General features: G+C 39.1%; 7 protein-coding genes and 1 pseudogene across 7 annotated transcripts; 5 read left to right on the forward strand and 3 right to left on the reverse strand.

Annotated features, from left to right (window-relative positions):
- Window positions 1–375: 375 nt before the first annotated feature.
- serpinf1 (serpin peptidase inhibitor, clade F (alpha-2 antiplasmin, pigment epithelium derived factor), member 1) lies at window positions 376–18,150 on the reverse strand. Its single transcript, XM_051876618.1, has 8 exons — window positions 18,047–18,150; window positions 16,921–16,984; window positions 16,653–16,842; window positions 16,387–16,542; window positions 11,986–12,189; window positions 10,165–10,304; window positions 1,389–1,599; window positions 376–1,269 (listed from the first exon to the last, which is right to left on the reverse strand). Exons 2-8 carry the CDS (start codon window positions 16,981–16,983, stop codon window positions 1,004–1,006), a joined length of 1,230 nt encoding a protein of 409 aa, XP_051732578.1. The 5' UTR covers window position 16,984; window positions 18,047–18,150; the 3' UTR covers window positions 376–1,003.
- A 575-nt stretch (window positions 18,151–18,725) lies between these two features.
- On the reverse strand, window positions 18,726–25,798 carry serpinf2a (serpin peptidase inhibitor, clade F (alpha-2 antiplasmin, pigment epithelium derived factor), member 2a). Its single transcript, XM_051876613.1, has 8 exons — window positions 25,641–25,798; window positions 24,558–24,629; window positions 24,218–24,410; window positions 23,970–24,113; window positions 23,619–23,807; window positions 20,020–20,162; window positions 19,698–19,902; window positions 18,726–19,505 (listed from the first exon to the last, which is right to left on the reverse strand). Exons 2-8 carry the CDS (start codon window positions 24,612–24,614, stop codon window positions 19,060–19,062), a joined length of 1,377 nt encoding a protein of 458 aa, XP_051732573.1. The 5' UTR covers window positions 24,615–24,629; window positions 25,641–25,798; the 3' UTR covers window positions 18,726–19,059.
- Window positions 25,799–30,384: 4,586 nt separating this feature from the next.
- Window positions 30,385–43,317, forward strand: slc13a5a (solute carrier family 13 member 5a). Its single transcript, XM_051876607.1, has 12 exons — window positions 30,385–30,668; window positions 32,997–33,125; window positions 34,189–34,325; window positions 34,403–34,590; window positions 35,164–35,347; window positions 35,459–35,581; window positions 35,685–35,897; window positions 38,402–38,508; window positions 38,932–39,041; window positions 39,821–39,982; window positions 42,315–42,452; window positions 42,690–43,317. Exons 1-12 carry the CDS (start codon window positions 30,558–30,560, stop codon window positions 42,813–42,815), a joined length of 1,728 nt encoding a protein of 575 aa, XP_051732567.1. The 5' UTR covers window positions 30,385–30,557; the 3' UTR covers window positions 42,816–43,317.
- A 1,108-nt stretch (window positions 43,318–44,425) lies between these two features.
- On the forward strand, window positions 44,426–46,450 carry med31 (mediator complex subunit 31). The gene is made up of 4 exons (XM_051876627.1): window positions 44,426–44,756; window positions 45,010–45,084; window positions 45,336–45,432; window positions 45,887–46,450. The coding sequence occupies exons 1-4, from the start codon at window positions 44,735–44,737 to the stop codon at window positions 46,101–46,103; spliced, it is 411 nt and encodes a 136-aa protein (XP_051732587.1). The 5' UTR covers window positions 44,426–44,734; the 3' UTR covers window positions 46,104–46,450.
- A 3,881-nt stretch (window positions 46,451–50,331) lies between these two features.
- On the forward strand, window positions 50,332–80,968 carry slc47a2.2 (solute carrier family 47 member 2, tandem duplicate 2). Its single transcript, XM_051876629.1, has 18 exons — window positions 50,332–52,003; window positions 56,280–56,381; window positions 56,467–56,535; window positions 56,611–56,759; window positions 56,986–57,028; window positions 63,418–63,462; window positions 63,644–63,741; window positions 63,844–63,941; window positions 64,202–64,315; window positions 64,440–64,507; window positions 72,442–72,550; window positions 72,789–72,864; window positions 73,371–73,440; window positions 73,561–73,693; window positions 73,963–74,057; window positions 74,707–74,785; window positions 74,888–77,043; window positions 80,035–80,968. Exons 1-17 carry the CDS (start codon window positions 51,782–51,784, stop codon window positions 75,109–75,111), a joined length of 1,794 nt encoding a protein of 597 aa, XP_051732589.1. The 5' UTR covers window positions 50,332–51,781; the 3' UTR covers window positions 75,112–77,043; window positions 80,035–80,968.
- Window positions 80,969–81,762: 794 nt separating this feature from the next.
- Window positions 81,763–88,333, forward strand: LOC127503152 (multidrug and toxin extrusion protein 1). Its single transcript, XM_051876606.1, has 17 exons — window positions 81,763–82,271; window positions 82,747–82,848; window positions 82,931–82,999; window positions 83,075–83,223; window positions 83,426–83,468; window positions 83,578–83,622; window positions 83,713–83,810; window positions 83,956–84,053; window positions 84,638–84,751; window positions 84,839–84,906; window positions 85,408–85,516; window positions 85,676–85,751; window positions 86,014–86,083; window positions 86,563–86,695; window positions 87,513–87,607; window positions 87,686–87,764; window positions 87,863–88,333. The coding sequence occupies exons 1-17, from the start codon at window positions 82,089–82,091 to the stop codon at window positions 88,096–88,098; spliced, it is 1,767 nt and encodes a 588-aa protein (XP_051732566.1). The 5' UTR covers window positions 81,763–82,088; the 3' UTR covers window positions 88,099–88,333.
- Window positions 88,334–90,656: 2,323 nt separating this feature from the next.
- On the forward strand, window positions 90,657–95,303 carry LOC127504348 (multidrug and toxin extrusion protein 1-like; annotated as a pseudogene).
- A 10,275-nt stretch (window positions 95,304–105,578) lies between these two features.
- On the reverse strand, window positions 105,579–121,887 carry slc47a1 (solute carrier family 47 member 1). The gene is made up of 17 exons (XM_051876603.1): window positions 121,490–121,887; window positions 120,006–120,107; window positions 119,385–119,453; window positions 117,901–118,049; window positions 116,031–116,073; window positions 115,689–115,733; window positions 115,492–115,589; window positions 115,253–115,350; window positions 109,662–109,775; window positions 109,262–109,329; window positions 108,896–109,004; window positions 108,404–108,479; window positions 108,115–108,184; window positions 107,728–107,860; window positions 106,464–106,558; window positions 106,208–106,381; window positions 105,579–106,105 (listed from the first exon to the last, which is right to left on the reverse strand). The coding sequence occupies exons 1-17, from the start codon at window positions 121,658–121,660 to the stop codon at window positions 105,794–105,796; spliced, it is 1,926 nt and encodes a 641-aa protein (XP_051732563.1). The 5' UTR covers window positions 121,661–121,887; the 3' UTR covers window positions 105,579–105,793.
- Window positions 121,888–138,847: the final 16,960 nt, after the last annotated feature.

Consider the following 138,847-nt stretch of genomic DNA (forward strand, 5'->3'; position numbering starts at 1 on the left):
TGCAATTCAGTAAGTTCCTCTTCCAGTCTTTCCAATTCCAATTACAGTACAACATCTTTTGGGTGTGAAGAACATAGATTATCTGTAATAAAGGCTGTCATGCCAGCAGTGGCCACATTGAAAATATGGGGAGTCAACTGCTACACTAAAGTTTATTGGCCTTGCCCACAGTGGTTTGAATGCTCACACAAACTCAAAAAAGCTGAACTTAGAGCATGACTATAAATAAACCTTCAAACCAAACAGGTACAAAGAGTTTGCATTTTTTCCTCATAAATGTCTTTAATAATCTGTGAAATCTTAGTTAAATCTACCTATCTACACATTTCAGTTGTTTAAGCATTTGAATAAACAAAATTCAAGGGACAAGAAGACTTTCTTTTTTTTTTTTTTTTTTTACTTTTTTATTTTAGCCGACATAATATACACATTGAGAACAATCTTGCTGGTAGTAAATGTACATATGGGAACATTGCTGAGAGACTGCTAATTAAAGTCATAAGGCAAATGTATCAAACACTCAAATAAAAAGTTATTTAAAAAAAAAAGATGATTGCTATTACAACATGCTTTTGAGATGCATACTCAATTTCATAATTAATATAGCAGCTGTTAATCCCCGAGGAATTTTTTTGCAAACGTGAAAAGTTAGTCAGATTTATGAGCGTCAAGTTGTTATGCATCAAAGCTAATTTAGATTGCATGGCTAAGATCCAGAACATCTGAGTCGATCCATAAAATATCCTTAATGAAAAGCACAAGCAGACTTTATTATCATAAGTATAGCTTGACTGTGAATGTGTACACATACTAATATTCAAGTTTATATTGCATAAGCATGCTGAAAATGTCAATGGGCTCTGATGGTTTTGCTCTAAATAGCATTGTAAATGAAGATATGTAAAATATTTATTTTTCATTAGTAGACTTGGGCTTAAAATGAGCTCATATAAAGTCACTGGTCTCTCATTTGTTTGTATTTGTGAATGTATGTGCGTCTGTCTCATACCCTTTTCAGGTCACTTGGGTTCAGCACTTTTCCAATGAAGAGAAGTGCCCCTGATGGCTCATCCCTGACTAGAAAGAGGAAAGGCCGGTCCACGCGGTATGTAAGAGCCAGCGATTGGCCTTTGGCAGTGGGGGTGGTGCTTGCATACTCTGCACCCTCTGGAGCCGTCTCCATGACAACCTTATGATGGACGCCATTTAACTTGACAGGCTGACTGGTGATTTTGACAAGGTCCGTCTCTGCCAACCATTCAGACAGACCTGAAAAAGCAAAATTATTAGTAACTATTTGCAGTAACAATTTTCTAAAAAAACAAAACAAAAAAAAAACTATAAACTGATTAGCTAGCAAAAACTGTGGAATGGTGGTTTTGTCTCACCCAGGTCAGAGAGGGAAGGCAGCAGGTCTGTCTTGTAGCTGAGGTTGATAACAGGAAGTGTAAGCAGCACCTGCACTGCATGGAGGGTATTGGAGAGGTCCTGGACAAATTCAGCTGTAAGTGCTTCCTCTATTAGAGTCAGATTCTGAGTCACCTCATCGGGCAAGAAGAAATACATGCTCACTCCGTCCTCCATAGGAACCTGGGCTATCTGTATGAGATAGACAGAGATTATGAGTAAATACCAAATTTAAGAAAAAAAAAAAATTATAGATCCTGCATACTACTTAAACGTGCATCATTACTTGTTTATATAAATTGACCTTCCTTAGGCTTACAAAATATGCAAAATTATCAGTAAATTTAAAAACAACTTATTAAGAGTATTTACTGCTGTTTATAATGACAAAGGCCACACCTCCAATTACACAACCAATATAGAATTCAAAATGAGAAAAATTGACTGTACATTTCTTTCTTTGGTAACCAAAAATGTTGAAATGATGCTGCCTCCACACCACTGGGTTTCAGTATAATTCTATGATGATTTATTTTTTATTTTTTTATTTTTTTTTATAAAGATGCTGGGGCCACGCAGTCCTTATTGGAAGGACTTCTGGCTTTGGCATTTCAATTCACAAGCTTGGAATTAGATTCGATATCTCAACTAATGCTGTATAATATACATGGGAATCAGTTGGTACTACGTTAATATTGAAGGTTAAAATGAACTGATTTGTATACAAACTTAAATTACACTTAAGGAAATTTTATAATAATAAAGTTATAATAGGCCTACTAACTTTAAAATTATTTCTACTTCAGATCGTTTTTTGAAATATAAACATTTAAATGGTGGCTGTCAACTTGATGGATTTATTCAAACATGCATTATTTAGGCCATTAAAGTACATTAAAATTATAATTAATATGTAGCCTAATATGGCGCATATATTTAACTAAATGCTCCTCTCTAGAGTTAATTTTTCTAGCTGACTAACAAGTTTATGGTCACTGAATATGTTTGTTCTGAGGTAAATGTGGCGTTACGTTTGTTTGTTTACAAGCTTTTTTATTAACGTCTTTCTGCAGTTGAAACACTGATTGAGCAATTACAGGAGACATGATATGGATTTCGGCGAGTTGTACTGTATCTTTTAACAAACCTTTAGATGTTCATTCATGTTTATTTTGCGCTGTAACTGGTATTAAAGCGGAAGAGAGGATCAGTTCACGTGTGCTTCAGGCTGCCACTTCTCTTGAACTGAGGTACTACAGTGATCTGTCACGCCACATTAATGAGCGCCAAATCCATATCCTCATGCTTTTTTAAGTTGGTATATACGAAAATTCTTGAACTTTCCTAGTGGGTATACGGCATATAACTGCATATCACGTAGACTACACCACTGGGGGGGTCCCCCTCTGAAATTGTGGGGGCCACACGCGTGCTTTGCATGGTCGGTAAACACGCTGCTGGGAGTTTGTGCAGTGCTTCCTGTCCCTGGTGTCACTTTTATACTTGGCAATGATTTAGCAGGGGTAAATGTGTGGGAAATGTCAGATGGTGGGGTTCCACCTATAGTAGTTCCTGTTATGATGAAAATGGATATCTTATTCCCTGCATGTGCAATAACTCGAGCAAAGGCCAAGAAAATGATATCAGATGAAAAGGAAAGTATTCTTAGTGATACTTTTATGTCTTCTGTAAATTCCTCTCACCCAGAATCTAGTATCTAAACTAGTATCAGAATCTAGTGTGCACAAGTATTGTAGATGAGATCTCTGTGCCCGTTTTACAGTCTGTTGATGACAAAAATGTAGACAAGTCTGATTTCATGCCTTAAAGTCCATTTTACTGTGATGACCATGTTAACGCTTGTTCTTTATCTCCACTTTATAGTGTAACTCAAGATGAACAGCAGTCGGATTGCACCCTCCAAGATTTGTTTTCTTTGGTAGGTAAAGGAAGAGGTGACAAGGACTCGTTTCCTCTTTACTTTCTCAAGCCTTGTTTATACCTTCACCTGGCTCCACACCACGATCCTCCACTGACTGCGTTTGCACCTCCCTAAATGGAAGAGGCCTTTCTACTTGACGTGTTTGCCGTTGTACTATTCTTTGAAATGACAGGGGATGCCTAGGGGTAATTGTCCACTTAAACTATCAGGAAGCAGCAGGGAGAAGTAGTAAGGTACACACGTTATGATGTTTGTTTTTAATACACTTCACCAAACCCACCCTACAAAAGAACCAAAGAATCATGTAAAACCGATGCACAGTTTGTCAGCAAATTCGACCTTCGGAAATGACAGAATTTTGAGAAAATTCTGTTGGCCTAGAATCAAGCGAGATGTGATTAACTATATACGGTCCTGTCATGCATTTCAAATGACTGGGAAGCCACATGTTCTATCAGACCCTGAAGTCACTTTTGAAGTCTTATTGTGTTGAACTTGACTGTGAAGAGAGACATCCTTGGATGTTGTTAGCTATCTGTGAAGTCATAGGTTTCAGTCCTAATGAATTAGTGTTTGGACACACCGTCAGGGGCTATATTGCTGTCTTGGCAGATGAATGGAAGACCTCTGACCCTCCAGAGAATGTTTTAGACTACGTAAGTAGTTTTTGACTCTACGAAGCCTGAGCTTTTACCCAAAGAAAATCAGGCAAGTCTCAGTAGAAGATGCAGAGATTGGCTGACCGCAAGGTCAAGTCCAGAGAATTTCAAGTAGGTGATCAAGCCGCAGGCTTTATTATCTGTTTTGACTAGTCCTTTCCAGGTTAGGTTTACTGGACCTTATACGATTGCAAAATGTTTTCCCAATAACAACCATTTATTAAAATAAACTACAGGTTTGTCATATTCATTTTTTAAAACCTTATATGACTCCTGTGTTTTCTCTGTCTGTTGATATCGTGTCAACTACTGCGACTGTTGGTCAGAGCGCTTCAGAATAATCTGTAGAGATGGTGGACAATTTGGAAATAGAAACAACTGACTTTCTCTAGAGCGCAAATACAAAAACACAAAAACGCACTGGAGCGTTTGCCAGATCTGTTTAGCCAATATGATATTATTACAGTATCAACTAAGAGTGGTCTTGCTTTCATTTGAGAATTCCTGGAAAACTGCCTTGACACCAAGTGGAAAACCATTATTCATCATTCTTCATGAGTCAGCAATAAATGATCTACTTACCTTTAGCCTACTAATAATGCTGCTGATAAAAGGATCCGACATTAGCATAAATCGCTGTTCATCCTGTAGTTTTGAGATAGTAAATATGCCCAATATCTAATACATGAGTTCACACTTACAAATAATCAGTAAAAGAATGCGTATTTGGCATGCTGTCCAAGGAGAGGTCTTTGAGCTTGGTATTTGACCCAAACCCATAATACTCCCCAAAAAGATGCAAAACCAATGTGGGACAGCATCCAGGAATGTACTGACAACCCCCCAAAATTTGCAGAGTGCAGGGCTGATGGTGTGCCGTTCATGGGGAGGGGTTGGTCGCTTGACCAGGAGGGCTCTCACATCTTTGGACGAACGAAAATCACTGCTGCGGTAGTGGAGAAAAGGTTAGATGGATAAACTGAGCTCCTGCGGGAGCAAAGAAGACATACTGCTCTGGCAGTAGATAAAATTTTGCCAGAGAACTGAGCTCCTGTGGGAGCGGGGAGAATAACACTGAGGTGGCTGTGAGAAAAAGGTTATGCAGAGAAACTGAGATCCTGCAGGAACAGAGGGGACATCACTGCTGCAGCAGTGGAAAAAATAGCCAGAGAAACTGAGCTCCTGCGGGAGCAGAGGGGACATCACTGCTGCGGCAGCGGAGGAAATTAGCCAGAGAAACTGAGCTCCTGAGGGAGTGGGAGCTAACACTGCTGCAGCTGTGGAGAAAAGTTAGACAGACAAAAGGAGCTCCTGTGGGAGCACAGGAAACATCACTGCTGTGGCAGTGAAAGAAATAGCCAGAGAAGCTGAGCTCCTGCAGAAGTAGAGGGAACATCACTGCTGCGGCAGTGGAGAAAATTAGCCAGAGAAACTGAGCTCCTGTGGAAGATAACACTGCTGTGGCTGTGGAGAAAAGGTTAAACAGACAAAAGGAGCTCCTGCGGGAGCAGAGAGAACATCACTGCTGCGGCAGTGGAGAAAATAGCCAAAGAAGCTGAGCTTCTGCGGGAGCAGAGGGAATATCACTGCTGCGGCTGTGGAGAAAAAGTTAGACAGGCAAAAGGAGCTCTTGTTGGAGCAGAGAAAACATCACTGCTGCGGCAGTGGAGAAAATAGCCAGAGAAGCTGAGCTCCTGTGGGAGCATGGAGAAAGCACTGCTGGGGCAGTGGAGAAACAGAGCCAAAGAAACTGAGCTCCCATTAGATAGACAAATGGAAGAAACACGGTTTAATGTACAGATAAAGTGTAACAGAAAGATACATTTATTTGAATGCTTTAGTGAGAGAACGACTGCGTGTGTAAATTTGTCCTATCAGTCTGTGTGGCGTTTCTACCAATGGTGAAGCTGAGGGTTTAAATTACTTCAAAACAGAAATACATATATGCTATATCTTTCAGTTCTGAGCAATTTGTTGATAAATCGCAGGAAAGCGATGACGATAAGTTCTACGCTCCTTAATGATTCTGAGTGCAACTGTGAGTTAGTTCATTTTAGAATGGCAAATCACTTTTACATCATGGTTTAGCGACTGAAAGCGATGCTAAATTCAAACAGGGACAGAAAACGAGAAGGATTTGAGCTGTGCTCTTATGGGTTTGAGCTGACGGGGGTGGAGAGCGATCTACGGTGTGGCTTGCTGAGGACCTGCTTGAGGAAGGCCCATTACTAGCAGGAAGAGGGCAGCAATGCCCGAGACGCAAGCTTGGTGCTCTTATAGTCCATTTTTCCATGAGCAGGAATGATTAAGTGGGCTGGAATGGAGAAAGAAACGGAGGAGGATCGCGGATATTTCGCCTCGGCGTGCGGGGGCCCGTTTCTTTGGGCTGACACTTGCGAGATAACGTTGAGGGATCGGATGCGGTGTTAGGTGGAGGAGAATCACTCCTTAGGCCAGAGGATTGGGGCAAAGATTCCTCGAGGACAAAAGATTCTTCTTCAGCTTGATTTCTGACATGTTGGGAACGAAGGATGGGGTCAAATGCAGAAAAAACTGTTGAGGAACATTGGTGAGTCAGCTACATACACTATATTGCCAAAAGTATTGGGACACCCCTCCAAATCATTGAATTCAGGTGTTCCAATCACTTCCATGGCCACAGGTGTATAAAATCAAGCACCTAGGCATCTCAGGAGCTCAGTGAATTCAAGTATGGTACCGTGATAGGTTGCCACCTGTGCAATAAGTCCATTCGTGAAATTTCCTCATTACTAAATATTCCACGGTCAACTGTTAGTGGTATCATAACAAAGTGGAAGCAATTGGGAACAACAGAAACTCAGCCACGAAGTGGTAGGCCACGTAAAATCACAGAGCGGGGTCAGTTTGGAAAATTTCATGCTCCCAACTTTGTGGGAACAGTTTGGAGATGGCCTCTTCCTGTTCCAGCATGACTGCGTACCATTGCACAAAGCAAGGTCCATAAAGACACGGATGAGCGAGTCTGGTGTGGAGGAACTTGACTGGCCTGCACAGAGTCCTGACATCAACCCGACAGAACACCTTTGGGATGAATTAGAGCGGAGACTGTGAGACAGGCCTTCTCGCCAAAATCACTGCCTGACCTCACAAATACGCTTCTAGAAGAATGGTCAAAAATTCCCATAAACACACTCCTAAACCTTGTGGAAAGCCTTCCCAGAAGAGTTGAAGCTGTTATACCTGCAAAGGGTGGGCCAACTCCATATCAAACCCTATGGATTAAGAATGGGATGTCATTAAAGTTCATGTGCACGTAAAGGCAGGCGTCCCAAAACTTTTGGCAATATAGTGTATTTATAGGCTTCCCCTATGCTGATTGGGTAGATCATTTGAATGTTGCTCCTCCCGAACTTTGTTAATAAAACATAATTTCTGCTGGAAATGCAGCTGCTCGCGTACTTCAGTATTATAAATAAGGTGAATACATTTAATTTGCATATTAAATGATAGTTCACATTGCATGATCAACTCGTTAGCTAACACAAGACTCATCTAAACTCAATTAAGCGGCGTCTTTTCTTCACCACAAAATCTGCTAACGTGCTGTTGCTATTGATAATATTTACTAACATTGCAATCTGAATTTGCTATACATGCTGCTGCTGTAAGAATTGCTGTAAGCTCAGTTGAAATATGGAAATACAAAAGCGAATGCCTATTTCACTTTACAATTGAAGAGTTCATTTGCAAAAAAAATGATAAACATCACGTGTGAAATGAACTGACTGCTGTGCATTATTTTCCACATATAGCACGTTCTGAACCCTAAATATATTTGTCAAAAAAGCCGGTATTGTCCAGTCAAGGCATCGTGAGTTCACACTTTACAGCAGAAACTGACAAGCACCCTTGTTGTTTGTGTACACAACCCGATAAGTCCGTTTTAGCAAATCAGCGTGCAGTATTCAGGTCAGGTGACAAGGCTGCTAGTCACTTCGAAAAGATGTGCTAGCTGAGGGGAGTTTCATCAAAGCTGATTAAAAGTGATCGAGGATTTATAATTTCGACTCCTGCAACTTGTACACCATACACGTCTTACATGCTGAAACCTGGTTTGTCCTTTTGCATTTGTGTGTGCCTGCGTGCATGTGTGTGCCCATCTGTTAGTGTGTGAGTGTGCGTGTGTTTGAGTGGTTTTGTTTAACTCTGAAACATGAAATGTGGAGTTATCTGCTTTTGCCAAAAAACGTCTGTTGGAGTTATCTGCTTTTGCCAAAAAACACAGGACTTTTAACATATAAAAAAACATACTTTCAATTAACTTTAATTTTGTAAGTTACCTGTATTTTTTAGTTATTACTTAATCAAAACAACCCAACTGCAGTTTGATTGATATTACTTGGAATGCACAATAAAAACGGAGTTATTTGTTTTTGCAAATTAACTCTTCAATTTAACATGCCAAGCTATGCTTTGTCACTGTACCCTCATGGCAGCTACATTGTCTAGCCAAGTGTGTAGCCAAGTAAGTATCCGAATTCGTGCTCTGCATTTCACCCATCCAAGTGCACACACACAGCAGTATTAAACACGCACACCGTAAACACACACCCGGAGCAGTGCGCAGACATTTTTGCTGCGGCAACTGGGAAGCATTTGGGGATTAGGTGCCTTGCTCAAGGGCACCTCAGTTTTGGGTAATGAGAGTGGAAGAGAGCGCTGTTCATTCACTCCCCCCACTTACATTTCCTGCCAGTACTGAGACTCGAACCCGTGACCTTTGACAAGTCTTACTTTCTAACCATTAGGCCACAACTGCTTGCTGCTGCTCCTGCTGCATAAACAAAATATTGCATATTCGTTAGCTGCTACTATGCTTTGTAATTCACTCTAAGCATTAAAACAGGACTGTTAACATGACATATGATTTTAAACCTCGTGTATGGTTACTTCACAAGGAACTATTAAGGTAGACCACGCAATATACACAGTGATATAGCATAAGAAATACCGTTCACTTATCTTAGATGATGAATTTCAGAGGATTTCAGAAAGATCGCTGCAACTGCTACAGAAAATGCTGACCAGTGAAGGTTGAGCAGCAAGCCCATTGGCTACTGATACAGCAGGAACCAATCAGCTGTGCCCTATAAAGAATGATGTGATTGCAAGCAGATTGAGTTAAGGACCTATAAGCCTGCGCCATCTAGAGTTTCATGACAGAACTTTGTATCATAAAAGTAACTATGACTTGTGCTCTGTATTCCAAGTCTTCTGAAGCCATACAATAGCTTATTGTGAAGGACAGACCAAATTTTAACTAATCCACCAAAAACATTGCCTTCAACCCTAGTAGTACAATCATTTTCACATTTCCACATGTTCAAATGTGGCATGTTTACAACACAATTGTGTATTACAAACAATTCATAATGTTACAAAAGATTTCTATTTTAAATAAACTTCTCTATTCATCCAAGAAAATGTATCAAGTTTTCACAAAAATATTAAGCAGCAAAAAGTTTTCAACATTGGTAATAATAAAATCCATTATTAATAATAGAGCACCAATAATAATTGATAATGCTAGATTTCTGAAAGATTATGTCATACTGAATACTGGATCAATGGCTGCTGAAAACTCAGCTTTGCCATAACAAGAATGATCACATTTTAAAATACATTAAAATTGAAAACAGCTATTTTAAATTGTAATAATATTTCACAATATTACTGTTTTTACTGTCATTTTGATCAAATAACTGCAGCCTTGCAAAGCATAAGAGCATAAATTCTTTAATATAATAATAGTGTTAAGGGTAATCTGTATTTGTTTCTGTTTTGAATTAGTTTGACGTGTTTCAGTTCAGTTTCCTGTGTTTCAGTTTGTTTCTATGGTTTTCCATTGATTGATTAAGTTAAACACCTGTGGCTTGTTTCATTGTTTGGTTAGTTTGCTTTATTTAAGCCCTGTGTTTTGTTCATTGTCTGTTCTTGTCGGATATTGTTAGTTGTTCTCTTCATGTTTTTCTAGTCCAAAGTTTTCTGAGTATTTCATTATTTTTAGTTTGTGTTTAATAAAATAACTGCTGTGCTTGGATTCTGCCCTTTTTTCATCACTGCTGCAATCACTGCTGACATATAGTACATGCATAATACAACAGGTACTGGTACCGTGCAGCCAAGGTCAGGGTCAATACCCATCTTCACAGGGTAATTCTCCTGCTCCATCATGGGAATGAGAGTTGGCGCTTCTCCATCTCTCTGGAAGTCCTCCATCTTATTAGCTTTGCTGAACCTAGTTATCCATTTACCTGCAAAAAGAGTCAATACAAAACACTCATATCACTGCTGGGGGTTCTCCAAAACAGTTTGTCAAGATTATATTTCAATAACAATTTAAATGTCACAGCAATGTCACAAAAGTCACAATAAAACAATGACTTGCAATAAAAAAGTGTATTTTTCTCTAGTTCACGTTGGCCAAAATTGTTGGCACCCAATTATTGCAACCTCCTTTTGCCAAGATAACAGCTCTGAGTCTTCACCTATAATGCCTGATGAGTTTGGAGAACACCTGACAAGAGATCAGAGACCATTCCTTCATACAGAATCTCTACAGATCCTTCAGATTCCCAGCTCCATGTTGGTGCTTCTTCTCTTCTCTTCTCTTCTCTTCTCTTCTCTTCTCTTTACCCATTTTCTTTAGGGTTCAGGTCAGGGGACTGGGACGGCCATGGCAGAAGCTTCATTTTATGCTCAGTGACACATTTTTGTGCTGGTTTTGATGTTTATTTTGGATCATTGTCCTGATGGACGATCCAACCATGGCCCATTATTGGATTTCTAACAGAAGCGGTCAGGTTTTGATTTTTTATCTGTTGGTATTTGATAGAATCCATGATACCATGTATCTGGACAAGATGTCCAGGACCTCCAGCAGGAAAATAGGCCCACAACATTAAAGATCCAGCAGTATATATAACCGTGGGCGTGGGGTACTTTTTATCCATGTGTGCACCAAACCCATCTGGTGAGTTTGCTGCCAGACCCTGCCGGTCCCTTTTGAAGTTCCAGTTGTGTCTGACAACTGAATATGCTGGAGATTGTGTTTGGATGAGAGCAGAGGATTTTTCTTGAAACCCTCCTGAACAACTTGTGGGGATGTAGGTGCTGTTTGATAATTTTTTAGGCTTTCTGAGACTCAAGACTCAACTAATCTCTGCAATTCTCCAGCTGTGATCTTTGGAGAGTCTTTGGCCACTCAAACTCTCGTCCTCTTTCAGGCAGATTTGTAACATCTTTAGTTGATTGGAACTTCTTAATTATTGCCCTGATAGTGGAAATGGGGATTTTCAATGCTTTAGCTATTTTCTTACAGCCACTTTATATTTTGTGAAGCTCAACAATCTTTGGCTGCACATCAGAAGTATATTCTTTGGTTTTACTCATTGTGATGAATGATTAAGGGAATTTGGTCTTTGTGTTTCCTCATGTTTATACTCCTGTGGAACAGAAAGTCATGGCTGTACAATTTCATGTTCATGATCACCCTGGTGTGCTAAATTTTTTTAAATATGAATGGGAATGTACTTCAGAGATATTTTACTCATAAAAAAGGGGTGCCAATAATTCTAGGGGTGCCAATAATTGTGGCCAACATGTGTTGGAGAAAAACATTTATTTCATAATGTGAGTTTCCCCCCACTTTCAATTGTTTTACTTCAATGAAAGGTTAGAATTTTGTGAATTTTTTGAATGAAAGATCAACAGGATAAATAATGCAGATTTATTTTCACAGCTGCCTCTGCTCATATTTACTAAGGGTGCCAATATTAGCGGAGGGCACTGTATTGCACAATTTCATGCTCACATTAATTTTGTTATGAGCAGTCCATCTCCTCCCCCTTATATTGTCTCTGCTAAAGTACATCTTCTATAAGACATAAAAAAAAAAAAAAAAAAAAACAAGAAAAAGAATCAGAGTCTATTTACCCTTGAAAAAGGCTGCTCCCACAGGCAGCACAGCTGTGTTACGAGAAAGAGGGGAAGGAACAACTTGTTCCACTTTTCCACCAGTCTGCTGTTTAAACCAATCATTAACAGTCTTGAGGTCCCGTGCTCCACCCGCAAGAGTTTGAGGCCGGACTCCATATTGCTTCTCTACACTGTTGAGGTATTCCAGCCTAAGGCGTAGTTCTGAAACACACAGGGATAAATGAAAATACGTACAGCTCTTCTCTCTCTCTCTCTTGTATGACAGCACTTTAGGGGTACGTAAAAGAAAAAGAAAAAATTAAGATTACAAGAGTAAAGTCGTAATTTTTTGAGAACAGAGTCAAAATTATGAGAAAAAGTCCCTAATAAATAAATAAATACTTTATTCTCATATTGCTACAACTTTGTTCTTATAATTTTGACTGCACACATGTCAAAGACACTTGGGAGATAATGCCTGATCAGAAAAGTACAGGCCACAAGAATCATATATTTGGGCCATAGAAATGGCATCTTTTCCACTAATTCATTGACAAATTTGCTTAAAGGAATGAACATGCATTTCCCCAGTACATTTTGTGTATTATTACTATGTGTATATTGTTCTTTTGTACATTGTATAGTGTTATGCATGTCTGATAACAGAACTGTTAGATAATGTAGCCATCTAGGTGATGTTTCATATCGAATTACTCCTTGTTTAATGACTCACACTTTGGTGGACATCACCGTCTCATAGAATGCAATGTATGTTTGTTACATTTATCAGAGTATAAATGGACACAAACTGCATAGCTTACTCCCCTCATGCAAATGAGGTCACTTTCAAACAAAGAAACTCTCCCGCCAGAGAATTGCACCTTTCTCATTGGTCAAGCCAAACCTCAAAGGTGTGACTTCTGTAGAGGTTAAAAGCCCCCACACAAATCGCACTCCATCTCTTCTGGTTCTTCTTTGTTCTTGCTGACTCTGCCGCTTGCTGTTCACGTGAGACCTCGGCCACCTGGGCTGGCGCAGCCATGCGGGCAGGCCTCATTCACTTCAAGCTATGCGCAACTTCCTCGACCACAACAGGGTCAAATTAACAGCGCAAGTTTGTCGTCATTTTCTTCATTCAACGCAGAAGATATTGATTACAACTTCACCACCATCTGACCAAACCATCAAGAATTTCTCCTCATCCTCAGCCTGCAGATCCGGACACTCCTCAACAGCTAAGGCAATTTGCAAGTATTGTACATTTGAACACTAAACGGAGATTTAGTATTAAGTTTGAACGCCTTTGTTAACAAAGGTGCTTTAGAGTGAGAAACTTTCAGCTCATTAAATGACTCTTTTCATAGCTCCATTCCCCTGTTATTATACGGTCCAAATTCATTTCCACTCTCTCATTTCCTATGTATGTGTCACGATCACTGTCTGTTCCTGTCAGTTCCTGGACTCCACTTCCCATAATCCTCCCTTCCAATCACATGCACCAATCACCAATTGCCACACACACCTGCAGATCATTACCTGGACTATTTAAGACACACACACACACACCCTTTGCGAAGTCTTGATTTGCCCCGGTGATCAACTCTGAGCGTTTTCTTGTGGACTGTTTACCCTGTTACCGTTGGATTGTTTATTCGTTGTGATTCTCTGCTGCCTGCCCTGAACCTTGCCTGTGTACTGGACTGTGATTGTTTGCTGCCTGCCCTGATCTCCGCCTGTGACCCGATACAGTTTGTCTGCTGCCTGCCTCGACCATTGCCTGTCCCTGTTTGTGTCTCTGCCTTTGCCCTGTCTACTCTGTAAGTACTTTTAATAAACAAGCTGCAAATGGATCCTCACGCATTCGACCCATCATTACAGAAGACTTCGCCAACACAAGATCCAGCAGCTACCGTGAGTGTTCCTGTCTCAGCTAACATGAGTCCATCCGTCCAGTTAATGTGTCTCCGTCAAGGAGACAGAACGATAGAGGACTATGTCAAGGACTTTATTGAACTGGCACACTTAACCACCTTTGACACTGTATGCCTCATGATATTCTTTCGCGGGGGACTGTCTGATCCGCTCCGTTCCATCATGCCATTGCATGACCCTGATGGGACGCTAGAACAATATATAGATCTGGCATTACAGAGGAGTGGCTCTAGCTTTACCGTGGGTGTCGCGGAGGAACGCGACACCTCGTCCCCTCATGTAATGGCTGCCTCTACAGAGAGCATTCACAAAATGGCGGCCACAACATCATCACATCATGTCTCCGCTGATCTCCCAGAGCCAAGTCAAATCTCAGTTGACTGTCTAGAATCACGTCACGTCTCTGGATCTGTCCGGAGGCGGAGAGGGTTGCGTTCCAGTGTGGCTGATCCACCGCTGACTTCAGCACGAGCGGCTGGCATTCCTAAACCTCCGCCGGCCGCTTCGTACACAAGCCCGCCGGCCGCCTCGCACTCAAGCTCGCCGGTTGCTACGCACTCAAGCTCGCCGGTTGCTACGCACTCAAGCTCGCCGGTTGCAACGCACTCAAGCTCGCCGGTTGCAACGCACTCAAGCTCGCCGGTTGCAACGCACTCAAGCTCGCCGGTTGCAACGCACTCAAGCTCGCCGGTTGCAACGCACTCAAGCTCGCCGGTTGCAACGCACTCAAGCTCGCCGGTTGCAACGCACTCAAGCTCGCCGGTTGCAACGCACTCAAGCTCGCCGGTTGCAACGCACTCAAGCTCGCCGGTTGCAACGCACTCAAGCTCGCCGGTTGCAACGCACTCAAGCTCGCCGGTTGCAACGCACTCAAGCTCGCCGGTTGCAACGCACTCAAGCTCGCCGGTTGCAACGCACTCAAGCTCGCCGGTTGCAACGCACTCAAGCTCGCCGGTTGCAACGCACTCAAGCTCGCCGGTTGCAACGCACTCAAGCTCGCCGGTTGCAACGCACTCAAGCTCGCCGGTTGCAACGCACTCAAGCTCGCCGGTTGCAACGCACTCAAGCTCGCCGGTTGCAACGCACTCAAACTCTCTGGATGCTATGGACAAGATGGCCGCCTAAGCCACCTGACCCGCCGTGGCTGCCCGTGGCACCTGACCCGCCGTGGCTGCCCGTGGCACCTGACCCGCCGTGGCTGCCCGTGGCACCTGACCCGCCGTGGCTGCCCGTGGCACCTGACCCGCCGTGGCTGCCCGTGGCACCTGACCCGCCGTGGCTGCCCGAGTTCCTGGACCTGCATTGGAGACCCCGTTCCCGTCTGCCAACAGGTCTCCAATGTACCCACCCCCCCTCCCTATCTGTGCCATTTACGCCGCGAGGACGCGCCTTCCGGAAGGGGGGCGTTATGTCACGATCACTGTCTGTTCCTGTCAGTTCCTGGACTCCACTTCCCATAATCCTCCCTTCCAATCACATGCACCAATCACCAATTGCCACACACACCTGCAGATCATTACCTGGACTATTTAAGACACACACACACACACACACCCTTTGCGAAGTCTTGATTTGCCCCGGTGATCAACTCTGAGCGTTTTCTTGTGGACTGTTTACCCTGTTACCGTTGGATTGTTTATTCGTTGTGATTCTCTGCTGCCTGCCCTGAACCTTGCCTGTGTACTGGACTGTGATTGTTTGCTGCCTGCCCTGATCTCCGCCTGTGACCCGATACAGTTTGTCTGCTGCCTGCCTCGACCATTGCCTGTCCCTGTTTGTGTCTCTGCCTTTGCCCTGTCTACTCTGTAAGTACTTTTAATAAACAAGCTGCAAATGGATCCTCACGCATTCGACCCATCATTACAGTATGCTTGAATTGTATGTTTGTGTGTGTTTAGTCTAGCTATGTGTTCGTGATTTAGTTAAATAAAACTTGTGTGCACATTCTTGCCAGTTGATTCTGATCTGCTTATAAAATCAATGTCTCTGATATTGATTACGATCACAGCTACCTAAGAAAGCAATATTTTTCTGTGGCCAGGGAAAATACCCTTTTTGAAGAGTTGATAGATGATCAATTGATTGTAATATTAATTCAGCTACATCAAGTTAATTCGATTAACTGATTTAAATATTTATAATTAATATAACGAGTTATAATTAATTATTCATATTTCTCTTTTGAGCTAATTCACTACATTAACTATTCTTAACATATTATACATATTAATTAAACATTAATTAAACATAACTTCAGTCTCACAATGCTACGACTTAATTTTCAAAATATTATGACTTTAATCTTGTATCACTAAGATTTTATTCTCATATTGCTTTATTCTTGTAATTTTACTTTTGCTCTCAAAATATGACTTTATTTCCGTAATCATAGATTTTTTTTTTTTTTTTTTTTTTATGGCCCTAAAATGCTGTCATACTCTTGAACACATGCACAAATACACCCATTTAAAAATGTAAAACACCCACTTCTAGCCAAAAGGATCCGTTCTGCTGACTTGAAGCCCTTGGCAGATGCCCTGAGTGAGGAAAGAAGGTCTCTCAGGGTATCATGGAGCTGACTGTCTTGCAGGGTGTGATAGCGTAGGGCTCTGTAAATCTGTTTCTCTGCCTGTTCAGATGCCCCTATGACAGAAAACACCAAATTTAAGATTGCTGATCTCAAGCCTTAAAAATTTAGTGATTGGCCCTGCAGTAAGTAAAGCATGGCCTGCCAAAGTGGAGCAGAGCCTCACCCATTGAAAGCTGCGTGAATGCTGCTGAGATACTCATGGGGGACAGGAAGACGCTGGCCTTGGGGTCACGTGCTGCCAGTTGACGGAACAGGTTGTAGCCAAAATCAGAGGTTGCAGCAGCCAGCTTGGTGCGTGGCGTGGTAAAAAGTTCAACCACCTCTTCCTCACCTTCAGGATCCACTGCATCTGTCTGTAGCAGGAGTGGAAAGTTACAGACAGAGGAATGACAAAAGAAGAGAAAGTATCTGAGGACTTATGAAGTACTTACCAACTGAGCATGCGAGAGGGAGAGAAGACTCCATAAACCAAACAACTGGACTACCTTCCTCATCCTGATAAATACAAAGATAGAAACTCTGAATCAGTGATGGTGACTCCCTGTTTTGTGACAGATGAAAAACCTACAGATATTTTTGGTAATGCTAATACAAGAACACAAGAAAAAGAAATAGTGTTGCTTATAATCTGAAAAAAAAAATAAATAAATAACATTGACCCATGACACCAAACTCTTAATAATTTTTTTTTTTTTCACACTTATGTCGATATACATTAATAAAACTGGGATTACATAAACTGATTTGTGTTATAAACATAATGATAGAATAATAATAAATAATAATAAATAATAAAATTGTTTGGTCTAAATTTGTTTTGTTTTTTTAAATATATATCTCCAAACATTTGCAATTAAAAACAGAAAATATAAGTTAACACCCCAGCCTAACACTTATGCAGCCTTTTAACTTCTGGCACATGTTCAAGAATTGTTCTTGCAGTTTCCAACAAGGCCTAAAACTTTCCCATGTTCCTTCAGCACATCTGGTTGCCATTAAACTTTTTTGCTGAAAAAAAGTTAAAAAAAAAAAAAAAAAAAAACTCCCAACACTAATATTTTCACATTCATCTAAATGGCTCCCTCTGCATCTGCCACGCAGTTAAAGAGCTGAGCGTTACTCCACTGGAAAAGTCTGAGCAATACACACCTACAATCTGAAAAAGACACATTTGTGAAACGTTGCATGCAGTACAAAGTAAATAAATAAACAAATAAACAAACATAATCATTAGTCGGAAAAAAAAAATCCTTTAGGAAGAAAAATATGGAAATTATAGGCTATAGCAGTCTTTTTACACTCGTCGAATTCCTCGTTCTTAACCCAAAAGCAACCGAGATATGTTGTATATTTACTTGTACAATTAACAAACTTGTTGAATTAACAAACAACCAGAGCAGTCTTATTAAAGAAGTGAAGTGAAGAATCCTGCCGCTACAAAAAAAAAAAAAAAAAAAAAAAAAAAAGGATAAAAAGAATACATTTTACAATTTGTATGAAAATGTATAACACGTAGGGCCTATGTTTATTTTTAAAAGGTTTTTAAAAGGATCTGACCTGTTTACTACACTGTCGTCTCGTGCAGATTCTCAGCTCACAGCTGTCTTCGCCAACTGTGCTCGAGCAGATGCATCAGCAGTGTTTTAGTGAAGAATCCCGCCCTTTGCTGACGCTAGAAGGTGGTTACTTCTGAGGAGATAGTGGTGAGGATTGACTCGAATCCTTTCCGTTCACCAAAAGATTTGTTCGGATTCGTACTGATCGTTGACAACTTAAAATTAGGTATCAGTGCATGGACGTAAACAAGAACGATGTATACCGATTTCCGAACGAAACTTTTGCGGATAAGTTATTGCTTGAGTTTGTAACATCAGGTCATAATACGGAAGCATTTTTACTTTAGCATTAGAAAAAAACTCTTTGAATAGTAAACGTTTTCGTTTTCTATTCGACCAAATAAATAAGTTCAAGAACATATAGTTTAATTTTAGAATACAAAAAATGCCTCAAATTATTTTGGCTTTATCTGCACATGTTTAATAATAATAATAAACACTATTGAGTTATATCAGGTTTGAATGGTCAGGTGGTGCATTTATTACACAGTTCCCTGGAATAATTCTGATTGGTAAATTATGCCACACTAAATTGTGGCTTTCAGTCTTAAATATATTTCTAAATTAATGGTCGTTCGCCATATAAAATACGAATATAAAATAATTTCAACTCAAATGAATTTTTCATGTCTATATATTTTTTTTATTTGGCAGGCAGCCATGCAATACCTGAGAAAATGTAGTCAATTGATCATTATTGCAAAATGAACCCATGTTGGGCTCCTGATCACCCTGTCTGAGGTTATTTTGCACTAGTGACTGACTGACTATACATTATCCCTTACATAAACCTTAGTCAGGGTAGATGCCATTGAATAGCCACATTTTTCATTCATGTAAAACTCAATATGGCATCTATCAATCATAGGGCAGGCCATGAACAGCAACACCCAGCATTTCACATTACAGTGGGCAAAATATGTACTGTAATATGGACAGATCCATCCTCTCCTTTTAGTTCCCGTCCTCCATCTCCTGATGTCCGAGGAACTTCTGAGGAACTGTGTCCTTCCACATATTTAACATGTAACTTAGCATATTTTCCCTATGTGGGCTATCATTTAGTGTCCCATCGCTCAGGGGCACTTTGCTTTGCTTAACGCTGCTTTCAGTTTCAGTTTTTGGATCATCGCTTTGTTCTGTTGTCGCTCCAGGGTTAGGATTGGTAACAATACCCAGGAAGAGAGGTGTGTAAGAGGCATCATCCACCAGTGCGAAGATGAACGGCATGTTGACTGCAAAAGTAGGAACAGTGCGTACTAGAGTGACAGTAGTCGCTGCTGAAGCTTCAGCCCCCTCCTCGCTCAGCTCCATGCTTGAGGCATGTTGAACACCTGAAACCACTAATGCACCTGGTGCGATTCTGGATAAATCAGGCCCAGTAAACAGCAAACCCACACCTAAATGAAAGAGATGAGTATGGGTGACAGTTCTGTTTTACTGAATTATTAACTCTCACTTCACAACAACATTGATCGACTTCATGTAGACCAAAGTACATTGCCTTATAAGGGCAGATTTTACCACATGATGGAATTCACAGCCAAACGTCAATCAAGAACAATCTTTTTTTTTTTTTTTTTTTATCTTACCCATGCTTGTGAGTGCTTGTCGCAGATCCTGCTTGTACTCAAGTTTGAATTTGGGTAATTTCACATGCATGGACATCTCACTTTGAAACTGTTTATACAGGTCTGATATGTTGAGCTTGGCAGCCGCATTTGACAGATTTCCATGCACTGGCATTGGCATTACCACCAGAAGACTCATATTTCCTTGAAAAGGAAACCTTGCAACCTAAAGGCAGTATGAATATCAAATCAAATCAAAATTCTCTGTCTACAGGTTTTTGGCTAAATGCAAAACAAAATAATGATTCATTCCAATTACATAAACAAAATTACAAAACATTACCTGTGTGCCGTCTTTTCTGTCTACAAACATGCTGAGTGGATATTTGGATGCTATCATCATATCCACTTTTACAGAGGTTTTTTTGTCAATGTAAAAGATATCCTTTACAGTGAACTTGGAATCGAAGCGAGATTGCCACTCTCCTAAAAGAAAGGATATGTTTATTTGTTTATTTTGAACATGAAGCTGAATTCCTCATACATTCCCACTTCTTTTCAATTTATGGGGACAATGAATAAGTATCTTAAAATAAAAGGAAAAATATTTAAAAAATCTAAATTAAACATCTGTCAAGTTGTTTCATATGGCCTTTAAAAACTTTTAAAAAGTAAAAATTGAATGGCTGTAAAATGTCATGTGGTGTAACCATCAAGGCAAAAAGTAATAACGTGTTTGGAGATGTTCCTGAGATGGGAACAATACTCTGTGTCATTGTGTTGATGTTATGGGAATGACTTTAGCGTGAGCCTGTGTCTGAAGCATGTGTGAAATCACTCCAATCCTATTGGCCGATGGAGGTCAGGTGACGAAGCATAGTGCAAGACCATAAAAGCACACCTTCGGTTACAGAATCCCCAGATTCTAATTGTCTGAATAAGCCATCCAGGCATACTTGAAAAATGGCAACATGATGCAGCTTCTCCTTCACATCTCAGGGAATCGGGTGACATATGTAACCCTGAGACATTCCCTTTCGAGGGAACTTTGATGCTGCATCATTATGTTGACAATTTGGGAACATTAATACCAACAGCAGCATACTAAGAGGATGCCTGCACCGCAGGTAGTAAAAAGTATACAAAAGCACAAAACTGTAGTTACAGGAAGATTCGATTCAAGATCCTGGGGTCGCATTCACATCCACACTATAAAACCTGAGGAATATGTGCGGAGAGGACCAGCTTGCCACAGCACAAACATCTTACAAAGGCTACCTCTTGCCAACACCTTTGAGGCAGCCACACAAGTAGAATGGGCTCTGACTCCTAGAGGCAAAGCACTACCACGCACACCTCATAGGCGAGAGAAACTGCATCTGAAACCCAATGTGAAATAGACTGTTTGGTAGTGGCGGAACCTAGGTTGCACTCCTTAAAGCAGACAAAGAGTTTTATGCCACTGGCCTGAATGGTAGGCATAAATAATAAGGGCATGGCCTGGACATAATCTATTCAACTTCTCCTGTTCCAAAAAGTCAAACGGTGGAGGGGAGCAGGCTTGAAGACCAACAGGATGAAATAGAGATGAAAGCACTGTATGTAGTCCAGCCTAGGGTGCAGTATCACCTTGACCAGCCCAGGGGCAAAATCAAGACAGGAGGAAGCAACTGACAGGGCCTGCAGAGCCACCTTAAGAGTCAGAAGCTTCTCTGAGGCTGATTTCAAAGGTTCAAAGGGAGCATCCAACAACCCTTCCAAAACAATAAATAGATCCCATGTCTCCCATCTCTCACCACACAGGAAGCTGGACGCTAGGACATGCTTCCCCACAGAAGTCTAATCAATGTTAATGTGGTAAGTCAAAATAACGCCACACACACCTTCAGGGTAGCAGGGGTCAGTCCTGCTGAGAGACACTCTTGAAGAAACTCCAGGACTGAACCAACTGGGAAGTCAACTGGGTTAAGATGATGCTGTTCACACCATGATGAAAAGAGATGCCTAAAGTCTCCTGGTAGAGGGATCCCTAATGTTAAGAATGGTATCAACAACTTCAGGCAAGAGACCAGAATCTATGAGCTGGTACCCCTCAAGGGCCAGACTCACAGCTTCCAAATCTCAGGCCGGGGGTGAAAGATTGTCCTGGTACCTGGTACAGAAGATCCCTCCTGGTCAGAATCTCCCAAGGAGAGTCTTCCAGGAGGGTCACTAAATTCACAAACCATAATCAGGCCGGCCAATACAGAGCTACTAGTACAAGGTGTACCCCGCCCTGATGGAACCTTGTCAGAACTCTCAGGAGCAGAGCGATCCCGGGCCTCAGCCCCTGCCTTGACAGGATGTCTGCTCCCATGTTTAAATGCCCTGAAATATAGACTACCCCAAGTGAGAGCAGTCTGTTCTTGGTCCAGAGCAGGAACTGCTGCGCCAATCTGAACAGGGGCCAACAGGACCAACACATGGTTGTCCATCAGATATGGGAGAAAGTATTTCCATTGCTAGAATTACAGCCCTCATCTTCCAGGCAATTAAATGCCATATGATTTGATGGCCCTCCCAGAGACCCTAAGCTGGACACCCATTCAAGAACACAATGCAGCCTTGCGAAAGAGATGTCTGTCATTATAAACCTACGACGGAAACACTCCCCAAATGTGGGACCCTAGGCAATGCTGGGGTTTTCCACAGAAAAAGGTACTAAGCATCTGCGCGTAACCCTTATGGCTTGCAGAGGGTCACAAGTGTGAAACCCCTGCTCTTGAGCCACCCTTGGGAAGAAAGTCAAATGGGAGCTGAGCTAAAACTCCCCATATTGCACGTATGTACACAGCGGGAAATGTCATTCATAGATCGCTCTTGAACTGTTTGCTTGGCACAGACATTGTGAGCATCATCACAGAATATAGCAAAGGAATGACGGCACACTTCTTACATTTATTTTTTATTTTATTTTATTAATAGGTCTCCATTTAGATCAGAAGAATTCGCAGAGCAATCTTCCAGATCCAAAATGAGACAAAGAGATGGGAGAAAGAGCAAGAGAAAGGGGATATGTTCAACATTTGATATGTTATCTATATTCTATTGTGAATAAAATATAAGTTTATGAGATTTGTAAATTATTGCATTCCTTTTTTATTCACAATTTGTACAGTGTCCCAACTTTTTTGGAATCGGGTTTGTAGATAAACAACAGAGTTGTTCAGCTGTAAAAAGTGGGGGCAGAGCATCACACACTTTCTATAATTTAGACCTGACATTTTACAGACTAAGTCCTGGTCTAAAGATTTTCCCCACACACAGTACAATTTTTCTTTGTTTTCACACAGACACACACTCAACAAACATGCAGCTTCTGAAGACAAAGAAGCTGGGGATTCTGTGACGTTGGTTCCCCCTTATGATCTTGATGACACGCTATGATTTGTCACCAGACCTCCGCTGGCCAATAAGATTGGAGTGATTTCACACTTGCTTCAGACACCAGCTCACACTGAAGGCATTCCCATGCCGTCAATGCAATGATACAATGTCAAAGTTCCCTTGAAAGGGAACATATTTTCCTTACACATACACATTTAATAATCATTTTCAAAAATATTTTGAAAAGTTTTATTTTTCAAAGTATTTTTTTATTATTTTTTTTTATTATTTACAAATATAATGATTCTTTTAAAGAGGCATTTTCTTCATTATGATATCAGGACAGTTGTATCACCCTGATATTTTACATTCCCTAAAAAATAATTAGAATTTTAATTCTGAAATTAAAAATATGCTTATCATAGAAAATGTGTATTCAGGTCACTGTATTTATTTTTAATGTATTTCTAAAAATAATAAAAAATGAATAAACCTGGACAATAATGAGCATTATGTTATTGACCTTTCTGTTATACATATATTATCTAAGTTATGACAGCTTAAATGCAGACCAACCTTTAAAATGAATGGCGTTAATCAACATTAGAGCAATATTAGGCGGAAGACTGGACATAAAGTTGGTTATGTGACCTTTGGTGGCTTCCTCCACCCAACGATTGACTTCTTCAATGGAGGTCAGCTGTGCAGGTTCGGATTTGTACAGGTTCAAAGCTCTGTCCACAAAGTCCTGGTTCACCCTAAAACCTTCTCAAAGACAAAAGCAACTACAAAATCTACAAAAAGCACAAGTAACCTCAACAATATTACATAAGTCAGCAAATGGTTTGTTCTGAACCTCAAGCTCAAAATAATCTTCCAGTAATATCAGGTTTAGCCTGATCAAACCAAATGCCATCAGATTTTCACCTGGTATGAGGTAGAGACGAGATGCCATCTTGACAGCCTTGGCAGTTAGTTGTTCTTGGAGACAGCTTAAGGTTTCATGAAAATTTGGCAGCTCTTTAGCCTGAAGGATTTCCAACAACTTCTCTTCAGTCTTGTTCCTTGCACCTAATGATTTAAAATGAATATATACACACACATAAAAACAACATAACATGTATAAGCACCCTTTGCATGGTTTGCAATGATTTCTTGTGTTTGTATATGCTCACCTAAAGCAAGCTCAGCAAGTGCAAGAGAAACACTCAGAGGTGATATGATTATATTCGGTTGCTCAGACCCAGGCTGTAGTTTTTCTAAAAGTGCCAATCCTAGTTTAGCCACTGCACCTCCAACTGCTCGCTGAGCCTCCAGGCTTAAGACATCATTGCAATTCCCTTTGCCAACATCTGTTTCATTGGAAGCCTGGATTGAAGAGAGGGCCAGAAATTAGTGTAAAAATTACTATGTGCTTTTTAAAAAATTAACTACAATAGCATTTTTTTTTTTTAAACAAACAATGTGGATGAGCAAGATTTGGTGAAACATTTTATATCTCAGAGAGTTTCTTACCATCAGTCCAAACCTAAAGAAACAGAGAAATAATAGCACTAAAAGACAGTGCTTCATGTTCTTACTTTTGGCCTGGAAGACACAAAACAAAGACACAAAAATTGTACAATATGTTATTAGAAAATCACTGTATGTGATTTCAGCTATACGCAAAGTATCCAGGGACAGCCAAATGTGTACAAAGGTGAAGATCTCACCCCTACAATGTAATGTAACATTAAACTTTTGCAAAAATGATGTAAAAGACTTTAAAAAGCTTTAAAGAACTAAATGACAACTGTATACAATGACAGTTTATTGTGATGTAACAACATTATGCATTGTGCATATCTTTAGTAATTTCTTGTATATTTACAGATTAATTGTTATTTAGGTTTTCGGCATGCACTGTGACATTAATAAATGTGGATGCAAATTATATTGCTCCTTGTTACCATTGTTGAATTTGTATGCCAAATGTTAGTGCTTTTTTGACAACCCATTAAAAGTTTCTCAGAGACAAAAACACACATAGCACATCACAAGAGTAAATAGAAAAATGCCCAAACCAGCAGTGATTTAACAGAAAATTACTTATTAAGTTACTTATGGAAATCCTGCTATTTTCTGTAGTGTACTAAATGTTCTTGTGTACTGTTTAATAATATAATATTTTATAACATAAAATAATGCTATAGAAGCTTAATAGATCATATTTTCAGCTTGCTTGCAAAATTCAGGACTAAAGTGTCAATGTTTGTTTAATTCAACGGCAGTTGTCTTAGACTAGACTGTATATCTTTATAAAATAAAAAGATTTTCAAAAATATTTGCTTGTCAACACATAAAAAACATACTATTGCACATGTGCTACAACGTTTTGTTGATACTTTTATGGAAATTATGATTTTAAAATCAAGTGATTTGGGATAATTTAGCAAAATTTGCTATGCAAAAACAGATTTCCACATTTCCCATAGCTGTTGACTGTCCCAGCCTAGACATTTTTTTACCATGCATGCCTGCGTTTCCGATGATTTATGAATAAGCCACAGATTACTATGCAAAATTTAGGCAATTGACAACTTATTAAAAAAAACTTACCAAAATGTTGACAGGAAAGTGGTGATAAATACAGGGAGAGTGAATGATGTAGATCCAGAACAGATGACTGGAGTAGAATGCTCTCAGACACTGTGCTGCTGGTTAATGTTTCATCATCCACTGACTTCTGTCACCATTTAGTTTTAAATGTAAATATTAATATACGTGATCCTGGGTCAAGGAGCCCACCAATTCACCACCAAAATAGAGATTATACAGTTTATGATAGAAATCCAAAACTGTAATAACACATGTAAAAATAAAGTACAAACAATAATTCAGTTGTTTGTTTAATGAGGTTGTGTCCAAGGACATAAACAATATTAAAATTAATCCTATTTTCAAATTATATGAAAAAAAAAATAATAATAATTAACAAACAAAAGGTATTGCACTAAATTACTTATTCATACCCTGACCATGAACAATGAACAAACAAAAATTATTTAACTATCAAATTTATATAAATAGATTATCTCTAGCTAAATTTGATAGTCTTTTGATATGTATCTAATACTTAGATTAGATATGTATCTTATACTTTGAAGAGACAAACTATTTATTGCAAAGTTTCTAGGATGTTATTAATTCCTGTTATCACAATTGTACTACTAGAATTTGTAATGTTTGCAAGTAGTTTCAAAAGCCTCAAATAGACATTATTTGTCCAGTGTACCCTGTACTTTTCCAGCTGTCCACCTACACAAAACCTTGAATTCTTACTCCCGCCCCGTTAGACTCAATGCCCACCATACTAATCTAGAACAAGGCCTCAACCTGCAAAAAGTCATTAATGGTTATTAAATTATTATTATTATTATTAACTTTTGGTAGTTATATCAATGATGACAATAAGATCTTGAAATTATCACAAATATATTACTGTACTATTTTAAATATTGTACAAAATAAATAAGAGAATCTTTTTATTGATGCTTAAATGAACAATATTCATTAACAGGCCACTTTTAGAACCCATCATACAACAGTAGTGTAACTAATGTCCATTAGCACTAATGCCCAATAGCTGTGTGATTTTAGCTAGATGCTTTAGAATAGTAAAATGTGGTCAGTGAAAATGTTATGCACTATGTAAGAGTCTAGAGGGCGCCAAAGCTAAACAAATAGATATTTGAAGTCGGTGGGAACCCGTGCCTTTACTCTAGATTAGAGTCACACACACACACACACACACACACACACACACACACACACAAATTGGTGTAGAAACAATTTTCACTCCGAAATTGTTGTTGTTGTTTTTATGTTGTTGTTTTTGTTTCAAATAATCAGCAAGCAACACGTTAAATTGTTCAATTTATTTCTTGTAAAACTTACTCCAATAATCTTTGTTTAATTTACAACTGTCTCATAATTGCTCTAGTCAAAGCGCTCAAACCATTGATATAGTAATACACGGCCATGGAAAACCACGAAAAATCATTGAAATAAATAAAATAAAACCTTTGAAAAATTATGTTTTTGAGTCTTCAAGGGAACACTCCATCTGATAATTTTACAAACATAATTGGAATGTTACTTTTGGTTGTTCTCTGCACATTCTCAAACTAGTAACAAATTAAAAAACATTAGGCAAATATCCAACTAAATGTTTCAGGTAAAAATGTTCCATGAATGATGTAAGGACTTTTTGAGAACATAAAGACCAGATAACTGTGAACAAATATTTTATTTATGTTACTGTAAGAAAGTTTTTTTCATAACTTTTAGAGAACCTTCGAGCTAGGGAATTGAGAGATTGAAGGTTTTAAAGGATTTACAGCAGGCCCGGTTCTATGATTCATAGGTTTTCAAGTAAATATTAAAAAAGCAATTTTTGCAAATTCAGAATGATTCAATAAAATGTGTTTAAATGATTTTTTTTTTTTTTAATACTTTCTCTAATGTGTCTTGAGCAAGAAAAATAAACTAGGATTTTTTATTGCACCAAAAGTAATTTGAAAGGCAACATTAAATAAATGTACAACTGAAGTCAAAAGTTTATTCATGCAGAATCTGCAAAATGTTAATAATTAAAAAAAATAAAAATAAAAAAAATAGGGATTATTTTGTCTTTATTCAGTACTTCTATTTTAAAATAAGCCATTTCACATTACAGATGTTTAAATAGACCACAAGACAAAATAATAACTGAAATTACACAAATAATAGTAACTGATTTTACATTCAAAAGTTTACATATAATTCTTAATAGCTACTGTGTGTTGTTACCTGGATGATAAAAAGCTGCAAACATTCACTGACGTTCAAGGCAAAACTACATTAAAAGCCAGGGGTTGTAAAATTTGGATGATTGGTGGAAATTGTTCCAATTTTGTTTAAATATCTTATTTTTTAGTATTGCCCTTCAGAAGCTACATAAGTTATCTAAAGAATGTGCAGGACCTGGAGGATTTTTCTGAAGAACAGTGGGCAGATTAACTGTCATTTGTGTAAAATCAACTATATATTTTGTCTTGTGGACCATATGTAAACATGTGTTGTGTGAAACATGTTATTCAGGGAAGTACTAAATAGAAATCAAAATGTAATTTCAATTATTCCTCTTATTATGATTATTATTATTAAGAATTATTAACATTTTGCAGATTATGCAGGCTGTATGTAAACTTATGATCTCAATAATACAGGCTACTTGGAAAACATTTTAAAACATAAAACATTTTACTAAGCATAACTGAGCAAAGCTGAGCAAAAAGATTACATATTTCACTAGAAAAAAAAAAGTTTTTTAATTTTTTTTTTTTAAAAAACATGTTTTGAATGTTTAGAGAAATAACGTCATAACTTAATGGGAACGTTAGCAAAACATTCTTAAATGTTTTTGTTAGCTGAACTTCAAATTCCAGTTTTAGCTCCAATTCTACATTATGAATTCATTCATTTGAATCCAATTAGAATTGAATAGGAGTATTATTCTAGTTATATACCAGATGAACAATTTTGACAAGAAGAATGACCAAAAAATCCCAAAAGAGACTTGGATTTGGTTTAGTGTTCCCTTGACATTATGCTGTACTTTGTATTGTCTTTGTTTTGTCTTTTAAATATTTCACAATTCCATGCTGTAAATCTATAAAACATGAAGATGTCCTTGTATGCATTTGTGACTATCGGGGATTAAATCAAACCTGTCCAAAGTCGAGTTTGATCCACCACTTTAACTTTCTTTTATTACACAATTTGGCTGTATAATAAATAAACGATTCCTTTATGACTGTTCTGATCAGTCTTGTCATTAATGTTTTACTTTATGTTATTGTTTTTAGAGCCTAGCAGCAGCAAAAAGCTCACCTGAAATACAAAACCTGGCTTCATCAGGATTTCCCACAACTCACTGATTTAAGGAAACCTCATTCTCTCTCTCTCTCTCTCTCTCTCTCTCTCTCTCTCTCTCACACACACAGAGAACTATTATCAGTCTCTCAGCAGGTCTGTGAGTCTGACTCCCTGCTGGTTCTGTGTAGAGTTTCAGCTGTGTATACCCTCTGTTTATCTCTCTGTCATTTAACTCTACTCAGACAAGAACACATCTTTGTCTTCTCCTTGCTCTCCCCCATCCAATCTCACCTTCCTAGTTCATTTAGGCTGCAGTCCCTTGCTTTCAAAGACCTTTATAAGAACTATCAATCATGAATTTCGGGATTTGTGAACAGTAAAGGAGATGTCAAAGATAGAAGAAGCTCTTAAACACTGTGCTTTTGTGAGCAGATATTAGAACCAGGGGTCCGTGAGGGTACTACCGGGATCTGTTGAGAAGACAGAAAATAGCTATATTTTATTGACATTTCTGTTAATGTTAATTAAAGTTATTATAACCAAGAAAACTTCAACCCTCAGTGCAACTTTAGGCCTGTACAGTAAATCGGCAACATGAATCCGGTCTATATCGAATTCTGTCGGGGTCAGTGCTTGCTTGCCATAAGTAAATCTAAACAAAATAATTACATTTGAGCATACGTGTCAACAACGTTTCAAACATTTCATTAACCACAGAAGTTCGCCCGCGAATAGAAGTCGAGCCTGAGGAGGTAACCAACATTAGGCTACTCGAACGCTTCGTTGCTGGACAAAAGATAAGAAGCTACTGCCATAATTTATTACACGCATTTACATAGACTACTGCAAGTATTATTATTATTATTATTATTATTATTTATTATTATTTTTTTTTTATTATTATTATTTTTTTTAATTTGGCTTAAAATGTAGATATTTTACACAAAATGTATAGGCTACTACTGACAGAAATGCGCGTGAATAGAAGTCTAGCCTGAGGAAGTAACCTAGCAACATTGGACCACTCGAACGCTTTTCGTTGCTGGACAAAAGATAAGCCACTGCCATCACTAACTTTACACGCATTTGCATAGGCCACTGCCAATAATTGAAAAAAAGTTTTTTTTTTTTTTTTTTTTTATGTATTTTTTACAAAGGCACCGACAAAAATTCTCTAAAACGTTGACCATCATTAAAGTTGTTGAATAAATTATAGCCTATTACTTTTTTAATGTATAATTAAGGTGATTATCCAAGAAATCGTTTGTCAGTGGTCTATTATTAATAAACTAGACCTACACATGTGATTGACTGAAAATACACTCGAGTGACAAGTAAGGTATGCTGACGAAGCTTTGGTGATGAAATTCATAGGTTAATATTTAAGAATTGAGAACGGCAAGGTATAAACCTCGCACTCGATTAATTATGCGCTCCAGTTTGTGCGGCGCTGTGTGTGTGTCTGTGTGTGTGTGTGATAGAGAGAGAGAGAGAGAGAGAGAGAGAGAGAGAGAGAGAGAGAGAGAGAGGGCTCATGCACTGTCCACAGATCAGTTCACAGAAGTTTGCGCAGTTTCCCTCCGTTCGGATTTTTCTGTGTAAAGTTATCCTAAGCCGATGATGATGGCTTCACGTATACTGAACTTTATATGGAGGGTGAAAAATAGACTGATTCTCTTTTGCACCCCGTTCCTTCTCCTTCCTTTGCCACTTGTCATTGGAACAAAGGTGAGTCTAATTTTATGATGCATGTAAAATAATGCAATAATGTGCTTAACTGAAAAGCTGAAGATCCACAATACTTTTACGAGTGCTGTGTCGTTCCCACTGGTCAGTGAGTGATTTGACAGTCAAGTGTGTCTAAAACATGTCAAAGAGAGTCGAGAAAGACTCAGAGTTGGACTTTTTACACATCTTTCAATGTTCTTTCAGCCGGATTTCTCTGTGCCTTGGAGAGTAAGGGTACGAGACCATGCGTGACACTGGGGGCGACACATTCCTTCACCACAAACACACAATGCCCTATTTTTGTCTTAACCCTTTGCTGACAAAATGTTTTTGTTTGTCTTTTTCGTGCTACCAATTATAAGACAGTCTAAAATCTTATAGAAACAAAATGATAGAACAAGCTGATTTAGTTAGCCTACTTCGTAAACATTATTTATTTATTTATTTATTACAAAATCACTTTAAAACAACAACAACAAATATGTGGCTGGATAAGTTCTCATTCGCAGGGGCAGCATGCAGGTGCAGGTCATAAAAAGTTGACAGCCTATGTTTCATAATTTTATAATGTGTAATATATTAATATCTTTATGGCATTATTTTGACACATATCTGATCTTTATCAGACCTTTTTAATGTGTTGTGATTTATTGTGTTTCTGAGTGACTGAGTAATGAAAGGAACTTTGCACCTCAGGTCCTTCTTAAATCAAAGCATATAAGCTAGCATCTAAGTATGCCTAGAAATGCATAAAACAATGCCAACAGTTACACTTTACAATTTTGTGTTACTAAGATGAAAAGTTTAACAGTGTTTGGATAAACTCCTTATTCCAGAATTTTTTTTTTTTTTTCTTTTTTTTTTCATACTAAGGACCCCAAATGTAATGATCTTATTGCATGGGACCACCTTCAAATATGAATATACACAGCTAGATAGTGGCCAAAAGTGTTGTCAAACCAATAGGAAAAATTACATCTTCACTCTTTATTCAAATAATATTACAAAGTTGTTAAAGATTTTGTATGCTTATTGTGCAGTTGCGCTTGGACTCCATTTTTTTATGTGATAACGCAACGTAACATACCAAATTGTGCCGACATAGAAATGTGTGTGCATAGAACAAAAAATTACTTTAGCTGTAGTTTGCCTTTTTTTATTGCTAAATAATTTTGTCAGATAAATACCGTAACCAAGTTTAGTATTGTGTTCTTCACTTATGTTTAAAATATTTGAAAAATAATATAAAATATTTCCCTCATATTTTGTTGGTTTAATCAAACTCGTGGGTCATTAAACAAATATCCCCTCCAGACATTACACTGTAAAAAATATTCCGTAGTTTTTACAAAATAATTTTGGCAGCTGTGGTTGTAAAAACTGTAAACACATTTACAGAACAAACTGTCAATTTTACAGTATAAAACTGTAATTTACAAACAAGAAAATTTGAATGTAAGCAAGTAAATTCAACAATGCACACTACTACTAAAATCTGTTTTGTACCTTTAACATATACTGACAACCACCATAATAATGCAGGTGGTAAAAGAGAAAGCCACATGAAGAATCAGAGTTCAGCACAAAAAACTTTTCCACGAGCTGAAGTATATACTAATGTAAAGAGGGTGCAAAGAGTCATTCACGCAAACGCAAAACACCATCATGGTAACCCACAACATTTACATAATGCAATAAACATTAATTAAACAACAGAAGATGTGATATAAAACCCTAATGTACATAACTGATAACAAAAACTATTAAGAAACATGATTTTTTAAACAAAATACTTTTAAATGTGGAGTGTCACACAGGGAATTGTGGGAATATCAGTTTACAGTTTTTGACTGTAAATTATACATTGATTTGTTCTTTTTTACTTCTAAAAATTTTAAAATTTACAGCATTTTACTGTGAAAATTACATAAAATGTCTGGTAAGAGCTTTTACAGTTTTTCCCTGTATATAGTACTGGAACTTACTGTTAACCTATTTACAATTTTTTTCCGTAGCGTTTTTACAATATTTTACTGTTAAAATCACATTCATTTTTTACAGTGTACTTTTGGCCACTACTGTATGTTCACCAAGGCTGCATTTATTTTATCTAAAACTGTAATATTGCAAAATATTATGACAATTTAAAATAACTGTTTTCTATTTCAGTATTTTAAAATGTTATTTATTCCTGTGATGGCAAAGCTGAATTTTTAGCAGCCATTACTCTTCAGTGTTATTTAAATAAAACTTAATGACTACAAACTTTTGATTTATAAATTATTTATATATTCATATTCTTCGCTGTGTTCTGTTTTTCATCTGCAGGAGGCTGGATGTGCCTATGTAGTTGCACTGATGGCAGTGTACTGGTGTACAGAGGTGCTACCACTGGCTATCACTGCTCTTCTGCCTGTTGTGCTCTTTCCACTCTTCAGAATCATGGAGTCCAAAGATGTAGGTTTCAGGTCAACCAAAGTCATCCTATTAGTATAACTGACTTTACCTTCATTAATGTCTCTTACTCTAACATATAACTTTCTTTTTTAACTATACACCACTCATTTCCACTCATTCTGTTTCTTCATTATGCTTTTATCATCATAAAGGGAAAGTTCACCCAAAGATGAAAATTCTGTCATTATTTACTCACCTTCATCATTCCAAACCTGTAAGACTTTCGTTCATCTTCGGAACACAAATGAAGATCTTTTTTAATAAATCTGAGAGCTTTCTGTCCCTCCATTGACAGTCTACGTAACTACCACTTTGATGCTTTAAAATGTTCATAAAGAGAACGTAAAACTAATCCATATGAATTGAGCAGTTTAGTCCAAATTTCCTGGAGACACGATCACTTTATATGATGAACAGATTGAATTTAGGGTTTAATTCACATATATACATTCATCAACTCACACATCAGTTGTGGTAAACAGAAGCTCAAACATGTTTGCTTGACGCGTGAGAACGAATGAGTTTCGTTCTCTTGTGTATTGGAGCTTCCGCAAGAACCAAAGAGGTTTGTTCTCACACGTCAAGCAGGTTCGGTTGAGCATCTGTTTACGTTCGCTGATCAATGCTTATATGTGAGCAAAATTAAATCTGTTCATCATATAAAGTGATCAAGTCTCTTCAGAAAATGTGGACTAAACCACTCAATATGGATTAGTTTTACAATCTCTTTGTGGACTTTTTGTAGCGTCACATTGGCAGTTGTGTAACTGTCAATGGAGGGAAAGCCCTCAGATTTCATCAGAAAGATATTAATTTGTGTTCTGAAGATGATGAACGAAAGTCTTACAATTTTGGAACAACATGAGGGTGAGTAATTAATGACAGAATTTTCATTTTTGAGTGAACTAATTAAGATCTTTATACAGATGTTTTTTTTTTTTTTTTGATGGTTTACTGTGTTAGTCCTACATTACTGTAAACTTTTTAAAATTATTATTTGCAGTGCTTCATTATGTATGTGACTCAAACTTTGCATCCCAAATATCTGATATCTGTATGATAGGTGTGTATGCAGTACCTGAAGGACGCCAACATGCTGTTTCTGGGTGGACTGATGGTGGCTATAGCTGTCGAACACTGGAACCTACATAAGAGAATCGCACTCCGGGTGTTGCTCATCATGGGCGTACGACCAGCTCTGTAAGCAATTAAAATCTTCTGGGAATATTCTCATTGAAAACAGCAGTATCAGTAATACCTCTTCTACCTTTCTGCAGGCTGATGCTTGGCTTTATGTGCGTAACGGCCTTACTCTCCATGTGGATCAGTAACACGGCCACAACAGCCATGATGGTGCCCATCGTTCAAGCTGTGCTCGAGCAGCTCAACAACACAGCAGAACCAGAGCAGACCACCATTCCAGAGAATGAAGAGAAAAGTACTGAGAAACAAACTGAAACCCAGGGTGAGAAATAGTCCTGAAGATATATGTCCACCCAGTTCAGACATAAAAGATCGTATGCACTTTTTTAAAACTATGCTGATTTATGGTTCTAACTAGTGTTATTTTAATATTTTATTTTATTTTATAATATTTTAATTTGAAGGACCAAGGCTGTATTGTCACAGGATGCGCCATAATTGGTTGCTGATGCATTTAGGTTACTCTGGGTCGAGGCCCATCGAGTCCTTCAGTGCTTAAGCCTGGCAAGATTGTGCTTGGTGACCTTCACAGCACACAGACAGGCATTGATCAGCATGGCATAGTGGGTATTAACATACACATAGCTTCAGCAAATGACCCAGCATCTCGTTTCCCTTCTCAGGGTACCAGGGTTACATACAGTGCGTAACCCTAAGACATTTTTTTTTTTTTAGTATTTTTGTGCTGCCAAAGTTTACTGGTATCATTTAAAAATATTTAACATCTTCAAGTTTCTCAGCGCAATCTAATGGCATATTCATTTTTTGTACAGGCGAGATGTAAAGGTTTCAAGTTTTATAAAATGTACCAAAACTTCTGTATTATTGTCCTCAGAGGTTCCCAATGGCCACAGCTTCACAATTGAATCCGACACAGAACAGCATTCTCGAGACGCAGAAGTAAAACTAAAAATGTGTAAAGGCCTGACGCTATGTGTGTGCTATGCAGCCAGCATTGGTGGGACAGCCACACTCACAGGCACTGGACCAAACCTCGTTCTTATGGGACAGATGAGCCAGTAGGTACACTTACCCGGATTTACACCTACACCTCCACATACCATATTACATTCTTACCTTTTGCTTACCTTGTAATTAGCATATTAAAGCAACATTTGTTTGACCTACAGACTATTCCCAGACAACAATGACGTCATAAACTTTGCATCATGGTTTGGATTTGCCTTCCCCAACATGATCATCATGCTCTTACTGGCTTGGCTGTGGCTACAGATTGTGTACCTGGGTATAAAGTGAGTGTCCTTTCCTAATTAATCAAACTCTGCTGCATAATATATGCTTATTCTATCACATAATATACACTAGGTTATCCTAACATTTAATGTTTAAATGAAGCTTCAGAAAGACATGGGGCTGTGGGACGGTGAAGACAGAGAAGGAGATTGCTGCCTATAATATAATCAAAGAGGAGCACCGGAGTCTTGGTCCCATGACCTTTGGGGAGCTGAGTGTCCTTGCCATCTTCATCCTCCTGGTGGTGCTTTGGTTCACTCGTGATCCAGGCTTTGTGGATGGCTGGGCAACAGGCTTTTTCAATGCTGAAAAAGAGTAAGCATGAAAACACTGTCACTGATAAGACACGGAAACCATTTTAGTGGTGTTGGATAAAGCAAGCGTCACTAATACTATTGCTCATTTTGTGCTACAAATATGAATGATACCTGAAAACATGCAGTTTGTTGAGAACAGGTGTTTTAGTACATTTTTAAGCTATATATACAATTATTATATACAATATTTTAAGCTGTATATACAGTTGCAAGAAAAAGTATGTGAACCACTTGCAGAATCTGTGAAAATGTTAATAATTTTAACAAAATAAGGGAGATAATACAAAATGCATGTCATTTTTTTATTTAGTACTGTCCTGAGTAAGATATTTTACATAAACGATGTTTACATATAATCCACAAGACAAAAAAAAAAAAAAAAAAAATAGCTGAATTTATTAAAATAACCCCATTCATAAGTATGTGAACCATTAATTCTTAATACTGTGTGTGCTTACTTGGATGATCGATGACTGTTTTTTTTTTTGTTTTGTTTTTTTTGTGATGGTTGTTCATGAGTCCCTTGTTTGTCCTGAGCAGTTAAACTGAGCTCTGTTCTTCAGAAAAAATCTCCAGGTCCTGCAGATTCTTCATTTTTCCAGCATTATTTGCATATTTGAACCCTTTACAGCAGTGACTGAATGATTTTGAGATCCGTCTTTTCACACTGAGGACAACTGAGGGACTCAAACACAACTTTTATAAAAGGTTCAAACATTCACTGATGCTCCAGAAAAAAACATGATGCATTAATAGATGGGGGGTGAAAACATTTGGAATTTGAAGATCAAGGTAAATTGTATTTAATTTGTCTTCCGGGAAACATGCAAGTATCTTCTGTTGCTTCCGAAGGGCAGTACTAATTGAAAAAATAATTATATTTAAGCGAAATAAGAAAAATTTGGACCTCTTCATCCTGTTCAAAAGTTTTCACCCCCCGACTTTTAATGCATCGTGTTTCCTTCTGAAGCATCAGTGAATATTTGAACCTTTTTTAATAGTTGTATTTGAGTCCCTCAGCTGTCCTCCATGTGAACAGATGGATCTCAAAATCATTTAGTCACTGTTGTAAAGTGGAAAACTGAAGAATTTTTGGGACCTGGAGATTTTTTTCTGAAGAACAGAGCTCAGTTTAACTGCTCAGAATAAACAAGGGACTCATGAACAACCATCACACAAAAAAAAAAAAAAAAAAAAAAAAAAAAAAAACAGTCATAGATCATCCAGGTAACCACACACAGTATTAAGAATCAATGGTTCACAAACTTTTGAACTGGGTCATTTTAATAAATTCAGCTATTTTTTTTTTTTTTTTTGTCTTATGGATTATATGTAAACATCTTTTATGTAAAATATCTTAGTCAGGACAGTACTAAATAAAAAATAACATGCATTTTGTATGATCTCTCTTATTTTGTTAAAATTTTGCACATTTTCACAGATTCTGCAAGTGGTTCAAGTACTTTTACTTGCAACTGTAGGTCAATCATACACTGACAACCACTATAAAAACATGGTAATGAGATGGTAACAAGAAAGCCAGATGTAGAATCAAAGTTCATCACAAATAGCTTTTCCTCAAGCTGAGGTAAAAACTTACTGTTAACCAATTAACAGGTTTTTACTGTGGCAGTTTTACAGTCTTTTACCATTAAAATGATGCTCATTATTGTGGAGGCAATATTTGCAAGGACAGCATGCTCATTTTCTTCAGAAAATTGTAAAATAATAACAATAATAATAATAACTTTGCAAAGTAACATCACTTTAAAACGTAGCTTGATTTTTTTTCTCAAACCCTGCTTATCATTAATTGTAATGAAACAATTATATTTTGTGCAAAATTTTGTCACGGTGAAATGAAATGTCCTTTGATACCCTTTGACGGTAAACAAACTCCAAACAATTTTCAGTTTTAAGCATCCTCTATACTTTACAAAAACATCACATAATAGACATAATGTTGAAAAAACATTAAGAATGACCTCAGATATATGGGCAAAATGCCTCTAAAACTGAAGGAAGTAACAGAAATTTCAGCTGTCAGTTTGAACCATTGCTTAACGCACACAGCATGTTCTCCTGTTATCAGCTGTGGCGTGTTCCTATATTTGTAGGTCAAATGTCCAGCAAAAATGTGAATGGAGTTTCCCCACATTGCAAACAACATTTGTGTACATTTCCTGATGACGGTCACATGCTAAGATATTAAGGATTTAAAACTGTGAAAACACTGGGATTCTCTCTGGGTGAAAGGTCTGAACCAAAAGAGAACAGAACGTAATAGAATCTGGGCACAAAAACACTTTTAAAGTTCATGAGGGATTCCATATTTGATTAATATTATATTACTATGAAGAATATATTTTTCTATATAATAACATTTAACAGCAATGCAAGAATAATCTCATTTGAAGACCTTTAAAACACAACCAGGTAAAAACAAATCATCTGTTGTGACTTTTAACCCCTCCTTCAACCTCATGGCTCACCTCTGTGCAGGTTTGTGACAGATGCCACAGTGGCGATGTTTGTAGCTGCCCTGCTTTTTGTTTTTCCTTCTAAACCTCCACGTTTGTGCTTCTGGAGAGCACAGAGCTTTGACACAGGTCAGTTTAACACCTGCTTAACTGATGTCTTGTTTGACTATTAAGCTAGATAGTGTAGATACTGTAGTATAGCCTTATATATATATATATATATATATATATATATATATATATATATATATATATATATATATAAATATAAATACATATTTTTTAATTATTTAATTATATTTGTTGGTATCATTGTGCACAATCATAGTACAAATCTTGATTTTCCCCACTATCTGAATGCCCTTTTTATATATAAAAAAATAGTAATAATCATAGCATAATCATCTACCTGTCCTCTCTATTTTAATGACATTAGGTGCTGTTGAGAATTTTTGTTGTTGTTTCTTTGTTGTTGTTGTTGTTTTTTTCTTTCATTAAAATATCAATACAAATAAACATGAATACATATGACTGTTGCAATGCCCCATCAAGAAAGTGGCCCGACTCCAGCTTTGCTGACATGGAAGGTGACACAGAAGAAGATGCCATGGAGCATTGTCCTGCTGCTGGGGGGAGGCTTTGCCCTGGCTAAGGGCAGTGAGGTACAACAAATGCTTTTCAAAATGTGTCAAGTTTGATAGTCAAGTCAAACATATTTTTATAGCCCTTAGTGCTTTACCACAGAGCATGTTTTAGACTGGGTGATATGATGATATATAACAATGTTCTTCCAAATATTGTTCTTGCTAGTATGTTGTATTTATAGTGTTGTCTAGGCAATTAATATATTTAAATATTGGTTTGTATTGCTCTATTAAAAGATTCAAATATTGGTATGTACTGTTCTGTTAAAAGATTTAAATACTGCTTTTGTTTAAAGCGAATCTAAGCGATTCTAAAAAAATTATAACATGATCATTGTCACAAGCGAAATTCTTAAAAAGTCTGAAGTCTCAATGCATTTATTGTGTACATACATGTTTGTACATTGTGTTTATATTTAATAAATACCTGCATGCAATTACAGCTGTAATTAATTTCTGTAATTCCATCTATAATTCCACTGTTGACCCACCCGTAAGGCTACCCAAACCACCAAACCTTGAGATTTCAGGCAGAATCACTTTTATTGTGATATGGTTCCTTACTGTAGTTGAAAATGACTTATATCATTGTAAAGATTTCTGTCATATCACCCACCTCTTGGTGGTTTGAACAGGGAGCTGCTAGAAAACCAACACATATTGCTTAATGAGAGGACCTGAGAAAGACTAAAGATAACCTTCAGTTCTTAATAAAACACCATATAAAAAGTCAGCTTCAAATGTCATGTGTTCTGTTTTTATTAACTTTTTTTTTTTTTATCTTGGTCAATGCTCAGGACTCAGGGCTATCAAAATGGCTTGGAGATCAGATGTCACCTCTTCAGAGTATTCCTCCCTGGGCGATTGGCATTGTCGTGTGTCTGATGATAGCTACCTTCACTGAATGCACCAGCAATGTTGCCACGGCAACATTATTTCTGCCTATACTTGCATCTATGGTACGTACACTTCTAATATTCACCATGAATTACATTCTTCAACTGCAAAGCTCACAAATAAATAAGGCAGCGGCTATTTGCACTAAGCGTAAATAGCAATTAGATGCTATTTACACTGTGAAAATAGTATATTTTCTTAGCGATAGATGGTATTTACACTAAGTGAAAATAGCAATATATTCTATTTATACTAAGTAACAGTAGCAGCATTTTCTTAGCGATATGCTATTTACACTAGGTGAAAATAGCAATAGATTCTATTTACACCATGTAAAAGTATCAGTTCTTTGCAATAAGAGTAAATAGTAATTAGATGTTTTTTTTATTTATTTTTTTATTATATAAATTAGAAAAACAATCTGAATGAGTTCGCAGTCAGTAAGATTTCAAGTAATTAATTAATATTTTTAAGTAATTTTAATTAATACTTTTATTTGGCAATGACATATTTTGATTAACATCACTGTAAATACTTTTACACTGTGTAAAAATTCTATTTCAAATAAATGCTGTTCTTTTGACTGGAGTAATGGCTGCTGAAAATTCAGCATTGCCATTACAGGACAAAATTACAATTACAATTTTCAAATATATTAAAATACAAAAGTATATACAATATTTACTGCATATGATCAAAAAAAGGCAGCCTTGGTAGCATAAAAGCTTTTTTTCTGTGTGTGTGTGTGTGTGTGTGTGTGTGTGTGTGTGTGTGTGTGTTTGTGTTCATTAATGGCAACTTAATTTTATTTATTTAGCTGGTGAAGTGTCCAATGTTTAGATTTGAATCACTGATTTAAATATTATTAATGATTTTCAACATAGTTTGATGATGATTTTGCAATAGCAAGATACTCACGTTGTTACAAGGATTGAAAGATTTATCTGTTTATCTCATTTATATTATACCAGACACAAATGAACAAGTTGCGTAATTGTGAAAAGGTTTTTATTTATTTTTTTACATATTTAATTATAAGCACAGCGTCTTCTTCCATAAATCTATCACTGGGTTTCACCTTTCTTGTCTCTTGCTGTGCGGTTGGCACATCCTGCCCTCTTCTCATGAATTAGCCTATGCAAAAGAGCCTGTGAATGGAGGGATTTGTAAGCTGAAGTGGCTCATATGGGAGAACCATGGAGATGTGTCATTGTTGTCTGGTTGAAAAAAGAAAGAGAAAGGAAGAATGAGAAAAAACGGGCACTGGGGGAAGAGGGCTTTCAACTTTCCTTGCTAATTCACTCGTTGCTGAAGGCAGATATCCAGACGCTCCTCTGTTTGTGCCAGCGTTGTTCATTCTCCTTTGTTACCTGTACCATGACTGAGCTTTGAGAACAGAGCCACATCACTGTAGAAGTAGAAGGTTTTGAGATTCTTGAATTATGAAAAAGAATTGCAACAATAATGACTATATAACAATAATGAATATATTTTCTGATCACTCCACCTGTCTACCATTGGCCAATTATACAGACAGTGATTATAGGAAGCTTTTGTTCACTGACGAAATTCCTTGTGTGTTTGAGTAAACTTGGCAATAAAGAAATGATTTTATTTTATTGTAAATTTAACATTATATTTAAATGTGTGCTTACATTCAGGCAGGAACGAAGTGGAAACTTGCAACTTTATGCAGCTTTTTTTTAATAAACTAAAATACATTTTAGTTTAAAAATAAAAACAAAAATAAATAAATTTGTTTTGACCAGTGATTCGGAGTGCGTATCAAACTGTCAAAGTCACGTGATTTCAGTAAATGAGGCTTTATTATGTCATAACGGTTTCGAAATGGTTCGAAATTTCAGTGGTTCAGTGATCTCTCTATATACATTCAGTGGTTGAATGATCTCTCTATACATTTCTTTCTTCTTCTTTTTTTTTTATACATTTTTAATTACATTTTTAAGAGTTTTTATGCATGTTTTGTTTGAGTTCTCCTTGCATTTACACCGTTCTGACCAGCAGGCGTCACCAGTGTGTGGCGTTTCGAATGCTTCGAAACAGTGAATCATTTTGTGAAGCAATTGGTTCAATTAATTCAAAGTTTCAAAATGTTTTGTTTCTCTCATCACTACTAAACACCTAGGAAGCTCAGATATAACAGAGAAAAACTTTAGAAAAACAAATCTGGAAAATAAACTATGTATTAATTTGTATATACGTTTATATATTAATTATTATTCAAAGATATTTCTAAGGGACCATACAATGTTTAAAATGTTTGGGAAAAATTAACCTGTGACACTTTTGACATTGAAAAAATGAAGTAGCATTAAAATCAATTCCATATGTTTCGGTAAAAGAAGCTGGTCTAACTTGTTTTGTTTTTGTCAGTCTCAGTCTATAGGTATCAACCCTCTGTATGTTATGATCCCCTGCACTCTCAGTGCCTCTTTTGCCTTCATGCTCCCAGTGGCCACCCCTCCAAACGCCATAGTCTTCTCGTACGGATACCTGAAAGTGTCTGACATGGTGAGTGTTGGCCATTAATAAATATTCTTTAAAATTATGAACCGTCACACTACAGGGAATGATTAAATCAAAAATGCACACTGATATCTGATGGAAATTGAATGCTTTGGAAATGAAATGAAATGAATCACATCAAAAAATTGAAGTTGATGTGAATGTAAAACTATTAACATAATAAAGGTACTAAATTATTTACTTTCATAATGTCAGTTATCCAAATATTACTTTTATCCACAGGCCAGGACAGGGGTTGTCATGAATATCATCGGCATCCTCTCCATTACCTTAGCCGTTAACAGCTGGGGCAGAGCTATCTTCAGTTTAGATACCTTTCCCAGCTGGGCAAACACTACAGATGTGTGAGAGACTGAATCCCACCATCAATCTGCTGTCAAACTGCACCATTCAGCACTATTCTCACCATGTTTCCAACTGAGGAGGCCAGGCAGGGTCAGAGCCAGTGGCTGGTTTCACTGGAGATGATAGTGTGTCTTCACTTGTACTGTGACTATGCAGTTCAGTTGTTGTTTTTAATGAAAATTTGTATAACTTCATTTAAAAAAAAAATATGTAATAAAGTTGCTTCAAAAGCAGCTTTAAAGGAAGACGTGGAAAGCCAAAAGGCTAAAATCATATAAATACCGTGTAAGTTTTTAAAAACAAATATATACCTCTAAACAGTGGACAACTATGTACACTAGACATGCAGGGCAGTTTTGACAGAATAGTGCAATCATCTACAGTTCAAGATTAATTGAAACTCTCACTATTGCAATGTAATAATGTAATTTAATAATGTAAATTGAAATGTTGTATTTTACTGTATTTCCTACTAATAAATTTAAATACACTGTTTGTTCCTTCACCTGCATATAGAAAATGTTTTAAATCCATACACTTTTGTTTTGTGATTGTTTACATTAATTTTAGGACATTTATAAAGGAACTATAAATAAAACATTGATTGTAGTGAAGATGTCACTTTAAAAACTGTGCATTTACAGGCAATTTGTAAAGTTTAGCTATGCGTTTAGAAGATTATTATGTTTTATCCAATTTGTTTGGCCCATATGAGGAAACAGTAGAAATGGAAACATAGTTGCTGTATTTCTGTGAGTAGCTATTGAAAGAAGCTCCTGTTACCAGTTTTATTTTATTTTATTGGAAAAGTGTCAAGTGTCAGTGACAATGACTGGGACATTGATGAGTGATGACCAGACGAAGTATTAAAATTAGAAAGAGCTAGCCATTTTATGTGCCGAAATTAGATTTAGTGACATCTATTGTCAAAAGGAAAATTAAAAGTAGGTGAACATCTTATGATTTACATTAGGTTTAGTTCCATTCATAGTGATAGTCACGTGCTGCGTCCCAATTCGCCTACTTCTACTACGCCCTAAAAGTATGTACTCTTTTTGTGAACAAAAAGTACATACTTTTGAGTGTGTAGCAAAAGAGTAGACAAGCTTTGGGGCATACTATCACGTCATACAATTGCGTCTTTGCTCTCTGTCGCATCCTGTCACCGTACACTGGCCTGTCAATCATCTTACATCCTCCAACACATTTCATTTAGTTAATTTCCTACCATATCGGAGAGAAATGCAGTAGCACGTTGATCTGCAGTCGCGGGTCTTTCATGTGGAGAACTCTCCTCATATGCATAATGATGCATTTAAAAGTTAATGGCCAATAGGATCTTTATAAAAGTCCAGATTAATTGGTTGCAGATTAAATATAACACGGATAACATTAAATAAATATTTTCTATCAGGTTAAACTGATTATTAGTCACTCAAACCTCTCACCGTAAGTCGCGCATATCCGCCATGTTTTGTAGTTTTTTTTTTTTAACACTTTTTACTCGTGTTTGTAGTTCTGAACTGAATCCTCATCCAAAGCGCAATGGGTTGTGGGCAATATTAGCCTTTATAGTGTGTACGGATCCACACTTCGAAAATCTACCGGAAATAGCAGACCACCCAGGGACTTTTGGCATACTCTTTTCAACATACTATGCTTTGGGACACACTTATTTTAATCTCACATACTATTTAGGATGGATAGTATGGACATTGGGACGCAGAGACGGTGACGGAAAGTGATAATGTCGTGAAGCGCTTTTACGACACAAACACTGGTTTTCTGGCAAATATGGCGTCACCGTAGGTCTTCCCAAACAAAAACTGAATATTTGTTGGTTTAGTAATCTCTCTATACATCCGTTTAAATATTGAAATTTTCAACCTATTTTAACATCGTTTTCTCTCCCGTCATTTGTCATGGCTGGCGTTATGGAAACAGGTTTGTAATTTGTTGATGTTGACTATGAACGTGTTATTTCGCCTGCACGACAGCAAACAACGTTATGACAAGTTTGATTTGATAGTGTGAAGTAACGTTAATACAACTTATTAACAATATTACTCTATGTATTAAAAGACATTTACATTATGTGAAGTTAAAAAGTGGGGTTGTTGTACCGATGTTCGTTGCATTTCGTTAAAGCGTTTAATAAAAAAACGTTAATAACTTTTTAAAATTCATACTTTCGCAGAGGAGCAGGCAAGAACCCGTTTCCAGCTGGAGTTGGAGTTTGTTCAGTGCCTAGCGAACCCAAATTATCTGAACTGTAAGACCAAACATTGACATTATTACTAGTTTATTTTAAATACTGCATTATAGTGATTCAAATGATTCAGTTATTAGTTTATCTATAGCAGTTTGAATCAGTAAATCTAAGATAATTTTGTTTCTATGTTTCAATTTTGTATATATATTTTATATATAAATTGTTTTTCTTTTCTTTTTTTTTCTTTTTTTTTTGCCACATTCTTTGTGTATTTAAATCTGTCCCAAAATATCCTGTTTTTCATCCTGTAGTTCTGGCTCAAAGAGGTTACCTGAGAGAGAAGCCTTTTGTCAATTACTTAAAGTATCTACTCTACTGGAAAGAACCAGAATATGCTAAATTCCTGAAGTAAGTCTTGTGCTGTACATTTTTTTACTACACTAATCCTAATTTAATTTAATTTCATTCTCTCTCTCTCTCTCTCTCTCTCTCTCTCTCTCTCTCTCGTATTGCATCTTGTATAAGGTAGCAGGAAATATTCTAAGTGGTCAGAATATGAAAATATTCAAAATGTGTTTTTAAAAGAAAATGATGTTGGTTGTTATATAGGCTGGAAGAGATTAAGCCTCAGCCAAATGGGAAAAAGTAACACACATAATGTAACATTACTTTTCATAAAAAGTAATTAGTTACTTTTTTAGGGAGTAATGCATTACTTTTAAATGTAACTCTCCCCAACTGATCTCATCTACATCTCAGATGTTTCTCAATAAATTAGTTTTCCTCTCATGGTGATTATGTGATTGCCATATTAGACTCACACAGTCTAAATCTTAATCCTTTTTTTTTTTTTTTTTCTTAGATATCCTCATTGTCTGCACATGTTAGAGCTGTTGCAGTATGAGCACTTCCGAAAGGAGCTGGTGAATGCACAGTGTGCCAAGTTCATTGATGAACAGCAGATCCTGCACTGGCAGCATTACTCACGAAAGCGCACACGCCTACAGCAAGCACTCGCGGAGCAGCAGCAGCAACAGCAGCCTCAGGCTCCATCCCATGGCAACACCACCTCCAAATGAGGCAGTCAACATGCTCCTGCTGCCAGTTACTCTTTCACTGGAGTATTTTTGTAAAAAGTCATTTTCAAATGGGCTTTTTCCAAAATTTGAATAGGACTTGGACAAAGTGCCATCTGTTGGCCACTAATGTTGTGTCTGTTTATGAACGACTGGAGAGAAAAGTAAAAGAGCTTCAAGAGAAGGTAAGGGGAGAGTGAAATAGATTGCTGTATGTCTTGTCTTACAGTTGCCACCTCCACCTGTTACATGCTTTATCTTATAAATGTTTCTATTATGTTTATGTATGCATTTTGGACAAAAAAAACAGAAACCCAAATCCAAAATAAAGAAATTTTTAAAGCCAATAATCCCATTGCATTACTTCATCTCAACCAAAACAAACAAACAAAAAAAAAAAGATTTACAACAAGGTTTCATTAGTTAACTACTTTAGTTAACATGAACTAATAATTAACTTAGTTAATGTTAATCTCAACATTTACTAATACACTATTGAAATCAAAAGTTGTAGTTTTTAACATTAGTTAATGCACTGTGAAGTAACATGAACAAACATTGAACAGCTGTATTTTTATTAACTAATGTTAAGAAAGACCATCAAAATACAGTAACAAATGTATTGTTCATGTTAGCAAATTAACCGTATTGTAAAGTGTTACCATTAATACATTAACTGTTAAAAAATTACTGGTAACACTTTACACTTTAAGGTTTCATTTGTTAACATCAGTTAACTATGTTAGTTAACATGAAGTAACAATGAAAAATACTTCTACAGCGTCTAATAATATTAGTCAATGTTAATTTCACCATTTACCATAGTGTTTCTCAACGGGGGCATTCAGAGAACAACGGGGGGCGTTGGAAGCAAGATTTTTGAAAGGAGTGTTCAGGTGTTCTTGGGGGGCATTCACAAGTTTACACCAAAGATCCAGGCAAGGCAAGATTAAACTTGTAATTACTTGAAAAAGAATTGCCTACAACATTCTAAAATCTTCCATTTTAATGCGACATGCTATGTATCGTTTCTTTTGCAACGACTCCATTATTTTTCCAGTCATAGACCAGCGCTCAAGCTCTGATTAGAATCCAGCGCTGACAAGAATCAGCATTCATGTGCACAAAAATGTGTTTCGCGCTGACAACAATCCGGTGGTGGCTAGAATCACGTAGCGGAGGAATGGAAAGTTGACAAGTCATTAAAAAAGTATTGGCTTAAGAACCACTTATATTTTCAAATATTTTCAATAAATTATGTTTCCATTCACTCCGGTGATGGATTTTAAAATTAATTAAACTAAATTCTATATAATTAAACTAAATAATGTCAGAATTATCAAAGAAATTCAGACTCAGATTATCTTGAGCTTTGCATTAGTTCAAAGTGATTGAAACAATTTATTGGCATACTCATGGTGTGTTGTGACCATTTGTGCGTAAAACACCATGACATTATGCATTAGGTCCAACAAAGTCTGACAAACACAGCCCTCGACATAGAATTCAGATGTTTAAACTCGTAGTCATTTTGTGAGCAAGCATTCATGTGGAGGCTGCCAGTGTATGCGCATATAAGCGTTTAATCGATCAGTTCTTCTGCGTCTCCTCACAGCATATTAATAAAACGATGTCCAACAACACAAATAGTTCTCTCTGAAGTCTCCATCACAAGTTCCCTTCAACATAAGTGTAAGTAAGACTATATTAAAAAAAAAAAATAAAAATAACTAAGTTTGTTTTCATAAAATAATAGTCAAAAATGAATAAATATGCAAAATATATTTGACTTAGTTTTTCTATCGCTTTGTTAATCAATTATGTGACAAATAGTAGCCTATATGGTGCTGAGTTTGATTCATTTTTGTGAAGTGCGGCGCTCCACAAACAAGTTCACGGAAAGGAAACTGAGATGACAAAAAGCGCATCCTGTTTTCTTTATTTTACAAAAGCACAATGTTCTGTTTTTAGTGTGAGTGTACACAAATAAAAGTAAACTTTGCAGTATCGAATGATGTCTAACTCATATCTGTAAATTACGGAGTATTTAAGATGTTTCTGCTGGTATATGTTGTGTGCGCCTTGCGTGCGCACACAACATATTCTAGCATTGCAAACTTGACATCGCAGCCTGTTCATTATCAAAATAAAATACAGTTTTAGAGTAGTCATTGTGCTGCTTGTAAAGCAGTATAGATTTACTGTCCTCTGAAAATAACTTTTTGGCACCTTATGGCAAAGAACTCTCTGAGGATTTGAGAATTAGAATTGTTGCTCTCCACAAAGTTGGCCTAGGCTATAAGAAGATCGGTAACACCCTGAAACTGAGTTACAGTACAGTGGCCAGGGTCATATAGAGGTTTTCCAAGACGGGTTCCACTCGGAACAGGTCTCGCAAGGGTCAGTCAAAGTAGTTGAGTCCTGGTGCTGTGCGTCAGGTGCAGAAGCTGGCTTCAAAAAACAGATGCATGAGTGCTAATAGCATTGCTTTAGAGGTTGCAGAAGCAGAAGGTCAGCTTGTCAGTGCTCAGACCATACGCCGCACACTGCAACAAGTCGGTTTGCATGGCTGTCGTCCCAGAAAGAAGCCTCTTCTGAAGCTGGTTCACAAGAAAGCCCGCAAACAGTTTGCTGAAGACAACCTGTCCAAGAGCATGAATTACTGGAACCATGTCCTGTGGTCTCATGAGAAGATAAACTTGTTTGACTCAGATGGTGTCCAGCATGTGTGGTGATGCCCTGGTGAGAAGTACCAAGAAAATTGTGTCTTACCTACAGTCAAACATGGTGGTGGTAGCATCATAGTCTGAGGCTGCATGAGTGCTGCTGGGACTGGGGAACTGCACTTCATTGAGGGGAACATGGATTCCAACATGTACTGTGACATTCTGAAGCAGAACATGATGCCTTCCCTTCAGAAACTGGGCAGAACGGCAGTTTTCCAACATGATAACGACTCCAAACACACCGCCAAGATGACAACTGCCTTGCTGAGTAAGCTGAAGGTGAAGGTGATGGAGTGGCCAAGTATGTCTCCAGACCTGAACCCTATTGAGCACCTGTGGGGCATCCTCAAGCGGAAGGTGGAGAAGCGCCATGTGTCTAACATCAGCTCCATGATGTCATTATGGAGGAGTGAAAGAGGATCCCAGCAACAACCTGTACAGCTCTGGTGAATTCCATGCCCAGGAGGATTAAGGCAGTGCTAGATAACAGTGGTGCTCACACAAAATATTGACACTTTGGTCACAGTTTTGACATGTTCACTTAGGGTGTACTCACTTTTGACTCACTTTTAGACAATAATGGCTGTATGTTGAGTTATTTTTTAGAGGACAGTAAATCTGTACTACTATACAAGCAGCACATTGACTACTCTAAAGTATATACAATTTTCATTTCTATAGTATTGTCGCTTGAGAAAATATACTAAAATGGTTGCTAAAATGTGAGGGGTGTACTCACTTTTGTGAGATACTGTGTATATATATAAAATGTATGTATATATGTATATGAATGTATATGTATATATATGTATATATATAATATGTGTATATATATATATATAATATGTGTGTGTGTATATATATATATATATATATATATATATATATATATATATATATATATATATCATAATCGTTGGCCCCATTCACTGCCATGCGTCAGGATAATTATTAGTATAACTTTGATTGTGTTTATCAGAAAGAAGAAAGTCATATTCGCCTAAAATGGCTTGAGGGTGAGCAAATCATGGGGTAATTTTCATTTTAAGGTGAATTAATCCTTAAAAAATATTTCTCACTGTTAAAGTTAGCTAATGCATTTAGTAATGTTGACAGATGGGACCTTATTGTGAAGCGTTAATAAGAAGAGCTGCTGAAACTGTTAGATTTTGAAACTTGAATCTACAAATGAGGAAGAGGTTTCCACTTCTGTTAATTATTTCATGGTGTGGATTTCATTCAAATGATTTTTTCTGAATGTAGGTATTAAAAATACAATTTATGTATTTTTTTTTTTTCTGTAAGAAAAACATCTGCAGAGAACAAATATAAATTTACTAAGATGTTTTCTACACCCTTAAAGGGATAGTTCACCCAAAAATAAAAATTCACAAGCTGTTCCAAACCTGTATGAATGTCTCTTTTTTTTTTTTAGTTGAACGCAAAAGAAGATATTTTGAAGAATGTGTGTAACCAAACAGTTGATGGTCTCCATTGACTTGGATAGTATGGAGAAAACAAAATACTATGGAAGTCAATGGGGTCCTTCAAATGTTTGGTTAGACACATTGTTTGATATATCCTGTTTTGTGCTCAGCAGATGAAAGAAATTCATACAGGTTTGTTTGGAACAGCTTGTGGGAGAGTAAATGAGGACAGAATGTTTATTTTTGGGTGAACTATCCCTTTAATATGATCTGACAGAACCTCTGTCCCTTGAACTCCTTAGCATAGATTCTCTTCATATGAACATCAGAATTATTCACAGGACCATCTCAGGATTATGTTGACCACATTCATAAGTGTAACCAACACAACAGGCCCTTTACAAACTTGAAAGAGGGGAAAGTAAGCCCTCCAGTGGCTGCTGAGATAAAGCACAGAAGTCATGCTGAATATATTTTCATTTGGGACATTTAGTCATTAGTGACAGCTCAGCTTTACACTTTTGGAACAATAAATTGAATTATAATTGGATCCACTTTTGGTTTCTACTGTTAGTCCAGCCTGATTTCTTGACATTAGCTTTGGAAAGTACTTCTGGTTTGAACACGTTGTTTGCTTTTTCATTTACATTTATAAAACTTATATATTACACTTAAATTATTGTAGCCTATATAGGTTAGTTCAATTATGTTAAATAATATAATAAACTTGAATAAAACCAGATAATTTAGATGTTACCATTTTTTTCAGTGACTATATGAGTGCTTGATCTCTAGACACAAAAGCGTTCTAGAGAAAAGTCCTACAGTAAAATGTATGTTATCTGCACCGCAAGGTTTTCATAATGCAAATGTAACGACCAGCTAACATGATTATCAGCAACGCCTGCTCCAAACGCAGAGGGAGCTTTTAGTGTTTAGTGGATGTTATTTTGGGGTTCTTCAGGAGGATGTTGGTGTCCATTTAATGGAATCTGACCTGCACATGCAGTGACTGCTGTTTATGTACTAACAGGAATAAGCTACTGTCAGTTTCAACGAGTTTCTCTTGAAAAGTCTGGCTGTAGCAGACCTTGAAGGTATATGTTTTTATTATTATTGTTATTATTTAATGTATTCTTTGTATCCAGATGTACAGTTGCATGAAAAAGTAAGGGAACCACTTGCAGAATCTGTGAACATGTGAATAATTTTAGGAAAATAAGAGAGATTGGGGGAATTGTCCAAATGGTCCAGATGTCCAAAATTTTCTTATTTTGTTGAAATGTAATTTTTTTTTTCATCTCCATCCAAATTCAACTTTTTTTCTTTTCTTTTTTTTGTCTTGTGGACTATATGTAAATATCTTTTATGTAAAATATCTTACTCAGGACAGTGAATAAAAAATAACATGCATTTTGTATGATCTCTCATTTTGTTAAAATTATTCACATTTTCACAGATTCTGCAAGTGGTTCACATACTTTTTCATGCAATTGTATTTGTTTTATGGTTAACTAAGTAAAATGTAATGCTTTGTGGTCACAGGGGACTGGCTTCAGTAATGGAAACGGACAGTATTATCACAGAAACTCAGATAAATAGATACCCAAAATATGAGAGAAGCGATGATACTCAGTCGACGTCAAGTTCACGGATTGTTTGTGATGGATGTCGAAGAAAACTCAGAAGTTTGTTGCCGGTAAACTATAAAGAAGAAATTATAAAGCTGCTAAAACTGGCTGGACCAGTGGTGAGTGTGATTATTAAATTGACTTTGTCAGAAGATTTAGTGTTACTCAGTGTGATCTAAATCAATTACAACCCCATTTTTGGAAAAGTTAGGACATTTTGTAAAATGCAATAAAATCAAGAATCTGTGATTTGCTAATTCTCTTCAATTTTTATTTAACTGACAAATGTTTTCACTGACCAACTTGATTGTATTTTGTAAATATAAACAAATTTGGATTTTGATGGATGCAACACACTCCAAAAAAGTTGGGACAGATGCATATTTACCATTGTGTCACATCTACTTTTCTTTTAATTACACTTTTTAATCATTTGGGATTTGAGGATACTAATTGTTGCAGTTTTGCAAGTGGAATTTTTACCCAATCTCACCTGTTATAAGACAGCTCCTCAATAGTCCATGGTCATTGTTGTCTGATTCTCCTTTTCATGATGGGCCATTCATTTTCAATAGCAGCATCTGGACTGGCAGTCAAACACATCCACTCTATGGTGTAGAGTGTCTAAGAAACTCTGTTGTAGCAAGTGCTGAATGAGGCTGGGCATTGTCTTAATGGCATTGTCTTGATGTCATCTTGATGGCAGTTTATGTCTCTGTACAATTCCAATATATGCCTCCACGTCAATGATTCCTTCACACATATGCGAATCACTCATGCTGTTTGCACTGATGCACCTCAATACCATGACAGATGTTTGCTTTTGCACCTGTCGCTGATGAAAGTCTGGATGGTCACTTTCATCTTTGGGTCCGTTTTTTCTAAAACAAGATGAACCGTGGACTGTCCACTGTCTTTTAGACCATCTGAGATGAGTTTGGGCCCAGAAAACTCAGAAGCATCTCTTCATTGAACAGACGTATAGCTTTCTCCTTGCGTAACAGATTTGAGTTGCATTTCTTGATGCAGCATCAAGCTGTGTTAAGTGAAAACTGTTTTTCAAAGTACTCCCGAGCCTATGTGTCTGTATTTAATATGGTAGCATGATGGTTTCTCATCTGAGGGCTCATGCACATTCAGTTCTCATGCCTTGCCCTACATAAAGTTTTCTCTGGATTCCCTGAATGGTAGATGGTGAAAGACCTAAATTCTTTGCAATCTTGCATTGAGAAATGTGAATTTTGAATAGTTTGACAATTTTCTCATGAAATTTGGCACAAAGTGGTGAGCCATGGCCCATCTTTGCTTGCAAAGACAGAGAAGCTCCTTTTACACCCAATCAAAATACCCAGTCCCACTTTATATTAGGTGGCCTTAACTATGTACTTAAAATAAGTACAATGTACTTATTGGGTTCATATTGAATTGCAAAACACTTTTGCTGCTATTGAGGTGGGATATGGGTAAGGTTAGGGAAAGCTTTGGTGGTATGGGTAGGGGTAAGGTGTAAGGGATGGGTCGAAAGTGTAATTATAATGTAATTACAGAAATTAATTACAGATACAAGTACATGCAGGTGTTTTAAAATATAAGTACAATGTAAAAACCATGTACACAATAAGTGCATTGTATCAAATGATTAATTTAAATCTAAGTACATAGTAGTTAAGGCCACTTAATATAAAGTGAGACCAAATACCCTCACCTATTACCAGTTCACCTGCTAATTGTAGACTGTTTCAAAAGAGTTTAACTTGGATATTCTATAATCTTTTCATTTTTATTTAGCCTCTGTCCCAACATTGAGTGTGTTGCAGCCATCAATTTTTTTTTTTTTTTTTTTTTTTAAATATGTATTTAAACAAAAATAAAATTAAGTTAGTCAGTGAAAACATTGGAAAACCTCTCTTTACTTTTGTCAGTTAAAAAACAAAAAAAAAAAAAAACAAATCACAGATTGTGGATTTTATTGCATTTTACAAAACTTTTCTGGGAATGGGGGTTGTACATTAATTGTATATTTTATTCACAATGCACCTTATAAGAACTTTGCAAAGCCAAACTACACACACACACACCAATTTGGAGCAGACGTCATAGTTACGTCACTTGCAGCTGCGCACGCAAAGTGTGGCAGAAAAAAAAAAAAGCCATAACAATGGAGGAAAATGGGCAAAGTTCACAGAGTAGGAGAAAAATATTTTGTTGTGTCAGAATCGGAATACAAAAAAATATAGTCTTCCTTTTTATAGCATACCGTCATTGAAGATGTAATAATGGGCCAACTGCGTGAGGATCCATTTGCAGTTTCTTTATTGCAAGAACAAAGCAGACAAGGGCAAGACAGTAGCATAAACAGGGACAGGCTTAGGTCGAGACAGGTGGCAGAGATTCAGGGTCTTACTACAGGCAGAGTTCAGGGCAGGCGGCAGGCAAACACAATCCAGGAAACAAGCAAGGTTCAGGGCAGGCGGCAGAGGTTCACAGAAGATAGGCAGTCCAAACAATAACAGCGTAACAGTCCACAGGAAACCGCTCAGTAATGATCACCAGGGCAAATCAAGATTTCACAGTGTATGGATGCGTGTGTGCGTCTTAAATAGTGTGAATGTGATGCAGTGCAGGTGTGCGCAATCAGTCCCAGGAATGAGGGCCTATGGGTAACGTAGTCCAGAAGGAAGCAGCTCAAAACTCAGGTGATGGCTCCCTCCGGCGGCCGGGAGGAGGAGCCGCGGGAGCCGTATTCATGACAGAAGACACCCTTTGAAGCTCAACACAGACATTTATGTTGCAAATCACAGACTGGACTGATGAAACCTGCAATGATTAGTCTGCCATTAATTTGATGTAAACTGTAGGTCTACATAATATTCACATATGCAGTTCATAGGGGACATACATACATAACCATACAGTTACAGCATGAAAAATATTTAAACCTAGCCTATAACATTTTACATAGATAACTTTTAAACATATAACATTTTTATCTCACAATTCTGACTTTTTTCTTTTCTATCTCCCATTTCGGACTTTATAACTTGCAATTGTGAGTTTATATCACAATTCTGAGGAAGTCAGAATTGCGGGACATAAACTTGCAATTCTGAGGAAAAAAGACAGAATGACGAGTATATCTCACAATTCTGTTTTTCCTTCTAAGAATTTTAAGATATAAACTCGGATTTGCAAGAAAAAAAAGTCAGAATTGTGAGATATAAACTCGAAATGAACTTTTTTTATTATTATTTTCCGTGGCTTTCATATACTGCTACTGCAGAACTGTCATTTTCTGTTTTCATCAAGTAGGCTCCGCCCACAAATACACTATATTGCCAAAAGTTTTGGGACACCTGCCTTTACATGCACATGAACTTTAATGACATCCCATTCTTAATCCGTAGGGTTTAATATGGAGTTGTTCCACCCTTTGCAGCTATAACAGCCTCAACTCTTCTGGGAAGGCTTTCCACAAGGTTTAGGAGTGTGTTTATGGGAATTTGTGACCATTCTTCTAGAAGTGCATTTGTGAAGTCAGGCAGTAACGTTGGCAGAAGGCTTGGCTCACAGTCTCTGCTCTAATTTATCCCAAAGGTGCTCAGTCGGGTTGAGGTCAGGAACTCTGTGCAGACCAGTCAATTTCCTCCACACCAAACTCGCTCATCCATGTCTTTATTGACCTTACTTGGTGCACTGGTGCGCAGTCATGTTGGAACAGGAAGGGGCCATCCCCAAACTGTTCCCACAAAGTTGGGAGCATGAAATTGTCCAAAATGTCTTGGTATGCTGAAGCATTAAGTTTTCCTTTCACTGGAACTAAGGGGCCAAGCCCAACCCCTAAAAAACAACCCCACATCATAATCCCCCCTCCACCAAACTTTACACTTGGCACAATGCAGTCAGGCAAGTACTGTTCTCCTGGCAACCGCCAAACCCAGACTCATCCATCGGATTGCCAGACAGAGAAGCGTGATTCGTCACTCTAGAGAACATGTCTCCACTGCTCTAGAGTCCAGTGTCGGCATGCTTTACACCACTGCATCCAACGCTTTGCATTGCACTTGGTGATGTAAGGCTTGGATGCAGCTGTTCAGCCATGGAAGTGATTGGAACACCTGAATTCAATGATTTGGAGGGGTGTCCCAATACTTTTGGCAATAAAGTGTATGTAATCGCTGTTTGCAAACACAAAATCTTTCTCTCTCTTTCTCTCTCTCTCTCTCTCTCTCTGTGTATATATATATATATATATATATATATATATATATATATATATAAAATGATTTAACTCTTTAATACAACAATTTTTTTTAATCAGTTAAAGTCTATGTAATTAATTTTTAACTGAAAAAAATTAGTTGTTATTACTGTTGAATGTTTCCCCTTTTAATGCAGTTTATATCTCAGCTGATGATCTTTCTGATCAGCTTCATCAGCACTGTGTTCTGTGGACATTTGGGGAAAACTGAACTGGCCGGTGTGGCTCTGGCTATTGCTGTGAGTTCACAAATTAACTTCATTATAGTGGCGTTCATTAAAACACCCATTGCCTTGCCTGTAAATACATCCTTTTTGCTCACAGGTTATTAATGTGTCCGGCATCTCCATTGGCTCTGGATTGGCGTCTGCATGCGATACACTCATCTCTCAGGTATGATAGTGAATGTTCAGTAATGTGAGTGTCATTTGTGCTCAGGTGTCATTTGAATTGAATTGTTTCCTGCAGACGTTTGGGAGTAATAATCTGAAGCGGGTGGGTGTGATACTGCAGAGAGGGATTCTCATCCTCCTGTTGGCCTGTTTCCCCTGCTGGGCGCTGCTCATCAACACAGAGCCAATCCTGCTGGCTGTCCGGCAGAATCCCAGTGTGGCCAGGTCTGACACATTCAACACACATTAAATAATGGTCCTGTTTAGCAAAATATACCGGAATCTGCTGATAAAATCTGTTGTCAACATATTGTGATAGATGTAAATGATGTAAATATTGTGAAGTAACATGATGTCATATCATTTAGACATGTGGCAGTCACATGAACCTAAAGTCAGTGTCTGTGGAGTTTCTTTAACTGTGTGTGATTGTTTCTCTTTCTCTCAACAGTCTGTCACAACTCTATGTAAAAATATTCATGCCTGCTCTGCCTGTGAGTGACACCTTTTTGCACACCATCATTCACATTTAGAATATCAAAACAAGTCTTTTTTACTACAAATACTGTAACATTATTTAAAAAAAAAAAAAAAAAAAAAAAGAAAAAGTATACCACTCACACATATTCAAAAGCTATCTTTAGGATCTTATTTCAAATATTGCTAGCTGATAGTTTATCTAACACTCATATTAAACTTTCTCGTATGTACAGGTGCATCTCAATAAATTAGAATATCATGAAAAAGTTTTTTTTTTTTTCTCTGTAATTTAATTCAAAAAGTAAAACTTAAATATATTCTAGATTTATTAGACATAAAGTAAAATATTTCCAGACTTTTTTGTTTTCATTTTGATGATTACAGCTTACTGCTCATCAAAATCAAAAAATCAGTATCTCAAATTATTAGAATATTTAATTTCAAGTTCTATGAAATTACCATTCTCAGGGTATAAATACTGGGTTTAGGTCAGTAATCCCAACAGCAGCCATGGGGAAGTCTGCTGACTTGACAGTTGTCCAGAAGACGATCATCAAGACCCTCTACAATGAGGGTAAGCTACAGAGGGTCACTGCTGAAAGAGCTGGCTGTTCGCAGAGTGCTGTGCCAAAGCATATTCATGGAAAGTTGACTGAAAGGAAAAAGTGTGGTAGGAAAAGGTGTACAAGTGAAAGGAATGACCGCAGGCTTGAGAAGATTGTCAGGCGAAGCCGATTTAAGAACTTAGGAGAGCTTCAAAAGGAGTGGACTGAAGCTGGAGTCAGTGCATCAAGAGCCACCACACACAGACATCTTCAGGAAATGGGCTACAACTGCCACATTCCACGTACCAAGCCACTTCTGAGCCAAAGACAACGTCAGAAGCGACTTACCTGGGCTAAGGAGAAAAAGAACTGGACTGTTGCTCAGTGGTCCAAAGTCCTCTTTTCAGATGAAAGTAAATTTTGCATTTCGTTTGGAAATCAAGGTCCCAGAGTCTGGAGGAAGAGTGGAGAGGCACAGAAACCATGTTGCTTGAAGTCCAGTGTGAAGTTTCCACAGTCAGTGATGATTTGGGCTGCCATGTCATCTGCTGGTGTTGGTCCACTGTGTTTTCTGAAGTCCACAGTCAACGCAGCCATCTATCAGGAAATTTTAGACCACTTCATGCTTCCTTCTGCTGACAAGCTTTATGGAGATGCTGATTTCATTTTCCAGCAGGATTTGGCACCTGCCCACACTACCAAAGGTACCAAAAGCTGGTTCAATGACCATGGTGTTACTGTGCTTGATTGGCCAGCAAACTCGCCTGACCTGAACCCCATAGAGAATCTATGGGATATTGTCAAGAGGAAGATGAGAGACACCAGACTCAACAATGCAGATGACCTGAAGGCCGCTATCAAAGCAACCTTGGCTTCCATTACACCTGAGCAGTGCCACAGGCTGATTGTCAATATTACTGTTATATATATATACAGTGCTCAGCATAAATGAGTACATCCTCTTTGAAAAGTAACATTTTAAACAATATCTCAATGAACACAAAAACAATTTCCAAAATGTTGACAGGACTAAGTTTTATATAACATATGTTTAACTTATAACATGAAAGTAAGGTTAATAATATAACTTAGAGAACAAAATTTTCAGTTTTACTCAAATTAGGGTGATGCAAAAATGAGTACACCCCACTGAAAGTCTCTGGAGCAAACTAAATTTTAGACTGCAAATGTCTAATTTAACAAGAATTCAACCACAGGTGAGTCTAATTATTCATTACACAGGTGTCCAGCAGACTTTTGACTATAAAAGGGTGTTAAAACCCCTTCCCATTTCATGCTGTCAGCAATGGCACCACATGGAAGAGAAAGGTCACAAGACCTGAGAAAGAAAATAATTTCTTTACACCAGAAAGGTGAAGGCTACAAGAAGATCAGCAAAGCTTTACTTATCAGTCAGAATACTGTAGCAAAAGTGGTACAAAAATTTAAAAAGATGGAACTGCAACCATCTCACAGAGAGGTCGACCACGGAAGTTAACACCTCGACAGAAGCTTCTTCTGATGAGAAGTGTTGAAGAAAATCGGCATGCAAGTTCACTGCAGTTATCTAAAGAAGTAGAAAGCCAAACTGGGGTGACTATTTCCCGTGACACAATACGGCGTACACTGCAGAGGAATGGCATGCATGGGTGCCGTCCACGAAAGAAGCCTTTTCTAAAGCCCAGGCACAAAAAAGCCCACCTAGAGTTTGCCAGGGCCCATGCTGACAGAATGTGTACCCACGGCTGTTCCCTGTGTGTTTCAGCACAAAGAACAAGAGCTGAATTTCCCCCTTCTAAAAGAGCTTCACAGTCGAACTGCGTCTTTTTCAAGATGTCATTTCGTCTGTGCGTTACTGGATGCGGTCGTTCCCTGGTCCCCGCTGATGGTCACAATCGCTGTGTCACATGCCTGGGCGTTCAGCATGCTGAGGCAGCTTTTGTGGATAGTTCATGTTCTCATTGCGGGAACATGACTCTCTCATTGTTGAGGTCTAGACTCTCGTTCCTTGGTTCTCAGGGAACGGGGGTCCTCTCCCCTATGCCCCGTTTGGCCGTTTTCTCTGGCTCCGGCCAGGGGAGCGGCTCGTTGGCGTGTAGGAAGGTTAGGGCTTCCCCGCCGAGCTCCGCTCCGCAGGCCCCCTATCCCCTCAGCAACACTGCAGCCAGTGGTGTTGCTGGAGGATCGTGCTGGTCCCTCTGTTGAGCGATCATCCGTTTCCTTCAGCACACCTGCGGATGAGCAGATGTCAATCGCGGCATCGGAAGGTGAGATAGAGTCCTCGGGAGATGAAGACTCGGCTGCGCTGCCTCCCTCCAGGACCGTAGCTTTGCCCGAGCCTGATCCCGAGTTGACAGCTATGCTTTCCGGGGCCGCCGAGAAGGTCGGGCTCGTCTGGAACCTCCACCGTGTCCCGAATCTTCTCGGCTGGACAATTGGTTTCTTGGGGCGGCCCGCGCTGGTCCTCAGCGTCCCGCCCCAGTACCTTTCTTTCCGAAAGTGCATGAGGAGGTGACCAAGTCGTGGAGAACGCCGTATAGCGTTCGTGCCAGGCCTCGTCCTTCCTCCGCCTTCACCACTCTGGATGGCGGGGAGGCTACGGGGTATGCCGGGATCCCTCCAGTCGAGCACGCCGTCGCGATGCAACTGTGTCTGACGGCCGCTGGCTGGCGCAGTGAACCGCGTCTCCCATCCCGGGCCTGTAAATTCTCGTCTAACCTGATGGAGAAAGCTTTAGTGCCTGTGGACAGGCCGCCTCTGCCCTACATGCCATGGCCCTGCTCCAGGTCTATCAGGCCAAAGCGGTCATGGACATGCCCCAGGGTGGTCTTGACCAACAGCTGCTGGGGGAGCTGCGCGCTGCCACCGACCTCACCCTCTGGGCGACTAAGGTGATGGCACGCTCCGTTGGTCAAGCGATGGCTACGCTTGTGGTCCAGCAACGCCACCTATGGCTGACCCTGGCCGACATGAATGAGACCGATAAGTATCGGTTCCTGGACTCCCCGTGTCACAGGTCGGCCTATTCGGTGATGCGGTCGAGAGCTTTGCCCTGCAGTTCTTGGCCGCGCAGAAGCAGACTGAGGCCATCAAACACATCCTGCCCCGGAGGTCTGCTGCTGCCTCCACCCCACCGCCGGCTGCGCAACCTCAGTCTGCTCGTCGCCGAGGGCACCCACCTGCGTCGTCCTCCGCCCCTGCTAAGTCTGCAAAGCAGCAGCCTCCACCCACCAGACAGCAGGGAGCCGGTCGCAGACGTGGCGCCCAGCCCGCTCAAGGAAGCAGTCCTGAGACGGGTGACCTGGAAGAGAGGATGTCAGCTCTTTGGGAGATGATGCCCGCATCTCTCCCTCCCCCGGAGGAGGGCTGGGGGGAATTTCTGTGTTGTGTTGTCCCGCCGCTGGCGGTACCCACTTTTTCACAAAAAGAGCTGTTTCCCAATCCTCCAGGTCCCAAGAGGGCACGGATGGCAGTGTGCGGTGCTACGCCACTCTCAGCCCCCTCTCACCTCGCCAGCAGGTCCCAGTGTGTTTGTCGAGGCCGCCTCCCTTGCGCCATCTCCCATACACACTGACACCTCGCAGAGTCCGACCCCACTTCGGGCCGCTTTGCTATCCGAGTCGGGTCCCAGTAGGTACGTCTGTGGTGCCTTTGGTCCGTCTGTGGTGCCTTTGGTCCGTCTGTGGTGCCTTTGGTCCTGCTGGCTCGGAGTCTGGAATTCTGGTTAGCACTTCCCAGGCTGTCCCGCTGGCTCATTCGCACTATCAGACTCGCTATGCGATTCAGTTCGCCCCGTGTCCCCCGGTGTTCAGGGGTGTCCACTACACTTGCGTGTCCCTGGACAATGCACCTGTAACAGGGCGTTCGCATTCTCAACTACCTCGACGACTGGCTCATTCTGGCCAGCTCGCGAGAGCAGTTGTGCGAACACAGGGGCATGGTGTTAGCTCACCTCAGCCGGTTGGGTCTTCGGGTTAACTGGGACAAAAGCAAACTCGCCCCCAGGCAGAGGATCTCTTATCTCGATATGGAACTGGACTAGGTCGCCCGGACAGCACGCCTCACCGAGGAGCGCATCCAGTCAGTGTTGAACTGCCTGAGTTCGCTCAGGCACAGGACAGTGGCCCCACTGAAACTATTTCAGAGGCTCCTGGGGCATATGGCATCCGCAGCCGCGGTCACACCGCTCAGATTGCTTCATATGAGGCCGCTTCAGTACTGGCTTCACAGCCGGGTCCTGAGATGGCCATGGCAACGCGGTACGTTCCGTGTTACACCGAACTGCCATCGCACCCTCACTCAGTGGTCGGACCTTTCATTCCTGCGGGCAGGAGTTCCCCTCGAACAAGTGTCCAGGCATGCTGTGGTCTCCACAGATGCCTCCACCACCGGGTGGGGAGCCACGTATAACGGGCATGCAGTGATGGGTCTGTGGACAGGGCCTCAACTGCATTGGCATATCAATTGCCTTGAGTTGCTAGCAGTACGTTTTGCACTGGGCTGCTTCAAGGAGCTTCTGTCAGACAAGCTGCTGTCATCTTTGAATCTAAATCGCTGTTACAACGCGTTTGCGTTCACAGGCTTAGCTTAGCTTGTTAACTTGTTAGTCTCTCGCGCGCTCCTTTTTCAACGCGTTCATCAAACAGCTGTGGTAAGTCGGATCAGTCTACAAACACGGTGAGTCATGTCATCCTCTCCCAGCATTGCTACCTGTTCCATCTGCCACATGTTTACCATAGCTCTCTCTGTCAGCGACGAGGAATTTACATGTCATAAATGTAGGGAAATAGTCAGGCTGACCGAGAGAATCTCAGAATTAGAGACACGCATCCAAACTTTAATCGAGGATAGTAAGAATGCAAGGGCTTCAGATACTGTATTGGATGCGACTAGCTTAGAGAACTCTGTACATTGTCCGGTTCCGGCTGTAGAGCCCGCGCAGCAGGGCACTTGGGTAACGGCCATATGCCATATGTCGTGACCCCTCCACGTGAGTGGTCCCATATGTGTATTGTGCACAGTTAAACTCCCTACGGCGAGCCTGTGTCTTTCCCTTAGCAGAGTCAGCTCTGCTGTCACCTGTCAGATGAGTCTCCCCCTACTCAGGCTGGAGTCATCCCAGGGACTCCATATGCGTACTGCCCACGGCCAGTCCATATGTGTATTTCCACGTGGGTCTTGCGGAACAGCAGTAGACTCTCTCGGTGTAAGCTTGCACCCTTCTCCGCCCCAAGGTGCGCCGGGTGACTGGAGCTTATGCTGGGCGCTGGAAGGGGTCAGTAACTGTGGCGTTTTTTTTCGGAGCCCAATTCATCGGTTCACTTCTGACGTCTGTCGAACGTGACCTGTGCCTTCGCTGTAGTGCAGACTCAAGTTGTCTTCTCAGCAAAAAACAGAGTGCGACTGCATCTGCTTCCGTATTTATACCCGCTTTGCCCGCTATGCAAATATCGCACGCCAATTCCATTGGCTTGTTTAGTTTCACTCGAAGATGATAGGTCTCTCTGGCGATATCCCAATTCGTCGGTTCACTTCTGACGTACGTCTCTGTTCCCTCCTTCAGCCTTGGTGCATATATATATATATATATATATATATATATATGCAGCCTTGGTGCACATAAGAACATTTAAAATATCTTTGAAGAGCAGTTCACCAAAAAAATGAAAATTCTGTCAACATCTATTCAAAGCTTATGCTGCTTTAAATCTATTTGGTTTTCAGTGAATAACTCCTTAAATTTCACTCTGTTCCTCAGGCAAAGACAGAAGAAAAAGCTAGAAAAAAATCAGGTTTGGATTGACATGAGAGTGAGTAAATAATGACAGACTTTTTCTTATTTCCTATTTTATCCTCAGGCTGCCTTTATGTATCAGCTGCAGGGATTGTATCTTCAAAATCAGGTAACCTCCATTTTGTTTAATCATTCATGACTTTATATTGCATTTAAGTCGCACAATGAATGTTTTATGCTTTCCTCGGGAATCAAACTGATGACTTTGGTTTTGCAAGCGCCATGCTCTGCTGTTTGAGTATATATTGCTGCGATGCTGAGGGTCTGTTTTTGTTTGTATATTTGTTTAGGGTATTATTTGGCCTCAGGTCATCACAGGAGCAGCAGGGAACATCCTCAACATTTTAATAAACTACATCTTTCTTCATCTGCTTGATCTTGGTGTGGCGTAAGAAGCTGTCTAGATTCAGTTTATCTCATATTTAGAGACCATGTTTTCTTGTTTTCTTCATTCACCTCTCATTTGTATGTTACCCTGATGTGTTCACAGAGGATCTGCTGCTGCGAATGCAATTTCCCAGTATTCCTTGGCCGTGATTCTCTTTGTGTACATCCAATGTATGGGTCTGCATAAAGCCACCTGGGATGGTGAGTCTCTGCTGTTCAGTTCTGCAGAGGTCCGTTTCCTCATTCAGCATCCTAAAAAGGCCTGACAGCACTCCTGTGAAAAACCTTTGAATTTACTAGTTTGACTGAACAGTCCACTTCCTCATATTCAATTGGTGTCATGTCTTATGACATGAGTAATAAAATAAAATTGGCTTAAATTCAGGTATTTAATTATGTTGTTAATTTTTATTTGTCCCTTGTATCCGTCTGATATTTGTCTGCCTCGCACATACCATTAGGCTGGTCTTGTGACTGTCTGCAGGAATGGGGAGCCTTCATGCACTTGGCTCTTCCCAGCATGCTCATGCTTTGTGTGGATTGGTGGACATTTGAGATTGGTGGATTCCTGGCAGGTTTGCAAACTATCCATGTATTTATTTAATCGATTTTCTTTCATGTCATGGCATGTTTTCATTGGACATATATGATGAATATTGGTGTATTTTATGTCCTTTTTCCCCCTTACTTTTATTGCAGGACTCATCAATGAGGTTGAGCTGGGCGCTCAGTCTGTCATCTATGAGCTGGCCAGCATTATGAATATGGTACTAACAGTAATATGGTCTGATTTGACCTGGTTTTGCCTAGTAGCATGTGTTCCTGAATCAACCTCTTTTGGCCTAACTTTATCCATAAAATACTTCTAAAATAAGAAAAAAAAATGTTGATAAAAATAATGTTTAAGTCCCTATTTTCCACCCTAAGCCTAATCGTGTATGTTTTAATGGATAGAAATCTGTTTATTTGAAAGAAATGTTCTACTGGAACCAACAAAGATGGTCCGTAGATTATTTTTAACCACCTGCTGTTTCGCATCTGAGAGATTACTATTACTATTGTTGTTTTTACACCCACATCATTGGGTTTCTGGCACTTTATACATTTACGGCAAAGTCATTCTGAACAGGATATGAGGGTTAATGTATGATTTTGGATGCCTCTTGCAAATAGTAATTTGTTTCCCAGTTGAGAGACCAGAGTTAGTTGAGACCGCAGTTGACCCCCCTCAAGGGCCAAACCCTCAATTTCCATATCTCCGGTCGGGGATGATAAATTGTGCTTGAGTCAGAAGATCCCTCCGGAGGGAAATCTCCCATGGAGAGCCATCCAGGAGAGACATCAGGTCTGAAAACCACACTTGCACTGGCCAGAACTGAACTGCTTATAGTGGATGAACCCCATCCTGGTGAGCCCTCTCTAAAACTCCCGGGAGCCTCAGCCACGTCTGAACCATGGCATCCAACCCCAACGAAACTGGATGCGTGAGGGAAAACGAGAACGGACAGTGTGTTGTTTCTACTCATGCAAACAAATCCACTTCTGCCTGACTGAACCTCCTACAAATCAACTTCACCATTTCTGGGTGAAGTCCTCATTCCCCGGACCTCAGCCCCTGCCTCGACAGAATGTCTGCTCCCCAATTTAGGTGCCCAGGGATGTAACTGTCCTCACCGAGAGCAGCTTGCCCTGTACCCAGAGGACAATCTGGTGAGCCAATCTGCAAAGAGGGCATGACCACAGACCCTCCTGGTGATTTATGTATGAGACTATCAGTGTGTTGTCTGAGTGGACAAGGACATGGTGGCCTCTGAGATCCAAGAGAAAGTATCTTAGTGCTAGAAATACAGCCATCATCTCCAGTCATTTTATGTGCCGTGAAAGAAGATGTCCTCTCCACAGACCCCAAGTCGAGCAGCCGTCTAGGACTGCAATCCAGCCCATGAGGGAAGTGTCTGTCATTAGTGTTTTGTGATGACAGGATGCCCCTAGCACAGGACCTTGGGCCAAGAACCAAGGCTTCTTCCACATAACTAGGGTACAAAGGCATCTGCACGTAACCCCTTGGTCTTGGGAAAACCCCTTTAGTCTTGAGCCACCACTGCAATGGTCTCATGTGGAGAAGGCCCAAAGTAATCATGTTGGACACAGCTGCCATGAGTTTCAACAGTCTCTGAAACTGTTTTACAGTTATGGCTTGGCCTAGCATGATCTTGCCTATAGCTGAAAGAATTGACTTGATATAAGCAGGACACAGACGTGCCTGCATCGAGTCCCATATCAATCCTAGAAGAGTGGTCCTCTGAAGCAGAGGAACCACACTCTTCTTAGAGTTTAGTCTCAACCCCAAGCTCCTGATGTGAGCAAAGATGATATCTCTATGCCAAACCATCTCCTCGGACTGGGCTAGAATCAACCAGTTGTTGATGGTATCGCAACAGAGCCAGAGCTGCATCCATGCTCTTTGTGAAAATGCGAGATAACAAAGCTAGGCCCAGTGGACGAACCTGATGTTGGTAAGCTTCGCCTCTACAAGCAAACCTGAGGAACTTCCTGTGTTGAGGAAGGATGGATATGTGGAAGTAAGCATCCTTCAAATCTATTATAACAAACCAGTCTTCAGACTTAATTTGGGACACAACAAGTTTAAACGTTGGCATCTTGAACCTGTAAGTCCTTAGAGTAATCTGAAATAATCTGAAAGGACTCTCGAGACTAACCTCTGGTGTAGGCTGAGTAATATGCCCAATGCTCTGAAACAGCCTGCCAGCAGGGAACAACCAACCTCCTCGAAGGGAGTGAGCATCCCAGTTCTGCAATATTTGCAGGCAGAGACTGGGCAAAACCGCTGCTCCCTAAAACACCAGAGGTGGCGGTGTTGGAAGACAGATTTCCCGAGGGCGCCATGTAGAAGTGGACACACTTATGGCGTTTCCACACCTGGCTCGTTTTGAGCATTTGTTTCGGAACCTGGTGCGTTATCTCCCTTAGTCCATTTTGTTTAGGCATATATGAACACGGCAATCATGCTTGGATCCGCACCAAAACAATCGCACCGAGATTGCCTGAATGAGGTAGTCTCGGCCTGATTGAAAACAAACTCTGGGGGCGGTTCGGTTGAGGTGAGAAAGCAATACGACCCAGCGGACCAACGAACCAAGCAGTATCATAAGTCATAACAGGAAATGTGTTATATAAAATATAACTGTGTCTGATTCTGTGAGTGAGCACATTAGTTATTGCAGGTGAAAACCAAAGAGCACCTCTTCATCTTAAAATTAATTAAGATGAATTGCTCTTCTTGATGCAGTTCAAGAATAAATTATACCCTATATACAAATTTATATATAGGCCTATATAAATTAAGCTACAATAAGCACATGGAGCAAACTTGTCAATCCATCTTGATGGATGATGCAGAGGAAACTCTAACCAATAAGCGGACAGTTTTACGCACATATGACTTGCATAAACACATCATGGTATGCTTTGAAATGTTGCCTTGTGAAAGTGAACTGAACCAAGAAGAAAATATAACACTGAATCAAATTAAGCCCTGTTTCTTAACAAAGCTAACGATCTACAGGTCTGAAAACATCCTTAAACTTGGTTTGGGCCACTTCTCCTCTTGTGCTTGGCTGGGGCTGCTCTTTGGGAGCAACCCCAAGTACCTGGACACGGTGTGGGATATACCTTTGGAACACCACCACCTGTTTCTTTGCCTGTGAAACCTCTCGACAAGTGTTAACTGCGTCGCAGCAGAGGCCAGGAGGGGAGAGTGGAGTGTCCAAGAGGAAGAACTTTTCTCTTTCTTTTATTCTACAGAGGTTTAAGCATAAGTGCCTCTTCTTAGCCACAATAGCTGACATAGAACGGCCGATTGAGTGGGCTGTCTGTTTGGTGGTGGGGAGAGCTAAATCTGTGCTCTTCATAAACAGGGGAGAGAGATGGTGAATCCTCAAGCTCCACTGCCTCGATGCTGACTACATCGAACTCCTCGGAGCTGGATATAGCCAACACCGGGGCCTCACTCGGCCCGGAAGAAACAGCATGCTTCCAGGTCAGGAATAAAGGCAGTGGAACTGGCGGGTGAGAACTGAGAAAGGGGATTTCCTGTCTCAAGCTCCTCTGCCAATTCAAATTGCGACCTCCATGATCTGAGCCGCCGTACTGCCTCAGCATAAGCGGGACCTGAACCACGAGGGGCACCTGTCTGGCCTCTCTTCACAAAGAGAGCCAGACAGGGGTGGAGCATTCTCTGTGGTAGCCTTTCACAGTGAACACAGCCAGCCTCCTTGAGAGTTTCCAAGCAGACCACACTAGGGCTGCAACAAACGATTATTTTGATAATCGATTATTCTAACGATTATTGGAACGATTAATCGACTAATCGTTGATTATTTCACTGATTAATGCAATTAGCTAAAATACTGAGTTATACCTAATTTATGTAATAAATAATAATAATAATAATTAAAAAAAAAAAAAATCACTTCAGCTTTTGAAAATGTATTTTTAATGAATTTTGAGCCAACTGAATAGACCAATCTCCTTCAGGTTTTCTTTCCTCCTCAGAAGTCATCAATAGTCCAACTATTACAATGAGTGACACTGTGTTTTTATTAAGTCTGGGAATTGTAATAACTTTTTAATAAGAGTAAAAATATGAACGTAATATTGTGCATATTTTTTGAAAATTGTTCCTCTCTAAAGTTCTTTTTTTAACTAACTATCGAGTTTATGGTCATTGAATGGCTTTTCTTAGGTAAATGCGACATTTTGTGGCATATTGTTTGCAAGCTGTTTTATTGACGTCTTTCTGCAGTTGAAACTCTGATTAAGTGATTACACTAGAGACGGATTAATTTCAGTAAGTTGTACTGTATCTTTCAACATACTTTTTGATGTTCATTCATGTTTATTTCGTGCTGTAATAGCAGAAAAGAGGAAGAGATAATAGGTTCATGTGCCTCTTGACCTGAGGTCTTACATCGATCTGTCACGCCACGTTAAAGAGCGCCAAAACCACATTTATTGTTTGAATTCTGTAGTTAAATTGACAGTTAAATTGACAAGCTGAAACTTTGTTTTAATAGGTCAATGACGTATAAGGATTACATATAAATTCATATTAAAATTTTAAATGAAGTGATTTTAGTGTTTTTTTTTTATCTAGATGAATTGGGCATAGCCTTAAAAAATGTCATATGGTGTGACCGTGATTTATCTTAAAATTAATTCATTTCCTTAACATGCTTAACATTTTTTTTTTTTTTTGAGATTCTGTAAAGAATGACCTTATATTTTTGTTCCTTAACTTCAGAGTTGCCTTCTTAAATGTAGTTTAACACTTATTTTTCCTGTAAATCGCATAAAACTGATAAAAATGTTTTAAAAATACCATTCACTTAAGCATGCTGTATCAGTGATTCATATTTCAGCTACAGAAATGAGATATTTTACTTTTAATTTAGTACAGTTATTGTTATTACTGGTCACACCACATGATGTGTGGTCACTCTAAATGACATGAAGACCTTAAATTTAATTAAAAATCTATTTAAAGAGATCAATAAACAATCAGTTTTATAAAAAAAAAATAGATTTAAACCAGATTTTATTAAAATTTCACAGAATTTTCATGAACAAATTTTATAAACATTTTCTTATATTAAAAAAAAAAAAAAAAAAAAAAATCATATCGCAAACATAAGTGCACCATTTTTTTTTAAGTTGACTTTCATTTAAGTTGAAATTAATTATTTAATTCATCAAGGACACATTAGGCTTAAATTGATCAAAAGTGACAGTAAAGACATTTATAATTTTACAAAAGATTATATTTCAAACAAATGCTGTTGTTTTGAACTTTCTATTCATCAAAGAATTTTGTTTCCACAAATATATAAACATTGATAATAATCAGAAATGTTTCTTGAGCAGCATATCAGCATATTAGAATGATTTCTGAAGAATCATGTGACTCTGAAGACTAGAGTAATGATGCTGAAAATTCAGCTTTGATCGCAGGAATAAATTTCAGTTCACTATTTATTCACATAGAAAACAGATATTTTAAAGTGTAATAACATTTCACTCTTCTCCTAGCAAGGTGTAACTCCATTCTTGCTGCAGGGTCAGAATTAACACGCCAGTGGTTTTATGGCCAGCGGTTTTTGCTTGGCAGTGGCATTTGGTAAAATACATTGAAATAGTTATAAATAAATAAACAATAAATGACTAATAAATGCATAATTACCAAACTGAAATTACATGCTCTAAACAGTTTTGTTTTAAATTTTTCTCATATTGTACAATACAAACACAAACTGTCTGAAATATTTTTTATAAAATGACCCAAACTGCATAAAAATCTATTCCAAATGATACTAAAATAAAGTACTTGTAAAGTACTATGTATATAAATCATCAATTGAATATAAAAGCACAAAAACTGCCAATCTAAGACATATATCTATCATGGAAAACACTGCAGTGGTCGCACCACATGATATTTGGTTGCACCACATGATATTGTAACGAACAGAGGAAGTGATAGACTCACTTAAACCGGTTAGTCTTCTTTATTAAGGTGAGCATCTGTTTGGCCGATGCTTCTGCCTCACAGACAGCGAACAAACTTCTGGAACATTTTCCCCAGAACCCCGCCCACGCATCACCACGCAGGCTTTTCCTTCAGAAGAACACCCCACCCCTTAAAGCCCCACACAAGCCAAACACATAACACAGAAAAAGAACATATATGCACTTAGATTATATCTGAATAGAACATAAAACACTCTTTAGACTTGCTACAATATTTTCAAATTCAGTCAAAATTTACAGGCACAGAATTGGCCACTTAAACAAAACCAGCTAGCTTCCCACAAAAGGTCACTATGAAATTTGTAATAAAAGTGTATATTTGCAGAAATAACTCAATATTCATTGTTTTTTTGAGGTCATACCACATGACGTCCAAATGTGGTAAATACATACCAGCCGTTAAAAAGGTTGTTTTTTTTTCAAATTTAAGACAGAGTTACAAACCTGCTGGCTGCTTCCATGGGTCCTTCGCAAATTGGTATACGATGCAACTTCCTGTCTTTGAATGGATTTCAACATGAACATTCAACAGTTTTTTGATGGTCGCACCACATGATATTTCATAAAATGGACATCATTGGACAAAGTTTGTTTGTATATTATGATGGAAATATAAATACGAATGCTTTGCGATTTTGTACAGGATTACAAAACACGTTGGAAACCATGCCAAATAGTGCAGAAAATGAATTTGAATAAATTTAGAGTAATTTTAAAGAGATTTCCAGAACAGAAGTTATGGCCGGACGGTCGCACCACATGACACTTTAAATAACAGAAAATTACAAATAACTAATGTTTTTTGAAAAGTTAAAGTGAGTACATGCACGGGAGAGGTACTACATATATATGGTATCTTTTTATGCATTTAAACCAAATTTTAACTGAAAAAAAATGCAACTGGACAGAAAATTTAGGCGTCACGTCATTGACCCTTATATCAAACGTGTCCTGCTCTGTCTTATTTGTCGGCGCGCTGTCTGTGTCCTCCTTGATCTGTGATGTATCTTTTACTGCGTGAGAAAATGGACGTGTAGTGTGAGAACAGTGTCAATTGCGTGAGTTTGAATAAGTGAGAGTTGGTGGCCCTTCAAGGCAGCATTATTTTTTTGTAGTTATGTTAAACTTTCCCACATTTTATGGTTTTGTTTACTCTCCGAAGCGCTGTGTCTTCTTCTATCAGATTGGATCCAGATTGCATTACAGTATTGTGCTACAGCACCCCACTGGTCAAATCACATTATTGCAGACCCTTCAAATAGGTCATAGGAGATCAAAAGACTATTCGACAACAAAAATATTTGTCGACAATTTTTTATTGTCAATAATGTCGACTAATCGTTTCAGCCATAGACCACACACAGAGCGTGTCACCTGCCGTAAAGTAGCACGGTCAAGGAAGACACACAGATTCTTAACTGCTGCTTATTCGCCATTATTTCAATAATAGGAACAAACATCACCAAATAACACTCAATTTACACAGAGTGCTTACTGAAGACAAAGAAGCTGACAATGTTCGCTGTTTGGATTTAATAGGCAAATACTTCTTTAAGAGACAGAATCTATGAATGGATCATTATTATAGTGATTATTATGTTTCTAGTATGTTATATGTTTGGCAACGGTTCTTTTAACCCTTAAAGATGGAGTGTGTAGCTTTTCATTTCTTAAACAACCATGTAGGAAGACACATCATGGCCATATTCCAGGATGACAATGTCAAGATTCACCAGGGTTAAAATTGTGAAAGAATGGTTCAGAGAGCATGAAGAATCATTTTCACACATGAATTGGCAGACCTTAATTTCATTGAAAGTCTTTGGGATGTGCTGGAGTAGACTTTACAGAGTGCTCACCTCTTGCATTGTCAATACTGTATTTTTCTGTATTTCAAATAAATGCAGCTTTGGTGAGCATGAGAAACATTTTAAAAAATCATATTGAACCTTAAACATTTGAATGGTGGTATATTAGGATTAATCTGGGTAAATTGAGAGATTTTTTGACATTGAGATGACTGTGTTCCAATTCATTATTTGAATCCAATGGTTAGTGTTTAAACAAAAGTAATTGTTTTCTCTTTGTCATTCAGTTTCCAATGGGATTTGCAGTGGCAGCCAATGTGAGGGTGGGAAATGCTCTTGGAGCTGGAAACACAGAACAAGCCAAGCTGTCTGCCAAAGTGTCTTTAATCTGTGGACGTATGTTGTCATTTCAACAGCTTGGTTTTCAACTTGGTTTCAGCTTGATTTTCAGCTTGGTTTCAACTGATGCTGAACACGTCTAATTTTATGGAAACCTGTTGATATAAGATATCAGGACGTTACATCAATTATTGTTGAAATTAAACAAAATGATAGTCACCATAATTATTGTTACTCGTATGAGGTTTTGCAGTCATTTTCTTTCAAAACATGTTTCTTTTCTCTGCTGCTGTAGTACTTGTTTCCTGTGTGATTGCAACGATAATTGGAGGTACTAACAACATTATTGGATACATCTTTAGCAGAGATGAGTAAGTTACCAGAGAGATTTACTGTTGAACACTGTATGGTAGTCCACATGGTTGTTTTAAAGAGCATCAACATTTAACACATGTGACTGTTGAAATTATGTTGTGTACAGTTTTTGTGGTAACACTTTACAATAAGGTTCATTTGTTAACATTAATGTATTAACTAACATGAACTAACCATGAGCAATACATTTGTTACTATATTCGATAATCTTTGTTAAAGTTAATAACAATACAGCAGTTTATTGTTTGTTCATGTTAGTTCACAGTGCCTTAACTAATGTTAATAAATACAACTCTTGATTTTAATAATGTATTAGTTAATGTTGAAGTGCAGTTCATAATTAGTTCATGTTAACTAATGTAGTTAACCAATGTTAACTAATGAACCTTATTGTAAAGTGTTACCGTTTTTGTTGATTTTTTTCAGCGTTTTTTTCATTAAATGAGGATCAAATTATGGAGAATAGCATTATAACTGGTCTCATTAAATCTCTATCTTGCAGGGAAATTGTCCTCAGAGTTTCACAGGTCATGATCCTGTATGGCTTTATTCATCTCTTCGATGCCACTTCCGTAAGTATATTAATTTGAAACCTCTTGCTTAAAGATACATGAATTGGAACATACATACATATTGTGAATCCATTTTGATATTTTCCCTTTGATAATCACCCAAATGTGTTTTGATTGTAGGCTATTACAGGTGGCATTGTCAGAGGTGCTGGAAAGCAGCTGCTTGGTGCTCTTTGTAACATTGTGGGATATTATTTTGTGGGATTCCCAGTTGGAGTGTCTCTGATGTTTGCTCTTGACATGGGCATAATTGGTATGTTTACATGGGCAGACTGTATGCTGCCCCGATAATTTTCTTTCTTATAGAACACAAAAGTTTTTTTTTTAATTGTGAATGCAGCTTCTTTCCATACAGTAGTAGATGTCATGAAAGATTTCTGTATGTTCTGATGCTGTTTGCAATGAAGCAACTGCTCATCGCTGTACACTATTGCACTGTATAAGTACAACTGAGCCAATAGACTAAAATACCACACTAAACACATCCTTCAATCTCTTTACGTCTCTTCTCTCTGTTGTTAGGTCTGTGGATTGGGTTTTTTGGGTGTGTTTTCCTACAGTCTTTGTTCTTCATTATCCTCATTTACAAACTGGACTGGAAAAAAGTGACTCAAGAGGTAGGTTATTCTCCTCATCCACACACACAAATACACATACTGTATAAAAGAAACATCCCTTTTTCAGGATACTGTATTTTAAAAATAATTTTGTAAAATCCAAATAAGCTTTACAGATCTTTATTGGAAAGGGTTTGAACAATGTTTTTCAATTATTGCACATGCCCCTGTAGAACAGTCCTTAAGACACTAAGGGTATTTTCACACTTGGTTCGATTGCCTAGTCCAAACCCGAGTTTGATTGCTCCCCTTCCCCCTGCCCCCGCTGGACTGTGTTCAGATTATTATTTGGGTCCAAACCGTGGTGCGTTTGCGTCATCAAAGCAGCACTTGTTTACCCCGTTGCTTGATAACGTTGGTGCAGGAGAAGGCAGCAAAATGCATTGTGTTGCTCACCTCAGTTTTATATCTTTGTTGTTGAACCATTGGTTTTGTTTCCAAAGCTTCAGTATTTATGTCCCCCCAGACATGTTTGAGAACTTGCAAATACTTTGTTGTGAGAGCAGAGTAACATCTCACAGCAAGAACTGGCAAATCTGCCGCAGTCCATGAGGATGAGCTGCATAGTAGTAAAGCAGCTGCTGGCCACACCACATACTGACTGCTAGTTTATTTGGACAGATGATTACTCTGTCTTTCTTATTTTCAGGCCTTGATCAGAGCTGGTGTACAAGCCCCTGAGAACAAAGATGAATCTTATGCTATGGAAAATAAGGGCTGCACAGAAGGTACTTTCTGTCTATGGTATATGATGACCTTAATGATGAACATTAAGGAAACATGTTTCTTTCATCATGGACTTTCTCTTATGTTGATTGATTATTGTACAGAAGAGCCAGAAGAGTCCCAGCACACTGAAGAAGGCCAGACAGATGCAAACACAGATCTGGAAGGACTCGGTAAAGGAGAAGGAGGGATAACGGACGCTGGCACAAAGGTCACAGTTGGAGAGGTTTTGACCACCAAACAGCTGGTTGTTCGTCGAGGACTTGCGTTTTTTTTCATGCTACTTATACTAGCTGGAGGGATTATGCTAAATGAGCTTCTTACTTGACTTCTCAGATGAGTACAGTAAATGCAGAGCTTTGTCTGATCTGAAAATTTAAAAACTTTGCCACTGCCCAGGCCATCTATGCAAATATAATAGAATTTGATGTGAATAATTGTATTGTCTCATCTCATTCTGTGCTTTTAAAAGTTGTAGACAGCATTAGTGAAGCGTTCCACTGCATCTATTGTCGCGTTTTATTCAAGACACTTTTATATTTATTTATTTTTTTTTTTATTGAAAGCACCAGTGTTAACATTCAAAATCTGTTGTTGTCAGGAATTTGTGTGTTTTGCCTTTTGTTTTTGGATTTGTCTTCTGTGTTTTCAGTTTGACCCAGTTTTTCTCATGTGTTTTACCAGTTAATTCCTATCACCTATGCCTTGTCTATCACCTTGTTAATCATCTCGTTTGCTCATTAGTTGCCTGTGTATATAAGCCTTCAGTCTGAGTCTGGTCTTTGTCCTGTATTGATGTTGTTTTTAAGGTTAAAGTGGGCTATTGTTTGCCTGTATGTTCCTGTAATGCTTTTTGGAGTAAATATTATTGGATTTGAATTCTTCTTCGTCGTGTGCTTCTCTTCAGCTACTTAACCGTGACAGAATACAGGACCAACAACAAAGAAACTAAGATGGGCATTCTCCTCACCCCAGTTAACTCTGCTGATCTACTGATCACCTGCTTCCAAGACGGCCGCCCAATCGAGAACTATGTTGAAGAGTTCCTTGAACTTTCTAATCAGGTAACCTGGGATGATAACACTCTAAAGACAGTTTTTTTTTGGTGTGGTCTTTACCAGGAAGTTCCAGCAACAACCACCACCTGTTCCCTGATTCAGTATATTGAATATGTGCTGTGGTTGGGTGGTTCTTCCCTCACAGTTGGTGAGACACCACCACAACTCAGCCACAGTCACCCTTGCCCATTCCTGAGCATAGTTCCATCATGACCGCCATTCCACAGCCTTGTCCCAAGATGACTGCCATTCTAGAGCCTCGTCCCAAAATGGCTGCCATTCTAGAGTCTCATCCTGCTATGGCTGCTGAATCTGAGCCCTCAGCCAATATGGCCACCGTACCTGTGCCCTCAGCTAAAATGGCTGCCGCGTCTGAACCCTCAGCCGAAATGGCCGACTACACCTGAACCCTCAGCCACGATAGCCACCAAATCTGAGCTTTCAGCCAAGACGGTCGCCACCATGCCCATGACACTGTCTCCCTTCCTCGTCCCGAGTCCAGTGGTGACTCCCTTCCTCGTCCCGAGTCCAGTGGTGACTCCCTTCCTCGTCCCGAGTCCAGTGATGGCTCCAGTCCCTGAGCTCTGCCCTGTTCCCATTCCAGAGACCCATCCAGTCCATAAACCCATAGCTCCTCCCAAGAAAATTGGGGGTGGGGGCTATACGTCCCCGGCCTTCGTAGCCAAGCCTGGCTGCATCGGCAAGGCCATGAAAGCTGAGCCTCCCTTGTCTCCTGAGCTGCCAGCACCGCCATGGCTTCCTGAACAGCCGGCTCCGCCCTGGTCCCCTGAACTTCCGAAGCCACCCTGGAGGCTCCCTAACCTGCCAGCACCGCCCTGTTCACCTGCCCGTGACCTCCAGGACTTCAGGGTGCCCGACTCCCCTCCCCGGTTGGACTCTTGTTGGCGCGGGGTCGCGCCTTCCGGGAGGGGGGAGTAATGTCAGGAATATGTATATTTTGCCTTTTGTTTTTGGATTTGTCTTCTGTGTTTTCAGTTTGACCCAGTTTTTCTCATGTGTTTCACCAGTTAATTCCTATCACCTGTGCCTTGTCTATCACCTCATTAATCATCTTGTTTGCTCATTAGTTGCCTGTGTATATAAGCCTTCAGTTTGAGTCTGTTCTTTGTCCTGTATTGATGTTGTTTTTAAGGTTAAAGTGTGCTATTGTTTGCCTGTATGTTCCTGTCATGCTTTTTGGGGTAAATATTATTGGATTTTAATTCTTCTTCGACGTGTGCTTCTCTTCAGCCACTTAACCGTGACAGTTGTAGCTTGAGGATCTTTTTCTCAGATACAGGTGCTGGTCATATAATTAGAATATCATCAAAAAGTTGATTTATTTCACTAATTCCATTCAAAAAGTAAAACTTGTATATTATATTCATTCATTACACACAGACTGATATTACAGACTGATATATTTCAAATGTTTATTTCTTTTAATTTTGATGATTATAACTGACAACTAAGGAAAATCTCAAATTCAATATCTCAGAAAATTAGAATATTACTTAAGACCAATACAAAGAAAGGATTTTTAGAAATCTTGGCCAACTGAAAAGTATGAACATGAAAAGTATGAGCATGTACAGCACTCAATACTTTGTTGGGGCTCCTTTTGCCTGAATTACTGCAGCAATGCGGCGTGGCATGGAGTCGATCAGTCTGTGGCACTGCTCAGGTGTTATAAGAGCCCAGGTTGCTCTGATAGTGGCCTTCAGCTCTTCTGCATTGTTGGGTCTGGCATATCGCATCTTCCTTTTCACAATACCCCATAGATTTTCTATGGGGTTAAGGTCAGGCGAGTTTGCTGGCCAATTAAGAACAGGGATACCATGGTCCTTAAACCAGGTACTGGTAGCTTTGGCACTGTGTGCAGGTGCCAAGTCCTGTTGGAAAATGAAATCTGCATCTCCATAAAGTTGGTCAGCAGCAGGAAGCATGAAGTGCTCTAAAACTTCCTGGTATACGGCTGCGTTGACCTTGGACCTCAGAAAACACAGTGGACCAACACCAGCAGATGACATGGCACCCCAAACCATCACTGACTGTGGAAACTTTACACTGGACCTCAAGCAACGTGAATTGTGTGCCTCTCCTCTCTTCCTCCAGACTCTGGGACCCTGATTTCCAAAGGAAATGCAAAATTTACTTTCATCAGAGAACATAACTTTGGACCACTCAGCAGCAGTCCAGTCCTTTTTGTCTTTAGCCCAGGCGAGACGCTTCTGACGCTGTCTGTTGTTCAAGAGTGGCTTGACACAAGGAATGCGACAGCTGAAACCCATGTCTTGCATACGTCTGTGCGTAGTGGTTCTTGAAGCACTGGCTTCAGCTGCAGTCCACTCTTTGTGAATCTCCCCCACATTTTTGAATGGGTTTTGTTTCACAATCCTCTCCAGGGTGCGGTTATGCCTATTGCTTGTACACTTTTTTTCTACCACATCTTTTCCTTCCCTTCGCCTCTCTATTAATGTGCTTGGACACAGAGCTCTGTGACCAGCCAGCCTCTTTTGCAATGACCTTTTGTGTCTTGCCCTCCTTGTGCAAGGTGTCAATGGTCGTCTTTTGGACAACTGTCAAGTCAGTAGTCTTCCCCTTGATTGTGTAGCCTACAGAGCTAGACTGAGAGACCATTTAAAGGCCTTTGCAGGTGTTTTGAGTTAATTAGCTGATTAGAGTGTGGCACCAGGTGTCTTCCGTATTGAACCTTTTCACAATATTCTAATTTTCTGAGATACTGAATTGGGACTTTCCTTAGTTGTCAGTTATAATCATCAAAATTAAAAGAAATAAACATTTGAAATATATCAGTCTGTGTGTAATGAATGAATATAATATACAAGTTTCACTTTTTGAATGGAATTAGTGAAATAAATCAACTTTTTGATGATATTCTAATTATATGACCAGCACCTGTATTGCTGGTGCACAACAACAGCAACAAAATGCACCCCACCAGACGATACATAGATAGATTGCACATTTCTAGCATGTTTTTAACATGTTGCTAACATGCTTTGTGGTTGTAGCTTTAAAGCTCTAGGAGAAGATACTGTTTAAATTTAGTCTCAAGAAAAAAAAGCTTAAATAGTAGAATTAAATAGTAGAATTACTGTCTGGTCAAATATTTAAAAACCAGAGATCATATTGTGTATGGGGATGAAAAATGGTTATATATTCTTGGGAATATTATATATTCTAGTGTATAGGACTTCGCTTACAAGATAATACTTTGCTTTGTCAAGCCAACAAAAGTTTAAATAGAATCTTTCTCAAGCCAACATAAGTTTAAATAGTAACACATTGTTTGCTTTCTCAGGTTAACCTAATAATAAGTTTAAATAGTAGAACAGTATGCCAACATAATCATTGCACTAACTCTCACACATTTCAACTCTTATTTGTTCAATCTCTCAGATGATCTTCTGCAGAAAACACAATTTCCCAGTATAACCATCAAATGAAGATGCATCACGTTCCCCTCACATGCACTTTTCCCTGCCTCTCTTGCATCTTATTACAACTTTCATTGTTAACTAAACTGTTAAAACAAAAAATTACATAATGAATCAGACTTTCATCCATAGTATTTTTTCATTTATTTACTTCTTAACTTAATTGTTTACATATTTTACTAAGTATTATCTTGTCAGTGAAGTCCCAGACACTAGCCCAAGAACAATATGTAACCATTTTATGTCCCCGTACACAGTATGATCTCTGTTTTTTAAATATTTGACCAGACAGTAGTTCACTGTGTGACTCAAAGATGATTCAATTGTGTGAAAGTGTTTCTGATGAGTCATGAGAGAACAGGTTATTTGATATACCTGCATACACTCTTAGAAGAAAAGATTTTATATAGAACCTTAAAGGGCACTATCAGGCACTAAATATATAGAACCTTTTAGGGCATTCTCACCATGGGATCATTTTATGGATTTAGTTTTAATTCATTTTGTTTTTAATTACATTTTTATGAATTAAGAAGCTTGTAAACACTTTATCACTAGAAAAAATAATGGAATATACAGTCAAATCAAAAATTCCCAGTATGCTCATGCTTTGTGTTTGGTGTTGATTGTATGAGTTTGTTGGATTCCTGGCTGTTTGAATTATTTTCATGTCTTAAATACATTTGTGACTGGTTTTGTTGTATTTTGTTTATTCCGTGTTGTATCAACTAGCCAGCATGATATATGGTAATACCACCAATGTTTTTTGCATATGCCTGTTTTCATGACCTTTACCGAAACTGAACACCTGCACTGATTTCAGTATCTTTACAAACACAAACAGCACCAACTGGACAGTGGGTGAAGATATTAGCATGTAAACTGGATTGAAAACATTGGAACATTTTTCTGTTGTTTTTCATTCTACCAATGTGGTGGTGGTGGTGGGGTTGGTGGTGGTGTTGTTGTTGTTGTTGTTCTTTTTCTTTTTCTTCTTCTTCTTCTGCCCATAGAATCGCTAGCGGAAAAGTTGAAATTTGGTACACTGATATAGGACAGTCTGAACTGTCACCATAGCAAATTTGGAGTCTAACTCAATCCCTCTAGCGCCACCAACTGTCCAAATTTGCACTCATGTATATGGTAAATAACTTTAAAACTTTTGAACTGTACAGGCTAGAAACAAAATTATTTTTTCCTCTGATTCCTTGGCTCACAACAATTCAGCGGCCCTATGACCTCATTTTCCATCATGAATTTTGAATTTTCTGAAAAAAAGTTCTTGAGTAAGGCGCAAGGGAATTTGACAAAGTGCCTGCCAAAATGAACGTGAGGCTCAATGAGGCTGTCTGCACAGTTTCCTAGTGTTTGGGAGAAAAAAAAAAAACAGCTATTTTTGCTTATAACTTCTGAATGGTTTGGCCAAAAATCAAATCACAAAACTGATGCAGCATGCAGCATACTGAGACAAACGATACTCAGTTTTCCCATATCGGCCATTTTGGGCATTGACTATTTTGAATTTTATTGTAAAATGCTATATTTTACAAATGCAATGGCGTATTGTTACGAAACTCAGTATGTGTCTTCGGCACCATGTCCTGACAGTACTCAAAAAGTTTCAGGGCAGCGCCACCTAATAAAGTGCTTCTGAAGCGAAATGATGTGTTTGTGTAAAAGAAAAATCCATTTTTAACAAGTTACGAAGTAAAATATCTAGGTTCCGTCAGACCGCCTTCCGTATTCAACTTACGAAGAAAGTGTAAACTGGTGTTGTGTCAGCTAAGCTTTTATTCTAAGTTGAATAGTGAAGGCGTAGGACATAGGGTAAGCTTTTTGAACTGCGAGAGTTTTACACTTTCTTCATAAGTTGAATATGGAAGGCGGTATAGTGGAAGCTAGATATTTCACTTCATAACTTGTTGTTATCCATAATATGGATATTTTTTACGCAAACGCATTGCTTCACTTCAGAAGGACTTTATTAACCCCCCCCCCCTTGCTTGGGGTAATTTTCATTTGAAAGTGAACTAATCCTTTAAACAAAATAAAAATTGTGTGGGTAAATCAAGTATCTAAACAGTTACATCTGGTCCCATTAAAAAAATTACATACAGTTAATTTCTGACAAACCTAAAGCAATCCCATTATAATAACAAACAAAAGCTGTAAATATTACAGAATAAATATTATGGCAATGGTCTAAAAAAGTATGTTTTAGATACTTTATAATTGTTCCTGATTTTATTTTATTTTTTCTTTCCTTTTTTTTTTTTTTTTTTTTTTCCAAAATTGTGAACATTATATCATATGGATAGTATTTTGTGGGATTCCCTATCAGAGTTTCCATGATGTTTGCTCTCAACATGGACATTGCTGGTAAGAAAATGACTTGTGTAAGCACATGAAATGAGCAGCATATTAAGCTGAATCTCTCATGACTTATTAACTACAGAGACCTTGTGAGGTTTTACAGCACGTTTAAAAAGAAACTAGTGAAGTTCCACAGCCTATATTGTCTCTATTGCTTGAATGCTGTTGTTCCTTTAATGAAACCTGACCCCAGCACACAGTGACTTCTGTTTATGCAATAACCTCGTGGAGTACAGCAGCAGGCAGGGCTAAACTTACTACCAAACACTTTTTCAAGTGTCTCCCTTTGAGATCCACTCAGATGTCTCCCTGCAGTGGACCTTCAGCCGAATGTCTTTCATTCAGATGTAGTCCTGTACTTTAACTTCATATAAACTGCGTTGTGGAAATTAAAGACTTTAGAAATAACAAAAATGGGCAGTATTACCACAGTGAGTCAGATTAACGGAGACTCAAAACAGGAGAAAAGTGATGATGCTCACTCAACATCGAGTTCACATGTTGTTTGTGGAGGCTGTCGAAAGAAACTTCGGAGTTTGTTACCAGTGAATTATAAAGAAGAAATTGTAGAGCTGCTAAAACTGGCTGGACCAGTGGTAAGTTTGAATTGATTTATGAAGGTGAATTTAATCTGTGCTTATAGCAATCATTTAACCAAATATCGTGATGATTTTATTTCACTGTTGATTGACAATAGAAAAACTGACACCTTTGATTTTGTAGAGAACATGAACACATGAATATGCATCTTTAAAAGAAGTGTTATTTTCTGACAGATTGAAGATATTTTATTATTTCTGACAGTGTTGACCTATAATTGACACATTTTATGGGACAAAAAAAAAAAAAAAAAAAAATCTGTAGTTTGCACCAAAACGTAGTTAAATGCCTCTTAATATGTTTAGAAAAATAGTCTAAAAGAATTGTCAACTTCTCAGTTCTTTAGTCTGTTTTGTCTCAGGAATATTAAACATGACAAATCAAATACAATATTGTTGCTTTAATATTGAAAAAAGTGGAAATGTCTTGTGGCTGTTATCAGATCCTGAAAATGTTTCCCCTTTTTTGCAGTTTATATCTCAGCTGATGATTTTTCTGATCAGCTTCATCAGCACTGTGTTCTGTGGACACTTGGGGAAAACTGAACTGGCCGGTGTGGCTCTGGCTATTGCTGTGAGTTCACAAAATAACTTCATTATTGTGGCGTTCATTAAAACACCCACTGCCTTTATAAATACTTCCTTTTTGCTCACAGGTTATTAATGTGACCGGCATCTCCATCGGCTCTGGATTGGCGTCTGCATGCGATACACTCATCTCTCAGGTTTGATAGTGAATGTTCAGTAATGTGAGTGTTATTTGAGCTCAGGTGTCATTTGAATTGAATTGTGTCCTGCAGACGTTTGGGAGTAATAATCTGAAACGGGTGGGTGTGATACTGCAGAGAGGGATTCTCATCCTCCTGTTGGCCTGTTTCCCCTGCTGGGCGCTGCTCATCAACACAGAGCCAATCCTGCTGGCTGTCCGGCAGAGTCCCAGTGTGGCCAGGTCTGACACATTCAACATACATTAAATACCTAAATCTGCTCATATCAGTTTTTAACATACTGTGATTGAAGTAAATGATGTAAGAATTGTGTAATAATATGATGTTATATCATTTGGACATGTGACAGTCACATGGACCTAAAGTCAGTGTCTGTGGAGTTTCTTTAACTGTGTGTGATTGTTTCTCTCTCTCTCTCAACAGTCTGTCACAACTCTATGTAAAAATATTTATGCCTGCTCTGCCTGTGAGTGACGTATAAAATATGTATTCACTGTAACTATAAGTAACTATACAGTAAAAAGAACTATTCCACTATTTCTAGGTAATAACTTTTTAAAAATATATATTTTCAGGCTGCGTTTATGTATACGCTACAGGGAAGGTATCTTCAAAATCAGGTAAACCCAAGCAATGTGTCTCCATTATTATTTTGCCTGAGCTTGTTGTTCATATATAGCATATACAAGGGTCTGTTTTTGTTTGTTTAGGGTATTATTTGGCCTCAGGTCATCACAGGAGCAGCAGGGAACATCCTCAATGCTTTAATAAACTACATCTTCCTTCATCTGCTTGATCTTGGTGTTGCGTAAGAAACTGTCTGAATTCTGTTGATCCTATGTTGTGTCCCAAATGACATACTATAGACTTTGCACTTATACTATGCACAATGTACTTAAAAATAATTACAAGGTCAAAATTACTTCATTGATTCAATTCTTTCTTATTAACAGTGGATCTGCTGCTGCAAACACCATTTCCCAGTATTCCTTGGCTGTGTTTCTCTATGTCTACATCCGCTGGAAGGGCCTGCATAAAGCCACCTGGGATGGTGAGTGTCTATCTGCGCCATCACCAGAACCTTTGGTTTTCAATACGCTTGTACATATGATCTGAGACACAAGGACTTTTTTACAACGCATTAACAAAATTACATTAAAAACTTAAAACTGTCTGCTAAATGTATTTTCACCAAAGTCTTTTCACTAAGATTTTTGCTTATTTTGTGATGATTGAGAGGATTCTTGCATACTAACTTAAATCTGGATATGGATGTATCTTGAATATTTAAATGCTACTATAATTTAATAAATCCTTTTTATTCCATGAATTACCCAACTTTTCTTTATTTGATTTTATGTATTGTTTTAGCATTGTATAATTAAATGACAAGATGATTACTTCACTCACAGGAGCAATATGTAACAGTTTTATGTCCTGGTGCAAAGCATTTTCTTTTTTAATATGTGACCAGAAAGTAGTTTATTATGTGACTCTTTAAGATAGTGTGGAGGAGAGTCCACTGAAATGTTTCTGATGAGTCATGGTTCATTATATCACATGTCTTCATACATATACTAAATGCTGAAACCGTCATATCTTTTTTTGCTGATCTCCATCTCTGTCTCACATTAGGTTGGTCTCGTGACTGTCTGCAGGAATGGGGTGCCTTCATTCGCTTGGCTTTTCCCAGCATGCTCATGCTTTGTGTGGAGTGGTGGACATATGAGATTGGTGGATTCCTGGCAGGTTTGCGAACAATCTGTGTTTTTATGTAATTAAATTTGCTTTGTAGCATGAATATATTTGTGATCTTCATGTATTTTGTCCTTGTAGGGCTCATCAGTGAGGCTGAGCTGGGAGCCCAGTCTGTTGTGTATGAGCTGGCCACTATTGCATATATGGTAGGTTTACAAAGGTTATTCGGTCTAACTTGTAACAAAAACGAAACTCTACACTTGGTTTCAGAAACTTCTCAGATCCAACAGCACCAGCTGTTTGCTGGTCAATGGGTCAAGACATTAGCATTACATTTATATAAAAAAAAATAAACTGAAATTGGAACCTGTTGACAGAACTGTGGAACCAAGATGTATTGCATTTCTGTTATTCTACATTCAGTACTTACAGTATCATTATCCTCTGCATGGGTGGTGAAAACCAAATAACACATTTTAACTAAATACATCATCCTTTTATTTCCAAATATATTTTCAGTAACACTTTATTTTGATGATCACCTTTACTTTTGCTTTTGAAATGGGGAAGTAGAAGAACCATATCAAAAATAAACGGCTCCAGCAGCAACAAGTTCTGCTTCTGAACATCTGTAATAAATTATATTTGAATCCTTTGGTTAAAGTAGACCAATTAACACAAGTCATTATTTTATCTTTGTCATTCAGTTTCCACTGGGATTTGCAGTGGCGGCCAGTGTGAGGGTGGGAAATGCTCTTGGAGCTGGAAACACAGAACAAGCCAAGCTGTCTGCCAAAGTGTCTTTAGTCTGTGGACGTATGTGGTCTTCATCAACAGCTTTGAAATAACTAAGATCCCTAATAGTTTCTAAGAATATTTGCAAACATTATTAATTATAAAAATACCACTTATGACTATGTTTTGTTATTATTATAAAGTTTAGAGTTATTTGGTTTCCCTGGTGTGTTTTTCTAGTACTTGTTTCTTGTGTGGTTGCAACCATTATTGGAAGTACCAAAGATGTTATTGGATACATATTTACCACAGAAGAGTAAGTACCCACAGAGATCTACTTTTCTAAAAAGCAATATGACATTTTAGATTGGGTATTTGGCATTTACAAAGATTCACTTGTATTAATATGAATGTGAGAAACTGCAACATGCAGTATAGCAGCTCTAGTAAAGAATAAAAATAAAAGAGCTGAATAAATATTTATCGCATTATAATTGCATTGGGTGCATGTAAACATGGCTGTTGAAAGTTTAAAACCATTAACATCTGATTTGTGTACTGAACTCTCTCACACACAGAGAAATAGTGCTCAGAGTATCAGAGGTCATGATCATGTATGGCTTCTTTCATCTATTTGACGCCATTGCGGTAAGATATTTAATTTGTCTGAGTTTTGATTTTTAACTAAAATCTGTACTTTGAAAAAAAAAGATCAACACTGATCATTTTCCAGTAAAAATATCCAAACATCTGTAAATATACATTTACTTTGAGAAGCAAAATTGCCTAGATATTAAGAATCTAGAGAGTTTATTTGGAACTGGTATATTGTTTTTTTTTTTTGTTTTGTTTTTTTTGTTTTAAGCATAAATATAATGACATTTTGTGAAGGTTTTTTTAAATAATATTTTTAGGGAAAAGCAAAACAAAAATATTTTTATTCCCTTTTAGCAAAGTAGTCTTGAACAGTTTAAATAAACTGAAAATGATAAGAGTGTGGTGATATTTTGATGTTTGTGAGGTGCTTTCAGTCTTTATTTTTCATTTCAGATCATTTCAGATATTGAGAATGTCTAATAATGTCCTCTAGATAATAGTCAAACTAAGGTTTGTTTTTCTGTCTGTAGGGCATTACAGGTGGCATTGTCAGAGGTGCTGGAAAGCAGCTGCTTGGTGCTCTTTGTAATATTGTGGGATATTATTTTGTGGGATTCCCAATTGGAGTGTCACTGATGTTTGCTCTCAGCATGGGCATAATCGGTAGGTGACTTGCAAACACATGTGGTGAAATGAAAACATTCTCAGCAGCTTTGCTGAAATAACCAAAACACTTTATTAACCCTCTGATGTTCCTCAGCCACTTTTGACCAAAAAAAAAAAAAAAAACATTGGATGGTCCCACTTTATATTAAGTGGCCTTAACTACTATTTACTTACATCAAAAAATAAGTACAATGTACTTATTGGGTTCATATTAAATTGCAAAACACTTTTGCTGCTATTGAGGTGGGATACGGGTAAGGTTAGGGAAAGCTTTGGTGGTATGGGTAGGGATAAGGTGTAAGGAATGGGTCAACAGTGTAATTATAAATGTAATTACAGAAATTAATTACAGATGTAATTACATGCAGGTGTTTTTAAAATATAAGTACAATGTAAAAACATGTATGTACACAATAAGTGCACTGTATCAAATGATTAATTTAAATGTAAGTACATAGTAGTTAAGGCAACTTAATATAAAGTGGGACCCATTGGATTTTTAAAGATTGTTTACTTCATTAGAATGGTACAAAACTTTTGTGGCACTTTCTCTGTGAACACAAGAAAAAAAAGAAAAAAAAAATTGACATGATTCGAAAAGTCTAAGTGGTCTTAAAAGCGCTTAAAATTCTCTGTAAACAAAAATACTAAAATAGTGCATTAATTTCATTAAAAAAAATGTTTGGTCACTTTTGACAATCTATATAGGAGTACAAGTGTGACACAAAAGTTAGGAGCACCACCAGAGAGTTAAACTCAAGCGCTCCACTGAACACTCCATCAATCTCCTCACGTCTCTTCTCTTTGTTGTTAGGTCTGTGGATTGGGTTTTTTGGGTGTGTCTTCCTACAGTCTTTGTTCTTCATCATCCTCATTTGCAAACTGGACTGGAAAAAAGCGACTCAAGAGGTGGGCCAATTTTCCTCATCCATATATATAGTCTATTTGGACAGATGATTACTTGAGTCTGTATCTTCTTTTTCTCAGGCCTTGATCAGGGCAGGTGTTCAAGACCCTGAGACCAGAGATGAATCTTATGCTATGGAAAATAAGGGCTGCACAGAAGGTATATTTTGTCTATGGTATATTATGACCTTTATGATGAACAAAAAACACGTTTCATTTGTCATGGACTTTCTCTTATGTTGATTGATTATTGTACAGAAGTGCCAGAAGAGTCCCTGCACCCTGAAGAAGGCCAGACAGATGCAAACACAGATCTGGAAGGACTCGGTAAAGGAGAAGGAGGAATAACAGACGCTGGCACAAAGGTCATAGTTGGAGTGGTTTTGACCACCAGACAGCTGGTTGTTCGTCGAGGACTTGCAGTTTTTTTCATGCTGCTTATACTAGCTGGAGGGATTGTGTTAAATGAGGTGCTCACTGGAATTCTCAGATGAGCATATTAAATACAGAGCTTTGTCTGCAATGCAAATTTAAAAATCCACCAGTGCCTAAGCAAAGTTAATAATATTTGAGAGGTAGATGATTGTCTTATTTATTTTCTATTTATTTTTTAATTCAAAGTAGCCTTTTTGAGTTCTCTGATATCAGTTGTGTTAATTGTATCATACTGGCATTGTGAAAGTTTTATGAAATTTCAAGAATAAAATAAGTGACAAGCTGTAACAGTTACTTGACATGTATTGTTTTTATTGTCAGTACTGGGGTTGTTAGTATGGAAGCTTGCTTCTGCCACAGGATAAAAAATTAAAAAAAGATTTTTTTTTTCTGTCTCTCACTCAATTGCGAGTTTATATCTCAAAATGTATTGACTTTCTCATTTTTTTCCCCACCACCATGTCCCTTTAGGGGCTCCATAGACAACACTTAGCCTGATTTAGTTAGATTGCTTGGTGTTGACCATCACTGAAATGAAACTATATGATCCTTGTGTTGTTGTCTTGATTTTAAGCGTTATTTCAAAAATGAAATTTCTGTCATTAATTACTCATATTCCAATGTCATTCCAAACCCGTAAGACTGTTCATCTTCGGAACACAAATTAAGATATTTTTGATGAAATCCGAGAGGTTTCTGAACCACCCATAGGCAACAAAGTCATTGCAACTTTTAAGACCCAGGAAAGGTAGTAAAGACATCGTTAAAATAGTCCATGTGACTACAGTGGTTCAACCTTAATGTTATGAAACAATGAGAATACTTTTTGTGTGTAAAAACAAAACAAAAATAATATTTTTTTCAACAATTTATTTTCTTCTCTGTTAGTCTCCTATGCGGTTGACGCTGTACACACAGTGCACTTCTGGGTTCTATGTCAGAACGCCAGCTCATTATTGGCTAGCTCTTGCATCAGAATCACATGCAATACTAAGCCGGTGTTCTGACAATTTGTGCTACCCTGTCAGATTTTGCTACCTCCCATTGAAACAGTGGGTAGCAAAATCTGACAGCGAAAAATGCTACCTATCAGATTGTGCTTCCAGCGTGGTTTATGGCTTTATTAACATCTACACCTACCCCAACCCTAAACCTACCCTTATAATAATGCAAGTACAGTAGTGGTAGCACAATATGATATAGCATTAATCTTTAGAACAAGTATAAATCGATAGCGAAAAATGCTACTTATCAGATTGTGCTTTATTAATGTCTACACCTACCCCAACACTAAATATACCCTTACAATAATGCAAATACAGTAATTTTGTGTTATTTATCATGACAAAAATGATGTAATATTGATGTGCGCACGTGCAGTAAGCCCAGGTAGGACAATCTGACGGGTAGGATGAAATGTCAGGACACCGGCATTCTGATGTAGAACCCGGAAGAGCTGCACTGTGTACACCATCAACAATCTAATGACATCTTTTGTGGGTTTTGACACTAAAAAAAATTAATTCAAATAGCATGATTTAGCCAGTTACATTATCTACCAGCAAGGGCTAACAAGGCCATGCTAACCAACAAAAATTTGATCCCTTGTATGTAACTTGTAGTGCCAGTCACAACATCTAAAATGAGTGATATAAAGCCACTGCATAAGACCACTTCCACTGTCTTCAGTGGATAAGACTTGCTTAGAGACAATGACTGTAAATGGTGTCTGTCCCCTCTAACAATTGACTCACTGTCAATTTAAAAATTAGCCTTTCATCTGCCATATTTATACATTTACTTACTCAATTGTTTACCAATTTGACTAATTTGTCCTTGTCAGCTTAGTCCCTGACACTGGCCCAAGAGTAATATGTAACAGTTTTTAATATCTGACCAAACAGGAGTTTTCCGTGTGACTGAGTTAAAGATTATTCAGATGAGTGAAAGTGTTTCTGATGAGTCAGATTTGATATACCTACATAGATATTCATTGTTTAGAAATCTGTAGATAAGAAGCACTCAGTAACTTTTTCTGTTGACACATAGGGGGCTCTCATGGCCTAGTGGTTAGAGAGTCAGACTGGTAACTCGAAGGTTGTGGGTTTGATTCTTATTTCTGGCAGGAAATGACTGAGGTGCCCTTGAGCAAGGCACCTAATCCCCAATTGCTCCCCATGCACCAAAGCAAAATGGCTGCCCGCTGCTCCGTGTGTGTGTGTGTGTTCACTACTCACTGCTCTTAATGTGTGTGAACTAACTTGGATGGGTTAAAATGCAGAGCATTTTGAGGATGGGTTGTCATACTCGGCCTTCACATGTCACTTTTTCACTATTAAATATAATAACTAATTATATTTTTTATTGTTGTTATTATTATTTGCTTGAGCAACAACAAACCGAACACCTAAATCTGAGCACACAGTGACTTCTGTTTATGCAATAATCTCGTGGAGTACAGCAGCAGCCAGGGCTAAACTTACTACCAAACAGTTATCCACTCAGACGTCTCCCTGCAGTGGACCTTTAGCGGAATGTCTTTCATTCAGATGTAGTCCTGTACTTTAACTTCATATAAGCTGCGCTGTGGGAATTAAAGACTTCAGGAATAACGAAAATGGACAGTATTACCACAGTGAGTCAGATAAATGAAGACTCAAAACTGGAGAAAAGTGATGATGCTCACTCAACATCGAGTTCACATGTTGTTTGTGGAGGCTGTCGAAAGAAACTTCGGAGTTTGTTACCAGTGAATTATAAAGAAGAAATTGTAGAGCAGGTAAAACTGGCTGGACCAGTGGTAAGTTTGAATAGTGTGAATTGATTTATTAAGGTGAATTATATATATATATAATTTATTTCATTGTTTATTGTTTATTTTTATTTGTAAAGCTTTTTTTATTTTCTGTTCATGTAACTATTTAAATCAAACATTGATAAATGAACAAAACAGCAAAAAAATTTGATTTGATATGAAATTCTGATTTTTTTTTTTTTTTTTTTTTTTTGCTTTAACCTTTTAACCTTTAATTTTTGCCTCGATGTTAATTACATTGTGCTCATTCCTAATAGTTTTCACAAAAATATTTCCAATTTGGAAATGAATCAGATGTGAATATTATAATGTATTAATACATCTAACTTAATACATCTGCCATTACATTTGATACAATGTAGTCTGAATGCAATCTAAGTCACAAAGTTTAATGTTAAATTTGTTCATACTTATAAGAAATGTTTGATCACCCATAATGAGATCAAATATTTCAGTAGTCCATTTTATCTGTAGAATATGATATGATCAGTTTCAACCCTATAGTTTTATTTCTCAAGAAGTGGTAATGTCTATCAGATCCTGAAAATATTTCCCCTCTTAATGCAGTTTATATCTCAGCTGATGATCTTTCTGATCAGCTTCATAAGCACTGTGTTCTGTGGACACTTGGGGAAAACTGAACTAGTTGGTGTGGCTCTGGCTATTGCTGTGAGTTCACAAAATATCTTCATTATAGTGGTGTTCATTAAAACTCCCATTGCCTTGCCTATGAATACATCCTTTTTGCTCACAGGTTATTAATGCGTCCGGCATCTCCATCGGCTCTGGATTGGCGTCTGCATGTGATACACTCATCTCTCAGGTTTGATAGTGAATGTTCAGTAATGTGAGTGTCATTTGTGCTCAGTTGTCATTTGAACTGAATTGTGTCCTGCAGACGTTTGGGAGTAATAATCTGAAACGGGTGGGTGTGATACTGCAGAGAGGGATTCTCATCCTCCTGTTGGCCTGTTTCCCCTGCTGGGCGCTGCTCATCAACACAGAGCCAATCCTGCTGGCTATCCGGCAGAGTCCCAGTGTGGCCAGGTCTGACAACAGTCACATGCATGAAAGTACAGTTCCTTAAATTGACATGTATTCATTTAGCAGATGCTTTCATCCAAAGCAATATTTATATACATATTGTCACGGTTGGTAATCCGCTGTCTCATTCTGGTCTTGTGTGTTTGTGTTTGTGTGTGTGTGTGTGTGTTCGTCACGCTGATTGTTTCATGTGGGCGTCACCGCTGATTACCAGTGATCAGCGGCAGCTGAATGTCATCTACCAGCCTATTTATTGCCCTGTCTTTCGTCCCATGTTTGTCAGATCGTTGCTGGAGATCGCCCGTGCTGCTTCCTGTTCTCCTGTGTGTTCCTCTGTCTGAGTCATCGTGTCGTGCTGTTCCGGTTCCAGTCCCGTTTGGATTACTCACCTGGTGTTCTCCTTTCACTCCGGATACTCTACACACGGTCTTCACTCTTCTGTTCAGGATTGCCCATCGAAGTCCCTGTGTCACCACTCTCCTGCTGGCTGCAACGTGTTGGACTCTGTTGTTTTCTCAATAAAGAGATTTTTACTTGCAACTTGCATCCGCGTATGATTCCCGTGACACATATGTATTACAAGATCAAATCAGCATATTAGAATGATTTCTGAAGGATCACGTGACACTGAAAACTGGAGTAATGGCTGTTAAAACTCAGCTTTGCCATCACAGGAATAAATAACATTTTAAAATATATTCAGTAACACTTCACAATAAAGTACCTTTAGTTAACATTAGTTAATGCATTACCTGACTTTAAATAACATTGAGCAATATTAATCATCAGCAGTATTTATTCATGTTAACATTTATATGAACTGTTGTTTATGTTAGCTCAGGTCTATTAAATAATATTAATAAATACAACTTATGATGTTATAATGTATTAGTAAATGTTGAAATAACACTACCTACGATTCCTAAATGCAAGTATTTTTCATTGTTAGTTCCAGTTAACTAATGTTAACAAATGGAATCTTATTGTACTTATAAGTGTTACCATATATTAAAAATAGAAAAGTTATTTTAAAATTTCAGAATATTACTGTTTTTCTATATGTTTGAATAAAATAAATGCAGCCTCTGAACTTCTTTCAAAAACATTTTTTTAACAGCAGTTTAGCAAAACTTACCCGAATCTGCTGAAAAAAACAGCATAAAGTACTGTGATTTCAAAAATACATCATTGCCATTTGCTATGCAAGTATTATGAAAATTAGCATTCATATCTGTCTAGTTTCTCACAGTTGGCTATTACCATTACAGCCGCTTTCAAAACTAAATTTAAACAGTTCATTAGTATCATTTAGGCAAATCACATGGTCCTACAGTTAAAGTAATTGGATTTAACTGTGTGTGATTGTTTCTCTCTCTCTCAACAGTCTGTCACAACTCTATGTAAAAAATATTTTTTTACATAGAGTTGTAAAAAAAATATTTTACAACTCTATGTAAAAAAGAGTTGTAAAACCTGCTCTGCCTGTGAGTGACACCTTAAATGTAGTAATCATTAAAATGACTAACTATAAACTGTAAATATCTATAAAGTAAAAAACTATTCCTCCATATCTAATTAATAATGTGGAAAGAGGCATAGGAAAGTTTATTTTTCCATCCGATTATTATTTTCTTATTATTATTATTATTATTTTTAAATATGTTGTTGGCATCCTCAGGCTGCATTTATCTATCAGCTGCAGGGACGGTATCTTCAAAATCAGGTCAGGCCTCCACTGCAGAAGATCTTTCTTCTTTTTCTTTTGCTTGATCTTGTTTATTTGTGTATTTATTGCTGTGATGCTGAGGGTCTGTTTTTGTTTGCATATTTGTTTAGGGTATTATTTGGCCTCAGGTCATCACAGGAGTAGCAGGAAACATCTTCAGTACTTTAATAAACTATATATTCCTTCATCTTCTTGATCTTGGTGTGGCGTAAGCAGTCTTGATTCTGATCATCTCTTATTTAGGAACTTGTTGTTTTTATTCATTGTGAGGATTGTGATATGTGTGGACCTAGGGGCTACTTCAGCAGTTAATTACAAGGTTAAAATGATTTATGGGTAACACTTTACAATAAGGTTCATTAGTTAACATTAGTTAACTACATTAGTTAACATGAACTAATAATGAACTACACTTCTACAGCATTTATTAATCTTTGTTAATGTTTCAACATTTACTAATACATTATTAAAATCTTGTTAACATTAGTTAACATTACTCTGAACTAACATGAACAAACAATGAACAACTGTATTTTCATTAACTAAAATTAACGAAGATTAGTAAATACAGTGACAAATGTATTGCTCATGGTTAGTTCATGTTAGTTAATACATTAACTAATGTTTAATTAATGAACCTTATTTTAAAGTGTTACCGATTTATGAAACTTTCTTTTTAATCCACAGTGGATCTGCTGCTGCAAACACCATTTCCCAGTATTCCTTGGCTGCGTTTCTCTTTCTTTATATTCACTGGAAGGGCCTGCATAAAGCCACCTGGGATGGTATGTATGTATGTATGTATGTATGTTTGTATGTATGTATGTATGTATGTATGTATGTATCTATCTATCTATCTATCTATCTATCTATTGTTCTATTGTTCTATAGTTCTATCGTCTGTCTGTCGTTCTATATTACTATCTATTGTTCTATAGTTCTATAATATATTATTCTATAGTTCTATCTATTTTCAGTTAAAGGAGAATATGTAACGTGCTGGTGCAATGGTGCAAAGTTTTCTTCTTCTTCTTTTTTTTTTTTTTTTTTAAATTGACCAGAAAAAAATAGTTCAATGAAATGTTGCTGATGAGTGATGACATCAGTTTTTTGTTTGTTTGTTTGTTTGTTTTTTTTAAAAACATGCTGATAGCTTCAAATGATAATTATTTGTTATTGTCGCCACTTGTCAATATTGGAAACCAATGAAACAAATTACTGTACTGTCCATCAATTACAATGCCATACACGCACTTTTAGGTCTCCATCTATTACATCTCTCTGTCTCACATTAGGTTGGTCTCGTGACTGTCTTCAGGAATGGGGTCCATTCATTCGCTTGGCTTTTCCCAGCATGCTCATGCTTTGTGTAGAGTGGTGAGCATATGAGATTGCTGGATTCCTGGCAGGTTTGCAATCTATCTATGTTTTTATGTAATTCAATTTTGTTTGTGTCATGAATACATTATATTTTTTGTGTTGTTTTTGTCATTGTAGGGCTCATCAGTGAGGCTGAGCTGGGAGCCCAGTCTGTTGTTTATGAGCTGGCCACTATTGCGTTTATGGTACATTTTGCCAAGGTTCCTTGGTTTCATGAAAATATACACCTGTACTGGTTTCAGGATTTTCTCAGACCCAGCAGCACCGGCTGTTTGCTGGTCAGTGGGTCAAGATATTAGCATTACAATTATATGAAAGATAAACTGAAATTTGAACCTGTTGACAGAACTGTGGAACTAAGATGGGTTCCATTTCTGTTATTCTACATTCAGCCAAAACTACTTCTTCTTTATTTTTTTAATGGTCCATACAGTTTTGTAAATATTTAGCAAATATTTTGTTATCTTCTGCCTAGGTGGTAAAACAGACACATTGGTTGGTGACAGCAATAAATCGTATTTTGTGCATCCAATTTTGTGCACATTGGGTGATTGTTTAAATGTAAAAGTTTCATCATACAAGTGAAAAACTGATAAAATCATTGCTGTTGAAATAAAAGTAGAAGAATCATATCAAAATATCATATAAATGTAGAAGAACCATATCAAAAACAAAACATCTCCAGTGAAAAACGTCTCAGGTTATGACTGTAACCATAGTGCCCTGAGAAGGGAATGAGACGCTGCATCAAGGACGCTTTGGGAATGCCTCTGCGTGATTGAGTCTGAAGGATGTGTGTCAACTAGTCCATTGGTGAGAGTGAATGTCATGGGCGGGTGACGTCACGACCAGGAAAGCATGAAAGCACATCCGGAATGACCGGCGTTCAATTAGCCGAAGCAAGTCAATCACAGGGATGTAGGAAGTATGGCAGGGCAACGCAGTGTCTCGTTCCCTTCTCAGGGAACTATAGTTACCTTGATGTTACTGAGTTACTGAGATGTTCCCTTTTGAGGGAACTCGCACTGTGTCAAGGACGCTTTGGGAATGAATGCAGAATGCTTTGAAGTCTGAGCGGTGCCAGAGCTGCATCCACGCATTTCGTGAATGTGCGGGGTGATAAAGCTAGACCGAAGGGAAGAACCCGATATTGGTATGCTTCACCCCCGAAAACAAATCTCAGGAACTTCCTGTGTTGTGGAAGACATGGAAGTATGCGTCCTTTAGATCTATTGTGACAAACCAGTCCTCGGACCTGATTTGAGTCACGAATTGCTTCAAAGTTAACGTTTTGAACTTGAGCTTTTTGAATGAACAATTCAGTTGAAGAAGATCTAATATAGGACGTAGTACCAGCTGTAGAAACCGGACTCTCTGTCGGGTGGAGGAACCCGTTCTATGGCCTCCTTTCCTAAGAGAGTTTTTACTTCCTGCTCCATTACCAGAGCCTGCTCGGGATGAACCACTGTATGTAGAACACTGTTAAATCGCAGTGGACGAAAGCCAAATCTGCAATCTGCAGGGCACATTGAGATACATTTGGCAGAAGCCTCCACTCTGCAGATTATCTACTAAGGGAACCAGCCTCTCGAGGCTAGCCTCTGGTGAAATTATAGTAGCCAACTCGGTGGTCTGCCCCATAGCTCTCCTCAGAGAGTGCGAGGGTTTCAGTGATGCAGTGTCATGTGACGGGCCCTGATAAATACGCTCACTGGATACCGCCCGGCCCCGAGGCAACAAGGGTGGCGGGGTTGGCAGAATGGCCTCCTGAGGGCACCGAAGGAGGATTCAGCTGAGAGTGCCTTCCTGACCCCCATGATTTTTTAGAAGGGGTAAAAAGTCAGCCCCCTCGAAGGCTGACAAAGCATGCTCTGCTCCCAAACACATAACACATAAATCATGTGTATCCCCACCCCTGAGAAAATGAGGGCAGGGCGGAACACACGATTTGAATGCTTGCTTATTCGCCATAATACTATGATTGTGCTTGCACTATATCGGGACAGACAACAATAAATAGTACAAACAGTATGAACACAGAATGCTTGCTGAGGCACAGAAGTAACGCCAGTCATTCCGAATGTGCTTTTATACTTTTCTGGTCGTGACATCACCCGCCCGTGATGTTTACTCTTGCCATTGGACTAGTTGACACACGTGCTTAAGACGCAATCACACAGAGGCGTTCCCAAAGCGTCCTTGACGCAGCACGAGTTCCCTCGAAAGGGAAGTGCTTTCAACTGATGCTTAAAATGTCTAATTGTTACTAAGAATATCTGAAATGTAAAATATTAATTTTTAAAATAAAAAAAGAATGACTAAAATGTTAAAACTACGGTTTAATACCTATTTGTTTAGGTTTCTCTATTGTTTTTTTCTAGTACTTGTATCCTGTGTAGTCGCAACCTTTATTGGAAGTACCAGTGATATTATTGGATACGTCTTTATCAAAGAAGAGTAAGTTGAGTAAGAGACCTACTGTTCAGATTTTATTATGCATTAAACATCATTACATTTTATATTTATGACAATTCCTTGCTTGTGTAATAGTAAATTGTATATCTTGTAACAGAGGCCAGCTAGTAAGAGCTGTGCAAGAAACCTCACTTCCCTGGTCTCAAGAGGCATGTTAGCAACTGATGCTAGAGCAGTGGTCTCAAACTGCTGGCCCGCGGGCCATTTAAGGCCCCCCCTCCCCCTCCACCCGGCCCGTAACTGATCTCAAAAATATAACATAATCCAGCCAGCGAAAATATTATCATTATTATTATTCTCTAGTTGCTACCTGTCTGATATGCAAAGAAAAAGTTGCAGTTCTAAGGGGCCATTCACATATTGCAGCACATAAGTGGCCGCACCGCTTTCTCCTTCTTTCCAAAGCGCTTTCGCTCCTGTGGCGTCTGTCATTGCTATGCAACCATGAGCTGCACTCTCTATGATGACGAGGAAGTTTCAGCAAAAGAAAAATTGATTTCTAGTCCTTGCATTAGTTCTACTACTTGATATATTTATGGTGATGAGAAATAAAAACCCGCCCTGTACAGTTATGATCAGCTGTTTGGCTGAGCTTTTGGTGTTGTTACGGAAAGGCCGAAGCTCATCGGTTGGTCCTTGTCACATGACCTGCGGTGCGCTTGCGCCATTATGAAAAGTTAGGATATTTTCATCTCGTCGTGGCATAGACGCGCCTGGAAAAACGAGCGCGCCGCACCGCATGCGCGTCGCGACCGCATCGCTTCTATTATGAGCGAGCTTGCCTAAATTTCAGTCGCGAGTGCATCGATTTAAACCACCGAAACGCGTCCGATGCTACCAATAAAAGTTACCAACGCTCAAACGGCATCTTGGACAAATGTGGCTCAGCTGTGTAAGCAGAAGCGCTGCCAGGTGCTGCCAGGGAGAAATAGAATAGTGTACAAATGTATTCAGGGATTGCTTTTGTTCAGTACAGTGTTGTTCAGTGCAAGATTTTGATGTTATTTAAGCTAAAATAAAGTAAGGGAAAATATTTTCACTAACTGTTAAAAACTAATACTGTATATAACAATGATAGAGACACTGCTGTTTACATTTTTTTTTAAGTATGGCAAAAATATTTAAGTAGGCCTAATGAAATTTGAAGTAAATGAGAAATAATGCAAAGGAAAGTAAATTTTCAGAATTTTTGCGCTTTCTTGTGCTTGAATGTTAAAATGGCCCTCCTATGAGGTGTCAATCACAGCAACGGTCCCCAGACAATTTGAATGTGAGACCCCTGCGCTAGAGGCTGTGGCCTCTTGTTAATGCGCCCGCCTCTCATGCTGGAAACATCTCAGGTTACGCATGTAACCATGGTTCCCTGAGAACAGGGAACGAGACACTGCGTCTTAACGCATTTGGGGAATGCCTCCTCGTGAACCGGCGTCTGAAACGCTATCAAATCACGCCAATACGATTGCCGTGATTTGATAGCGTTTCAGATAGCGTTGTGACAAATATCAGAAAACAATTTCAACTGAAATGCCAAAAAACACTCCTCCTAAGGGTCACAAAGGCTGTCAGTGACAGCATTCTCTACGGCCACCGCCCAAGCTATAAGCCTCAAAGAGGCCTTCAGAAACATCTAGAGGCCTACTAAGGCCACTCAAAGGCTTGGAACCAACAACTTCTAACAGAAGGGGTCCCTTTAAGGGAATGTGGCCAGGGAGCCGAAAAGAGCCCAGTCACTTCTCAGGGGAGCATAGTCTACCCTGACTGCCACCAGGGAGGCCGACCTGGTCCTACTTTAGTAGTAACCTAGTCTGGCCAGCAACCTCTCTGTTACCAAAACAGAATCTCTAAAGCACTAGCCTCCAGAGGAGGGGTCCAGAAAGAGGGATTGCAAACTGGCAGTAACCAACTCAGACCGGAACGTAGAGACGGGCATCCTGGGGAGCAGGACTCGGCATAGCGCTTTGAACCCTTGCAATCGAGGGGAGTCACTCTGCTCAAACTACAGAGCGCTTCTTAAATAAAGCACTCTGGAGGCTGAGTACTCTACATAGGGTCCCTAATGAGAAACGTACCTCCAGCTCCAACAGGAGCTGATCTACCAAGGGAGTTCTTACTAACAAGAACCTCTTAAACCTTAAAAACCAACTCAGGGGGTGAGGTCCTTAGCCTTAAATACTGACCTACCAGGGAAGTCTCACGAGACCTTCAACCTTCTGATCAGACCTTGGGAGCACAGTACTCTAAAGAACGACCCTCAATGCGAGGGGAGTACCCACTGGACTCAACCGAGACGAGTATTGACCAAGCTCAATGCAAGTACCAGGGAGGCTCTTAAAGAGCCTACACTCTGATATAACTCTAGGGAGTCAGAATACTATCTTAGCTGGAAGTGCTAAGGACCCACTCGACCTAGAGGATCGCCTTCAAGGTGGCCTGCTCGAGGGCCAGCTACTTAGTAAAAGATCTAGAACTCCAGGTCTAGTTTTAGGGAGGCTCCACTGGAGCCTGAGCTACCTGATAACCGTCTGCTCAATTCTAGGGAGCTAGGACACTCAGGAACCTAGCTCAACCCAGAGAATAGCTTTCAAGGTGAGCCAAGGAGGGCCAACTACTTGGTAGCAAATCTAACTCCAGCAGAGATAGCCACTTGAGGTATGCAGGCTTGAAATACTCGTTCGCATTGCCATCACAAGCCGTGTACTCAGCATATCGCTTTCTACCCTTAAAACAAGGGGAGTACAAAACTATGCGACTGGGCTGACGAGGAGGCCTCAGTCAGGGCCTACTACTCTAGTATAACACGGCCACAGGACCGAGGCTAATGCTTGAGCTCTAAGGGAGCATGTTCAACTCGCCCTGAAAGAAGGGAGTACTCGATACGCTCGACCTGAGCATCACTGGTGTTGGGCACATATGGGGCACAGAGCTCTGGGAGCGAAGTGAGCTAACCCAAGAAAGGTTCAAGAGTGAAAACCTGAGCAAAAACTCTTGCTCCAAGACGAGAAAAGCTGTCTGAGCTCAGCTCTGGAGGAATGGAGGCTCCAACAGGAATAAATTCCACAGGAGGAGCCTGCAACACTCGACAACGCGACTTGATAATAATCAAGGAGCTTTTGGTTGAGAGATTGCTCCAAGCTCAAACTAGACAAAGCTACTACCAATGCTCTAGAGAGCGGAGACTTCAGCATAGTGCTTTCCACTCTCTAAATGAGAGGAAGTCTAACAACGCTCAAGGACAACCACAGGGGAGGCTTTCAACAAAAGCCTACAACGCCTGGCTATTTGTCTGTTCCTAACACCACTAGGGAACTGAAGCTCAGCATATCGCTTATACTTTAATATCAAGAGGAGTTTCAGCTCAACCTAGATAAATTGAGGAGGCCGTAGGGCCTGCTACTTGCATTAATAGCCTAATGCAGAAGGTGGGCCCCGGCCGGGAACGACTCTCACAAAGAGAGGAGGCATACTAGGATCAAACACGCAGCTAGGGTTGCCAAAGGAAAACACTCCTAGTGCGAGCAAACAGCCTTATAAAAGGTGAACGCATGTGCTCCTAGTCCAAACAAACAATGCACAAGTAATGTGTGTGATACATGTAAAAGCTTGCACACAAACCTACACATCGCTCGTCTAAACGTAAATAGAGCACTGCTTGCTGATATTGAGGACGCAAGAGATAACACATCCTAAATCAGCAAAACACTCTCATAACCAAAACCTGTCCCGCTTCCCTCAAGAAGAGACAGACAAACAAGAGTGGAGCTTCTTCAGCGGGAAACGCTCACAACGCTTGTCGACAGAACTCTCAAGCACTGGGCATGCATGCTCTAACAAAGACGCAAGTGTGTTACCAGATAACTACACATGGATGTGCACACTGATTGAAACGTCTGTATAAACAGCCATTCTTACCTTTGAATAGCGCTTCAAACAAAACAGTCCCTGAAGACGAAAAGAAGATGACTGTTTCTCTAGGCACTCCTTATGTGCGTTCGAGTCGCACTAGTAGTTACGTCATAGGCTGTCGCCGGCCAATACAATTGCTGTGATTTGATAGCGTTTCAGACACTGGTTCACGCAGAGGCGTTCCCCAAATGCGTTAAGACGCAGTGCGAGTTCCCTTTCGAAAGGGAACAGCAGTTTGAATACCGCTTGGAGCAGTGTGAGTAGAACGAGTGGGGTTACATAGGTTGTTTGCACATGACGTCATTGCTGCAGCGCAAAATGCGGCTGGAGGGCAAGCAGTGATTTTTCTATGTAGGAATCCTATCACAAACTCAAAATTCCTATGCTTTGCGTCGTTTGGTTGCTCAAATCTATCAAACCGAGAAACCACAAGGAGCTTTTATCGTTTACGTAACTTATATCATAGGGGGGTTAATGTAACAGAGGCCAGATAGTAAAGAGCTGTGCAGGTAAAACTTCACTCCCCTGGCCTCAAGAGGTGTGTTAGCAATTGACAACTTTAGCGTCCTTGTTTGCGCAAGCTTGAAACTCTGGTTCGAATCCTGCTCGGGGCGGTGTGAGTAATAATCTGTTATAATCTGTTATTTGATTAGAAGGTCAGATAAAGTTTTTTCTTGTTGATTGAATAAATCAAAGTGTTTCTGACCAGCACTGAAACTTTCAATTGTGATATTGAGATCAGTTCTGTGTACTTACTGTGGCCTCTCTCTCTCTCTCTCTCTCTCTCTCTCTCTCTCTCAAAGGGAAATAGTGCTCAGAGTATCAGAGGTCATGATCATGTACAGCTTCTTTCATATATTTGATGCCATTGTGGTAGGCTTGTGATTTTTTCCCCTTTGTTTTGATTCTGACCTGTCTGTATGTTTGTGAAAGTTAGAGAGAGAATTAGATTTTTAAAATCAAAATCGCATCCTGTTTAGAGGAGTTTCTCTGTCTTTTCTTAAATTATTTTTATTTAATTCTGGTTATCAGTATTTATATCTAAACAACTGTAATACTTTATACACTTACTTTCAGAAGTAAATTTCAGTTTCTTTCCAACTTTTAATTCTCAGATATTCACTTTAGATATTGAGAATATTTAATAATGTCCTGGATTATAAGCCAACTATGGTTTGTTATTTTATTTTATTTTTGTCTGTAGGGCATTACAGGTGGCGTTGTCAGAGGTGCTGGAAAGCAGCTATTTGGTGCTCTTTGTAATATTGCGGAATATTATTTTGTGGGATTCCCAACTGGAGTGTCCTTGATGTTTGCTCTCAGCATGGGCATAGTTGGTAAATGATTTGAAAGTGTTGAAACATTTCAAATATTAAACTCAAGTGCCACGCTTAACACCTCCAATAATCTATCTATTTAATCTATTAATTAATTTTGTTCTCTCTTGCTAGGTTTGTGGACTGGATTTTTTGTATGTGCTTTCACACAATCTTTGTTCTTCATCATCCTCATTTGCAAACTGGATGAGTTTATATATACAGTATATAGTCTATTCGGACTGATGATTACTTGAGTCTGTATCTTCTTATTTTCAGGCCTTGATCAGAGCTGGTGCACAAGCCCCTGAGACCAAAGATGAATCTTATGCTATGGAAAATAAGGGCTGCACAGAAGGTACATTTTGTCTGTGGTATATGATGACCTTAATGAAAAAAAAAAAAAAAAAAAACTTTATTGTACAGAAGTGCCAGAAGAGTCCCAGCACACTGAAGAAAGCCAGACAGATGCAAACACAGATCTGGAAGGACTCAGTAAAGGAGGAGGAATAACAGACACTGGCACAAAGGTCATAGTTGGGGTGTTTTTGACCACCAAACAGCTGGTTGTTCGTCGAGGACTTGCGGTTTTCTTTATGCTGCTTATACTAGCTGGAGGGATTGTGTTAAACGAGGTGCTCATTAAATTAAGTTCCTACACTGAATACTTGAGTTACATTTGCATTATATTTCTTAAAACAAGATACTAGGCAAACAACTAGTTTTATTTACTCACCAAAGAAATTTTTTTTCTCATATTTTGCACTTATCAAGAGTTAATTTTGGTTCTTTGTTGTGTTTTTGAGTTTCTTTGAGATATTTGTTAGAGACGTTTTTTTTTTTTTAGAATCGTGTGATGTTTGATAAATGTTCCTTAGGAATGTTTGCAAATGTCAGCTATTGCCTCAGTGAGCGCAAGTAAGGAGAAAATGTTTTTTCAGGCTTTAAATACATAAAAAATAATAATAATAATAATAATAATAATAATAAATAAATAAAAACTTTCTTGTCTATTTATTTAAATTAATTTTTTTTTCTGTTGTAAAATTTTGTCATGCAAAAAAAAAAAAAAAAAAAAAAAAAACACATGAAAGATCCAGTAGCGATTTCTCACACATTTCTGCAGTAAAATGACACTTGAAAGTCATCACAATCCCTTCAAATGGACATTTAAAATAGTTAATTATTCACTGTGAATAACTGATTTGTCACAGTGAACTGTACCATGTACTTCATTTTCATATTAAGCAAAGAATAAATTGCGTTTTAGAAATCATTAAAGGGTTATTTTAATCATTTAATCATTAAAGGGTTAGTTCACCCAAAAATGAAATTTCTGTCATTAATTACTCACCCTCATGTCGTTCCAAACCCGTAAGACTTTCGTTCATCTTCAGAACACAAATGAAGATATTTTTGATGAAAACTAAATCAATATGAATTGAGCGGTTTAGTCCAAATTTTCTGAAGAGACACGATCACTTTGTACGCTGAACAAATTTAATTTAGGCTTTTATTAACATATAAATATTCATCAATGCATCAGTTATATTAAACAGAAGCTCAAGCATGTTTGCCTGCCGTGCGAGAACCAATGAGGTTCATTCTCGTGTGTTACACAGAATGTTCCACAAGAACCAATGAGCTTTGTTCTTGCACGTCAATCAGGTTCGGTTGAGCTTCTGTTTATGTTCACTGATCAATGTTTATATCTGGAACCCTAAATTTAATCTGTTCATCATATAAAGTAGGGATGCACCGATATCGATACCAGTACTGTATACTACGCTCGTGTACTCGTACTCAAACTCATTAAAATGCTCCGATACCAAAAACTGATACCACGCAGCGTATGTACAGTGTTTGTGTCCAGACACTGACAAGATATGTCAATAGCAAAGAAAGTCAAACAAGGAACATATTACTAATGTTAACTGACGCTGATGATAGTGTGAGAGCGCGCACACTTGTGTTGCATGCTCTTGGTTGCTGATCGCTCACTCAGCACACATGCGTCATTTGGATTAAAACTAAATCCTATATGTAAGTAAAACATGAACTGTTACATGATTTATGTATAACGAGTGGTTCCCTACATTATTACAGGAAAGCACAGTAATCACATGACGTTTTCAAGACTGTCTCTCAGACAGAGCAAGAATAGCCTACTGAATTGAATTCTCTGTCACATCTTCTTTTCACTTGAATGGACAAATTCACACATACTTATGTCAAAATGCATGTATTGGGGAGTATCCTTGTCAGTTATGTCTTAACCGACTTGCAACGTCTCTCACTCCAGCTCTGCTCCTCTGTGTGAATGAATGTGGTTCAGGGATGTCATTTCAGAGTGGATGCAGCAGCCAAACGCAGCTGGAGTACGGATATGATGTGACTGTGTACAGATATGATGTGACATTCACAGGCGAATGTGCATTTAACAGTGTATCTGCATGGTTTAGAAGCTGTATTTTTTTGCACTCTTGTTAATAACCTTTTTTAATCAAAAAATTTGCAGTCGCTTTAAATGCTTACCTAAAAGAACTTTGGAAAGAAGGTTTTCAATAGTATATCACTTTGTGCTTTACTTTGATATGATAAATACATTAACAAGGAAAACTACAATCTTTTAATCTGCATCATATAACCAGATATATATATATACATAAAAAAAAAAATCTATAATGTAAAATCTGTTCACTAAGAAATGAAATAATATATACTGCACAATAAGTACTGCTCTTTTCAGTAGTCTTATTCAGCTGTATTTTGGCCTAGACAGCTGGGCTGGAGAATGTCCCAGAAAATTTGTAGAAGTCCATATTGTACATTCAGAGATGTGCTATTCTGCAAGCCTACAAGCTGGCAGAGATGTAATCAATTTCTTTCTTTCTCTCTCTCTCTCTCTCTCTCTCTCTCTCTCTCTCTCTCTCTTTCTCTCTCTCTCTCTCTCTCTCTCTTAAATAACACTGACAAATATCACTTTGCTGGTATTGGCTGATTTGCTTATGTCCTCCTTGTAGAGATTGGATGGATTGATCCAGTCGCGGTCCCAAATTTTTTTTTGAATTTGGTCCTTGTTAAGATGGATCAAGTTAGAGTGAGCTTGCTGTGGTGTTGAGGAAAGTGTTAGTTGTGTAAAAAATCTTTGAATCCATTGTTAGGTTGCTCTGATGTGGAATAAAATTTTCTGGAAGAGGACAAGCTACATGCACAGCGATTCCAGCTATCAGGATCAGGAGGGTGGTTAACAGTGTAAGTCCCCGTCTAAGCACAAGCTGGTTCGTAGAGAGCAAGACTTTAGGTTGGGCTTTTCCAGATTCGCTCTCCATTACTAGTTTACCTAGCTCCTGGGTACAAACTTGTACATAGCCGGCCACTTCAGAGCTATTACTTGTTAGCTGAGCCTAAATGAGCAAAAAATATATACATATAAATAGAAGTTATCACCACAGGGATTTGAGAATAGTTTCATATTTCAGGACAGACGTCAACAACATAGCAATTACTTTGTTTCCAGTTATGTCATCCCAAGGTTCAGGGATACTTGCTGAAGCTCCACCATCAGGCTTTTGCTCTGCGTCATCCTGCCCTTCAGAAACTAGTGTATTGAGGACTGACTGTCCTATCAATGACGCCTTTCGGACGCACACTATTGCATGTTTGCCTGCACGTTTCAGGGCCTAAGGAAGACATTATCAAATGCTTTCAACTGCCTTCCACAATGGCAGCTTGGCTTGATATGTTTGATTTGTCATGTCCTACCTGCTCTGTCACTTTCTTCCAGTTGAGCTTGAAGATGAGAGTGGTAAAGAAACAGGTTTGAATAATGACACATATCAAGAGGCCAAGCCACAGACCTGAATGAGTGGGAAAATAAAATGGGATGTGTTTCAGGCTTAGAACAGATAACAGAAAAACAAACACAATCTGAATTGTATTACATGGCTGGATTGAGGAGAAAACATGCTATATGACCAGAGACCTGAATCTACATTAAAGTGTTAGTTAACCCAAAAATAATAACAAATCTGTCATCAATTACTTAATTACCTAATAATTAAAAATATCTTAATTTGTGTTTCAAAGATGAATAAAAGTCTTATGGATTTGGAACGGCATGAGAGTGAGTAATTTATGACAGAATTTTTCTTTTTGAGTGAACTATCCCTTTTAAAGTTTAGATGCATTAAATTTATGTATGGAAATTAGTTTTATAGAAAAAACATAAATATAGCTATTGTTTTGATTAATTTATTATTATTATTATTATTATTATAAAATGTGTTTTATTTGGATGGCTAGATTGATATCCCCAGTGTATATTGAGTATTCAGAAGTTTTGAGGTTGGTAAGATTTTTTTTTTTTTTAAAGTCTCTTATTTGACCTAAAATACATTAAAACAATAATAATGTGAAATATTATTACAATTTAAAATAACTACTTTCTATTTTAATATATTGTAAAATGTAATTTATTCCGGTGACGGCAAAGCTGACTTTTCAGCACCATTACTCCAGTCTTCAGTGTCACATGTCACAGTGTCTCAAGAAACATTTGCTGAAATTAATAATATTAATGCTGTATTATTATCATCAAAATTGGGTTGTCACATATCTAAATGGAATTAAAGATGGATTATTGGCTTGACATCATTGAAAAATTAAATGTTGATATGTTTGGAGAATATGGATGAAAAGGTGGCAGAACCTGATTTCACCAAGTGCAGCAACCAGTCAACCAATCAACCAGATCAAATTAGATCCAATCAAATCAGATCTGAGGGACACGTTTACAGTTTCTGTCAAGTTTAGGCTTACAATCAGGGTTTGGTGCTTGTACATCAGTGTTATTAACCTATCATTTCCCTCTGGTTTTAGGGATAACTTATGGGTAGGGTTAGGTTTAGGGGTAGGGATATGGTTATGAATAAATTTTCAGACAGGAATGTTGTTCCAGGATCAACAAAATATGTTGACCGAGGAACGAGTCTAACTCTGCAAAATCAGGACATGCAAAAATGAGTACCAAGTATCCTGAGCTCAGCCAAAAACATCAGAGATATTCCCACTGGTAATCCAATGCAGTAGTAACAGATCAAGTTGGACAGTGCTGCTATCTTCTGCTTCCCAGCACCCAGAAGAATCCCTGAACACACACACTAAAACACAACACGTGTCTGTTGTACAGATATGAACCATAAAAATTTCCCAGTAATCAGTGAATTACGTCATTTCACAGAACCAGGTTTCATGGCATCACTAGAAATCCCTGGTAAGAGCATTTTAACTGATAAAGTCTAATTGTGACATTATCACTCATAGTAATCACACACAGAGATTTCAAAAGATAGCATAATGCCACCAATGATTCATTTGTGTTGCCTTCCTTTAAAAAAATACAATTCAAACTTACCACAAGAGCATCAAAAAACTGCAGGAAGATGAACAGGGTGAGATTTTCTGAGACAATCTTCACTATACTCCTGTTAGATTAAATCAAAAAGTGAGAACTGCAAAACAATAGAGGAAAAGCTTCACTCTAATCATTCTAATTAGCAGTCTTTTTATTTGTTCTCCTGATTTTTTTTATCTTTGCAGAAAATTAGATCTTGATATCACATAATATCACATGATAAATCCATAATAATCCTATCATAATCCAATACTTGTATATACAGAATGTTGTGAGTGAAAAAACATACTCATCAGTGGTAAAGATGTAGCCCACTACTGACTTTGAAGAACCTATCACGATTCCCTGTAAAATAGCCAAAACTCCTGCAATGCAAAGGTTTAAATTATATTTTCTTGTAGATACTTATTATATGTTCACCATGACATTTCAAATCAAACTTGACAGTTCTTTTTTTTTTTTTTAATTCATTTATTTAATGGAATATTGCAGAATTTATTATGATTTATCTGTGCACATCATTATTTTTTTACAATTCACATGGCCTTGTAATCTCCCTCCCCCTTTCAGACACATCTCTTCTCTTCTCTGATGATGTGTTTATTGGCAAGAAGGTGATTGACAAAATCATGTCCCACCCTAATTATTTTCGTGTTTAAAATGCTGTTTTACTCAAATATACCTCACAATAGGCAAGACTTTAAGTTATCGGGATACTTATTAGTTATACTTATTCAGCTTCATTTTAAGCACGATGTGGGTATTTCCATATTCTACTAACCTGAGATCATGAGAGTCACTTTACTGGTGATTAGGGCCCTGTTAGTGTCTCCAGCTCCCAGTGCATTTCCCACACGCACACAAGCGGCTGCATGCACACCTAATGGAAACTAAGCAGGAAATACATTTTTTAAAACATGCAAATATTCGCACTAATTCAATTTAACAATAAATAAATGAATACATTAAAAGGCAAATGTATTGAAAACAACACATGCATTGCAAATAATTAATCAATCAATCAATCAATCAATTAATTATTTGTAATGCATGTGTTGCTTTCAATACATTTGCCTTTTGGCAGTAATGTCTAAAATGATCTAAAATGAAAGTATTGTGAGCTTAATGTTACACAACACTGTCTTACCATGTAAGTAATGGTCCCCACCTCCAGCAGCACATGTTGAGCAGCAAGATCCACCTCCCCCAGCATTCCTGCCAATCATCAGGGGAAAAATAAGAAGAGGGATGGATGCTATGTAATTATGTGTGAAATGAGTGTGTGTTTTTCTCTGATTGTGGCATTGCACAACTGAAACGTAGTTAGGCCATTTGAGATGATTAGTAAGCCATCAAACAATTGTGTGCTGCACTTCCACCTGGGATCTTGCATCAGTGCTATAACAAAATTTTACATGATTGCAGTGCCACTTTAGATTGAAGATCAATAGGAATATTTTTTGTTATTTGATTCATAATGGCAACTACTCATTCAATTGAATCAGAAAAGCAAGACAATACTCAAACCCCCTCAAACACCTACATACCTGCAAGGAAACCTCCGATCTCATAGACCCACCACTCAAAACAGAGCATAAGAGTGCTGGGAATGGCCAGTTTCATGTAGGATCCCCACTCCTGCAGTGATGCACTAGACCAGCCTGTAGGGGGCGACAGAGACAAACACATACGCATGCAATCACTGCAGTCATGTGGGTAAACAGAAAACATCTCTTGTAATTACTGACTAGCTATGCAAAATAATTGTGTTTGGTATTTTGTGTTTTTTCATGTATGTGGAGAAACTTGTCAAAATTCGACAAAGCCTATCCACCTTATTTTGCAATGTAGAAGCCAGCTATTTCCTGTGAGTTTGTGTGAGGCTTCCAACTTAGATAAATAACTATAGGTAATAGGTAAATTCACTATAGGTAAAAAAAAAAAAAAAACTATTTGCGCTACAAAGAGTTTTTGTACTGCTAAAATGACTGGAAGCAGCTGACACATTCAAGTTACAAATGGCCACACTCTTAAAAAGGGACCTATTGTGCTTTTTTATATTTTCAGCTTTCTTTAGTGTGAAATGTTGCTGTTGGAGCATGAACGACATCTGTAAAGTTACAAAGCACAAAGTCACTCCAAAGGGATGTTAGTACTAAACTCCCTGAAACACCTTGATTGGAGTTTTCTTGCAGGAACGTACAAGTCACAATATTCATCATTTAAATATTTCCTTCCCAAGGTATATGGAAAAAAAACATTTGGGAAAACAGCCTCACAAAGGAATAAATTATTTTATTTCACTGGGAAAATGCCAACTGGTGTCTATAAGGAGTAGCATTTCACACCTTCCAGTGCTGGAAGTCAATGCCAAAAAGAACTGATTGTTCGATTCTGAGGCACTGGCAATTGAGAGTCCTTTGAACCTTTGGTGACGATTTCACTCAGGGAAATCGACTCCACTGAAGGGCCTCACATGCCTGGGCATGGTATGCATCAAAATGTGCCCATTAACAGCTAGGTGTGGGGAAGTGTGATTCATCTCAATAACAATTTTGTTCATCAAAAAGACAGATTTGTTCACTGATTTATTTGTTGACTGTTTTTTGTAGTGTACATCATTACACCAGTAGATGGCGACAAGCTTGTGGTAATTGTACGGGAGCATTACAATACAACTAATTAATTTGTTGCAAGTCATTCACGGCTGAAACATCATGATCAACGTGACTCGTATCGTTTAAACAATAGGTAAATCAAGTTAAAAGAACAATAAAATGCAATAAAAGAGATAACGACAAAGTTTATTCCATGTCGAACTGGCGGGAAACTTCTGCCTCAACTGTCAGAGGTTTAGACTTCTCGAAGAAAAGTCTTTCTGTCTGTCTGTCATGATGTAAACTATACTTTATATCACACTTAAGATCTCACGTCACCTCCCCCTTTTTCTTCAGAATCAAGAATTACTGTAAGGGCCGTTCACATCAAGGATGATAGCTATCATGGTAGTAAAACAGTTGAGCTCGAAAGTTTACATACCCCTTGGAGAATCTGCAAAAATGTTTATCGTTTTAACAAAATAAGAAGGATCATAAAAATATCATGTTTTTTTTTCAGTACTGTCCTGAATAAGCTATTTCACACAACAGATGTTTAAGTCCACAAGACAAAAAAAATTGCTGAATTTATAAAAATGACCCAGTTCGAAAGTATACATACCCTTGATTCTTAATGCTGTGTGTGGTTACCTGGATGTTTTGTGATGGTTGTTCATGAGTCCCTTGTCTGTCCTGAGCAGTTAAACTGAGCTCTGTTCTTCGGAAAAATCCTTCAGGTCCTGCAGTTTCTTTGATTTTCCAGCATCTTTTGCATATTTGAACCCTTTCCAGCAGTGACTGTATGATTTTGAGGTCCATCTTTTCACACTGAGGACAATTGAGGGACTCAAACACAACTATTAAAAAAGGTTCAAACATTCACTGATGCTCTAGAAGGAAACATGGTGCATTAAGAGCCGGGGATGTAAACTTTTTGAATTGGATGAACAGGATAAATAGAAACTAAAAATAAAACAAAATAAGAAAAACTTGCACATCTTCTTGTTCAAAAGTTTTCACCCTCTTAATTTATTGTGTTTCCTTCTGAAGCATCAGTGAATGTTTGCTTTTGTAATAGTTTTGTTTGAGTCTCTCAGTTGTCCTCAGTGTGAAAAGATGGATCTCAAAATCATACAGTCATTGTTGGAAAGAGTTCGAATATGCAGAAGATGCTGGAAAACCAAAGAATTTGCAGAACCTGGAGGATTTTTATGAAGAACATGGTCAGTTTAACTGCTCAAACAAGGGACTGCAGAACAACCACCACAAAAACAAACAATAAGTCATGGATCAATCAGGTTACAACACACAGTATTAAAAATCAATATGTAAACTTTTGAACTGGGTCATTTACAAACCCGATTCCAAAAAAGTTGGGACACTGTACAAATTGTGAATAAAAAAGGAATGCAATGATGTGGAAGTTTCAAATTTCAATATTTTATTCAGAATACAACATAGATGACATATCAAATGTTTAAACTGAGAAAATGTATCATTTTAAGGGAAAAATAAGTTGATTTTAAATTTCATGGCATCAACACATCTCAAAAAAGTTGGGACAAGGCCATGTTTACCACTGTGTGGCATCCCCTCTTCTTTTTATAACAGTCTGCAAACATCTGGGGACTGAGGAGACAAGTTGCTCAAGTTTAGGAATAGGAATGTTGTCCCATTATTGTCTAATACAGGCTTCTAGTTGCTCAACTGTCTTAGGTCTTCTTTGTCGCATCTTCCTCTTTATGATGCGCCAAATGTTTTCTATGGGTGAAAGATCTGGACTGCAGGCTGGCCATTTCAGTACCCGGATCCTTCTTCTACACAGCCATGACATTGTAATTGATGCAGTATGTGGCATTGTCATATTGGAAAATGCAAGGTCTTCCCTGAAAGAGACGACGTCTGGATGGGAGCATATGTTGTTCTAGAACTTGGATATACCTTTCAGCATTGATGGTGCCTTTCCAGATGTGTAAGCTGCCCATGCCACACGCAGTCATGCAACCCCATACCATCAGAGATACAGACTTTTGAACTGAGCGCTGATAACAACTTGGGTTGTCCTTGTCCTCTTTAGTCCGGATGACATGGCGTCCCAGTTTTCCAAAAAGAACTTCAAATTTTGATTCGTCTGACCACAGAACAGTTTTCCACAGTCCATTTTAAATGAGCCTTGGCCCAGAGAAAACACCTGCGCTTCTGGATCATTTTTAGATATGGCTTCTTTTTTGACCTATAGAGTTTTAGCCGGCACAGCGAATGGCACGGTGGATTGTGTTCACCGACAATGTTTTCTGGAAGTATTCCTGAGCCCATGTTGTGATTTCCATTACAGTAGCATTCCTGTATGTGATGCAGTGCCGTCTAATGGCCCGAAAATCACGGGCATCCAGTATGATTTTCCGGCCTTGACCCTTATGCACAGAGATTGTTCCAGAATCTCTGAATCTTTGGATGATATTATGCACTGTAGATGATGATAACTTCAAATTCTTTGCAATTTTTCTCTGAGAAACTCCTTTCTGATATCGCTCCACTATTTTTCACCGCAGCATTGGGGGAATTGGTGATCCTCTGCCCATCTTGATTTCTGAGAGATACTGCCACTCTGAGAGGCCCTTTTTATACCCAATCATGTTGCCAATTGACCTAATAAGTTGCAAATTGGTCCTCCAGCTGTTCCTTATATGTACATTTAACTTTTCCGGCCTCTTATTGCTACCTGTCCCAACTTTTTTGGAATGTGTAGCTCTCATGAAATCCAAAATGAGCCAATATTTGGCATGACATTTCAAAATGTCTCACTTTCAACATTTGATATGTTATCTATATTCTATTGTGAATAAAATATAAGTTTATGAGATTTGTAAGTTATTGCATTCCTTTTTTATTCACAATTTGTACAGTGTCCCAACTTTTTTTGAATCGGGTTTGTATAAATTCAGCTATTTTTGTCTTGTGGACTTAATGTAAACATCTGTTATGTGAAATAGCTTATTCAGGACAGTACTAAATAAAAATTACCATGCAATTTTTACGATCCTTCTTATTTTGTTAAAACAATTAACATTTTTGCAGATTCTGCAAGGGGTATGTAAGCTTTCGAGCTCAACTGTAACTATAAAGTTTAATTCTTGATTGTGAGAATAGGTAAATTCACACCACAAATATAACAAAAATGACAAAGGAATGATATTGTTGGAATCACTTTCTAATTTTTACATCTGAGCTGATGAATGATAAAAACACTGCATTTCAATCAGAATCGACTTTAAAGGGTTAGTTCACCCAAAAATGAAAATAATGTAATTTATTACACTCCCTCATGCCGTTCCACACCCGTAAGACCTTCGGTAAACTTCGGAACACAAATTAAGATATTTTTGTTGAAATCCGATGGCTTAGAGAGGCCTGCATAGCCAGCAATGACATTTCCTCTCTCAAGATCCATTAATGTACTAAAAACATATTTACATCTGTTTACGTGAGTACAGTGGTTCAATATTAATATTACAAAGCGACGAGAATATTTTTAGTGTGCCAAAAAAACAAAACAACGGAGCGTTATGAATCAGCGTGTCGAATCAGCGGTTCAGAGCGCCAAAGTCACGTGATTTCAGCAGTTTGGCGGTTTTACACGCGATCCGAATCATGATTCGACACGCTGATTCATAACGCTCCGAAGCTTCATGAAGCAGTGTTTTGAAATCGGCCATCACTATGTAAGTCGTTATTTTGTTTTTTTGGCACACCAAAAATATTCTCGTCGCTTTATAATATTAATATTGAACCACTGTACTCACGTGAAATGATTTACATATGTTTTTAGTACATTAATGGATCTTGAGAGAGGAAATGTCATTGCTGGCTATGCAGGACTCACTGAGCCATCGGATTTCAACAGAAATATCTTAATTTGTGTTCCAAAGATGAACGAAGGTCTTACGGGTGTGGAACGGCATGAGGGTGAGTAATAAATGACATTATTTTCATTTTTGGGTGAACTAACCCTTTAAAGTCACCATGAAATCAAACTGGACAATTCTTGTTTGTTTTAAAATTAATGTGCCCTCAAAATCTTTATTCACATTCTCTTCTCTGATGATGTGTCTGAATTTTATACCGACTTTAAAGAGAGCGAGTGTGGACACATATAGATTTCATTATAGTTATCTTTATACTTATCGTTCTTGGCGTGAATGGCCAAGCGACTTGGAGTCGATTCTAGAATTACCGCTACTACAGGTCTTATTGTTTCCAAATATATCCAGTGGCACATCACTGTCGGCACTTCCATTGGTAGTCGCCACATACGCTGCTGCTCATTTGCATACATTGAAACTCTGCATTGCTAACCATCTCTCCTGCTCACTGTCATTAAAAAAGAATAAATTTGTCACAGCAAATCACTGTCGGATGTGAACACCCCTTTAGGGAGTTAATAATTATAGATGAATTAATGTAATCATTTTAGAAGTCGCTGACCCCATAATGGCATAAAAGAGTGTCTCTGTGTGTGTGTCTTTCCCTATATTCCTCACCACCCCATGTCTTCACATGCAGCTTTTTCCAGCGTATGTAAGCAAACAGCAGGAGGCAGATGGAGATCTGTGAGAAACTGTTGGCTGCAGCAGAGCCCCTGCAGAGACAGAGACACACACACACACACACACACACACACACACACGCTTATCCTAAATATAATTTATCCTAGCTCTTCAGATTTAGAGTATATTTATTGTTGTGTATTATTATTAAAACTAGTATTAATCATACATACATCACTCCCAGCTTCATTGAGTGAAGTAGGACGTAGTTTGTTGCTACATTTAAAATGTTGGCAGCAACTGCTGTGTACATCTGGGGCAGGATGATGCCCTGAAACATGACAATACATTATCTCTTCAGTTTTCATCTCTTTTGCTCATATATACATGTTGTCCAATGCAACATCTTGAGCTGAGTGAGAGGTTGTACCTGGTTTTGCAGATAAGACACCTGCAGTTGGTGCAGAAACATGGCCTAGGAAATTAAAGGATGGACAGAAAAAGTTACCTGTGCTGTCAGCAGAAGGAAAGCTTATGACAATGACTGTATGCATGTGGTTACACCCTTTAAATATTACATGTGTTGAACATAACAGACAGTTTGACAGGAAACACTCTGGCCATAGACCAATAAAGTGTCCTGAAGAGTGAGCAGCACAATTTGGAGAAAGCGCCAGGAAACATTTGAACTTATACTCTAGAAAACAAGGCCAGCACAGAGATGAAAGCACAACCACTGAATGTTTTTGTAAAAACATGTTGTTATACTTACAGGGACAGCAGGGAGGAAAGCCATAACATACAGCTGTGCAATCCTGAAATAGGGATGAATAATGGAGCTTTGAGGATAGAACAGTATGATACCAAAAAACAGAATAATTGACACTTTCCATAAATAGTTACAATTTGGTGTCCTATTATGTTTTTTTAAGCTGTAGAGGCACAAATCGAATGAACTTTTTTTGTGTGTGAGAACAATCAGATTTCTCTTGCTAAAAGGAAGTAACTTCAGCATACTTTTTTTTTTTTTAAAAGAGTACTTATTATGGAAATAATATACTTTAATATTCTTAGGTGCAAACTGAATGTAATGGACACTTAATTGCATGTTAATTGCAATTAAATGAAAATGTATCATAGTTTAAATTTATATTAAATGCACTTAGCTGAACTTTAGAGTTGAGCATTTTTGACACAGGTAGGTGGGATTTAAATATATCTTTATATGCAATTTCATAATTCTGTTATCTCTGAAATATGGTTAAAGTGTTCTGCTAAATGTACTGACAAGCATTTCTGGTAAACTAAAATATACCTTAATATAATATCTATTGAAACTGGTATGGCATGTATTTAATAAATTACACATTGGAAATAAAGTTGCAGTTTATTATTAAAAATTAAAAATATAAACTTTGAAAGTAATATTGAATAACACACTATAAAAATTATAATCAAGTACTTTACATATGCTTTAGTATGTTAGTCAACACATCAAAATAAGTGATTATTTAAAGATTAATAAAACAATGTTAAAATGTACTTTAAGTAAAATATGTAATTTGACAATATTACAAAGTGCACTGTTTAAAAGTGTACATACGTATGTGTGTTAAAACTGTTTGAAGAACAGTTATGAAAGTGTACTCTTTTTAAGCACACATAAGTGGCCTGTTATTTCATTAATATACTATATTATCTTAAGTTTAGTTCCTGTTTTCTTTAGTTTCCATAGTGATAGATTAAGGTTTCCATGATTTTTAATTTCACCTTCACTTGTAGGCCTATATTCTTTAAGTGCTTGTTACCTATTGTATTTATAGCCCTTTGATTCCATAGTTTGTTGGTTATTTTGCTAGTATGCTTAGCTGTTTCGTTGTGGTTGTTTTTCTCTATATATTTTCCTGAGTTCCAATTTGTTTTGTTTTCAATTCTCCTGCAAGTCTACATTCAATACAATTAATTGAATTTTTTTGGCATGTTAGATAAACTATCATCTAACTTGAAATTCATTTAGATTTACATTTAGGTTTACATGCACAGCTCTTACTAGCTTGCCTCCATTACACTCACCCCCTAAACCTCACTTCCATCCAGGTCATGGCACCAAATATAACCAGTCCTACTTGACCTGCTCCGAGCGGGATTGGAAACCGCATCTCTAGCATGGGAGGCGGGCGCGTTAACAAGGACGCTAAAGACTGTAGTCTCTAACCGCAGTTGCCAGTGCGCCTCTTGAGGCCAGGGGAGAGAGTTTTACATGCACAGCTCTTACTAGCTCTTACTAGATAGAAGAGTGAGAGGATGAGTTTTTTTGTTTGTTTGTTTGTTTGTTTGTTTGTTTGTTTGTTTTAATCAAACAATTTCTTTAATCAAATAACTTTATCTCCCTCTTGTAACAACATCTCTGACTTGTTTACTGGCGCAAAAGCAGGAAAACGAGTCTCTCACATGAAAATTATTTATACATGTCTGATTTTTTAAGAATGGAAACTGCTTATTCTGTTCTTTTAGCACATTTTTTTGCTTTCCCTGCAGCACGTACAGTATGGTCTCCTATCTACATGGGAAAAATATTTTACATCAGAAACAATTACCCTACTAAAAGTTCTGATCCAATAATCTGACTGGATTAGTCTAACCTGGCCACCTCTGGCTCTTGCTTCAGGGTGAGGAGTATTGATTCAGCGTTGATGAGCATGGCCCAGCATGGCAGGCAGAAGAGTAAAAGGATGAGTATGCTTCTCTGGAGAATTTCCCCCACACGCTTAAGGTTCTTACTGCCAAATGTCTGAACATGGACAACAGATCATTAGTACATAATATAGAGGAACTTATTGTCAAAAACTTTAGCCTTGCACAGTATAGTATTTCAATCATGACAAGTTTTAGCATGTTAATGAATATATATATAGTCTTGGTGGACTAAATCTGCTTGGCTGCTGCTGTTGATAATGGCTGTTTCTGCTGAAGAGAATGTATGTACTTGCTATACCCATAGAAAAACATATATGCTGCTTCTGCAAGAATCCCGTAGCAGATCTAGGCAGGTCGAGCCAGGGGAGGTGGAGGGTTTCAGAGGAACTCTGATAGCGCAGTGCAGGAATAGCCTACAGTGAACACTGAACCAGACTATTTAAATGTTGAGCAAGCATGTAAAGGACCTATCTAGAATTGTCAAAAGTACCGGCTTCGGTACCAGTCGGTACTGAAATTTTTAAAATGTGACGCTTTGAGAGCTGTTGAGCGGATTCGTAAACACCTCTGATTGGCCATTGTGTTGACGCGCTCATTGGATATGTCTGTGATTGGCTACAATGATCAACGCATGGGAGCATTTGAAAGCACATGGAACTGTTTGAATTTGAAAGTGTTTTAAAAGTGGGAGCGGGAGTGTTTGAAAGCAGGCGTCTATCAGCGGACTGGTTAGCAGACCGCAATAGACGCCTGCTTTCGAATGCTCGAATGTGTATCTGTGTAAGTGCTAAGTGAAGAGCGTCACTGATGACTATTTACAACGTTTTTGAAGTGTTGATCATTGAAGCCAATTACAGACATATCTGATGATCCGTGAACACAATGGCCAAGAGGCATTTACGAATCCGCTCAACAGCGCTCAACGTGTCACATTTTTTAAATTTCAGTACCGATATGGTACCAAAGTCAATACTTTTGTCAACTCTAGACCTATCAGCTATGCCATCTAGTGTTTCATGACTGAACTAGATATTAATGCAGTTTTGATAGAAAATCATTTCATATTTAAAATATAAAAGGAATATTCTTTGTATAACAATAACATGGACATAGGATCATGATAATGGTTAAACAATGGTATGTAATGATATTACCATAGCAGATCCAAGGTACTATCAAATTACTTTATATAAGAGTTAAGTTAGTTGATGTTGATTGAGTTATTTTTCATGCTGGTTGAGATATATTTTTTTGTAACAGTGGGAGATATTAATAAATCTCTCACTGCACAATCTGCCAGTGACAGAAATACAACCATTATACTGTGTGTCCAGCTAAAACCGGGTTTGATGTTATTATACAAACACAACAATGGTTTATTGAGCTAGTTGGCAAGACAACATACATAATTACTGTGAGTTAAGATTACCTGAGAGACGAGTGTGTCACATGCGAGGGCCAGACCGCATCCAGTAGCAGTTGTCGTCACATTAATAGTCTGAGGGAGACAAATTCTGCTTTAGCAGTGCAATCACTGAACGCAGTCTCCTTATCTCTCACAGCTTCCTTCTTGGAGATACAGCCATTGGATTTTCGATTGGATCAACTTCCAGAGTAAATAGGAAATACTCTTGGTATCCAAAAAAAACGATATGACAAGATACTGAGACTTTAGGTTTTTCAGTGAAATGTATGAGGGTTATTAATGTCAGAAGGAATTCATTACTTTTAATATATTAATTTTATATATATATATATATATATATATACAGAGAGATGTAATAATTGAACAAAATTTATTAAATCTAAGTAGACTTTAGCTTGTGGCTGGGGCATATATTTTTGTACCTAACTTACCTCTAAAGGGTGCATTTAGTACCTTTAGGTACGCTTAAGGTAGTAATATGCAACCCTTAGGGACAGATAAAGTACAAAAGTGTACCTTTGAAGGCACAGTCCCAGTGGCAAGCTGTTGTAACCCTAAAGGTACATTTCTCTCTCTTTTTTCTTCTTCTTTTTTTTTGACAGCATTAGACAATGGATGCATTACCGCAGAGGCCAGGGCATATCCAGCCAATTCAGCATTTCCTAGGTGACCACAGAATATTGTGATGACGAATGGCAGCAAAAAGTTTAAGATCCTGGAGATGAGCTGCCGAAAAAGAAAATCAACAGGGAACATGAGCATACAAATAAACCACACAGAAATCAATTCAGTCTGCAGCCCATGTAAGAATGCTGGACTATTTGAACTCCAGATTACGTCCAGCAAAAGAACTTTACAGAAAATAATGATGTTTATGTTTATAATACCTTAATATCTTCATATCTCATAGTCACATTCATAATTTAGAGATAGGTGATAATATATTTTACATAGTCATATATATCTGGTGACTCTTGAGGCCATTTGAGTATAGTGAACTCACTGTCATGTTCAAGAAACCAGTTTGAGATGATTTGAGCTTTAAAGGGATGGACATACTCAGGTGGCGTTTATAATCAATTGGTATAAGGGGCCCAAAAAGTCCAGAGAAAATATCCCAAACACCATTAAACTACCAAAAATGGTTGATACAAGGCAATGCCTTTATGTTGTTTATGCCAAATTCTGACACTACCATCTGAAAGTCAGGCAATGTTCTATCTTCTGTTGTCCAATTTTGGTGAGCCTGTGTGAATTGTAGCCTCAGTTTCCTGTTCTTAGCTGACAGGAGTGGCACCCAGTGTGGTCTTTTGCTGCTGTAGCCCATCTGCTTCAAGGTTTGACGTGTTGTGCATTCAGAGATGCTCTTCTGCAGACCTCAGTTGTAATGAGTGGCTATTTGAGTTACTGTTGCCCCAGTCTGGCCATTCTACTCTGACCTCTGGCATCAAGGCATTTTTGCCCACAGAACTGCCACTCACTGGATATTTTCTCTTTTTCGGACCATTATCTGTAAATCCTAGAGATGGTTGTGTATGAAAATCCCTGTAGATCAGCAGTTTCTGAAATACTCAGAACAGTCCGTCTGGCATCAACAACCATGCCAAATGTTCAAAGTCAGTTAAATCACCTTTCTGATGCTCAGTTTGAACTTCAACAGATCTTGCATTGAGTTGCTGCCATGTGATTGGCTAGTTAGATATTTGTGTTAATAAGCAGTTGAACAGGTGAACCAGTGAGTGTATATATGAAATTTTAAATATATTTTTGTATTTGCTTTAAAAGTGGTACCATTGCTCCTGCATCAAGACATTTTTTTCAATCCACAAATGCCTAACCAAGATAAATTTCCAATATAGAAGGAATTCACAGAAATTCCATGTGACAGTCAGATAATCACTAGTTCATGACTATAAAACAGGTGCCATCGTTCACATCATCATCAATCTTAAAATTACTAACTCCCAGACTGTAACTTAAGTTTCAGCCATGTGTCAAAAAATGTGTCATGTACCCCTAGATCCAGTCTCCGGTGGCAAAGCTCCTGTCTTTAAAGTTTAAAATGAACTGCAGCGCTGAGAGAGTATTGGAACAGAGAAAGGACTCACCAGGGGCCCAGTTAGGCGCAGGACATGGTAGAGCTCCTCTCTGTAGGCCAGTGGAACCCAGCGACGCACACAGCTGCAGCGGAACAGTTTAGAACTAGGTGCTGTTTCCTCGGTGATTTGTTCATTGCTTACCAGGGGGCCACAAGCCTCAGGCATCCCAGCCTTATCCATTCAGCCGTTGAGTGCAAGAAAATAAGAGAAGAGGGTGAAGAGAGAGCAAGACAGAGAGAATAATAGGAGAAATATAGGAATGAGAGCGCTTCTCTCCAGCAGTGATTTGTCCCAAAATGTTGTTATCAGTCCATGGATGCAGAAACAATCGAATCAAATTATGCTGGGACACTGATAAGTAACCTGCTGCCTTCAGCCACAGCGTGAGCCTAAAAGAGGCAGGTCACAAGCAATCTCTTTATAATTCCCTGTATGGAGTACAGCAGCTCTGAGGGGGGCTGTAAGGGGAGGGTTAGCCTTTCGTACTTCTTAAACGAAGTGGTAATCTTATCAGGAATGCCTGTGTAAGTAACAGATTGCTGCTCCTTTAAGGAACACATGCTAGAGCGCTCGCTTTCTAAGTTGTTAATTTTATTATAGTAGCATAATGAGCAGGAAAAGCTTTGCTTTGGGATACAGGATCTTGGGACACAGGCCTTTAACCTCCAAATTGACTTATTTTACCACATCTACACTGTTTAGGCAGGGTTATGTTTGAATCTCACAAGGATAATATGTTTTGCTGTTTTAGGTGTTGATGGCAAGAAAATATGTTTAAATATTTGTCAAACTGATCTAAATAATTCAACATCAGCTAACTATCTCTAATTGTAGTACACTGGCACATTACCCTTTGGTAGCTTGCCATGGATCTCTAGCAGCAGCAGTCATGGTTGGCTCATCATACACAACCTTTGGTCATTAATGTGACCATTCAGTTAAACATTAATGCTTTACCTCAGTCAACTTCACAGGTCTTGCACAACCAGTGCTGATCATTCAATAAACATTTTTTTTTTTTTTAAATAATGTGTTTAAATATTATTGCAACTATATTTGGGGTCCAACAAATATTAAAAATCTAATAAGAAATAAAACTGTCTTTAAAATTTTAGCCGGGAAAAAATGTTAAATGAATAAGAAATATTCTGCACTATTTTTTAAAATAAGCACAAAAATTAGTTAAAATATTGCTGGAACTACAATTTATGGAGCTCCTAAAGTACAGAGCCCCTAAAGGGACATGGTGAAGAAGAAAAAATATGAGACGGTGTCACAGACACGCCAGGCTCCACCATCAGCCAATCACAGCGCACTCCCTCACCAGAGTACTGAACACACACACCGGTTCCCCATCAGCACCTCATCACCACAGACTCATAAGCACATCACTCACCTCAGTCAGTTGTCCGGTCTCGTTCTAACAAAGGACTCTTCATGTTGATCTCCAAGACTTCTGAATTACTTACCTGTTCTACTCCAGCGTGTTTTCCCAGTCTCCGTGCCTCTTCGTCTGTGTGTGAGTGTACCCACCTTCATCGTGTGTTCATCCTGTCTCCGGCCATCACCCCAGCCACGATCTGCAAACCTGTAAGACAAGGACTGTATCAGTGTTCAGTTGTCACTCCATCAAGTCTCCATTTACCATCTACTTACCTGCATTACTGTGTTTACCATGCTGTTCTCCAATAAAACCTCCATCTGCTTGCTATCTGTTTCTCCTGCCATTCTGTCCACAACAGAAGACCGGACCAACACAGAAGGACGAACAGCATGAGTGCCACGGACCCCTTTCAAGAACTTGTGGATGGTCTTCGTTGTGTACTCACCACCAATCCACCTGCATCCACACCAGCCCTCACTTCCGTCACCGCTGCAGTCACTCCTTCACCACAGGTGTACGCCAGTCCCATGGCCAAACCAATGCCCTTCTCTGGCTCGGCGGAGGACTGCAACGGCTTCCTCCTGCAGTGTTCGCTGGTCCTGGAGATGCAGCCGCACCTGTACCCTGACGATCGCGCCAAGGCAGCGTTCATAATCTCTCAGTTGAACGGACGAGCACTCCAATGGGCAGAAACAATTTGGTCACAAGATGGACCCATTATTCAGTCTCTGACCAGCTTCATTACCCACTTCAAGGAGGTTTTCGGAAGACCAGCGAATGATTCATCTGTGGGTGAGCAGCTCTATCATTTGAAACAAGGTTCAAAGTCTGTTAATGATTATGCCTTCAAGTCCAGGACTCTAGCGGCTGCCAGCGGATGGAATGAGCAATCGTTGATCACCACCTATCGTCAGGGTTTGGATCCCAGGGTACGGCTGCATCTCGCTGCATATGAGGATACCATCGGCCTCGAACGATTCATCCAGCTCTCCATCAGAGTCGCCACTCGTATGCAGTCATGTCTAGAAGAACACCAGGGCCAGCCACCATTTTCACCATCCCTCCGCTAGCCAGAATCCATCAGCCCTCCAGAACCAGGCCATGAACCTATGCAACTGGAGAATAATCGATTGACACTTGCTGACACTCCCGGGGCTTGTGTCTATACTGTGGTGCTACTGGGCATGTCATCTCATCATGCCCCATTCGTCCTCCTCGTCCTAGTGAGTGCCGTTCTTCCCTCCATTAAAAGAATGAAGCCACTCTCAACCATTGTAATGCTTACTGCTGTCGATGTTTCCATTCCAGTCAATGCTCCCCTCGACTCGGGTCAGCCAGTAACTTCATCGATCTGCTTCCGGGTGAGTCAGTGCCCCGTGGGAAAATCTACCCACTATCCATCCCTGAGCAGAAGGCCATGGAGGAGTACGTTGAGGAAAAATTACATCAGGGCTACATCCGTCCTTCCACTTCCCCTGCTGCTTTGAGCTTCTTCTTCGTGGCCAAAAAGGACGGAGGTCTTGAAACGCCTGAGAGAGTTCCAACTATTCCTCAAGGCCGAGAAGTGCTCCTTCCATCAACCCTCAGTGCAGTTCCTTGGATATAACATCAGCAGCAGTGGCATCCAAATGGACGAGGGGAAAGTAGGAGCCATAAAGAACTGGCCCACTCCATCCACCATCAAAGAGCTCCAAAGATTCCTCAGGTTTGCAAACTTCTACAGAAGATTCATCCAGAATTACAGCTCCATCGCATACCCTCTGACAAACCTCCTCCGTGGCAAGCCCAAGTCTCTGTCCTGGTCACCAGCAGCCAACAAAGCCTTCAACACCCTGAAAGGAGTATTCACCAGCGCACCGCTCCTCGTTCACCCCGATCCAGAGAAGCCCTTCGTCGTCGAGGTAGACGCCTCCACCACAAGGGGTAGGAGCGGTGCTCTCGCAGCAGCAGGGGAATCCAGCCAGACTCCATCCATGTGCCTTCTTCTCCCGCAAACTCAGCCCGGCGGGGAGGAACTACAACATCTGCAACAGGGCACTCCTAGCCATCAAACTAGCCCTGGAAGAGTGGAGGCATTGGTTGGAGGGTGCCAAGCACCCATTTACAGTACTCACTGACCATAAGAACTTGGAGTACTTAAGAGATGCTAAGAGATTAAACCCACACCAAGCTTGGGTGCTGTTCTTCACACGTTTCCACTTCAGTATCTCCTATCGTCCTGGTCCCAAGAATGTGAAGGCAGATGCCCTATCCCATCTCTACACCTCGGAAGAAACCAATGAAGAACCGGAGCCTATTCTCCCTGAGAACATTATCGTGAGTCCCATTCACTGGTCTGAAACTTCCGTGCCCTCCTCCAATGCCTCTACCAACACTCCGCCGGGCTGCCCCCCAGGTTTGCAGTATGTCAGCAGGGCTCAGCGCACTCCACTCATCCATTCATCCCACACATCCCTGGGCACTGGCCACCCAGGGGCCAATGAAACCCTCTCGCTGCTAAAGGAGCGCTTCTGGTGGCCCAACATGGCTAGGGATGTGAGAAGGTACGTACAGGGATGTCAGGAATGCGGCATCTCCAAAAGCCCTCACCATCTTCCATCTGGCAAGCTACATCCTCTGCCCGTTCCCAACAGACCTGGTCACACCTAGGGGTGGATTTCATCACCGACCTGCCTGCCTCCGATAACAATACCTGTATCCTGGTGGTGATTGACAGGTTCTCCAAGTCCTGTTGGCTGATTCCCCTCAAGGGACAGCTCACCATCAGCTACAACGAGCTCTTCGCAGACGCAGAATGTCAGCCAACTTGAAACGCTCCACTGATTTGGCAATGCTTTTGCGTTCTCTTGCAAATGTTTTGCATTCCCCTGAGAAACTTTGTGTTTGCTCACGAAACGCTTGCGTTTCCCCAAAAATTGTTGCATTCACTCGCAAAGAAAGAATGCAAAAGTTTTTGCGAGCGAAAAAAAAATTTCTCAGGGGAACGCAAACATTTTGTGAGAGAACGCAAAAACATTGACTTATTATTTTTCCTCCTATCTAATTTTTTTTCCCCACCACCACAGTTGTGAGGAAAATTATATTTGCATGCTTTTGCTTTCTTTCGCAAATGTTTTGCATTCCCCCAAGCAACTTTGCATTCGTTTGCAAAACTTCTGAATTCTTTACGAGGGAACGCAAAGTTTTGCAAGTGAATGCAGAAGTTTTGAAATATACTTTTTCCTCCCATCTCATATTTTTTTCCACTGCCATGTTCCTTTAAGGCCAATTCACACCGCACAGAGAAACGCAAACAAACACGTTTGCTGGGTTTTGTTGGATCAGTGTGTTACCCCTGTTGGCGTCTATTGGCATTGGTCGGAGTTTGTTTTTACCTGAGTGAACATGTTCAATTAGCATTTGTTGATGTCTGTTGAGGCAGTGTGAACATGATAGTTATTTTTCATAAAATTTTAAATCCAACGGCCAACTTGTTTGTTGATGTTTGTTGCCGTTTTTCTGTGTGGTGTGAAATGGCCTTTAGGAGCTCCGTAATGTTTAGGGTCTTACATGTAAAAATGTTCAAAAAGTATTTATCAGCACAAGTCATGTAATGTACAGTGTGTGTGTGTGTGTGTGTCTGTGTGTGTGTGCGTGTGTGTGTGCATATCAATGGGTAACAAACTGGAACAACCTTTAGCCTTCATGCGCAAGACTTCCATGTCTTATCAGATGCAGTAAGAAATGCTGAAGACTAAAAGAAGAAATGGGAGGGTATAGAAGGAATGAAAGTTACGCACTATCATGCAATAAAACAGTTTGTCTCTCACACATGCATGCCACATATGCATGCATACATGCATTCTAGGTATTGCCTCTGTTCAAACATAAGTACAATTTTATGACAAGGAGACAAAGGTTCATGACGGCAATTACTATGGAAGAATAATTACCGTTAGTTAAGATTTTTCCTATTTTGAATTTCAGCCATAAACAACAAAGAATTCAAAGAAGAAAAGGCAATAAACAAATAGGGTAACATGGGGGAAGATGACCCCTGGGGAAAGATGACCCCCCCCAACCAACTTAATTTCTTCTCCTGACCATAGGTAGCACAAAATCTAATTTCAGTTTGATGAATGGTTACGCTATTTATAATTTTGAAATTTAATCCGAATATCAACATTTGTGAGATTTAGTCAGCCGAAAACGGTTTTAAAATTAGACCCTTGGGGTTAGATGACCACCCAAAGGAAGGACATCCGTCTTAGTAAGCAAGAGATACAGCGACTGATAGCATAGGCCTACAACAGGAAGATTGGATCATAGGCATTGATCAGTTGATGAGTAATATGAAGTTGGAATTTCCCAAAAAGTAGTATAAAAGTCTGAGGAGTAAAAGGCCTCCTCAGATGCTGCTTGCATTAAGCATAGAAGGACACCTGATACCCTAACAAGGGGCGCTTAACAGCATCTCCAATTGCTGGATAAAGCAAGGTTATAGAGCTTTTTAGCTTAAGCTGATTTAAGTTTTATCTTGTTTTATTAACTGCTTTGTACTGTAACCAATAAAAGAGATATTTTATTGTTACGTTTGCCTTCCGTGAGACTTTACTTATAACTACAAACTGAGCCTCGATAAAGAACAACCACAAGGTAGTCTTCTACGTCAATTCTGAAGGACTTCAACCTGTGGGCAGGTGAGTATCTTATGGTTTAGACTAGATTTGACTAACCTTACCCTACCTGAATAATCCTAGGGTTAAAAGGTGTACTATAAAAGGTCCCACCGACTAACATGGCACCCAACGTGTGTGGTTTGAGGTTTGAGTTTTAAGTTGAAAGTGTAGAAACCACATTAAAGAGCTGCCTGTAAAACCCACATAGACCAATCCAGAAAGGATTTGATTAGATACCTTCGCCTGAGTATTGACTGTGTACCGTTCCCTCTGCTTCTACTTGCATTTCCTGTTTGAACAGTATTTAGGAAGAGATTGCGTGTTTGCACATTGCGAAGTATTGCTAGTTCATCTGCCTTACCGAGTGTTTCCATTGTTTTCTGCCTGATTGTCTTGTATATGATTCTGCCTGATTTTCTGATTTATGTTTGTTGGATTATCCCTTTGCATTGGTAGCCTGATTTGGACTGATGACTGCGTTTTGACCTTTAGCCTGTTTACTCACCTCTGCCTTTTGGATTACCCTTGTGTATGTCACCAGATTGGACTGCTATTGTGGTTTTGATCTATTGCCTGGCTTAACGTTTCTGTCTCTTAAACCTGCTGCTAATAAACACCCGCAAATGGATTCCAATGCCCCCTCAGCCTCGTCGTTACAGAATACTTCGCCACCACTGAATCCAGCGGAAGTTTCAAACTTGCAAGCAGCTTTCTCCTATCAAACTGAAGTGTTAAAGGGATACCAAGATCAACTCGCTAAGCTCCAGTCTGTCAACAAACACCTGACTCATTACATAAAATCTCTTCCATCGCCCACGCTGAAGACGGTAAGCTTTGCGTTACCAGAGAAATTTGATGGATGTGCAGAGCAGTGTAGAGGCTTTATTCATCAAGTAAGGATTTACTTTGATAACCAGGAAGACAAGTTTGTGTCAGAAGAAAAGAAATGCACTTTTATGATGACGTTATTATCAGGCAAAGCTCTAGACTGGGCTGCGGCAGTTTGGGAAACGGATGTACGATTTAGAACATCTTTTGATTATTTCATCCAACAACTGCACAGGGTGTTTGAATATCCCCCTGGGGGGAAGGATAGCTCAACTCAAATTCTACAAATTTGAGAGGGTAACCGTACTGCTGCTGATTATACCATCTTGTTCAGAACGCTCGCTGCTCAAAGTGGATGGAATGATATTTCACTAAAAGCCGTGTTTCAACAGATCCTCAACCCTGATCTGCAAACAGAGCTGGCTTGTAAAGGAAAAAATGTATAATTTTCTGACTTTGTGACTCTCACTAAAAAAATTTATAACCGATGACGTCATCAACCACCAAGCCAAGCGACGAACCCATGCAACTAGGTCTATCTAGACTATCTTAGGCAGAAAGAATAAGAAAATAACAACTCCGTCTATGCTTTTACTGCGGTGAAGCTGGCCATCGCAGTCAAGGATGCCCACATAAAGCCCAGACAACTTCTAAATATTGAACATTTCATTAACAAATCATTCAAGCTCCCTATTAAACTAAAGACTGAAGATGCATCAATTTCATTAACAGCAATGATCGATTCTGGGGCAGCTTTGAACCTCATACATAAGGATCTTATCAAGAAGTATGACATTCAGGGCTTGACATTAACTTTTCTGCTCACCAGCCACTGTGGCTAGTGGTTTTTAGCCACTCAGCATTTTCACTGGCCACAATTTTGCTGTTGGAAAATAACATTTTATATGATTAAAGTTGACTTTGGCATGCTTAAATTACTTGATTTTGAGTCATTTTACTTGATTTACAAGATTTAAAACCCTTTCAAACATTCAAATGCAGATTGACCACCCAAATCAAGACTACATTGTTTATCAGCTGGTATGTACAGGTGGGCAAGGGGTGGGCAAGGGGTGAAATTTTATAAGCTATTTTTGTTAGGCTATATAAAAAGAACAAAGAAGCAAATTACAAATAGTAAATTAAAAAAAAAAAAAAAAAAAAAAATCTTTTTTCAGATACATAGGTTTATTTAACATGTATACATTTATTTAACATCTTTTGTCAATTGATTAACATTAATAACAGGTATATAATTGGGCTGCTGAATGCATGGACGTAATATGCTGACACATATTCAGTTTTTACCCACCTGTTTACGTACACTTAAGCCATAACCACGATGGGCATTTTGACATCTGTGTGTGCGTGTAGCCTATTTGACTATTCAGGCGCAAGGAGAACTGATCACACAGAGAGAAAGCACAAGCGAGGGAGCGCTTCTTTTATGTGTCATTCAGCGTGATTCCACCTATCCAGCCTTCACTAACAGCAAGTTAATCGATAAAGAATTGTGACTGAATTGTAATTTTGTGATACAACGAGCTTGACTACCTTTCATTTGGCTGTAGGCTGAAATTATATTCAGCCCGCCAAAGTGGCTAGTGGGAGTGGCTGTATTACCCGCCACAGCTGAAATCTACCCGCATTTGGCGGGTTGGCGGGTGTTAATGTCAAGCCCTGATGACATTCCCACCCAACCATGCAACCCTCCTATCAAGATCAAAGCCGTTGATGATAACACCATTGGAGAGGGGATTACCGATCAGACCAAGACATTAACACTCCAAGTGGGTTTGTTTTATCAAGAATTGATCTCCCTGTACGTCACTGATTCCCCTAAGCATGAAGTGATCCTCGGATTTCCATAGCTATCCATTCATGACCCCATTATTTCCTGGCATCATGGTGAGCTGACCAATTGGTCCAATTTCTGTGAAAATCATTGTTTTTCCCAAGTCCTCCAACCATGTTTGACAACTAGCATCAAAAGCCCAGAGACAAACAAGACTGTCAATATCCCCACTTGTTATAACGATCTGGCTGAAGGTTTTAGTAAAATCAAAGCCACGCAATTACCAACTTATCGCTCTTGGAACTGTGCAATTGATTTACTGCCCAATGCCATGCCCCCAAAAAGTAAAGTCTACCCACTGTCCAGAAAGGAAACCTAAGCCTTGGAAGAATATATCAAAGAAGCCCTAAGCCCAGGGTTCATCTGACCCTCCATATCTCCAGCTGCAACAGGGTTCTTCTTCATTGAAAAGAAAGATGGAGGGTTAAGGCCTTGTATTGATTATAGAGGACTTAACAACGTCACAGTGAAATTCTGCTACCCCCTTCTATTGGTTCCCTCAGCCCTGGAACAGCTCTGTGAGGCCACCATCTACACCAAACTTGACCTACGGAGTGCTTATAGATCAGAATCAAAGAGGGCGATGAATGGAAAACTGCCTTCCTCACCACTAGGGGGCACTATGAGTAACAAGTTATGCCGTATGGGCTTGCCAACTCTCCCACTGTTTTCCAGTCATTCATTAATGAGATCTTCCGGGACCTTCTGAACCAGTATGTAATAGCTTACATTGGCGATATTTTAATTTACTCAAAATCTGAAGATGAACATATCAGCCATGTCAAGACGGTCCTCACTTGTCTACTCACAAACCAACTATACGTCAAGGCAGAGAAGTGTGAATTTCACAACAGACAGACTTCATTCCTGGGTTACCACATTAGTCACCAAGGAGTAAAAATGGATGAATCCAAAGTCAAAGCAGTCACAGAATGGCCACAACCATCCACCATGAAAGAGCTTCAAAGGTTTCTGGGGTTTGCCAACTTTTATAGACGCTTCATCAGAAATTACAGAATGATTGCTTCTTCTCTGACATCCCTCTTGAAAGGGAAGCCTTCGAAGTTGAAATGGACTGAAGAGGCCAGCCATGCATACATTAATTTGAAGGAAAGGTTTACAACAGCCCCCATCTTAAAACATCCTGACCCCGATCTCCCGTTTGTGGTGGAGGTAGACGCTTCTGACTGTGGAATTGGAGCTCCTCCCTCCCAACGTCACGGCCAACCTGGTAAACTATATCCATGCGCATTCTTCTCAAGAAAGTTAACTGCAGCAGAAAGGAATTATGATGTAACACAGTGGGTCTACACTTCTGTCAGCTCTGGCCATCCAGGTATATCTCACACTCTTCACTTACTGCAGAACTCATTCTAGTGGCCCTCCAACGGCTTCACTGCAATCCTAGTCATAATTGGCCGCTTCTCCAAGTCCTGTCATTTGGTCCCTCTAAAGGGCCTCCCCACAGCCATGGAGACTGCTCAAGCGCTATTTCATCATGGCTTTTAAATTTATGAGATACCTGATGATATTGTCAACGATAGAGTAACTCAGTTCACATCCCATGTTTGGAAAGCTTTCTATAAACATCTGGACATTAACATCAGCCTCACATCAGGATACCACCCTCAGTCAAATGGACAAGTCGAATGATTAAACCAAGAAATTGGCAGATATCTTTGATCATACTGTAGCCGAGAACAACACCGCTGGTCTGAATTGCTTCCATGGGCAGAATACACACAAAATTCAATAACTCATTCATCAACTGGCCTGACCCCCTTCCAGTGCATCCTTGGGTATCAACCTCCTTTGTTCCCGTGGTCTGGAGAACCCTCATCGGTCCCTGCAGTGGATGACTGGATCCGGCGTAGTGAGAGGGTGTGGGACAGCACACATGTCCGTCTTCAGAGAGCTGTGAGAGTACAGGAACTCCAGGCCAACAGATGACGTTGCCCACATCCTCCCTACCAACCAGGACAACGGGTCTGGCTTTCTACGAGGGACCTCAAGTTGCGGCTTCCCAGCAGGAAGCTCAGTCCAAGGTATGTTGCTCCTTTAAAAATTCTAAAAAGATTAAATGAGGTCACATACCAGTTAGAGCTTCCTGCTAACTATCTCTCCATCTTTTCGTGTTTCCCTCCTCAAACTGGTCCACCTGGGGGCTGACCCCGACGCTGAGGCTCGAGAGCCGCCACTACCACTGGACATTGATGGAACTTCAGCTTACATGGTGAATGAGTTACTGGACTCAAGACGGAGAGGGGGTTAGCTCCAATACTTGGTGGACTGGGAGGGCTATGGACCTTCATGGGGAGAGATCATGGGGAGTCGTCCACGATATCCTGGACCCTTCTCTCATTGAGGATTTTCATTGTGCCAGATCTGATTGACCAGCGCCACGACCATGGGGACGTTACTTTTGTTGGATTATCCCTTTGCATTGGTAGCCTGATTTGGACCAATAACTGTGTTTGAACCTTTTGCCTGTTTACTCACCTCTGTGTATGTCACCAGATTGGACTGCTATTGTGGTTTTGACCTATTGCCTGGCTTAACTTTTCTGTCTCTTAAACCTGCTGCTAATAAACACCCGCAAATGGATTCTAATGCCACCTCAGCCTCATCGTTACACAGTATAAGGAGCATCCAAAAGCAATAAAGGGAGCACTGTGTGTCATATGCGAGGAATGCAGAATAAAGTATCCCAAACTGGAGGTAATAATGACTCAAAGAACAGGAAATTCAAAGGATAACTGTGAGTGTATATGGAAAGGCTTGAAATGGATAAAATGTGAGGAATGCATTAGTGACATGGAAAAAGGAGAATTAATGGTGATAGGAAGGCATAGGGTGTGGGCGTGGCATAAGGCTTGTGGTTTAGTAAGCAGTAGTTGGAATGCAACAAGTATGGGCCTAGATAATGACAATTATTTAAGACAGCTAAGCAACAGCAATATTGATTATTCCTGGATGTCAAGATGTCGTACGGGAATAGAGAAAGTTCAAAGCAAATGGTTGCTAGTGGATCCAGGAAGTCTGGGACATGAACTAGAGATTCTGAAATTTTGCTGTGATGGCAACGGACTACCAGTTGAACCAGAGAAAGGAAAAGGAATTATCTGGTCAATTGTAACCATTGCTAAAGTGCTAATGGAAAATGGTGATGGAGAACAAATAATGTCACCAAGAGTTGATTTTCCCAGGCGAGGTGAATGTGATGAGGAAAATGGTAATATGAGATGTCAGTTTGGACAAACTGATGAAGAACCTTGGCCGAACAAAATAATACAAAAAGTTACCAGGGTCAGATTTGTGCCAATAGATTTATGGCAGGAGGGAAGCCCTCAGAAAAAGAATGCTGGTACACAGTGAAAACCTATTATGGAAGGTGAAATAGAAGATCTACCGGTACACAGATTGACTTTGGAAATCAAAGTGATTGTGAATCTGACCACAACATCAGAACCTGAAGTACTCGCCTGCGTCGTTGAAATGGAACTGGCTTGGGAATAACGTGCAGGGTTTTTCTTGAGTCAGGAATGTCCATTGGAAATAAAGGGAATGGAGGGGGGCCCCGGAAAACTCCCATTAATTTTTGTTTTTACTTTGCAGAAATCATAAAAAAATTGGATGATGGACAAAAACGTGAAGACTGGGCAAGAAAAATGAAGAAATGGAAGAAACCATGCCTACCCAAACCTGTATTACTGGCAATTTTGATAACAGGGACCATAATCCTATAGCAGGAATATGGCCCTTAGTTGATTTTACTACACAATTAATAGTAGTGGACCAAATTTACATATTACAAAATTGCAAAAAATCTACTTTACAAGAATGTAGCAAATGTTCAGAAATATTAAATACCTTCAAAGTAGGAAATTATACAATGGTAAAATGTAGATTGAGAAAGGAAATATTTAACATTACTCAAATAAGAAAAATATGGATTTGGCATAAGTAAAGTGGGATCCTGGAGAAAAACATAAATATTGGGAGAAATCCCCAGAGCAAAATATACATAAATGTACCGGAGAACAGTATAATTGGGAATTATGATGTAAAAAGGCCTTAGATGGTTATTTTCAGATTATAAAAGGTCAAAATTGCAAAACCATGACCAGATATGAAGGACAGTTCATCAAACGTTGAGGAGAATATCAAGTAATTCCTTGTCAATGTAATGAAACTAGTCAAAAATGGATTTGTGGAGATAATTATACTTGAGCCAGAGCAGGATTAACCTGGGATAAGGAAAAAGAAAGTAAACACTGGTTATCATTCAACGAAAACCGGAAACCAACGAAATTTTGACCAGAAAGGCACCAGAAACGGAAACGAAATCAAATTTAATCGTTCTGAACAGAAAAGCTAATTTGAAATGGCCATTAACCGGTTAATAACGCTTTTTTATCGTTCTGTTTAATATTTTGATTTGGCAGTCAACCAATCACGAATTCAAATAGTACAGCCTATGCAAATGTGACGCTGACGCATCCAAAGTGTGTGAAATGCCCGCGCTCAGGCTCTACAGTGAGTGAAATGCCTGCGCTGACTCGCTCAGGCTCAGCTGTCAAGTCATCATAGGTTAGGTAAGTCACAATGGCAATGCCCTGGCATTAGATTTTCCGATGATATATGTCACCAACCGTCAAGCATTAGGCCTACATTTAAGTGAAAATGAATGTCAAGTAGGCTAATAGCTTGTGCGTTTTGAAACCAGCGAAATGGATATGTAGAACATGAGTTCACACAATGTCACATCACGCACATGCAGCGCTTCTGTGAACGGAGAAAACAGAATAAAACAATAGGCCTACATAACACATAAAATAAAAGGGAATATTTAGGCCTATAGGCTACGCGAAATATTTCACTTAAATAATTAGGTCCACAGATTAACAAAACGAAAGTGGTTCATTGTGGCGTAGTCCAAGGATCTATAGGAAAGGAAACGGACATCCTACTTGTTTTCGTTATTTAAGTGACTTTTGTAAGTGTATGAATTATGCCTTGCATTAAATTACGGAGTAGGCTACAGTTCAGAAGGGAAAAAAATTCCAGTGGTCGCGCCAGCGCCTCACGTGCGCACACAGATTCTTGCATTACTTACTTGATATCGCAGCCTGTTAAATAATTAAAAACTGCTCAATTCAATTCTGTAATACAATCTGCCGTTTACCACCGTGACCGCCTGACTGTGCTGTTATGTGAAGGATGATGTCGATAATGAGAGTGAAGTACAAAGCTTAATAGTTTAGCATTCGTCTCGAAAATGGAAACAGTGTCGAATGAGAAAGGTAGGCTTCAGATTCACTTTAAATTAATTTGTTTAGCATCTTATTTAGTTTTATTTCTAATAATTGTTTTAAATTCGTTTTGACTTGACGTAGGCATATAGCCTGAATAGGCTAACTGTTAACTTTAGAGGTTTTGTGGTAAAATAAAATAGGTCAGTTTTGTTCATAATGGATGTTTACACACATTATAAACAAAGCTATATGATAGGCGTTACGTGTGGTGCTGCAGGGATCAGGCAATACACGGTAATCCACAAAGTAAGGGTCTTTAATGAACGTAGGAGCAGAAACAACACTAACACACGGAAAGCTAACAATATAACGGACCAGGAGTGCAGGGAGTGAGTCCAACTTAAAGGGAGTGCTGACGAGGACAACAGGTGCTGGGAATCCGGGGAGATGGCGGGAAGACTGATGAGGGAAGTGCAAACAGGAGTGCGGAACAGGAGGATTCTGGGAAGCGGAGTCCGGGAAGGCGTGGATGTGACATTACCTCCCCCTCCCCGGAAGGCGTGTCCTCACGCCTCAGATGAAACAGCGGGGAGGGGGGGTGGGCACCCTGGAGACCTACAGGCAGGTGCGGGGGGTGCAGGCGGGTGCGGAGGTCTCCAGGGCGGGTCAGGAGCCTTGGCAGGCCACGGAGGGTCAGGAGCCTTGGCAGGCCACGGAGGGTCAGGAGCCTTGGCAGGCCACGGAGGGTCAGGAGCCTTGGCAGGCCACGGAGGGTCAGGAGCCTTGACAGGCCACGGAGGGTCAGAAGCCTTGGCAGGCCACGGAGGGTCACCTAGCCCACCCCCATCTTTCCCACCCACAGATACCCTTCCCCCCCAAAAAAAATATTTTGGGAGACTCAGGGGTTCAAAGGGCTCGTGGGCGGTTGGGAAGGGCTCGTGGGCGGTTGGGGTGGGCTCGACGGCGGCTGGAGTCGGAGCTGGCTCGGCGGCGGCGGCGGCTGGAGCGGCTGGCTCGGCGGCGGCGGCTGGAGTCGGAGCTGGCTCGGTGGCGGCGGCGGCTGGAGCGGCTGGCTCGGCGGCGGCTGGCTGGAGCGGCTGGCTCGGCGGCGGCTGGCTGGAGCGGCTGGCTCGGCGGCGGCGGCGGCTGGAGCGGCTGGCTCGGCGGCGGCGGCGGCTGGAGCGGCTGGCTCGGCGGCGGCGGCGGCTGGAGCAGATTCGGCGGACCCTTGAGCGGGCTCGGTGAGGGCTGGCACATGGAAGGCTGAAACAAGGTCGAGGAGATTGGGAGCTGGTTCAGCCCAAAAGTCTATTAACCAGTCCTCCGTGTCCAGGACTGGCATCTTGGGCTGCACGGTGACAGACAACTCAGGAGACTCGGGCTGCACTGAGGCATTAAACTCAGGAGTCTGGGGCTGCATGGAGACAGCCAACTCAGGAAACTGGGGCTGCATGGAGGCAGAAAACTCAGGAGACTGGGGTTGCACGGAGGCAGAAAACTCAGGAGACTGGGGCTGCACGGAGGCAGAAAACTCAGGAGACTGGGGCTGCACGGAGGCAGAAAACTCAGGAGACTGGGGCTGCAAATCAGATTGATTGCATCGACTAGGGAAAAATAACAGGCAGGTTCCTTAAAACGAATCATGTCCTCATCCAGCCCCGCCAGAAAACAGGCGTTCAAACATGCATCTGGCCAATTCGCCAAATAAGCAAGCTCGACAAATTCCTCCACATACCTCTCCAGCGAACGACCGTCCTGCCGGAACCCAACGAGGCGATCCGAGGCTGTAACCGGCTTGGGAGGCATGGGAGACGCAGGGATCTCAGAGACAATGAACAAGCCCATCTCACTCATAGATTACCAGTCAGTTTTGGGTCCGTTATTCTGTTACGTGTGGTGCTGCAGGGATCAGGCAATACACGGTAATCCACAAAGTAAGGGTCTTTAATGAACGTAGGAGCAGAAACAACACTAACACACGGAAAGCTAACAATATAACGGACCAGGAGTGCAGGGAGTGAGTCCAACTTAAAGGGAGTGCTGACGAGGACAACAGGTGCTGGGAATCCGGGGAGATGGCGGGAAGACTGATGAGGGAAGTGCAAACAGGAGTGCGGAACAGGAGGATTCTGGGAAGCGGAGTCCGGGAAGGCCTGGATGTGACAATAGGCTATTTGTAAACATTTTATTTTATTTACCGATAAATTACATTATTTCTGAATGTAATAATAAAATGTGACGTAGCCTATAGTCTATCTTTTTTCCTCTCAGGAATAGCGTCAGTATTTTAAACCATGCAGCAAACATTTTAAAATATCTTGAAAAAATACTTTAGAAACCGTTGATAGTTTTTTTCTTTCGTTTAATATGTTTAGCCTACAAATTTGGACAGAATCTTGTTATAAAAGATAATTGTAGGCCTATATTGGCTAAGACGGCAAATACTCTTTTTTTTTTTTTTTTTTTTAATAAAATGCTGTACGTATTATTATTATTATTATTATTATTAAGCAGGCTATGCAAACAAAAAAAAAAAGTAAAAAAATATATATATATTATATATTGATTATTTGCACCGAGGAGGCTGTGCACTCTAAAGAGATTGTGTAGAAATATATCACAAAAGGCCAAACATGTGAAACTACATGCTTAATCTGCTTAATCTTACGCCATCATGCTCTGAAGGAGGCCCAAAAAAGGGCCTACGACTCCAAAAAAGACATGTGGCGTCAGCTCGTGGCAGTGTCTAAGCTCTAAGGGAGCCAATATGATAACCAAACTCTCCAGTGAGGTTAACTACTTAACTCAACCTGAGCTTAATTCTAATTGAACACATTTCAACAGGCAATATACTCAGTAAAACACTTTTTACTCTCTAAGCAAGAGGAGTACAAACTACGCCACTCTGCTCTGAAAGAGGCCCGAACAGGGCCTGCTATTCCAAAAAGACACAGGCGTCAGCCAGTGGCAGTGTCTAAGCTCTAAGGAAGCCAAATCTGAGAACCAAACTATCCAGTGAGGTTAACTAATTTAACTCGACCTGAGCTAATTTCCACCATGCTTGTAACATACATCGACTCGATGCACCCTGGACACACCATCAGTGATGTTACCTGGGGTCACTGAGTGTTTCGGGTCTTTCAAGCATCATACACTCTCACCCAGGCGACCCAGCTGGGGTTGATCAGGCCCCAGCTTGTGTCCAGGTAGCCCTACCCCACCCATGGTTCTCCTCTTCTTATCCACAGCCACCTTGAGGCAACTTCTGCTGACTCCGTGACCTCCTTGATGGCCCTTCGCTTACTGGCTCCTATGATGCCCAGGATGTTATAGGCCCTGCAGAGAGACTGGCCAGCAAACCCTCTGCATCCCACCTCGATGGGCTCA

This window comes from Ctenopharyngodon idella, chromosome 21, assembly GCF_019924925.1.
Source record: "Ctenopharyngodon idella isolate HZGC_01 chromosome 21, HZGC01, whole genome shotgun sequence".
Lineage (NCBI taxonomy): Eukaryota > Metazoa > Chordata > Actinopteri > Cypriniformes > Xenocyprididae > Ctenopharyngodon > Ctenopharyngodon idella.

Excerpts from the sequence above, each read along its gene's own strand:
- serpinf2a (XM_051876613.1), bottom strand. The coding sequence starts at position 24,614 with ATGAAGCACTGTCTTTTAGTGCTATTATTTCTCTGTTTCTTTAGGTTT. Across the intron at positions 24,411-24,557 it reads TCTTTAGGTTTGGACTGATG|GCTTCCAATGAAACAGATGT; the intron begins GTAAGAAACTCT and ends TCTTCAATCCAG. Across the intron at positions 23,808-23,969 it reads TCGTCTCTACCTCATACCAG|GTTTTAGGGTGAACCAGGAC; the intron begins GTGAAAATCTGA and ends GTCTTTGAGAAG.
- med31 (XM_051876627.1), top strand. The coding sequence starts at position 44,735 with ATGGCTGGCGTTATGGAAACAG. Across the intron at positions 44,757-45,009 it reads GGCTGGCGTTATGGAAACAG|AGGAGCAGGCAAGAACCCGT; the intron begins GTTTGTAATTTG and ends ATACTTTCGCAG. Across the intron at positions 45,085-45,335 it reads GAACCCAAATTATCTGAACT|TTCTGGCTCAAAGAGGTTAC; the intron begins GTAAGACCAAAC and ends TTCATCCTGTAG.
- slc13a5a (XM_051876607.1), top strand. The coding sequence starts at position 30,558 with ATGATGATGGCTTCACGTATACTGAACTTTATATGGAGGGTGAAAAAT. Across the intron at positions 35,348-35,458 it reads CTTATGGGACAGATGAGCCA|ACTATTCCCAGACAACAATG; the intron begins GTAGGTACACTT and ends TTTGACCTACAG. Across the intron at positions 42,453-42,689 it reads ACCTGAAAGTGTCTGACATG|GCCAGGACAGGGGTTGTCAT; the intron begins GTGAGTGTTGGC and ends TTTTATCCACAG.
- serpinf1 (XM_051876618.1), bottom strand. The coding sequence starts at position 16,983 with ATGAGGAAGGTAGTCCAGTTGTTTGGTTTATGGAGTCTTCTCTCCCTC. Across the intron at positions 16,843-16,920 it reads CCCTCTCGCATGCTCAGTTG|ACAGATGCAGTGGATCCTGA; the intron begins GTAAGTACTTCA and ends CTCCTGCTACAG. Across the intron at positions 12,190-16,386 it reads ACGGATCCTTTTGGCTAGAA|AACTACGCCTTAGGCTGGAA; the intron begins GTGGGTGTTTTA and ends TGTGTGTTTCAG.
- slc47a2.2 (XM_051876629.1), top strand. The coding sequence starts at position 51,782 with ATGCTTTGTGGTCACAGGGGACTGGCTTCAGTAATGGAAACGGACAGT. Across the intron at positions 56,760-56,985 it reads CAGAATCCCAGTGTGGCCAG|TCTGTCACAACTCTATGTAA; the intron begins GTCTGACACATT and ends TTCTCTCAACAG. Across the intron at positions 72,551-72,788 it reads AGTGTCTTTAATCTGTGGAC|TACTTGTTTCCTGTGTGATT; the intron begins GTATGTTGTCAT and ends CTGCTGCTGTAG.
- slc47a1 (XM_051876603.1), bottom strand. The coding sequence starts at position 121,660 with ATGGATAAGGCTGGGATGCCTGAGGCTTGTGGCCCCCTGGTAAGCAAT. Across the intron at positions 119,454-120,005 it reads GATATGCCCTGGCCTCTGCG|ACTATTAATGTGACGACAAC; the intron begins GTAATGCATCCA and ends TGTCTCCCTCAG. Across the intron at positions 115,590-115,688 it reads TGTCTTATCTGCAAAACCAG|GGCATCATCCTGCCCCAGAT; the intron begins GTACAACCTCTC and ends GTCATGTTTCAG.
- LOC127503152 (XM_051876606.1), top strand. The coding sequence starts at position 82,089 with ATGGGCAGTATTACCACAGTGAGTCAGATTAACGGAGACTCAAAACAG. Across the intron at positions 85,517-85,675 it reads AGTGTCTTTAGTCTGTGGAC|TACTTGTTTCTTGTGTGGTT; the intron begins GTATGTGGTCTT and ends GTGTTTTTCTAG. Across the intron at positions 87,765-87,862 it reads AAATAAGGGCTGCACAGAAG|AAGTGCCAGAAGAGTCCCTG; the intron begins GTATATTTTGTC and ends ATTATTGTACAG.